Consider the following 144179-nt stretch of genomic DNA (forward strand, 5'->3'; position numbering starts at 1 on the left):
TCAGATGTAAGTGGGGAAAGGAAATTATAGGGATAGTGTGTTGTTTAGTTTTAATAGTAACGTTATTCGGTAGGTATAAACTTTTAATCATATTCCTAATAATTAAAAAACAAGCAACAACGGTTGCACTCCGGGAGTGCCGATAGAAGTGAAAACTCCCCTCACTATGTTACCGACGCCCGGTAACACAATACATACGTTAAGCGGAGGTATTCTATTTATTTAATATATATTATTATCATTCTCAAATAAGATCACACTTTTTCATTGACATGTTTATTTACATACTGCCATGACAACGTCAAATTATTTGAACATAGGTAAAGAGTCTTGAAAAGGAGTCCGCAACATAAATGCCAAATAACATTGAGTTTTTCTTTATTGATTTAAATGCCATTTAAATTATGAGTGGCCACCTTACGGGGCCTACGGTCACGTGATCGCCTTACGCCCCTTACGGTCACGTGATCGCCTTACGCTGTCTCGAGTTTATCATTTTTTCCCCACCTCAAAAAGTGCCCAGCACCGCTAAAGAAGTTTTCACTTCAAAAACTTATTTGTTTATAACCTTTATTTTGTGTTTTTAAATGTTACTTAGGGTTATGCATCATCATGCATGATTGCTCCATTGGGCAACAGAAATGTTGTCAGTGCCGAATATATTAAACTCGTATCACCACACTGAAGTCTCATCCTAACCTTATTAAGCCTAGGAACCGATTCTGACTTAACAATTGGATATTTATTAAAGTTTTTTTTTATGTAGTAATTATATTTCGATCATAATTTAAACTTTTTTTTTCTCACCGCACCCATCTTGTAGAAAGTCCGTCTGTTTTACTTTGTAATATGCCAAAGAGTTTAAAATAAAGAATTATGTTTTATTTTTGTTTTAATACTTTGATGACCTTGAGTCGTGTCATCACTGATGACTCCTCAGGTATCTCACTCGCACCCCTGATAGCATTTCATCAGCCCCAATTATCGTAAGCTGCTAACACTGATTGGTGCTCACGGTTAAGGTCGTATCAAAATATGAGACTATCGCCGCTATACTTATTCAACCTCGTATCTGCAACACTCATTTGATGACAAAAACACCCGTATTCCGAATGAAAGAAAAGCGACATTTCCATCAAATGATTGTTGCAGATATGAGGTTGAGTAAGTATAGCGACGCTATGGGGCCTTGGGGGGAAAGCGCCCACAGGGTTATTAATGAATATAACCGCAGGTTAGTGGAATTGACGCGTGACCAGAGGGCTGGGTCACATCTAGCATAGCGATCAGCACTGTCATACAACGTGGAAATGCTGCCAGCCTTCTATAGTCTATTTCAATTCACCTATAGTCTATTTTTAAGTTTAGTTTTTATTTTGTAATTTTTAGATCAATACCATATCAAATTTCTGAATCAGAATTGTTCTCTAGGTTCAGCTTCAACGTAACTTGACGTCACCAACTTTAACCAACTTCATATAGGTCTAATTAATTCGGTTTGCTAACACTAATTGTTTCTTAATACGATGCCAAGTTGTGAGGTCTGGGAATAACTCATTTGGATTTGATTGATCTTTGTTTAGTATAATATCTCTTGTATATTATTTTTATTTTCAAATAGGTAACTTAGGTACGTTTTTAAAGTCGAATATAGCTTGACATAATTATTTCAATACATTTCGATATTTTAATTGAGTTGCTTCATGAAATTTTCATTAGTGTCGTTCGCAATGATATTAGGTTTATCTTTCGCACTGTATGCAATGTATGTCATGTTTAATTAATTTTGCCACCCTGATATTGTTTCAGCCTAAGTACAGTCAAAGAATTGTCGCAGTGACAATCAATATAGTCGCTAGAGAGACCTCATACCAATACTATTTATTGTCACTGTGACAAAGTGCAAAATGGTTATTTGACTGAATTTACATATTTTTACTATCTAGTATTTAATAGTGAAATCAAATTTCAGTTTTTCAGTGAAATAATTATTAATTATACATGAACATTAACTAGTATTTTTGAGATGTACTTAAGGAAACTGTTGCCAGAACGTCGTTTTAGCGTTGTGAAAGAAAGAGCAAATTTTCGGCATACCTACTGATTAATTTATACTGATGATAATCTGTTGAAAATATTGGAGGAAGGTATAATCATTAATCATCAAGTAATCTCATTAAAAAAAGACAGAACTTGAAAATAAAACACCCCTTAAAATATATAACAAAAGCCGAATTTGAAACATCATTCCGTCTTTGTTTTACGCCACAAGGCACTCGAAAGTTCGAACTTTCTCGAAAATTCCTTGTTTTATAGTCTTGCTATGCGCCACTCTTGGCTTTGAGATTAAAAGTCTCACAGTCACGCCGGGAAACAAAGACCGCCTTTTTAATCAAAGCCTAACGCTGCGTAAGGGCGATTGTGCACTACAATGAATTTTACTGTCCGGCAGTCCGAGTTTTCATTGTCCGATATGGCATGAAAAAAACGGATGATTGGCTTGTGCACTTGTCCGTCTTTTTACTCGCAGATGCGGCGCAGTGTCATGAAAAAAAACGGATGATTGGCTTGTGCACTTGTCCGTCTTTTTACTAAAAGAGAGGCTCGCCCCCGCCCGGCCAAGTCATGAATTATACTAATTCCAGACGCAGTGCACAAGCATAAACACGTTTTCCATGGCTGTCATCTCGGACCGGAAAAAAACTGTCTGGAATGGGGAAAAGTAAAATGTCGGACGGTAAAATTACGTCTAGTGCACAAGCTACTATATACATTTAATGGCGTGCCATATTGGACCGTAAAAACTCGGACTGCCGGACAGTAAATTAATTTTACTGTCCGGCAGTCCGGGTTTTCATGGTCCGATATGGCATGAAAAAAAACGGATGATTGGCTTGTGCACTTGTCCGTCTTTTTACTCGCAGGTGCGGCGCAGTGTCATGAAAAAAACGGATGATTGGCTTGTGCACTTGTCCGTCTTTTTACTAAAAGAGAGGCCCGCCCCCGCTCGGCCAAGTCATGAATTATACTAATTCCAGACACAGTGCACAAGCATAAACAAGTTTTTCATGGCTGTCATCTCGGCCGGAAAAAAACTGTCCGGAATGGGGAAAAGTAAAATGTCGGACGGTAAAATTACGTCTAGTGCACAAGCTACTATATACATTTAATGGCGTGCCATATCGGACCGTAAAAACTCGGACTGCCGGACAGTAAAATTCATTGTAGTGCATAATCGCCCTAAGCGAACAACTTATGAACGCGAAGCGACGCGGCGCGGCGCGGCGCGACGGGCCCACGGCGTTCGCGTTCGCAACGAGATCGCCCACATTAGGGCACTTCTATAGGTATAAAAGAATTGATTCACCCCACGCCGCATCGCTTCGCTTCGCGTTCGCATGTTGTTCGCCTACGTAGTACGCTGCTTAAGAGTTTTGATGTCGCCAGAATGAAATTCCTTTCCAAAGGGTTGTAGTGCAAGGGTGTCCTAGTTGGAAGTTAATTCTGGCACCTTTTAGTGAGATTGGAGACTGTAATTTCTCAACTCTTTTCATGCCAGTGACCTGGCGGTCGGGCTTATATTAGAATTTTGCTGCGCGTTGCAAGACGTAATGAAAGAATAGTTGGCGTTGCTCTCCGTTATTAAAGCATGTAGGTTTTGAAAAACTTTTATATAAAATATAAGATAGTAATCAGGTTGCTTCAGTGAATATATATTTTTTGCTATATTTTCTTTGTCTAACAATGAATATATACCTAAGTGTATCATATCATTTTTAACGTCTATCTCATCTATGTATTCTATGTAACTAACTGATTTGGTTTGACGTAAATAAATGTATTTTCTTTCTTTTCTTCTTTCATCAAATTGTTGTTTGAGAGTACGTTGTATTTAAAAATACATGCAAGTAAAAATGGAATTTTTCCCTCTGCCAATTAATTAATTAATTAAAATAAAGAAATCAAAAGGAAAATATCACATATCACAAGTAAATTTTCCTCCAGGCGTCAAATGTATATGTACTTACATTTTTCTTTGTTTGTTCAATAAAGTTTAAAAATTATGTTTAAAATAAATAAAACTGTCAGTCAATACTATAAAATAAATAAAAATATAACTAAACCTATATGCGTCATAACGGTTGGGCAGCCAGGATTTTATTCTATGACCTGCGGATTGAAAATCGGACATCAGATCCACTCGTTCACCACCGCTACAGTTTTATTATAGGCATACTTAATACCTACACTTATATCTATTAAATTAAATGATGTTCATGACAAATATAGGCTGCGCCTGATTTAAGACGAATCCCAAATAAAAGAGAAGATTATGAAAGCCCACTAATGATGACCTATTATCTAATGACGTCCAAATTCCCTATTCTAGCACACAAAACCAATATATTCCATCGTTGTACCGTTTCACTTAACGGTAATGAATGCCCTACAAATCCCCCGACACCCGAAGTGCCAATCAGGAATTAATAAGATGTATCGTCGTCCTATCTCGTTCTTTGCCGAATTGATTGCTTCTTCTAATCGCAATCAGAACAACTAGGCACATATAATAGGGGTTATGATTGACCACATTAGGTTTATTGTTCGCTTTAAGGATTCCTGCAAGCGGGACATGTTGTCCTTTGGCATCGACCCGAACACCTGGGAAACGGAAGCCCTTGAAAGAGCGGAGTGGCGTAACCTTTTACATGATGGCATAGCGAAGCATGATGAAGTCTGGCTCGATGATTTAAAGCAGAAAAGACTTCGGGCTTCACAGGAACCATCAACGGATTCGCGTTTCACCTGCGATCTTTGTGGCAGGAAGTGTCGTGCTGCGATTGGACTTTACAGCCATAGGAAAAGGTGTGCCGCACCTCCGATCTCCGATGGCGCACAGACCTCTTCTTAATAAACTGTCGCTGCAACAATCATCTGTCAAGATGCTGTGGCCAATGATGAGGTAAACTCCATACCCCACATATCCCCCAGTACCACATATCCCCCAATGGCTCCCCAGGCCGGGGAGTGCGTAACGGGGAGTGAGTTTTACCACTCCGTCAATAAAAAAAGGTAAACTTCGTTCGCAGACGTTTCTGCTTGTTAAAAAAAACCGGACAACTGCAAGTCGGACTCGCGCACGAAGGGTTCCGTACCATTGCGCAAAAAACGGTAAAAAAATCACGTTTGTTGTATGGGAAATCCCGCTTATAAATATATTTTTATTCGGTTTTATACTAAAAGTATTTGTTGTTATAGCACCGACAGAAATACATCATCTGTGAAAATATCAACTGCCTAGCTATCACGGTTCATGAGATACAGCCTGGTGACAAATAGACAGATGGACAGGCAGACAGACAGACAGACAGATGGACAGCGAAGTCTTAGTAATAGGATCCTGTTTTTATCCTTTCGGTACGGAACCCTAACAAGCAAGCACGTGAAGGAGTTGACATAGAGAAATTATTTGTAGACTTCTAAAAGCTTTAAGGGGCCTTAGTTAAAAATATTAAACGGTAATACGATAAAAGTGTGAAAATTAGGAAATTCGCAGGTGATAAATTAAAACACGATCATCGCGACGACATCGACACACTTTAGTGCGGGAACTAGCACAATACGTGCCTATGTCGAAAATTTAAAGAGTCATATGTAGGTACCTGTAAAACGTTGTACAATACACATGCGAAAAAGTAATTCGCATTCCCTTCTGTTCGGACTTACTTTGTACTATTACAGACGTGGAGCATAATAGGCTACATGACTAATTTTCATTTATGGTATCAATCGATCGGGTTTGTTTTTAGGATCAAATGTCTATATGGGACCCATTGCATTAAAGTAACACAAAAGTCAGAAATTGTAGTCAAAGGCCGACAGTCTCACTACACTCGCGATACGCTCTTAACAAAACGATAAATGAACGTGACGTCAAGGTCTCTGAGAGCCCATCTTGTCGTATGGACAAAACAAGAAAATTGCGTTTTTGTCGGTGAAAATATTGCGTTTATGTATATAGTTGCTACGAGTAAGTATACCTACAATATTTTTTTGGATAAAATGTAAGGAATCGAATAGGGTTTGCAATCCGGATCCAAAATGTATGAAATTATCCGGATCTGGATCCGGATCCGCGGGTCTTCCCATACATTTCAGATTCGTCGTGCAAACCCTAGAATGGAATGGTTCCCTTACTTTTATCGTTTTTGGAAGTTAAAAAAAACTTAAATTTTGATACTTACAGGTCCTGTATTTTTGTAACATTTCCATATTTTATTTTAATATCCACATTATTGTGATAAATTGCTTGTTTGCTATCTATTTTACTAGATTTTGTTATAAAATTCAACATGTGTCATCATCCCTATTACCCACAGGGGAGCTAACGACCATGTTACGGTAACAAATAAACCAATTTATTACAAATACCTAAGTCATTTATTTCTAACCAATTTTAACATTAACCCTTCAGTAACAATTCAATTTCACAGTACCATTGTAAAGTTATAAGCGAACTCCGTCGCCCAATCAATCACCGAGGGTCCCGATGAAGACGGACCCTTGATTATATCGTAATGACGTCACGACGGATCCCCGAATTACTAAATAGGGTTGCCAACAATCGGCGAAGTCAGAGGGCTTTTATTGAGCCAATTGCAACAACAGTTTTTCCGGGATGAATGTCTTGATTAAGGTTTTTGGAGAATGCTTGTTTTCTTTGATTGACGAGGAAAATGGTAGAGTCCATTTCATCTACTTTACTTAATAGGAAAAAACTTGACCAGTACGGATATAATGGTCGTTCTTTGTTTACGTGACAGCGTGATAAAACGATGTCCGTCACTTTTTATTCCGCGGTGTTATCCCGTAAAACCAGGATTTAATAACTAACCCAGGCGATTGTAACCATGGGAACGAGTAACAAGAAAAAGTGAATTCATCCATACTCATATAACAGTTATTTTATACCTTTAAACGAGAAATTCTTGTATATTTATTTATTCGAGTATAGGTATGTCGAGGTATAAACGATCACGTAAATTAAAGATGCTCAATGTACGGCATAGGTAAAACAATAGATTTCATAAAATATTAATTATAGGAATGTAGTGAGGTTGACTGCGACACTTTCCATCCATGCCATCTCATTACGGCCTGTCCTCAAAATCAGCCAGGAACCAATCCATTAAAGAAGCTGTTCAGGTCATTCAAATAAAAGTCACTGTATCGCAGTCAAACACACTCAAGCATAGATCATTTCAATACTTGACATTCCATCAAACGCAGCCGTCATAAATTCATAATAGACGGTCTGCGACAGGTATATATTTCGGGGATCTCGCAAACGTTTCTAACTATTTCGATGAAATTTTCAATATGGGGGTTTTCGGGGGCGAACGATCTAGCTAGGGCTTATCTCGGGGAAAAAGCGCATTTTTGAGTTTTTTGTATGTTTTCCGAGCAAAGCTCGGTCTCCCAGATATTAACAGTTAACAATTTAAAATTCAAGAATCGTAAATTCAAGAAATGGAAGCCTAGCTTTCCGCAGCCCTGAATCCACGCACATTAATAACATATCCATCTCCGGAGTGGAAACTCCGCAAGTTTGACGGATAAAGCCTGTAATTAGTGCTCGGCTATTATAGTTGCGCCAAACACTCGTGCTCGTATATACGTAGTGTGCTCTCTATCACACATACCTACGGTGGATGTGCGTGACAGAGAGCACACTACCTATTCAACCTATTCAACTATAGATGATAGTTCGTTATTTATTGTTCACGTTCGAAACTGTAACGTATTACGGGTAATTATGGTGATTATCCTGAACGATAGAAATATATACAGTTTCTGTGTTTCTCTCGGTAGCATAGTTTGTTTACCCCTCAGTGTACGCTCGAAGCGCAGCGTTCGGCGGGGCGTGCAGCGTGGCGTCGGGCTCACAAGTAATTTGAGCAGCGTGCACTAAGGCCGCTCCTATACGCTTGCATTTGTTTAATATGCACGCCGCACGCCCCGCCCCGCTGCACGCCGAAGTCGAGCGTCCACTCAGGCCTTACACTAAGGGCGGTGGTAACAAGGTATTTGTAACAAGAACACTCCTAACTGTACATCGGTGGACCTTATTACAAAAGGCATAAGGTCGATGTACAGTTAACAGTGTGGACGATGGTACTTAACAGCGCGTGGCTTGGAGGATACAACTAAACGGAGTAGCCATTAACAGGCTTTCCCCTCTGTCGAAAATAGGCGGCCAACGGTCATACACAATGTATGGACTGACGTTTATCTGACATGGCTATTTTTACGTTACGCATACATTTGACGTTCCCCTCCCCCGCAAAAATCGGCAGACTGTTTTGTACAGAAAATTACAGACATGGCGTCTCCGTTTGATTATATCCTCCAAGGCGCGTGGGCGTAATCAATATACTTATAAATTCAAGGTAACTAACAAAACAGAAACTATAGCAGCCTAATCTAGTAAGAATTACTAGATTAACAGTATTATAATAATTACTATATTAACAGTAGTCTAAACAAACAGTAATTATTACTACTAGTTAATATATTGCTTACTTTATTGGTGACTGTGTACTTAAAAAAACTGTAGGGCTAAGATGGTCGATTTTTTATCATCTGTCATCATGCCTGTCACGTTCTAACAAGAATGTAAGTGCGAAAGTGACGCATGACGTGACAAGTGATAAAAATGAGCCCATGATACCGCGGCTGGTCAACGTAAAATGTTATACCAATTAGGGCCACTAAAATGTTATACCAATTAGGGCCACTCCACACTAGGGTCTCCAGAGCGTCGGCTTCTAGTCTACTCAACTCTATGTAAGTAAGTAAGTTATATCTATTAGCACAAGAAATTAACAAATTAGCATAAAAATTAACAAAATATAATAACAAAAATTAATTAGGACGAACAAAAATATAAAAGAACATTGTGCTAAAAGGTCCTCACTCAGCTTGATGTCACGAAGTGGCTGCTGCTCGACGCAACGTTGGCGCAACTGCGCAGCGACGCCATTTTCCATCTGACTAGACACCGACGCTCAAAAGACGCTATAGTGTGGGATGGCTCTTATCTGTCAACAGGCGTCTCACCTGCACTAACATAAAAGTATGGACAAGTCGCGAATGACAGCTAACTGATATGAGTGCAGGATGATTCAATATCGTTTTGATGTCAGGTGCACCTTCGAATTGGCCTGTTTATCAAGGATACAGTGGCGGCATAACCGCCGCAGCAATAATATCGCAACAATAATGCAGCTGCAGTTGCCATCCGAATGCCACCTTTAGTTAAAGTTTTTCAGCTATGTCCATTGGTCCCTAATGATAATCCAAAGGACATAAAACAATGACGTTCAATCACTCTAGATCCCCATGAAGATGGATAGACTAATCCAAGGGTCAATCTTAATTTTCCATGTAAAGAAAATACCTAATCAATCACTCCATAAAAACGGGATGTGTATAGTTTTTGCAAAGGAGGCAGAGACCAGTGAAAAATAAAGATAGCCCATCAATTATACTTGTTATAGTTTTTATAGATACACAACACCCAGCGAGGGGGGGGGACTGATTATAATAATTATATAATAGCATTTTAGAATGCAATAGAATAAATAGATTAAAAACCGTTTACCTATAGGTAGTTCTTTTTTACAAGGGATTTGTCGTTTAACCTCTCGTGCTAATATAGCGGACCGAGTAGTTTCAAAAGTGTAATCTTGCGAGGTTTTCAAGACACGAGGGTTAAACAAACACATTTCACCACACCAGTGCGAGGCAAATACTAACTTTACTGTACAAAATTACAAATCAAATCCAAATGAACCTATCTGCAAAATAAATCCATTGTTAGCACAAACAATAAGATGTTTATTTAATTTATAACAATGCTTTGGTATTATCTTTCCTCTCCGTTCTTCCGGTGACATAGGCGTTGCCAAATATAAACACAAAGGGTAAAATTAATAATTTAGGCTCGCGTCAAAAGTGTTAAATTTATGCCAGCCCGCTGAAAGAGGCTGCTCTCTATGCATTGTCCCGTCCCGACTAGATGACTTATGGTCGCCCGAGGATAGTGTGTACCAAGCTTTATTTTTACCGCCTGTGTGGCGCTAGCTTTATGTGATTCGGAGTGACGACGTCGTTAATATGGATGAGGGCTAAGGTGAGGTGGAAAATATTGGTCGTTTCGATGGCAATGGCGTTCTAACTAACTCGTTTTGGTTGCTTTAGTGTAAGGCCTCATGTTGGGCGTGCGACGTGCATGTTAAACAAATGCAAACGTATAGGAGCGGCCTTAGTGCACGCTGCTCAAATTACTTGTGAGCCCGACGCTACGCTGCACGCCCCGCCGAACGCTCCGCTTCGAGCGTCCACTCAGGCCTTACACTTAAGAGATGAATCTATGTATCTATTGGCTATGTGCGAAAAGTGTGGTGGAAAAATATCATAAAAACTATAAATTTTCGGCACTTATCCAAAATTTTACAGGTTTACCTATAACCTGTTGTTCATTCACACGATGTGATCAGATCTAGGGCAAAGGTTGAGTGAGGGTAAAACGTTATTGAGGTTAGATCTGTACGAATAAAATGAAACAGTCTGAGTGAGTGAAACTTTTAATTAAAATTGTCTCGTGTTTTTTGCTTCCAATCAGAATAGATCAACTACCTATCTAATGTTGAACGCTGTTGGCAACAGTGTTCTTTCTTTCTTTTATACTTTTAATTATTTTCCATTTACGATATAAAAGCTGGCAGATAGTATTATTCATTGAGTTTTAACATTAAGTCAACCGGATATTGTGGCGCATTTCCTATTTTCCGCACTTGTATCGTAAATAACTACAAAAGACACATGTTCAGACATTTATTTTATTATGTCTGAAAGTGCGTTACGGTAAAAAAAAATTGTACAGTAATTTTTGCCTGTATTTTAATTTTGTAACTAACACTATGGATCTCAAATTGTCTAAAATAAATCATTATCACTATTTTTATTTATTTATTTTGGTAAGTCAAGTCAGTTGCGTGGATATATCATTTACTACAAAGGCAGGCAATGAAATATACATAATACCAACAACTTTAACCACTAGAGGCCTCGCAATAATTACTTTCAAACATTGATACGTGCCATCAAAACTGATTGGCATTAAAGCGTGGTCCCCGCGGCGACACAACTTTTGCATACAGATGGTTGCGCGATGAATTGATGAATGTATGATTTGGTGAACATCGCTTTTGGCGTTAAACCTGTTTCATTGAAATGTTAGAATGCACGAATGAATTTTTCGTGATCACATTTGCATATTATCAAATGGATTTTAAAATCTAATATGGATTTATTGTTTTGCTGGCACAATCGGAACGAATGTATATACACTTATAGTTTTAAAAATCCAAAGTTTTATCATTAGATGTTTGCAGAAAAGACGTACCTAACAAATGCTTACGAATCAATTCATTGGAAAATTGTAGGTACCTACCGACCATCGTGAAGTTGTTAGATGCAATTCTTTTGAATAAATATATGTAACTAAAAATGGTACATTTATCTACATAAGGTAAACGTACTGGTGCTCGACGCGGTCCCAGTACACGTTATCTTGAAACTTAAGTCATTGTCAATAGAGGTGACAGCAGGGTGTCATCTATTGGGCATTAGCATGTCGAGCACTAGTACGTTTACCTTATAAGAACAGAAACTTTATCTTATCTTTATAATAGGAAAATACAAATTGGCAAAATAAAATATTTACTTGTTATAGGTACAAAGCGCGAGTGCCATGCGCTGTCTTTATTTAGAAACTGAAATAAATGTACAAATATAAACATACACACACACACACACACATATACACACCCTAAAAGCATACAACTTATCACCCTCTCTCACACATCATTTTAATTAGGTTTAGTTACCGTATGTTACCTACTCTTTTTTTGTAAGCCCCAAGATACAGGCTCAGCCTAGTTTGGGGCTTACCGGACATCTTTGTGATTGCGTACCTATTTTATTAGAAATAAATTATTCTTATTCTTATTCTTATAAATATCGGTGAAAATGGTTTAAATTATTCTTATTCTCATTCTTATAAATATCGGTGAAAATGTATGGTATTTTGACTAATTGAACCATAACACGATCCTTCCAAATAGTTCAACAAAATTGTATACCGCATACCGTGAATCAATACGTTACTAGTTAAATAACATAGAATAGATGACCTAGATAACTTCCTATATAGACTCACAGCCAAAACTTTTGTAATTTCACGACTCGGCTGATAGATTTATGTATGCTCCAGCTTTCAGTTGCATACGGAGAAATACTCAAAATGAAGTTAGAATTTTGACACTAGAATCTGGGTCGGTGTAAAATTACCTTTGCCTCCGTCCATATACCCCAACTACACGGGAGCACAGAATAAGTAATAGTATTATCATACAGAACAACCATCACGCACCGCCCCGCCCCGACTCGAATATCCTCGCCCCGCGACTGGCCGCGACATGAATCTGACGGACTTCTGGCATGCTCTCAGTAGAGCGACTTACGCACACACACAATGACGCGTATACAGACGTGCCGCGCACACATACAAACGCAAATTATTTTTGATGTATGGCGTGTCCGCCCTGTGACGAGGTCAATTCCAATTGAAGAATTTGTTATGGTTTTTAATTGTTATTGATACGACATTGACGATCGTCAGTAAAAGATGTTGTGGGGATAATAGAATATTTGACTGTATTTAAAATAAATTATTTTACACCATAAATGAAATAAAGCACCAACAGATTAATAGAGAAACGTAGACAGCAGTTATTCTTAGACACATTTCTATTTTAAAACCCGTACAAAACTATAAAGAGTAGGTAATTTGATTGTGACGTCACATGCTAGTGTTTCATATAAATTCCATAGTGGAAACATCGTTTTGACAGTTCGAAAAAAGAAACTGATTTGACTAGTAGTCCAATACCCTAGGAGACTGTTCCAGTAGTCATTCAGTATAGCCTGTTATAGCATATAATGTTGCTACTTCATCTGTCTCTAAACCGATGATTGTCGGTATTTAGATCTCACTTATTTACGAGTGGTATAGGACTACCGTTTATCTGGTTCTGATATTTCGTAAATAAAAACTGGAGCACAACTATTCAGTGGTGAGCAAAGTGGCACATTTTACGGTACCTTCAACTTCAAATGAATTAAACTGATAGGGTAGCTCTCTATTGTATTGTATTGTATTTATAGTATATTGATGTCGCTTTTCGGACTTTAATCAATTCCGTCTGCGTGATTACCTCAAAAGCCTTCATAGATTGCTTGAATAGCGGATCGATCTGCAATAAAGCACTTGACCTGTATCAACTGGGTCTTAAGTATCTCTTGTGCAATATTAAGTACCTACTATTATCACAATAGCTTTTGTATGCAGGTCCCGGTATAGTATGTACATTGTAAGCAGAAGAATTGTCGAGCTTTTGAAATGTAGTAACAAAACCAGACGTTACTTGCAATGCAATGCACTTCGCTATCTAATAGTTTCGCTATGTCCGTATCTCTGTCCGTCCGAGGCTTTCGGCCATATTCGAACTTTAAGATACGTCAAATACTAGAGATTGAAACGATATGGAATGGATATGTCACTGTCAAACAAGTGTCAAAAGTGACGTTTCTTCAAACAAACGCGTCATTTTTGACACTTGTTTGACACTGACATATCAAATCCATATCGTTTGACGTATCTTAAAGTTCGAATACAGCCGTTTGTTCCGTGATCGTTAGAAACAGAAAGCTGCAATTTGGCATGGTTATATAAATGAATAAATACTTTTAAACGTGTGTTTTGATTTATATCACACTTAAAAGTTTATTCTAAGACGCGAATTTTGTGTTATGGTTAAAACGTGACAAGCAAAGTCAATAACATTGATGATAGCATACCTACATTGAAAATAATATTTAATTTCTATGAAAAAGAAAAAAAAACACTTCAAAGTTTTTGAACAAACGTTTTATCGCTTGAGGAGTACAATCTATGTTTTAATTATTTGCTCGTGTTACAGGAGACATTCAGAATGTAGGTACCTAACCTCTTGTCAAAAGCAAGAGAAAATCTATTAAATTCCGAAGCAATTTACCATTAACACTGTCTCTCGTAGCGTTAATAATTCTATTATTACATTCCGTTGGATATAAGCCTATTCATTAGGATTTGAGTACGAATGAATAGTACCTTAAGTCTCACTTCAAGTAATCGGCCAAGACATTAATATCCCACAGAGAACGGGCCTAAAATTGACTGATCTGCTTATAGAGGTGAACGAACCTGACTGATAAGAATAGAGAGACAATATATTGGTCATTACACACGAGGTGATAAAGTTATAACGTAATTACATGTTTTATAGAAAGTTATTGCCAATAATTATAATATATTTAATTACACAAACGGGTCTACCGCGATATAATTTCATTGTTTTTACCTTTAATTCAACGTTACCTTTTTACGGTTGTTTTTACCTTTAAACGTCGGAATTAAAGTTAAAAACAATGAAATTATATCGCGGTAGACCCGTTTGTGTAATTAAATATGTGTACAAAACGCGAGAGTTTAAAGTGTTATATAATAATTATAATCTATCACATGCGGCAGATATATGAATAAGTTTTTGGCAAAAATTGAATTTTTGGTACAAGCTTTTATCGCTGACGGTACTTTTCTTACAACAAACAACTAATACTCATCGAGACAATTCTAAAAACCCTTAACACAATTAGGTAGCGTTGTTTCATCACAGAGTTCCTATGGCCACCTCCTGTCTCCATCATCAGATCAGCTCAATGGTACCATAATATTGCATTGTCACCCGACTTACATGTGTATGCAAAATTTCAGCTCAATCGGAAACCGGGAAGTGGATCAAATTTAAGTTGCAAGATTTGATTACAGACAACGGGACAGGTGAAAGTAAATAAAAGCTTGTAATAAGTTTTTGGCAAAAATTAAATTTTTGGTACAAGCTTTTGTCGCTGACTGTACTTTTCTTACGACAGACAACTAATATTCATCGAGACAATTTAAAAAACCCCTAACACAATTAGGTTGCGTTGTTTCATCACAGAGTTCCTATGGCCACCTCCTATCTCCATCATCAGATCAGCTCGATGGTACCATAATATATTGTGAAAGTAAATAAAAGCTTGTAAAAAGGCGTGCTTAGCGTCCTTATTACTTTACAATGATATACGGAAAAGTGATATGAAATAGCCGGGTTTCGAAAAACACTTATTTTTTTAGATGCCAAACGACTTTCTATGTATTTATTAATACCGATTTTCTACTTGTAAAAGGTAAATAGGTACTTACTTAATTAGTAGTTGGGACAGAAAAATAAATACTCGTAATTATTTCCTTAGTGTGTAAAGAGCCTGAATTTCTTTCATTAAAATAAAATAAACACCAATAGGTGAGTAAATCTGAACTTTTTTTATAATCATTTCCAAAGTCTACCTAAATATTTATTGCTCTAACTACTGTCCACGTATCGTCCAAAGTATACAATGAAAACTTCACAAATTTAATCGCAAATTTACCTCAGTTTAAATTTGAACATTCAGTTCAAAAGTCCGATATTGGGTATCATTAATTATCAAGAGCGTTCGGAAATCCGATCCCACCTCTATTCAACGTCCGTCGAACAATCCTTCTGCCGTATTCGAACTTCAAGATATTCACAAGATACGTTATAGTTTAGATCTCAACTAGTTCTCTTTTGCAGCGCAATTCGGGCAACCAATGTCACTTTTACGATAGATCGTGTTAGATATCTATTAGATGTGAATTAGATCTCTAAGTAATATCTTGTGGAAATCGTTCAAGAGTATCTCCAGAATCGCGGCAATGTCAAATTTTACAGGTTAGATCTTAAACATATCGTTATCGTGTCTTGGCGATGTTTAAAAGATATCTATTAGACGTCTATTACAAAATCCGAATCGGGCCCCTTGTTAATTTGAAATTTTATAGTACTAAATACCCTACTAATCCCTGAAGCTATCGTTACATTTACATGTTCACATTCGTCGTTGTCAGTGGCGCCCCTGCGTTCGGAGCGGACGGACGTGTGGTCCCGTCGCAGCTTACTTTGAGCAAAGACTCAGTGTCGTGAAGTGAGAACTTGGTGTTCGTAATAGATTTTTGTGTGTGTTCGTGACACGGATTCTTTTGAGGCTTGAGTTTTTGTAAGTACTATTTTCTTTTTGTGTTTTAATAATATTTTTAACACCTATTTTATATTTGATCTTAGTTTTATGGTATATAATCGCCCGCATAGGTTTAAATAAGCGCTAAATAAAGAAATAAACTATAGGTATGCTTTCTAAAGTTTTACTTGAAATTAATATTAATGGAATGAGAAAATACGTCGAGTTCATTTTAATTATGTCCGACAAGCAATCAACTAAACAGAAACGTTTAAGAAAATTATATTAAAGGCTGTTTAAGAAAGTTCCGCAACATTGACTGATTTCTGATTAATTTTACATCGAAACAGCCCTGACTTTTCTGAAGATTCGAAAACTGGGTGACAGTTTCGTAAAGAATTGAGACGTTTCATTATTTATAAGATATTCCTATTGATATTTTTTTATTAAGGAAAATGAAAGACGGTCTGAGAAATGTTGCGTTCAGATGATAATAAGCGTCTGGTGGGTAACATTCAACATTTTTGGTATAAAATCCATGTTATAAATAAAGTTGATGGTTGTAGTAGTGGGTAGTAGGTAATCACTTTATTTTACAAAAACAGGTAAAATGTTCAGAAATGGAGGTGCAAACGCGAATTCATCCCTATAAGGGATCTCTTCCAGCTAATTCGAGTACAAGGGTAAATAATTATGTAGGTTTTAATTGTGGGTTTTTACTAAATTAAAAATGTGCAGCGTAGGTACAAGTTTTGCTTACAATTAGTTTAGGTCTAGGTCGATCTGTGTAAATTGTCCCAAAATGCTTATTCATTTATTTATTTATTATATTTTTTTGACGACTGGTCTGGCCGCGGTCCTGGGTTCGAATCCTGGTAAGGGCATTTATGTGTGCACAGATATTTGTTCCTGAGTCTTGGGTGTTTTCTATGTATTTATGTGTTTGTATATTATATATATCGTTGTCTGAGTACCCACAACACAAGCCTTCTTGAGCTTACTGTGGGACTTAGTCAATCTGTGTAAGAATGTCCTATAATATTTATTTATTTTATTTATTGATTTATTTATTTACAAAATACAAACTCTTTTAACAGCATATGTTTAACCGAGTTAAAAGGGCTTTGATTTTATCCCTTTTCCGTATTTACTAATAAAACACAAACCTTTGCCCCTCTTAAACAAATACACTTATATGCCTTAGGGCGTGAAAGGGTTTGGCGTTATTGGACTCATAGAACGACGGCCGAGTTCTATTAATTTAGGATTATTTTTCATGTGTACTGTATTCATAACTGTGTAAATATCAAAAATGTATATTTTGAATCTTGGTTTAACATCATCATCTTCCTACCACTGCTTTTTGTTTTGGCATTGTGCCACAGCTAATATGGACAGCCTGGAGTCCGCTCGGCAATCTAATCCCAATAATTGGCTTGGGCACCAGTTTTTAGATACTAAAACTAGTGAAACTAGGCAGAGTGATGGCAGGTGGACCAAAATGTTGACGGATTGGTGGCCGCTTACGGATGAAAGAAGCGCCTGGCGTCCGTTGGCTCGTTGGGTGGATGACGTTCGAAGTATCGCGGGGCACTTTTGGATGAAACTAGCACAGGACCGGGACAAGTGGCGTGCAAGAAGAGAGGCCTATGCTCAGCAGTGGGCGACCGAAGGCTAAAATGATGATGATGATGAAAACTAGTGAGAGAAAGGGCAGTGTTTGTCTCGGGTCTACGGGTTTATAACGCTACAGAGCGCAAAATATACCGCTACGGTTTACGGCGTAGCACGTGCTACACGCTTTACTTGGCCTTCGAGCCCTAATTTTAACCTTTTTTTTTTTGTTTTTTTAATAGCCTGTTATAGTGTCCCACTGCTGGGCAAAGGCCTCTCCCCTTGATCTCCACAGCTCCCGTTGTTGTGCTATTTCCGGCCAGTTACTGATGAAGACGTCTAAGTCGTCCCGCCATCTTTGTCTGGTCTCTGTCATTTTAACCTACATAATCTTTAAAGGATGACTTATGCTGGACTGGGCCGTGTCCGGGCCGGAGCTTCCGGCGCTTCGTTTTCTAGGGAAAGCATCACGTGATCAGCGATCATCATCTTCCTCGCGTTGTCCCGGCATTTTTGCCACGGCTCATGGGAGCCTGGGGTCCGCTTGGCAACTAATCCCAGTAATTGGCGTGGGCACTAGTTTTTACGAAAGCGACTGCCATCTGACCTTCCAACCCATAGGGTAAACTAGGCCCGTATTGGGATTAGTCTGGTTTCCTCACGATGTTTTCCTTCACCGAAAAGCGACTGGTAAATATCAAATGATATTTCGTACATAAGTTCCGAAAAATTCATTGGTACGAGCCGGGGTTCGAACCTGCGACCTCCGGATTGCAAGTCGCACGCTCTTACCGCTAGGCCACCAGCGCTTTCATCACGTGATCAGCGATCAGCATAGAAAATGACATGTCAGACGCCTCGGCCCGGGCACGGCCCGGTCTAGCGTGAGTCATCCTTTAGACTAAATGATTACTTTCGGCTTGTTTATTTGATACCAATTCAGCACCTTTTACAAGAACTTCTATAGAGATAAAAAAGAAATCAAAAAATCTACGGCCAGTTTCAAGTGTTTATAATCGGTAACGTAGATGTAACACCCATGAAGTTGCATGCGTCCATAGGCTATGGTGACCACTTACCACTAGGTAGGACGTATGCTTGTTTCGCACCAACGTAGTTTAAAAAAAAACATACACGTCTGATGAGATTTTTTAAAGTTATGTTAATGTTAATGTAATTAGCCCTACTTAAGCAAATTTAACAAATCTTGCCGCCTTCCTACATTTCAGGTTTTAAAAAGGACATTTTGTTTTGCATTTATATTAAAAATTAAAATACCTACGTAGAGCACAGAAAATCTCATCTCGCTGAAATTAAGAGAAGCCTAACTAAGTAACGTAGGATTTTCTATCTTAAACAAAGATCTCAGCCGAAAGTACCTACATACATTTTCTTTATGCATGTACTCACATTTTTAGGGTACTCCTCTGTCAGTCTGTCTGTCCGTCCGTCTGTCTGTCTGTCACCAGGCTGTATCTCATGAACCGTGATAGCTAGACGGTTGATACTGATTTTAGTATTTGATATGAACAACAAATACTAAAAAGTACGGAACCCTCGGTGGGCGAGTCCGACTCGTACTTGTCCGGTTTTTGTATAATACGTATACTTAGTGTTGTGGACCTGGAGCCCGATTCTGATTTCACAAATTGTTACGAGTTCGATCTCATTTTAATACGACCTTTAAGATAGCTCACGCTGATTGGTGCATGCGAAATGAAGTGAGTGTCGTGCGTGAGATGCGTGCCAATCACCAAGACGATCGTCATCTTATCAAAACCAGTTCAAAATCATAACAAATTCTTATATTGGAATCGACGTGCTGCGGGCGCAGCATGGTTCCATTTTTATCGCCTGTGCCCGTCACTTTCGCACTTACATACAATATGGTTACAAGCGATAAAAATGCAACCGTGCTACCGCCGCTAGATTTGGTGTTAACTGAATTACAGACTGCATAACCATCTAACTCAGTGGTTCCTAACCTGGGGGTAATTACCCCCGCGGGGGTAAAACTGGTATTTTACGGGGGTAATAAGCTAACCTAATTTAACAATACAACAAACGTACACGTTTTATTTTTTATTACCATTGGGAGGAGGGGTAAAATCAGGTTCCCTAGTTAGTCATAGGGGTGACCGGACTGAAAAGGTTATTAGGAACCACTGATCTAACTTTATACTAGGAGCATAGATTTTTGACATAGGTACTAGTTTTTGCGAAATCAATTCACCTAAAAAAACTAGGCGATCCACGTAGGAGAAAAATATTGGAAAAAAAAAATCATTAAATTATATTCTTACTATGTATGTACCTACTGTTTCAATTGTTATTTGGTGAACAATAAAGAACACTTGCATTGTATTGTAGTTTTGTTGTGATTATATTCTCCTCACTTCTCTGATGTACGGAAATGAAATGAAATGAAATGAAATGAAATGTATTTATTTGTCAGAATATGGTACATTGATGTGATCTTAAATTAGAATTAATGCAAGTTCCATCATATTCTACCGTGAAGACGGTGTACAAATATTTTTATTTCTATATCTATTTCTTACATCTATATCTTTGGTTTACACAATATATTAAAATAACTAGGTACAATCAAACAGCTAATCAATTTGATCCAGAAACTCTTTTACACTATAATAACAACGCTTAAGTAGGTAAGAATCTAAATAATGTTTGAACAATGTAATGTATGTGTTGTCACTTAGTCTATTATATAGTGACATGAACTTATTCCGTACATGAATCTCAAGAAGTTTTCCACGTCATATTAAATTATAGCAACAAAAGAAATTTCAAACAAATGAAGTCCGTATTTCAGCACAAAATATAATTAATATTTTATTCGAACCTGCCGTAATAATTATAGAACGGGCTGAAAGATGAGGTTGAAAGTCGACGTTGCCGTGGTGAGCGCCGATAAATAACGTAAATTAAGAGGATTGTGACCGGCAGCCATACAAATGACTTGGTTGCCGATTGATTGAATAAAAAAATAACATAATCTCATCAGTAGGTGAAACAGCTTTGTTGGCTACCGCACTGCTTACGTTGCTTGGTCATGCATTCCTACGAATAGAAAGACTTGTTGGGTTAAATAAAAAAATAAATTAATATTTGGAGACAATCTTACACAGATCGACCTAGCCTCAAACTAATCAAAGCTTGTATTCTAGGCGATGAAAAACTTATACATATAGATAATACATACTTCTATAACATCCATAACTCAAAAACAAATATTTGTGATAAACACACAAATAAATGCCCTTACTGGGATTCGAACCCGGGACATCACGCTTCATAGGCAGGGTCACCACCGCCTAGTCGGTGCCCTGCCTATGCGCTTGCCTAGGAGGCCGTTAACTTTGTAGTTAATTCAGTAAATCGTTATCGGACTAAAAAATATTTTTAACTACAGTAGTATAATAATAAGAAAAAAGTTATATTTCTGAAGTTACATTCCTTTTTTTTGCTTTCTTTCTTTCATTCTAATCTAAACTGCAGTTCTAAGTACTATATATTACTTTATTATAATGCAGGGGAAAAACAATTTTACCACTGTAGTAAGTAGTAGTGTAGTCTTCTATTTAACCTGTACCTTCGACAAACGGCTCAATCCGAACAATCGATACGATACCGATGTGTCAGTGTCAAAAGTGACATTTCTTCAACCAAAAACGTCACTTTTGTCACTGAGAGATGGGTATCGTATCGCTGTGACATCTTATAAGCATTCTTAGAATCCGAAAATATCAGGGCCATATATGACGCATATCAAACTTGCTCAAGGTTTACGGAAAAAGGAATAAGAGCGTAACAAATCACGAAATTTGATAAGCGGTATCCAATCCAATAGATGGCTTCAATTGACGTTGTGTAAAAAATAGTACGAGTAGGACGAGTAGGTACGTCATATTTCTGTTAAGCTGTATTAGAGAAAAAATGTGAATTGGTAAAATATTTTTTAGATTAATTTTAAATGTGTAATTTTAGAGAAAATGAGACTTTATGGATATCAAGTCTGGTTGATGGATATCAACCAACCCAAAAAAATGATTTCAAGAGACATAAAAAACCTATGTCTATACCTATGTAATTACCAGTCAAACATCAGGCTAAACAGAGACAATCATGTAAAAATTATGCAAGTAGAAAAGTAAGGAAATATTTATTAAACCTATCGCAAACAATTGAAAAACCTTATAAACGACTAATGAAATATTCGTTCGTATTTGTCTTTTATTCGAATATCTCCAAAATTATTATAATAATTAGAAAAGATTTTCTGTGAACCAGCGGCCTCGGAAACAAAGTCCTCGCGGCTCCTATTGTTATCACAATAAAGTGGGGCACAAATTTTGTTTTCATTTACATAAATTATACTAAATTGTAGGAACAAGTTTGGAATGCGGGCTTAGACAACCCGACCGGTAAACAAACTCTTAGTGCAAATTATGAACAGCGCGCCAAGCGGGACGTTTTGGAAACTCAAAATCCTATACAAAATAAAGCTTAACGAAAACGCGTACGTGACGTCACGCTATCGAATTAAATTGAAACTAGGGTTACTGGTTAAACTTAGTTTGTCTTTTGAGCGGTCAATTTTTTTCATGATATTTATACTTGGGAAAATGTTAAGCGTTAAAGTGCCTTGTCAATAGCCATTTAATGTTTATTGTCACTTAAACTTTACAAATTTAAATTTTCCTTTTGACGAAGAATAATTGAAATGCGCAATATATTTTCAATTTGCAATATACGGAATATACTACCTTATTCACACTAGAACATGCACTAGCTGATGATACCCGTGAACAAGATGCATGTAACTGCGTTGAAATATCGGGAGCTCGAAAATAATACAAAAGGTAATCACGGTCGATATAAGTCTAGTGAAACTAACCGTGAATCATTCAAAACTTATTACAAATCAAATCCTAACGAATGCTACGAAATATTTGAAAGTACAGCCAGCATGAGAAATCAACTCAAAATTTTCATCAAATTACTTTGCCACTCTTGTGGACAAAATGTATATTTCTCATCAGTTTTTGAAGATAAAAAATCCGTGTAAAATTGTCCTAAAATATTTTTTTTTTCTTTAGCCTATTAGTGTGTCCCACTGCTGGGCAAAGGCCTCCCCTCTTTCCCGCCACTTGACTGTCCAATACACACTCCCGCCACTCCACACAGAATGCATCAAGGTTTAATAAAAATATTTATTCATCATCATCATCATCATCTTCCTCGCGTTGTCCCGGCATTTTGCCACGGCTCATGGGAGCCTGGGGTCCGCTTGGCAACTAATCCCAGTAATTGGCGTGGGCACTAGTTTTTACGAAAGCGACTGCCATCTGACCTTCCAACCAAGAGGGTAAACTAGGCCCGCATTGGGATTAGTCCGGTTTCCTCACGATGTTTTCCTTCACCGAAAAGCGACTGGTAAATATCAAATGATATTTCGTACATAAGTTCCGAAAAACTCATTACGCGCACGCTCTTACCGCTAGGCCACCAGCGCTTCTTGTATATTGTATCTTATTAAATTAAATAAATTATATAAAAGTATTTATTATATTATATTAAAAAACGAGAGCCTTTACGAGCTGGTGTGGTGAAAAGTTCCTTTGTTTTCAATCTTTAATCTTCAATATTTTCCTTAAAGATGGAGTTATAATTTTAAGATATATGCTTTACATTTTAAAGTAAAATAACTGCTTCAGGATACTTCTTTGTTCTACTTGGTTTATTGGATGTATTTTCTGTAATAAAATACATAAATGTTGGCGCTTGCGCAACAGAGCAACGGAATTCCAACAACAATAATGGAAAATACCCTGTTTTATGTTTTTCTATAACAGTGTTAGCTTAAAAATGCATATTTTAACATTTATCATACGATGTTGAGCGTACGCGTAAGTGTGGATGAATATTGAAACGATATAAACATATACATGATTATTGCCAACAGTTAACACTATTGGGGAAAACTATTTAGAATAAGAATAAGAATAAGATTTCAAAGATAAAAGAAGAGAAAGGGGAATACGAGTCTATCACACGATCAATCGATCTTTTTTTTAATTTATTATTTTACAGGTCCTTTATACTAAACTAGCGACCCGCCCCGGCTTCGCACGGGTTAACAAATTATACATAAACCTTCCTCTTGAATCACTCTGTCTATTATATTAAAAAACCGCATCAAAATCCGTTGCGTAGTTTTAAAGATCTTAGCACACATACAGACAGACAGACAGCGGATATTGTACATATCGGCCCTATCAAGTCTGCTTCTTATAGCTTAAAACATTACGACAATTAACATCCATATAAGTGAATATTTAAATTAATTTGACTTAATAACTACAACCAATCTATACTTACACCATTTTGTGCCGTGTTCGGTGTTGGGTTACTAAGAATATGTATAAAGGCAGCAATGTCATATGAGACATATGTTATAAGATGTAAAGTTTTGAAAAATTTGTGTCCCGCCGAGTTTGTTGCCGGTCCCATATTGGGATACCCTCCTACAATTGCGGGGGGGATTTATATTTTCTCGAAGCAGAGGTGTAGGGGTTGGAGCCGGTGTAGCTTTATTTGACGTTCATAAGCGCATTGTAATATGCCTACTTGAATAAACTATCTTTTATCTTATCTTATGGCATTATATTGGCCGAAGTTATGAGCGCCTCCCTAAGGGCGCGATTTCTACTATACAAGAATGTGATATAGATCGATCGATCTTGTTGGAAAACGAATATAATAACCATAAAAGAATATAATTCTTAAGGCCCAGGGTCACGTTACGCCATATTTCCATAATCTCAAACAATCCCTTTGGTCGCTTAAGCCTCATTTAGCTGAGAGGGTGGGTGCACTCAGCTGTGCACACTCTTTACTCACATGCCTTTGATCTGAGGTAGGATAGAGAAAATCGTTTACGAGTCCAAAATAAAAACCCGGAACCGTTTTCGTACCAACACATCAATATTATTTGTTTAAGCAACTAATGTATTATTCATTGCTTTTTTTAATTTTAATTATATTAAGAGGTTTTGTCACACAGTGAATATATCTCACCCCTGTACTGAGATCAAGTAATAATGTAGTAGTGTAGCATTACTTACACCACTACATTATTTTTAAGTATAGGTTGCACATCATCCTGGCCTCGTCTGATAGAGGTGATGCCAGGACAACGTTGCAACAACCTAAGTGTAAGGCCTGAATGGACGCTCGAAGCGGAGCGTTCGGCGGGGCGTGCAGCGTGGCGTCGGGCTCACAAGTAATTTGAGCAGCGTGCACTAAGGCCGCTCCTATACGTTTGCATTTGTTTAACATTCATCAACACATGAACATGAGATTGATAACGAAAATAAAAACTTTTTACAAAAAAAAGAAAACCGACTTCAAAAAGGATGAAATAAAATATTATCCTTTTTGAAGTCTATGCGTTACCAACTGATATGTTTGAAGTCGGTGCCAAGCCAAGTAGCTTACTTTTTATGCATCTCGCTCGCACTGATATGCCAGTACGAGCGAGATGCATAAAAAGTATAAGTTACGAAGACGTTAATAGCGAATATGTCAATGCCAAACTTGTGATATGGCTACTGATCTGGGGTAGTGTCCAACTTATGGTAAGGCTACAGTCGCACTACATCAAATTGGTGGTTTTCCGAAGCAAATGCTCGAGTTACTTTAGGAAACACCGAAATCACTTTACACGTGCCTTTAAAAATTGAGGAGTTCCCTCAATTCCTCATGGATTCCATCATCAGACCAGAACCAAAAATAATACGGAAACACCTTGGAGGTAACTTCTTTCAAACAAAAAAAGAATTACTCAAATCGGATCACAGGTGTCGGATTAATCGCTGAACAAACATAAAAAAATAAAAATAAAATAGCCTAACCCGAATACAGAACCTCCTCCTTCTATGAAATTGAAGTCGGTTAAAAAAATAAAACAGAAAACTTACTAAGTATTACTTAACTAAAAAGATTAAATAAAAAATGGTTCAAATCGCCGTCAACAGGCATGGTGCCCAGAAGGCTGGCCGTATTTCCTCGCTGTTTGTATATTAAGTAACTAAACGAATATTTTTTCATATATTTACTTCCAAATATCCAGTTTTATTTCTAGTAAAATACTTGGTCTCAGTTTGATTGATAGAACTGTTAGGTACATAACTAATCTGTTAGCTGACATCCCGTCAGTCTACCGTACATGCTGAAATTGTTGGATGGAAACTAGCGAAAGATAAAATGGAACTGTTAAGTATTTTAGTCACAGAATGCCAAGCCTGTTCGTTTGATTGATTTATTTATTTATTTAATACAATTATGTTTACACGGCATTACAGTAAAAACACCTATGCGCCGAGAAACGCTAACAAAATATTTCATTACAAGAAAAATATAACACAAGGTAGGTACAAGATACAACATACACAGAAAGAACAGAAATAACAAATCACATCACATAACATATTATTATCTATACACCGACTGTGGAAGGCCTGTCATCTATCGTCTCACAATACTTCAGACACTCACGGTACACAGTCGTCCATCTCCATGCAAACAGATCACAATCAGGTGCTGCCGTCAGGAGCGCATTGAGTAGTGTTAATGCTCGAGGGAGCGGCGAATTCCTGCGTGACACAGTGCGCGCCGATGGCACCGCCAATAGCGGGCGCACCCGCGGTCTAAGATTAATCCTGGGAATATCCGGCACGTGCAGTCTGACCACACGACTCACGAGGTCTGGACAGTCGGATTCCCCGCGCAGCATTCGACAAACGGTAGCCAGTAAATTACAGTTACGCCTTACTTCTAGAGAGTTGTAACGAAGTGCTCCGAGCAAAAACTTAGTTGGATATAAAAATGGGTAAAACCCATACATTTTCTTATACAGAAATCTAAGAAAAGCCTTTTGAATCTTCTCTAGAAGTAAGGCGTAGGTCGACTCATACGGGATCCACACGACCGACGAAGCCTCCAACTTGCTTCTCACCAATGCGTTAAAGACAAGCTTTATGGCCTCAACATCTCGGAAGTCCTTGACGTTGCGGACCACGAAGCCTAGTCTTTTGAAACAGTTATCGATTAGCGTCCGTATATGATCGTGGAATGTAAGACGGGAGTCAAAGACCACTCCAAGATCTTTCACAGAGGAGACTCTGTCAATCGCATCAGGTCCGAGCATATACTGCGCAATCAAAGGTTCCGCAGCTCGGCTAAATGTGCACACACAGCATTTGGCTACATTGAAGAGGAGTTTATTTTCAACGCTCCATCGCATCACAGAGTCGATATCATCCTGCAGAGAAATACAGTCTACAACATTTTTTTACGCCATAAATCAACTTCAGGTCGTCAGCATATAGCAAACACTTAGCGTTTTTGACTACCGTCTCCAAATCGTTGACCATCAACCCGAACAAAAGAGGGCCGAGTATGGATTGATCATTTTATATCTCGATTTTTTTGTTTGAGTATTTGTTGTAGTGATTTAAGCTGTTTAACGTGTCTAAATACGTTAAACAGTTAGTTATTTTATATGATGAGACGTCAAATCAAACAAAATTGTGCTAGCTTTCAAGTTAACTGCCTGCAGTATATGTTACGTGGAAACTATAGTTATTTGTACAACAAGTGATCAAAGTTTGATATTTCTTCGAGTGCTTATTTTGAGTCCCGTGCAAGCGAAAGATTCTATAATAGATTCACGAGCGTAGCGAGTGAATCTAATTTAGAATCTTGAGCGTAGTAAGGGACTCAAAAGCGCACGAGATGTAAATAACTTTGATCTCGTGTAGTACACAACATTTTTCACCTCAGCGCAGTGAGAACATACCTATTAGACAACTTGAAAAATGTAATCCTTCTTCATAACTTAATACCTGCACTCATGTTTTCTTAAGATATACAAACAATTAAGTTTAATTACCGCAATGGAACACAAAAACAAAACGTAATAATAAATTCCAGTAAAATAATATAGAAATAACAAACATTAACTGACACTTCAATCAACATTTAAAAAAAAAAATCTTTGTAAGATACGGTCCGAATTGCGGATACGTACTTTTTGTCAACTATGGTAGAAATTCTTAAAAGTAAAATAATTAATTTTGCGTGATGATCTGTGTATTTTTTGAGTTCGTTATTTTAATTGTACAATAAAATACCTAAAATATAGTATTTTATCAGTTTTTATCAAAGCTTAAACTTTATTTTTATTTATTAATTATTAAGAATTCATACTCGTACGTGGTTTGGAACGATGCGGTCTGAAGTTTTTCGGGGGTCTATTATAAACCGTGAATATACTGTTGAATGTCGTTTTAACTTTTTTTGTCTGTTTCTTTTTGCTAACAGTGTGAAAGGGACAGAGATAATAGAACCCAAGTATTTCGAACTTTTATTAGACCCCGCATGTTGAAATGACATTTGACTATAAAGGTCACTTGAATGTCATTTTGTCTCACTCAGTGAGCAAAATCGCATTTTGCTCACTGTTTTTAAGAATCAAAGTACCCTTGTTCGAGCTGCTGAGGTGAAAATTATCTTTTCCTAATACCTATGTACATTTTGTATCTAGCAGAAACGCTTAGAAATAAATTAAAAGCGGAAAAATTTACTGTCTTGGGTGGGAATTGAACTCTCAACCACTGGATCGCTAGCACAGTGCTCTTCCATCTGAGCTACCAAGACGCCGGTCAGCACAGCAAATATCACCACCATATGGGCCTATAGCCTTATTTAACTTTTCCTATGTTTGAATAATATCATTTCTTCGATGTTATTTCATTATGAACAAAGTTATCTGGAATTTTGGAATTGAACATGCAAAGCAAATACTTCCGGAAAAAAACCTTTAACAATCATTGCGGTTTGTTATTTCTTCCGTTCTTTTACATGTTCTTTGATATCTTATTCAGTTTAACATTCATCTGTCAGACGAAGGCAATTTTAATTATATTGTTGAACGTAACGTCTAAAGCACATTAAATAATGATAGAAGCCGAAACGTTCAGATGAAATTAATAAGGAAAATTCATTCATCTCAAGTTACCTATATGGAAGCCTTATATTATATATTATGAGCTTTTGTCATATTCTGAGATGGTGGTTGCGAATATAATGTAACGTTACATGTAAGGAAATACGCTACATCATTAGCGAACACGTTTACATTGAATAATGTTGTCAAATATTTGTACTTACGTCCCTGTGGCGGTGTTAATTAGCATTTACTAAGCAAACTTTGATGTTTCTGTCAATCAATGTAACATTATACGGATAGTTTTAAGACTTTTTACTGCAGGATTTTCAAGTGGCCGTCTTAATAACTATGCAATAAAATAAAAAGAAGTAATTTTTGAGAATTATTATTCAGTTATTTTAACTTTATTTCACAAAATATATACAACAGTGTACAAATGGTGGCCTTAATGCCAAATGGCATTCTCTACCAGTATCCTCAAATGGTATTAATATACAATTTGAGAATTAAGGTTAAACTTTTTTTTTCACCAGTCAACTTTAGGGCCAAACAGCACCAAACAGAGATACCTACAGTTGGTTCATTTATTAAGTGCAGTTATCGTGTAAAGTATGATTTTATACAAGATGGTAGAAAGACTTGGACATGAACACAGTATAGTGAAGAGTTATTAAGAGTATGTTCTCGATAGAGCTAAACGAAGGCGCTAAAGAATAGAAGTCTTTGCCCAGCCAATCGGATAATTGTGTAAATAATCAAAATATTTTCGACACAAATCTTTCATTATGACTATAACTTAGTTTTTTTTTATCTGATGTATTTTATAACTTAGTTATAACAGGCTTACAGTCTCTAGCAATAAAAATATTTTAGGTACTAACACTTTTAATTCGAACTAGGTAGATAATTCAGTAAATATTATTTACATTAAATTCGATTAATTTCCCATTTTCTTGTATCACTTTATACAAAACTCTATTGTTTGCAATATCTGCTACGATAGCTTCTACAAGGCTTATTTTTCCGAAGCAATTTTATACTTTTTAATAATGTCGGTATCATAAATTACTATGCCGTTGAAGGCCCTCTCTAAAGCGACGCGGTAAATTCCTTTACAATTATTTTATTGAAGATATTTCACAACAGTATTTACTGAGGCATTTCAGAAATAAATTAGGGTTCCTCCGAATAATTCTCGCTGGTTCCATTGTGGTGTTAATGTTGCAGTCATTAATCTTAATCTGCTGTTTGAACGTTAAATTTAGGGTGTACTGAGTCAAATTCGACGTGATTGAGGTTTGTTTTTGTATGTTTCCTGTGTTCGATTTGCCGGGGCATTTGTTAATAATGTTCAACATTGCACAGCATATTTGTTTTTTAGGGTTCCTTACCTCAAAACGGAACCCTTATAGGAGCATTCGTACGTTTGCCTGTCTGTCCGACCATTATAAAGACACACATAAAAACCACTCATTTAATTGGGCCAGCAAAAACATCCAATTCGTACAGTAGATACTCCAATGAAATCTGATTTCACCTTTCTGTCCGAAAGTCAGGCTAACCAGCGAAGCCTAGTATCGTAACCAATTATCTGACGTTTTTGTTACCAATTAGTATGGTCGAGCCCTAATTGGCTCTGTACACGGCAGGACTGCGTGTCTGGTGGCTGCTCTCATTTTTGCATTGATAATTATAAACATACAGTTTTAAGTAGTTAAAGGTTTTATTCGAATGGAAACTGCAGCGACATTACTGCTGCGGCTTAGACGCGGGTGCTGTGAAAAAAAAAATGTCCCGAATATTCCATACATTTTTCCATATGTCCTACGCCTTACCATATAAAATGCAAGTGTATGGAATTATGGTTAGTTAATAAAAGAAAACTTTAGGATTTTTTCTATTAGGATCGAAGGAGCTTTTAAGTAGAAATAACATAATATCACAGAAATAATCACATTTGAGAAAATAGATTTTTTGGAACCCATCTAAATAATATTTGACATAAACTATTTTATATTTTACTATATATTATTAATTTTATAGTCACTCTTAGGGGAATAAATACATTACGAAGAAGTTTGAAACCTGTGTTTGAAACCTCTAGTCCATTTTGAGATGATTTTCTTCAGGAAATCTAGGTAACTAGATCGTACAATTTTAAATATACTAGCTGCCTGTGTTAAGAAGTGCCATTCCAATCTCTTACAGAGTCCAACCATTGGTTTCAGGTGAACAGGTATAAAAGCGTTCTCGGTGTCCTCCTTTGTGAATGAGTGAGACAATTTAAATTGTCATACACAACTCTAGGTATATGAGACGTCTATACTTATCCTATTAATATTCGTTTTCAATTGTCGAATCAGTCAATCAATCATTTATTTATTATAGATTAAAACTATTAAAATTAAATTTATTTTAATGCGGTACATTAGTAAGATGTAATTTTAAAACAATTTTTGTTCAGCACATCCTGCCTGAATAGGCATAGAATTAATGAGTATTACCTAATCTGCATTCCTATAACTATGACTTGATTTTTATGGCCTCTAATGCAGCATGCAAAAATAATAAAGTTACGACCTTATACTAAATTATACCAAATTTAATAAATATGCGGCATATAGTCCAAAAATTAGTTCAAAGCGTAAAAATAATTTATCATGCATAGTTTTTAAGGATCTCGAGGTCATAATACACAGGTGACTAGAACTCGCCTCACCGGCACTCGTTTTAGCAATGGGAATGTATGGTTGAGCAATTGCACAAAAAGACGGAGAAGATAAATTGAGCGTGGCTACTTTGCATTTCTCAGCCGTCGTATTAGCTTGAAACGTTCCGGTTCTGACGTAGTTTCTTTATATTTTATTTCCGTATTTAACTAGATTTTCCGGTTACTTCGTCCGCGTAGGATTTTTGCCTTTTACTCTGTAATACAATAATTTGATTGACATTTTTTTTAGGAATTGTGTAGCTGTTTTTGACTGAATGGCATTTAAATATCCATTTGTAATTGCCTTAATCTATTATCCCGAGCGAGGTCTGAAGCGAAGGGAGTGAAGGGACGTTGGATGAGTTTTAAGACCATTAAGTTTAATAGTAAATATGTTTCTTCAGTACAAAACTTTGTTCACAGAGGACTTAATATTATATTGTGGTAAGTACCTATTTAAATCGGAAAGTTACCCACACAGAACTAGTAATAAGGTTACCCACCTTTCAGTTCGAACTATCTCAACTTTTATCAAAATTTTAAAGGTAACTACCATTAGGTACTACGAAATACAACGGGGCCCGTTTCTCAAAAGCTTGTAACTTGTAATACAAGTGGAAGTCCCTTTCTATCAAAAGCTGTCAAAAAGCGACATCCGCTTGTATTACAAGTTACAAGCTTTAGAGAAACGGGCCCCAGGTAATACCACATCTAGTTATAAATTACAAGTAGTATAGTATACAGTTAACAGCAAAAATACCTAACGAAATGGATGAGGTGGTCGGAATAGTAACGCACAATTATAGTTTTTATACTTATTAAGTTTTCACATGTTATAATCATGGGCGAATGCCGTTGTGCTCAGGTAGTTTTAAACATTTCACCCGCTTAAAAATCTGAAAATCTTGGTCCGGCAGCGTATTCAGCGATGCATAAAAAACTTCGCAAGCTTTCGGACTTTTGTTTTTAGTACAAGCGTCCGCTGAACGCGTTGAAATTTTAATTCTACGCTGAAAGTCGGTATTTAAACAGTTCTGAACTATTCCAGAAAGTACTTTTAAAGTCTTTTTTTTGCAAAACGAAAAGAGTTTTGGTCTTGATGAGATTACTTTGTGTATTTGGAGTAAAAACCAGCCGAGAACTTATTGGATCATGCGTAGTTAAGAGTTCCGTAACCACAAATACAAATACAACTAAAACTACATTTGAGTTACAGTGGCCGCGTCCAAGCTGCAGCAGTAATAACCCTACAGTAATACAGCTGCAGTTACCACCCAATAAATGTCCCCCTTAGGTATATTTTTAAAACTCTCCCCATAGCTCTTATCAAAATTTCGTAATCCTAAAGTATTTTTCAAACAGGAAGGGTACGCTGACAGATGTCATCTCAATGCAATTTTGCGATATTCGCCGTTTATTAGGTTTTACAACATTGTATAGAGATGACACCTATCACTGTACCCATTGTGTTTGAAAAATACTAGAAATTAAATACCTATTAAATAATGATAAATACAAAGATGATAGTAAAATTAGAATAATTATTTTCATGTTAAAATGTAACAATAGAGCTTGTTTTGAATGTCCCTATTAGTAAACAAACATTAATTTATGTTTTGAAATATGTCTGTTCATTTACTATTTAAGATTTTGCTAAATAGTAGTGATGTACTGACTATTGATTTGGCCTACTAGCCGACTAATCGGCGCTCGGATGGCCGATTAGTCGGCCGACTAGTCGGCTAGTCGGCCAGATCATTAGTTTGGTCTAAGATCGATTCAAATACACTAAAAAACAATCGTTTTACCCTTTCGTCGCGCTATTTATCATATAGTAACGCTAAAAAATTAAATAAAAAAATCCTAAGGATATATTTCATACGGCGACCGCACAATCGAACATAAAAAAGCGACCACAAGGTCAATAATTTCGAACAAAAGTTTTCGTAAGCACCCTAAATAAAAATTTTAGGTAAAAAGCATTGAAAATATGTGCTGTTTATTTATTTTTGCCCTGTTTTTCTGTCACTTATAAAGTGCCGACTAATCGGCCATTTTTGCCGACTAATCGCCGACTACAAATGAGGCCGAATAGTCGGCTTTCCCGACTAGTCGGTACATCCCTACTAAATACGTAGGTACTAAAATGTCCAAATGATCAGTTTCAGGATTTAAGGCGCATAATTTGTGTAATGCGACATGAAATGCATTTGCGTCGATGGAAATTATAATTAATCCGCAATGTTCATTTGTGTTTAAATACTAATACGTCTGCTGATTTCTACCGCTTGTTTTTAATACAAATAAATACTTATATAGCCGTGTTTAGTTTATTTTCATATATTCAATCGTACCCTAACTGATATAGGTACAAGACTGGCCTGTATTTGTCGTTTACTGATGTGTTTTGGGAGTTTTGTTAAAAGGGAGCTAGGTAATTCAAGCGTTTTTATATTGATGTTTTATATGTTTTAATCAAGAGCAAATTGACACGGAAGCTGGACTACACAGACACACACAAATTTTAAACAGAAGTATATTTTCAGAGTAACTGATGTGAAAGGTAATAACCAAGTCGCAAGTTTCGGATTCATTTCCATCAGATTTCTTGGCATTTATGTAGGTATGTCCGTAAACAAGTTTACACAAAATAGACATGACAAAGTAAAAAATGTAAGTACCGTAGAATGGAGTGAGTAGGGTTCGCAAAGAGAGTTGGGTTATGAATGGGGAGAGAAGGGATGAAAGGGGGGTGAGATGGGATTTTATGGCTACTGCTACAAAAATAATGTATTACAATTTAAAATGGAGCTATAGTAATACTCAAAATAAAATAAAAAACACGATCCAACAATCTTCCAAAATCACCTTTGTATCACCCCAATTACGAGGGACTAGGTACGGGGTGAGGTGGAATTTCCTGTTTATCATCAAAGTTATGAAATGGAACTACCCAAAACAAAATAAAAACTAAAATACAAACGTCCGGAACAAGTTTGCATATGTAAAAATAAAATGTTATCGAGGTTTGAATGTCAGTTTTGACCCTACTCACCCCATTTTACGGTAGGTATATGTACAAAGGCATTTAATTTGTGAAACATCAGAATATTTAATTTCGTGAGAGAAATGGACACCAGCACCTACCTACATAATTTATTGTTCTACACATACATATATATTTTACCTACCTTGTCTTAAACATACCCGTGACCTTTTTCTCCAACATGTTGATTTTTAAGCAGCAATTTGTTTAAAGCAGCGCTATTTACGCGTCTAATCCTAAGTTACATCAGCCTATGCGGAATCTTTGAATATGCGTATATGCCGTAAAGCTTATATGCGCTTACGACGTTTTCTAAGCGTGTGATGTGAGGGTTACTTGATCCATTAAGGATCGCGCGACACCTAACGCCTATATATAAGGGTAACGATGTGTTTATATAGGTAATACGAAGCGCTGGTGGCCTAGCGGTAAGAGCGTGCGACTTGCAATCCGGAGGTCACGGATTCAAACCCCGGCTCATACCAATGAGTTTTTAGGAACTAAATGTACGAAATATCATTTGATATTTACCAGTCGCTTTTCGGTGAAGGAAAACATCGTGAGGAAACCGGACTTGTCCTAATAAGGCCTAGTTTGCCCTCTGGGTTGGAAGGTCAGATGGTAGTCGCTTCCGTAAGAACTAGTGTCCGCGCCAATTCCTGGGATTAGTTGCCATGCGGACCCCAGGCTCACATGAGCCGTGGCAAAAAGATGAATGTATTTATAGTGCAGCCGTTTAAGGTTAATACACACATAATATCGACCGTCGCATTAAACCGAGTTCAGTATTCTTTAAAAAAAATCGAAGTGCGCATAATATAGTGTTGCTATTCCGTTTCGCTTTGGTGCAGCAGCAGCGTCAAATAAATAGTGACGGCCAAATGGCCAAAATGGTAAACTTATTTATATGGCAACAAAAGTGGAATACGGATACTTAAAGGTGACAGTCCATTTCCAACCGCAGCTGCACTACTGTTCATTTTACCATGGAAATTGAAAGTAACAGCGACGCGTTCACTACCATAGTGCAGCTGCGGTCAGAAATGGAATGTTACCCTTAGATACAAATATCTTAAGTTATCTCACATAATATATTTAATGAAGAGATTAACGATTAATTATGGGTATTGTCGGAACCAATAAGATAGCTGTCAAACTCGTTTCAACGTAACTGCTACCTTGACAATATTATACATCCTGCGAACAATCTATACCTTGAATATAATATTGAAATTAGAACACGTGTACGTTCCTAAGCCCTTACGTGTATACCTGCAACGCGTCTGGCCAACTCTATTGTAACGCCTGCAAAATAATCTTTAAGACTAAGTTTGGCCTGGCCAGCCACTAGGGAATGCAAATCGGTTATTTTCGGTTATTTTTTGTATGGAAATAATCAGTTATTAACCGAAACCGCGGTTATTGCCATACAAAAAATAACCGATTTGCATTCCCTACCAGCCACATCCGCGGGCCCATAATAGATGTATCCATAATTGCTGAGGTCGCTGTCATCGAAATCGATGAGGAGGACTATAAATATATATATATTTGCAAATTAAAGTAGGATGAATATGGATAGGTACTAAAATAATCTTTACAAATTTTATCTTTCATCGCCAATCCCTCGCCACGCTTATCTGCCATAAGCCGAAACTTTATATCACTTTATCCAGTTCGGAAAAGCAGCAAAAACGCGCAATGTTCCAACACAGTTACTTTTTTACTTGGAATGATAGTATAGTTTCGTGTAACGTTTTTATCGTGGGCGCATCTCAGTTTTCCGCGGCTCGAACTCGCGCAATCTCCCCTTGGAGGTTTTAAGCCGGCGACTCGGCCGTTTTAGATAGTCATCTCGAGATTGTCGAGAAAAAATAACTGGCCGGTTGCCCCACAATGGGGGCTAGGAAAAAACCAGTAACTTAGAAACAGTAAGGACCAGATAGGACTTAGGAGTTATACATTGAAATAGGTCCGGAGCCGGATTTGAACCGGCGATTTCAGCTTTCAATAGTTACCTTTATTATAGTGGCCCTAGTCCACCTAGCATAAAATAATTTTATTTCGTCTATAGTTACCACGGGAAATGCGGGAATTATCATTGAACATTTGCGGATATGGATTTTTTTAAATTCAATTTGAGGATTAGGTACGGTACCTACCTACATCAAATTCATGTTGTTAAAGCGGCAACAGAAATACATCTAGTGCGGAATTTCTATCACGGCTGTGGCTCACTGAACAAAGTCATAAAATAAGACTCACGAAACTAAACTCGTGTGTAAACTTTTGGAAGCAAACAGCATTAAAACTTAAGTAGGCACTTAAAACACAGGCGGGCATTGCTTAGAAATACGATCGTACTCCCTCTAAGTGCCCATATCTTTACTTTTTACTTTACGAACTCGCTCTGTAAGTATTTATTCAGCTCTGTAGTAGTAAACCTGTGTTGCCTCCCAATGAAAAAGTAATTTGTTCTTTATACAATCTGATTTATTTAAAACCGCTGACTTTATTAGGTATTTGAACTACGTAAATGTTCCAGTGATGGACACTGTGCCAATTGTTACCAACTTCAATCTTGATTTCAAGCAATATGGCTGACAAATGGGCCATCATCATGGGATGGGTCATCTTTTGGATATGAATGGTGCACGGAAAGAGCTTATCTAGTCACTTTAGTAAGATGTGAAAATGTAGGTACGTTAATTCCGTGACCAAGTTTTTTTTTAATATGAGTATTTTATTGTGGTAAGTAGTTAATAAACAGAAGATATAAGTAATAGTTCATTCAGAGCTCTGAATTTTGAGATTGAAATCCCATTTCCCGAAAAAAGTGACTAGTTAAACATGTTCATTCCGTGTACCCTTCATATAGGCTGTTAAACCCTAGGAGGCGTTTACCTTACCTAATGTTAGCTACAGCAGGCGTGTCTCACTCCGCGATTTCGTCGCTTTGCTACAGGTAGCTAAAAGTACACTCGTTCGGCCCCAATTTTGGGGAAAGCCATAAGCCGCGCGTGGCGCTGTCGCCACCTAGCGGCCATATCTATGCTGATCGTAACAGACGCGCGTTTTGTTAGAGAGTGAGTCTTCTCTACTTAGTACTATAATTTATTCTGTGGCTACAGCTAAATTACAACACTACACTGCAGACAAACAGAAAAAGATGGAGGTCTTTTACCCTCAAGGGATCACACATCCTGAAAATATACCTAAAGAACAGTCAAATTTATAACGGATATGCGAGAAATAAAGCTTATATAAGAAATAATAATGTTAGCTACACAGCTAATTAGAAAACAAGATTTCTAAGCTTTCAAAGGTTTTTCAGCTCAAAACTAGAAAGGTAGGATTAGTCTTGTGCGTCCCACCGCCCTAAGCGCCTCAAGATAGGATCAGAAAATCGCGTCAGCGTATAAGGGATTAGCCTGCCCCAAGGATTAACGCGAGATGGCTGATTTGGCACGATCTTCTGCTAATGGATATAACTTAATTATGTACTCGGGTGTTTTTGTAGGGGACGTGTCATCTCAGTTTGCCGAGCCGTGTGTGCTCATTAAACTGAGTCGTTAACTTTGTTTATGTTGTGGAGGTCGTAGGTTATCCGGCTCGAAAGACCAATTGTTTAGGATTTTGTTTTATATTCTTGCTATTTTATATTCTTCTTCTTTTTCGTGTAGAGGGATCAAACTTCTTAAAACTAAATTTTTGTCTGCCAATTGGCTTTGCCACTTCTATTTTATATAAGAATGTTTTTTTTTAATTCAAAAGAATAGGAAAGAAATCAATTTAACGTTTTAGAGCCACCCCACACTAGCGTCTTTTGAGCGTCGCGCGTCGGCGCCACGTCAGTGCGCAGTTGCGCCAACGTTGCGTCGAGCAGCAGCCATATAATTGACTAGACGACGACGCTCGGGAGACGCTAGTGTGGGGCGGCTCTTAGAAGTGGAAAGTGGAAAGATGAATAGTGATAGATATTTTTAAATATAAATGGCGTATACCGTACCTAATCGTTGTACTTTTAACTATCAATGAGGAGATAAAAAAATCATAATAACGCCATGCAGTTGCAATAAACCTCAATGTATGAAAACAATACATGTTATGTTGTATATGTAAAAGATACACTCTCATATTAATGTATTATATTGAATACATTTCAACACTACGTATATCTAAGAAGCGGCAAGGAAACAATAACAACTATGTATATGTAGGTACCATAGTAAATTTGCCGTAAACAAACCAGCGTTTGAAATGTAGTAGGTACAATAATAAACTTGAACCTACAAATTGCCAAGTTAATGTGCTCTTAGTTGCCTTTGTGTATTACGAAAACATTGTGTGCCTAAAACAATTAGGAGCAAGAGACCCGCACGATGACGAGGCGATACTTTCATTTAGGGTTAATTTTAGTGAACCTTGAAGTGAAGGAGGATCGGTAGGTAGGGATCTAGGGATATGATATGACAAAGCGAGAATTAGTAGGAATGTTATTATAGAACAATAGCAAATAGTCTGTTTCATGTGTTCCTTTAGAGATTTTAGATACCTACCTATCCGCTTGACAACTAACCCCGGGAATTGGCGTAGGCACTAGTTTTTACGAAGGCGACTGCCATCTGACCTTCCAACCCAGACGGTAAATTAGGCCTTATTGGAATTAGTCCGGTTTCCTCACGATGTTTTCATTCACCGAATAGCGACTGGTAAATATCAAATGATATTTCGTACATAAGTTCCGAAAGACTCATTGGTACGAGTCGGGGTTTGAACCGTGACCTCCGGATTGCAATTCGCATGCTCTTACCGCTAGGCCACCATTTTTTTCGGGATTTTATTCGGCTGTATTTTTGAAATTTCCGCTGCCAAAAGATGCTCCCACTTGCCTACGTTAAATTATTCCAGTTGATATGTTTTTCCTGGAACCGCTTTTCCTTGAAAAAAGAGAATATAATAGCTCGCCTTAAAAGTGAAATCTTTTGAAGCTTTATAAATAAAATGATTTTGTATACATTGAAAATATTGAAATTGATGAGGAAAATTTATATTGCTTTTCTACACGGGTGATCTTCAACTTATAGCCTTGATAATTTATAATCAAGCCACGTGATTTAGTCTTTTACTTAAAGTTTATTTTATGGTTTTCTAAATTGTAACTTATAGAAAATTAATATAAAGGTTAGGTATTAGGTCGGTTTAGTTCGGATATATCTTATTGTTAGCGAGCTGAATGTACTGTAGTCTCAGCATGTCCGTTTAGTAATTGAGACATAGAGGTATCTATTACTCGTATATCTTTCAGTATTGGTGTTGAGAAGCTCAATGTACTTATGATTTAGAGAAGTCACTAACTCCAATTACATACTTCAAAATGTATAGATTGTGAGTAGTATCAAGATCTCGTGTCTTCCTAACGAGTCTTTCCCATTATGAACAGACCTTACACCAACGGTGAAGCAATGTAGAAATAGAAAAATAGGTAAGCGTACAAAAGTACCTATACATTTAAAATTATTATAATTAATATATACCTTATATTCGACTCCGCTTTTTAAAATTCCGCGCTCTATATTTTACCCCAAAGAATGCTGCCATAAGTCAAAATGAGCGTAATACCCGGTACTCCAAGTAACGCGAATTGTTTTGTTTCTTTCACAATAAATATACTCATTCGGATGAACTAATCATTAACCAAAGCTTAGTGCTGAAGTGTCCAAACGATGATGAATGGGAATTTAATTTCTGCTCCCATATTGCGTGTGTCAGATCATTTGTCCGGATACAAGCGGTGGGTAATGTGGCAGATAATGTGCTGAGTCGCTCCGCAAAAATCAAGCGGCACAGTATTATGCGAATAAATATTATGATGGTAAATATTTTTACATAATTTGATGTATATTAACCATAGCTTTGCCCCTACATTTGACTTTTTCGGTTTTTTGATTAAGTATTGGAAAAGTTAGGAGCGAAAAACAGATTTCATACAAATCTTTAAATGCTGTTAATTAATATATTGAATAAAATCAAACGTACCTAGCTTTAGTTGTTATATAACAAAGTGTGTCAAAATATTTGCAATACTTAATGTTAATATCTATCGCCGCCTACCGCATGTGATGCGGAGGGATGAAAGTCATGTGACGAGAAAGGTATTACGAATGACTATGGAGGGAAGTACAAGGAGAGGAAAACCGAGGAAAAGGTGGATGGACTGTGTGAGACGATATGAAACGAACGCAAGTGAATGATGAGATGACGGGTGACAGAGAGTTATGGAAGAGAAAGATGTGCTGCGCTGACCCCAAGTGAATGGGATAAGGGCAAGAGAATGATCACTTAATGTTAATATCTAGAGGGGAAATGAGGAGTACCTTTGTAGGTATATGAAAAGGCGATTTCGCAAGGGTCCTCCACATTCGTCTTACTCTTAATTTAAGACGAAGACTCTTAATAAAGCTTTTGTATCCATCCGAATGTCATCTTATTGCTAATCAGCTAAGGTTAAATAAAAGGGAAAGTAGCAAGCACCCTGAATTATACTTTAAATAGACCGAATAATATTTCCGAAGAAGAAAATAAGGAAAAGATAAAAAATATTTCCTTCCTGCTGACGATAAGTATGCACTGTGACTGCGTTGAAACAAGGGCAAGATGAATCGTCTTGTCTATCACACGTCTCGATAATGGACCAGACAGGTTATTTTGTGAGAAAAACGGATTTGTTTCGCACTTTCTGACTATTTCAAGTAAACTGGATAATTTAGATCTCATAAATCAGTCTGCTACGCTAGAAAAAAAAATATTTTAGCAATTTTACCACCACTTTAAAATACACCCTCACTATTCCCGTCGTAAACCTTGTTTTACGGTTTACCTGTTACAGGGCATCTTCCTCCCGGTACCACTATGATATTTTTGTTAGGTAGTACACTTAAACACGTGTATTAAATAGTGTGAGATGCATAATACATTGTGTGCAACGAGGGTGTTATAGGTTTTTTTTCACAATCCATAACTCCAGCGGGATAGATCAGAGTAGAATTGGAAGTACTACAATTGTATCTGACCAAGCTCACACAATTTCTCATTCTAATGTCGCTAAATTATAACTTGATCTTTCATCTTTTCTACCTTTTATCGCGCTTTGAACATATGCCTCTTTTATATTTATGTGTTGATGTGGGTGGTGGGCGTTGTAAGCTCTAAAGAAAACTGCTCTCATTTAATGTTAATGTCAGCAACATTTTTTCAAAAAAGTAAATAGTATTATTTTTGTTATACCTATTAACTTTCTTTGAATATTGTCTATTTTCGGCGTGCAGTTACTAATGATTCAGATTACGATAACTCTTAGGCTTCAACTGAATAAACGTTATTAAGAACAAACTTGACGATTTTTTTAGATTTTATACGACAGTCGAAAAAAAAAGTTTAAAACTAACTTAAAATGTATCTTGTTCCAGATAAATCATGCAAAGCAGAAAGCGTCACCGAAGACGAAGAACGAAACGGATAAACGTTGTCAGATAATCAATGAAAAATGTAACCTAAACCGTTACTCACAATGTCCAAAATGCTTCGACCGGTGCTCGGCCGTTTATCTGTTGGGGACTTGTTGGTGACAGTGTTGTTTTTGTGTAGGACAATAGTTTGTGATGGGCAGTGTCCGAAGTACGCTGAGCGCCCTTTGGAGACGCGAGTGCAGGAGGCTTCCATAGTTTTTAGGGCTGTGGTAGTGCAAACACACCATCAGGTGAGTATTTTTATTAAGTATGTAGTTTATTTTTAATTGCCAATATTGTGTTCTACTGCTCGAAAAGACCTACTGTCTTTTGCCACTCGTGTAATAGGTACTTCATTTAGTATTACTTTTATGTTTTTGGATTCATATTATAGATGAAAGTGGTAAACAATTTCAAAATCCTGCTAAATTAATTCCGTTATTACGTTGTTGGTTATCAACAATTATCGGTAACCATGTTTCATTTTCATGACAGCATACTGAGCGCGATAGTTGAATTAAAGTAACCGGTAAAGCCAGCTTTAACTAATTAGATTATTTGGAGCTAACGTTATTTAGAATAACGTTATGGAGCGTTACTGTCGCAGAGTTACTGCAGTGCTGCATTTGTTGACGCGGGTGATATTACCTGAGTTATATAAATTGCCTTGCTGTTGTTATAGTACTGCTATTGCAATTCAGATGGCGACTGCAGTAGATTTTCAATCCACAACTCACACATAATGATGAATGATGTTTACTCTTAAAGTTAATTGAATTATGCAGAAGGAAAGCCATCGCGTATAACAGCATTTCAGTAGTGCGAAAGAGGCAGACAACAAACGAAAAACGTGACCACTTTTGAGCTTCATAGCGGCCGATAGCGGCCGGCATGAATATACTAAACGTAAGATTAGCGGAGTAAAGGAAACTAAAAGTTGCATTTAGGATATACGGGTGGTAACGTCATGAAATAAACTGTTATAAAAGCGATTAATACGCAATCACATAATGGAATGAATCTTTAAGTACGATTTAGATCAGGCTTTTTTTGACATGCACATAACCTTACTCATCATCATCACATCTCGTCACTCATTCAAGAAGATTGACAGTTAGGCTTGTGTCGGTCTCGAACTAAGAACTGTTAAGAATGAAATCCCATGAAGGGCCGAAAGGAACTAAATCTTTTTGCGCGCTCTTAATCGGTCTTTAGGTCCTTTAGTTAAGTGGGATTGGAGAGCGCTTGACTGAGTGAAACAGAGAACGGTCAGAACGAAACGGTTCACAATGTCGCTGGCACAAGTGCGGACGAGATGAAAGAATCACGTGACACGCCAAAACCCGAAAAGTTTCAAGGAAAATCAAATAGTTTTCTATATATTTGACTTTTTTTATTGTGTTAACGTGTTTTAATGTTTAATATCGACTTAATCATATCGTAAAAATTGAATTATATTTAGTTACCAAAGATTGGGACAAAATCAAGTGTAAAATCGATTCCTATTCATTCCCGGCTCTCAACAAGTTCAACGACCGAACTGAACTAAAGGAACTAAAAGAGCGAACTAGTTCGTTCGACCGATTGACCGAGCGCTCTCTGTAGTGAACGAGCAGGCACAAGCCTATTGACAGTGACACATAATAATATATTCTGTTCGGGAAAAGAAGAGTCGTGAAATGTACTAGGCCCCATACATTCCACGACTCTTCTCTTTCTGCACAGATTCCAAGCGCGACAATGTTAAGTCCACAAAAATTCTGAAAGCTACTAAAATATAAGAACCCATTATTCAAAAACTGAAACCGCTACTTTTAACGTCCGGATACTTCAAACTCCACTTCGCTCGGCATAAAAGGAAACCAACAAAGTAAACAAGAGCTATAAAATATTAAACGGAATTTATGGTCAGTTCCCAAAATAGCCGCTAGTCCCGAGAGGTTTTTAACGGATGAGTTGGTAGAATAATGAGGTTATCATTCAACGAATATAAAATATGTCTAAGTTAACCCTTACCTCCATTGTGATTTTTTTTTTTTTTTAAAGATTAAAGAAAGTTAATTTTGTATCAGGGTCGTTCTCGCATTTCGTGCAAATCGGTGTTTTCGGAAATTTACCAAAAATGTGGTGGCGTTTTCGAATATCTGTTAATGCAAGGTTGTAACATAGGGCCTAAAGTATATGTATCTCCAATGAACAATTCTAAAAAAGTTAGTATTTTCTTTATATGTACAATTAACACCCAATTTTTTCATTCATCTCTATATGTAACGCGTGAAGATATAACTTTGACCTACATTTTAACCTTAAGATACTACAAATAGAAAATTCGTTGTTTGTGCAATAAATGACTTATTTAGTTATGTTTTAAATCGTATAATATTAGAAGCTAGAAATAAATAATAAAAACTATACAGCCTTATAAGTGTATGGTTCAAGTAATTTCTTCATTACCGACGCGAGAAATAGATTAGCTATATTTTGCTACATAGCGAGGGTATATAGCGCCTACCGCCGATGCAACACATTGTTCGTCAGTCAGTTGGCCGCATGATCTCGTAGCGGATGCCCGTGTGCCACTGTTAGCGAAAATATATACGATCTCTCGGGTCGGGAAGGAGTGTGGTTCTCGATAGTCTTCATCGCCATCGCGTGATTTATACAATAAGTAGCAAGTGTACATTATTATAATTATACGTAATGAAGTGTTTTAGTGTCGCCTTTCAGATGGTTTATTCTGCAAAATTAAGGTCTGATGCCAACTGATGTAGGCGACAAAAACTTCCAAAACTTCATTCATATCGGTTTCATTCACTTCTTTTCCTTCCAATTTTACTGGGGAAGGTAATGAATGACTTAAGAAGGTAATGATAATATATTCGAGGCAGTGCATTTAATGAAAAGAGGCTTAGTAATTATAAATACTACGCTGTTATAAACATTTAAAACTGTATATGATAATAGGGGAGCCTTTGTAGTCTAAGATGGTCGACCTTCACCGATATGTCTGACGGATGAAACTTACATATTATGAAAGAAAATATGTTCCTGAACATAAATAAATAGGGTTGCTTAAAGAAATATGGTCAAGACTATTTTTAATTATTTTTTGAAAAAAATTTTTTTTTTTTCAAATTTCACCGATCTGTCTGACAAACAAAATAAGTTCCAATGGAAAGTATACAACTTGTACAATATAAATCAACTAGGTTGCCTATCTTTTCCCGGTCACTATTATGTGGTTATAGGGTTGCTTGCGAAAATCCGATCACAAATAAGGGTTGCCAGGCTTTTAAATAAAATAAGAAGGGAAGACTTTTAGCGATAACTCATAAACGGCTTAACTTATCAAGTTTGCTTTAATTTTGTTTGAATGAGTTTATTAAGCACTATTTTTATGATTTTTTTTTTTCATATTTTTGGATCGATTTTTCAAAAGTTAGAAGGAATAACCGTTTTTTGTTCTTTCTACATTATTATTTCCGAAATGATTCACTTTATCAAAAAATGTTGTTTGCAAACTCCTATTTATTTTTAAAGACCTATCCAACGACACCCCACACTATAGGGTTAAAACGATAATAAATAAATATATAAATTACATAGGTACAAAACGCGAATGATTTAAATATATTTTGTCTATGCTAATTTTTGAAAATTTGAAAACTACCTTTTATGTGATATGGTGCGCAGATGTTCAAACCGACTTAACAAACACTTGGGGTTGACAATCTCGACTTATAATGATGATAAGTAAATGGTAAATGTACCATCTAGCTTGAACATTATAAGTTGAGATTGTCAACCCCAAGTGTATGTTAAGTCGGTTTGATCATCTCCACAGTGCTTAAGACACATGTTTTTAATATTGTCGATTTTAATTGGTGTTAATTTTCTTGAAATACAGTTTTTTTATGTTCGATTTCATAAGTTTGTTTCATTACCGTCCACAGATAAAATTACCATCTCGGCCGATTTCATTACCAGCGCGTAGTTCATTACCAGTAGCCTTATTAAATGAAAAGTAATAAGGTTACAAAGGTGCCTTTAGCAGAAAAATGTTAATAAATGAATCCACAAATTGACGAAACCCAAAAGTTTACCATTTAAAAGAAAAATTACAAATCGAGAGAATCTCACCGATTTGCACGAAATGAGAGAATGACCCATCAAGCAAAACCGTCTGCAAACGATGCTATTAAGCTTAGAAATACATTAAAAGTGGAAAAGTTGTCTTGGGTGAGACTTGAACTCATGACGACTGGATCGCTAATCCAGTGCTCTGCCATCTGATAAATACCTAACAGATATAAAAAAAAAAAACATTTTTTGTGCCTAATTTATAATCCATTTTAAACGCCCTAACATACAAAGTTTTAATTTATTATATTTACTAGATACTAGGATAAAGTCGGTGACAAGTGTGTAATCCTATCGTGGATATATCCAATACATATATATCCATACTTAATATTATAAATGCGAAAGTGTGTCTGTCTGTCTGTCTGTTACCTCTTCACGCTTAAACCGCTGAACCGATTTAGTTGAAATTTGGTATAGGGGTAGTTTAAGTCCCGGGAAAGGACATACGATACTTTTCATCCCAGAACTCACCCCTTAAGGGGGTGAAAAGGGGGGTAGAAGTTTGTATAGTAAATCGATAAAAATCAGATCGGATATAAAAGAAACCTAGGTACCCAAATTACTAATTCCACGCAGACGAAGTCGCGGGCAAAAGCTAGTAATCTTATAAATGCGAAAGTGTGTCTGTCTGTCTGTTACCTCTTCACGCTTAAACCGCTGCACCGATTTAGTTGAAATTGGTATAGAGATAGTTTGAGTTCCGGGAAAGGACATAGGGTAGTTTTTATCCTAGATGTCATCCTTTAAAGGGATGAAAAGGGGGGGGGGATGGAAGTTTGTGCGGGGAATCGATAAAAAGCTGATTGGATCAAAAATAAGCCAAATTAAGTACTAACTCCACGCGGACAAAATCGCGGGCAAAAGCTAGTATGTATAGATTTAGATTTAGATTTAGATTTATTTATTTCATAATATGAAATTACAATATAAATTATTTTACACTAATCTATACGAATTTATATTATGATCGTCAAGTAGGAAAATAACAATTGATAATAATTATACAAATGTCAAGCAATACACAATTTAAAAACCATTATAAGCAATAATTTAAAAACATATTAACTAACAATGTCAAATAATATAAAATGAAAAAACAATGTCAATACAGTAAGCATGGATATCTCATAATGATCGTCAAATTAAAATTAAAACGAAATACAGGTCAATAAAAAATTTGTTACATTAAATTTATTGTATTACAGGTCATTTCCATATATTCATTTACAGAATATAATGGATTATCCAATAAAAAGAGTCTCAATTGGCGTTCAAATGATTCGTCAGATTGTTCGGTTCGCAATTTTGCAGGTAGACGTTCATAGTACGTTGGTCCAATCACCCTCGGATTTTTGACTGAAAGTGCCATGCGACGCGGCACTGTGCGTAGTCTACCCGTGGATCGGAGCTGTTTGCCCGCAACCTCGACACGTTTGAACATTGGCAAATTATTTCTTACAAACATTAATACTTGAAATATGTAAAGTGAGTAGTGTGTCATTATGCCAATTTGCTTGAATAGCTCCTTACACGAATGTCTACGATAAAAAATACGATAAAATATATATTTCTACGATAAAAAACTAAAGTAAACAAATGCGAAACTAAGAAAGAATTTCTCTAACACTAATGAGAGTAATGAGGGTTAATTCTATGTTTTCCCCCATTATACCGAGGCGCTTTTCCGGGATTGTACAGATCTTCGCTACGCACATATTTCACGATGATCCCCTCTCGTTGCCGCGTTATATCAGCACTGGAAACTATTCCAGTGTAAATAACTATATTTACAGTACACAGCACTAGTGCGTAAAATAGCACTTTTCGTGCGTATGTCAAATTTTAAAGGGCCATATGTACTGTAAAACGTTGTACGATACACGTGAGAATGAGTAATTCGCAACTCGTGTCGATTTAAACCACTCCCTTCGGTCGTGTTTTAATTTATCGCCACTCGTTTCGAATTTCCTCTTTTTCGCACTTGTATCGTAAATAGCTATTTTATTATAGGTTTGTATAAGAAATATGCCGGTTGTGATTCCATTTTTTATTATTTAATTATAAGATATATGATAATCATTCTGTATTCCTGGTATTTGCGCATGACCTATTTATTTTGCTTTTACGGGATAGTAGAAATCTCCGTGTATCATAACAATGATCCTCTCGCGTTAAATCAGCGCTGGGGCGGCATTTCAAATTGAAAAATATGATTTTTAATTTGATACTAAACGGAAAGCAACAAACACACTACAGAGTGCAGCATCCGAAAAAATGAGGCTAATTTTAGAAGTGAGAGGAGGAAAGAAATGACATGCGTTTAAAAAAATCTGTATTTAACTCTAAATTTCATTCGATAGCGTTACGAGCGTTCTCGTTTGCGTTATGTTTATTTTTGTATGGAATTTTGAACAGCGCCAAGCGGGTCGTTTTGGAAACTCAAAATCCCATACAAAATGACACTAAACGTAAACTCACGTCACGTCATGCTATCGAATGAAATTTACACTAGGGGTAGGTACAGAACTTATTTTACCTCGAAAATAAAATAAAGGTAAACGTTTAAAACCGCAGTTATTTCACTAAAACTGTGCTTGTTACCAAAATGGAATTTAAAACCGGCGTTGAAACATAGTGAGACAAAAGAACATTTTTTTTTTTCTGATAATTTCAAAATGTAGTATTTTTATCAATGCGTAAAGTTTCTAATTTTGTTTCGCTATGTGATAAAACATCATAATATGTCTTATGCGTGCTAAGTTAAATCAATATTAAATCTAAATCTTAATTATGTAGTTTTGACACGTAGCCAGAAGCGCATTATGGTACCTACTACTCGATGGGTATAGCAAATCCAAAAAATCGATCAGCAAATCAATCGATGGGCAAAGAAAATCGTGCAGAATGGAAAGGCTTCGTACACAAAACAATGACCTCATGTGTTCGCGACCCTCAGTCATGAGGAAACGAGGAAGAAGAACGAATCAAAATCAGGTTTATAAGTTGAAACACCGCTCGTGGCATCTGATTAATGTTGCATGCGTTGCTCGTTAGCATAATTTCATATTCAATCGTACTTAACGGACTGGAAATGGTAGCACGTGTGCGGGATATGTGATTCAAATTATTATACATCAACGTATACAACTGCTGAAGAACCGAAAATAGTGGGGGAAACCTCGATTCCAAGCTATATTCAGGTTTTACAGGAATGTGTGATTTTACGTAAAACCTGTTTTTAACTAGGGAAAACGCGTTTTTACTAAAAACGGGTATTCACGGTAACATATGTATAAAAATCATCCATAACGGAGGAGCAAAATATTGATGATAAACACACAAAAAAGTAAAATGTACTTACCAGAATTCAAATCCCGAACCGTACTTCGTAGGCAGGGCAGAGTCACTACCGACAGTACCGACTAAGCTAGGAGGCCGAGATAACCCGAACCATAACCAAAATTATTAAAAAACTAACGAAAGAGGTTACAATCCCAATCCCACGCTTCAACACTAAAAACGGACTAATTGACAATAGGGAATATTACGCGAAACTCTGCGTAGGTGGTGCCACTCCCACAATAAGTCACAATCTAAGGGTCTTCCGCAAACGAGAGAGTCGAAATTTTGTTATCTATCCTCTCTATCACTCTTGCATATTCGAGCGATAAAGAGGCAGTTAGCCGAGTTTCGATTTCGCGTTTCCCAGTAGGCCCTTTGTAAACAAACCGACTTGATGTATCAATGTCATATTTTTCTGTGAAAACTTGTCAAAAAACAGTTTATAGTACAGTATGTATAAGTTACTCTATGGTTTACTAGAGGTGCTAGTGCTGCACTCTGGCGTAATATTGCAGTAATACTCCCTATTACATTAACATGCTTTCATGTAGTTGTAGTACAAAAATACATTAAAGATCACATAAAATTAGTAAGCGGACATCTTGATAAAGATCCTGTTATTTAATAGATATTTCTATTTTTCCGAAGTACTGAGTAGTGAGTACCCTTCACGTCAAGATACTTCAAGCACTTGCGAATACAAAGGGAACTACTCTATCAAATTGTTTGTTTCTCGAGGAGGCTTTTGTTTTCATCGTATTCGGTGCTCAACTTGTTAAAATAGTTTCCTTTATTTCCACTATTTGACACTTTGAAAATATATGATTAACTTTTGTTGTTTGTTTTTCATTTACATTTATTATGTTAGATTTCTTATGTAGATTTTGTTACTTTGCAATGGCTTGTTTACCCTGATGTGTCTATTTAATTGTAAATCTCACATAAACTAATAAAAGCATTAAATGCATAGTTAGGAATTTAAACCAATTATAATAATTATAATAGGTACAATATGAAAAAGAAGACAATATTATAGGTACAGGAATACACTGTTAAAATCTTTCGGGTTATTACAGCCCACGGTGTATAGACATAAAACAAACATAGGACGCTAAAATAGGATCTGTACGGCTACCATCAGTTTGGCACTGACATAAACGCCGTCGAGAACGTAATTTACTTTCTATACATCTCGCTCGTACTCGCATATTAGTGCAAACGAGATGTATAGAAAGTAAATTAAGTTCTCGATAGCGTAAATGTCAGTTTTGACACTGTCAGTGACTCATGGTACGGGCTCTGGATCTGTGAAAACGTGGTGCTGATTTTCAGTAGAGACCTAAAAAACAATGACTATTTAATGCAACACGTAGGTTCGCCAATGACACATGACTACAAACTTTTTAATTTATTCCTATCCTCCTTATTCTTTATTCTAGTTCTATCCTAGTTATTTATTCCTATATTTACTGTCCCTGTCACGCTAACAAATACTTGCAGTCATAATGACCAAAACAGCAAACATAACATGAGTAAGTACTGTACACCATGAATCAGCTTAGGTACTCTGTTAATAAAAATATTTACAGTACATATGGGGCTACTTTTCCGCACTAGTGCGTAAAATAGCACTTTTCGTGCGTATGTCGAAACTTTAAAGTGCCATATGTACTGTAAAACGTTGTTCGATACACGTGCGAATAGGTAATTCGCAACTCGTGTCGATTTAAAACACTCCCTTCGGTCGTGTTTTAATTTATCGCCACTCGTTTCGAGTTTCCTCTTTTTCGCACTTGTATCGAAAATAACTATTTTAGCACAAGGGGAGGAAATGCTGCTAATCGTAAGCAGAACGTCATGTTTTGGTTCAAAAATGTAGTCGCTTATGCCTGTTTCCAAATAAGCTCGTATAAGCTCCTTACAATTATATATGGCATGCATACGAGGACTGTATGTGGTTTCTGTCTGCCTAGAGTATTTAATTACGTGAATGAGAAGAGAAATGAAGACTGTTACTTTTATCCTATTTTTGGCACTTATAAATATTACCAAGACTATAAAAAAAGTAAAAGTGTTTTAGAATCTAGTCAGGCTTTAGTTCGGCTTTTAATTTTTTCTGTACATTTTTGTCAATTAGGTATACAAATAGTACTTTTATTACCTATCTATAATTTGTCAAAGGACTGTCCTATTTCAAACATAGACAGAGAGAATCATACTATCTTTATCTTACACTACTACTAGCACCCAAAAGAAAAGGATGAGTATAGTTTTTCTTTGTTCTTATTTACTGACAATATAGTTTGACCAACTATATAAAGTCACGCGTATTGGCACCCTCGTAGTACAAACAAGGAACGTACGATAACGGTACTACAGGGTACGGTATCTCTGTCCAACGGCTATTAAAAAGCTTCCAAATTCAAAATGCATTACCGGTGCGTGCGAGCTCATTCAATTGTTACCTTCTTGTTTTGACGGGGTTTTAGCTCAAGTACTTTCTGTCTCGCAAATTAGACGAAACATAGGCTTGGCAAAGGCAGAGCTATCATTCCTCTCACTGGTGCCTCATTGGACCAATATACGTTGATCTTGTATATGCATAAATTTGAACTGAGCTGGAGGTCTTATTTGTAGTGGATATAAACGGGATTGGGTTTTATAGTGATGAGAATATGACTAGGCCGATTACAGACGATGCCGTAAAGTGCGGATCTTGGCCAAAAAACGATAATGAGCTCATTTACGGAGTACCCGTGTAAGTGGGGGTTCACCGCAGATTGTAACCCTTAGAACTTACAGAGGGCCTACACGGCTTACACACAAATACATACGAAACTATGTTATTTTCTATACTGGAATAGTATTCTAATGTTGATTTTTTTTAACTCATTTCGAACACCACGATTACTGACACCTCTCCCTTAAATATCTACTTCTTTTTTTGAATTACCAGTACACCTTTTATGTCAAGATCCGACACTTTTGAGGCTGACTGTACATACGTCCGTTAATGATATTGGCGTTTCCCGTGACAATGCAGCCGGCGGCAATGTGGCACCAGTTGCATTGCAAATTAAGAGGCAACAGGAGCTAAGATTTAAATATTTTAGGTAAATATACCCGTCTCGCTAACGGAAGCGGCTCCTAAAACTAGTGCGATAAGGACAAGGCGAAAAATCCTGCGTAAAAATATCAAAAATCGAGGTTTCGTACTCGACTGTTTCCTCCTCCAAAACTTAACCAATCGTAACCAAATTTGGAAATCTAAATGATTATGACATTATCTGTGTCGGACCGTTTTGCTTTTTTGACTAATTGATGTCAGTTTTGAATAGCACGCCTCTCATTGCGGCATAGTCAATTAGGCCATTTTGACCATTTTTGAAGGGCTCTAGCGCCTTAAAAAACAAAAATATCAAAAAAAGCAAAACGGTCCGACACAGATATTGACAATATTAATCTGTGTTGAAAAAATCATTGCTTTAGCTTCAAAACCCACGGAGGAAACAGTCGAGTACGTTTGTATGGAGAAATGACCACTCCTGTTGGCTCTTAATCAAGGACATTCAAATAAGCAAGGTAGGCAACGATACGGCGCGGCAAGGTAGTCAGAATTGGAAATGAACCTTCATAAACAAAGATGCCAGCATCAAATTTCCAGTAGTTCATAAAATATTCCTGGAAATAAAACTGAAGATAAGATACAAGAGGTCTGCAAAATCGTTTCTTTGTATTTGCTTGTCGGAACGAAACGTTCGTACTTACTCGTAACTGCTTGTTTAATTTGTTACATTAAATTTGTATACTTTGTTTCTTTATGTTAAACGCGAGTACTTATTTCTTGTAAGTTGAGCACTCATTTATTTTATTCCTAGTAGGTAGCTTGTAAAGTTTGACGGTTCATTAAAAGGTCAGTTAATTAAAATAGTAACTACAAGAAAAGAATACCCTGGAAACGCAGGAGGCTATTCCAAATGATAACTATTTTTTTTAAATAGGCTCGCGCTAAATTAGTATTTTATACAATCGTGATATAATGCAGAGCTTTTCAGTCGAGTACCGTGTTTAGGCAACGAAGCTTGCTGAGTTGCCTAAGGTACGAGATTGAAAAGCTTGATTATATCACTATTGTATACAATACTTTTTCTACGAATCAGCAAAAAAAAACTTAAAACTACATAGTAGAAAAATCATATATGTAGGTAAAAAAACCAAAAGTATACAGCTAAAGATGTGCGAGCAGCCGCGGTACCTTCATACTCGTACGCGGCCCGGCCGGGCCGGTTGGTCAACGACACCTTCTCGTAACTCATGAGGCCCTGGTACTTGCTCCGCGCTTTCGATTGGTCAATTTCATTATAGTTGACTAAACTGTATCGAAATGAATATTACAGTTGACTAAACTGTACCGAAATGAATATTATAGTTGATTAAACTGTATCGAAATGAATATTATAGTTGATTAAACTGTATCGAAATGAATATTATAGTTGAGTTTTTGCAGTCGACGAGTAGAAAAAATAATATTAAAGTTAGCCTAAGATGTGCCGACTCTATAGCCCGCTGGTTTTGCCGGAGTAGTCAGTCAACGCAGGGTAGCTTGTGGCAAGCTGTTGGCGAGTAGCGATTTCACGTACCACGTACCTGAGCGCTTCTGGGAGCCCTAGGAGAGCTCTGTCACTCGCAAGGTGAATGGGACAGGTCCCTCCGCCTCCGGCTTGCTTTAAAATATAATCTGACAAGCTTTTTAAACTTATTACGCATATATTTATAAGGGAACATATACTTCGAAAGTTTTATCAACGCTATGCTAGTTATGTGTATAAAAATAAATAATTTCAATTTACCGTAACCGGATTTTTGTAAAAAACTTTTCCAAAGAGTATTTATACCGTTTATCTCGAGTATTTTTCGGAGAAACAATGAAAACGAAATTAAATACCTCGCTCGAGTGAGAAAAATAAGTTTAATGCGGCAGCTTTTTCGGAAACTTTTCTTTATTATTTACGAAAAAGAGACTTAAATAATCGCGTATAATCAAATTGTATCTTTCAACCTCGACGTTTCGAGGACATAATGCTGTCCTCGAGATCTTAGATAACCATGGGGGGAGAGACCACGTGGACCCGTCTTCAAAACGTCGGACGTAATTATTATAAAACTTAACTAGACACGATTAAGTCCCAATTTCGTAAATAATACACACACACACACACACACACACACACACACACACAAACATATAATATCATTTAAAAAATTTGTGAAAGATTTTAAATCAGTATTTTCTTTGTTTCAGAGTAAAACACTAGATTTGGCGCTAGTGTCAATATACAGAGGAGGCGTGGAGCTGGCCTCCGTCAGTAGATATGCAGGCTCGCCTTATAATACCACAGATAGGTAAGTGACTTTTAATGTTTGCCTAAACGGACAATTTTTAAATGTTTTCTACAAAAGATAAAAGTCGTACTTATGTACAGTACAGTAGTTTTAGTATTTAGCCGCCTGCCTACAGCCATTGATGGATTACAATGGTTTTTTAAACCCTGTACCCTGTACGGAATAATGAATTGATATTTTATGTGGTAAAATTGGTAAACAACAAAGCATTTAATAAAACATTTCTTGTTTTGTCCAATATATAATAAAGTATCGTAAAAATGGATTCGAGCTTTTGTCACAAAATGAAACAGAATTGAAAACATGTTTATAAAATAACCACCACATTAAAAATATACATAATGCTTCACAAATCGCGCATCAAAAGCGAATACAATAATAACAACTGAACTTGAACTTCATATTAATTAATAATAATTGGTGGTGTGATGTATGATATATATTATGTAATTAATTAATTAATAAAAAGTGCAATGGTTATTATTTTATTTATTGCATCTGTAATGGTATCCTTCTCTTTTATTATTTGGAATAACTCTGTTGCATTAGCAAACTAAATTTAACCTTAATACGGCATTCATGATAATGCGAATATGTGGCAAAAGCTACCCCATTATGCCAGCTTATGGCTAGTCTCGGTTTACCATTCTATTATCTGCGTAGTGCAGTTGAGTTATTGACCGGGAAATCACTAGATTATAATGAATTTGAATTGAAATGTGGGTAGCGCTTCGGTATTAGAGGGTTAGCGTTGTGGTAAAGTCTGTAATTTACCTAAACACGTAGGGGAAAATATAGTGCTTTTAAATTCGTAAGCACGAAACAATGAAAATCTAAAAAAAAAATTAAAAATATATTTTATGGAGGGTCCAAATTTTGAAAGTGCGGTAGCGACCCCGATTTAAAATGTATTTAAAAATTCTGAAAAATAAAACATCGTCTATTTAGTGGAGGATTATAATACATTAGGCGGGTGCCCCGTAGAAAAATATAACATCGACAAATAATAAGCTTCGTTACCTATTTTAAATTCGATATTTCTTCAACAAAAAACGTCACATTCGACACTAACAGATCAGTATCATATCGGAAACAGATCGAATAACTAAAACTCGAATTGGCCTGTTAGCTCCAAAAATATCGAGTCCATACTATGAATTGGTGTCACGATTTTGCGCTCATTCAGTGTTATTTCGTTCCGGGAGATAGAATTTCATTAATTTTCAATTCTCTCCTTTTGTTTTAAATAAAGTAAACTACGCCAGATAAACAATTAAAGCATAACAAAGCTGTAACTCGTATATTTTTGGACAAATTGAAATTCCGAGAGGTCCCCAGATTTTTCGTGAGTTAACTTAATTACACATTCTTCTGTTAATCCGTTGGAAGCGTGTCAATGAAACTGGCACTCAAATTGCCAAATACCTAGAATATTCGTACTCCATTATGCCTTTAATGTTTTTAGCTAAAATTGCCTTTAAATGTTTTTAACTTCTTATTTGGACCTTATTGGACTTTAATTCTATTATTTGACTTAATTGAATTAAATTAGACCCAATTATTGGAGCTGTTTTTCAGAATTGTTGTTTGCTAGAAATTGTACCTTGTACCTAATAAAAAGAAATAAGAGCGAGTAGAAATTTCGCAATACAAAACTTTTAGTTGGTCTATTTTTTGTATAACAATTTGTAACAGCTAAAACCAGTACCAGACATGTATACTCGTACTTCCTAACGCTACCTAACTAAATGTTTATGTATTGTCAAGTTTTATGTAATTTATGCATGCTATTTTAGAATGAGAGTGTAACTTCTATTGTATGGGAGCGGCTTTTTGGTGGCGGGTTCGTGTGACTCTTACGGCCCCATTCGAACAATGCTTACAAGATGTCACACCTATACGTTACTGAGCTGTCAGTGTCAAAAGTGACATTTCTTCAACCAATAACGTCACTTTTGACACTGACACATTCGGTATAGTATCGGTGTGACGACATCTTATAAGCATTGTTCGAATTGGGCCGTTAATCAATACACGAGCTAAGGTAAAATGTTCCCTTAATCAAATCTAGAGTAATTTCGTTCCAAGCAACAGCACCGACAATCTTAATGACGTTCTATTGACGAAATGAAGAAACACCACTAATGATCTTACTAACGTCAACACATTCTAAATTGAGTTTAGTTTCCACATGAATAAGGTTGAATGTTGAACATTGCCATGAAATCTGAAGGTTAGGTAAACATTGCTAATTTACTCCGTTTCATAAAAGGCTCGGATAAGGCTGCGTTTCCACCAGAGATTTGAGAAGATGCGTACTTAATTAATTCCGAAAGGTGTGTGCTAACTAATGTGTACAATCGAACAAACTGATTTGTGACCCACCATGGCCATTATAGAACAATTTCACAGTAAGATTATAATATGTAATTTTAATTTCCAAATCAATGTAATATACTCGTACATGTGAAAATACTGACTTAATAAATGTGAAAAGGTTCGCAGTGGGCCAGGAATCAATTTTTTTGTAATGTAATGTAATGTAATTTTACTTTTTGTACATACTACATTTGATTAAAATGATATATTATAGTCTTCTGACAACACACAACCACTTGCAAAGTCTTGGCTGTTCCACACTTGCAAGAATGGTCAACGAAAACCACTGTGTGTAAAGAAACGAGTTATTTTAAACATTATTAACAATTATATTACAGAAAAATTAAAGAAAAAAAGAAAAAAAAAATTGTAACCGCGGCCACTCAGGCCTTACACTAACCGCACTAACGCCATGACAATAGAGGCGTGCTCAGATATTTATGAACACGTTGACCGCTCCAATATGTCTGATGGCGACTGTACCAAAGAGAATTTAAAAAAATTGCAAAGTTCCAATGAAGTGTTCTCGGTGTTTTTTTGCTGCACGTTTATTGCCAAACCTTGATATAGTTATAGTTTCGATTTGAGACGTGGCGAAAGTGACGTTTTTTGGTTGAAGACATGTCACTTTTGACACTGACAGATCGGAAGCGTACCGCTGTCTCTTCTTATAAGTATTGTTCGAATCGGGCCGTAAATATATTTAGTTACGAACTTGATTGTTGCATCGCATGCCTTTACACACTTTACACGCGAATGCTGACTTGGATCGGAGTTTTCACAAATCAAAAGTATTCGTGACTTTTAATGAAGTATTTTACCGATCCTAATAATAACTTGATTATACTGAGGTTTACGATTTATTTTCGTGTACCTAGGGAGCGTATTCAGAACTTAGAATTTTTAAACAGTTTGTATACTTAATCACCGCAACTCACTTACAACCCCTCTGGTGTTACGGGTATCCATGGGCGACGGTAATCACTTACCATCAGGCGAATCGTCTGCTCGTTTGTTATAATCATAAAAAAACGAAAGCCTTGAACTTGACTTTCTTACAACTTATATAGGTATATTCATCCCACTTTTAAACCTGTTATTTTAAATATAACAGAAAAGGGTGGATTAAAATTTAATTAAAAGCTATATTTAGGTCTCTATTTATACTAACATCAAAATGTAAGGAAAATAAAATAATCAAATTAATATAGATAGAGTAAAGTTCGTGAATGTTCTTCAGAAACGAAAAAGACGTATATCAGTACGTAAGCCAGTATTGAGATGAGACATTCCGGCTTAGCATCACAGAAGACCGCGGACCACGTTCGACGAGTTGCCTCCTTGTCACACTTAGGTACGAAATTACAAGTGCGACAGAGAGGCAACACGTAGGTATACGATATACCTATTCGCCCTCAGTATATAGCGATTAGCAGGGTGAAGTGAAAACTGCTTGGAAAGTGCCCAAGTTTGGCCAAGGATAGTGTTGCTCACACGCACACTAATTTGTTTGGTGCAAAGCAGAAGAGTCAGCGAGTCAGTAAAATGGCAGAATTAGAATTACATATAACTTATAATTGTGAATACCTACGAATTTATATAAATGAATAAATATTTGGAGACAATCGTACACGGATCGACCTGGTTCCAAGCTAAGCAAAGCTTGTACTATACAGGTACTGGACAACGATATACAAACTTATATACTTAGATAAAAAAGCGACCCACCCCGACTTTGCACGGGTAAACCTTAAGAAATAATACACCTAAACATTTCTCAAGAATTATTCTATTGATAGGTGAAAACCACATGAAAGACAGACGGCGGGGGACTTAGTTTTATAAGAAGTATAAATATATGCTTAGGTACATAGATAACACCCATGATTCAGACACAAATACTCGTGATAAATTCTCATTATTCTTATTCTTACACATTTTATGAATTACAGCTATTATTAAGATGTATTCGTTGGTATAATTTTTGTGTTAACCAAACTCAGCAAGTTTTATATAACTCAAGACTCCATATGACGAGAATTCTAAAGCCGCTGACGGGAATCAGTCCAGAGATTCACAGTTTTTCACTTATTTTAAATTTACGACAATGTTAGGTACATTGTCTTATTGTGGAAAGATATGTAAATATGTTAACTTATTTACATATCTTCCCACTACACAGTAGTGTATAAATCTGAACGCGGGAGAAAGTACCTACACAATATTTGTGCCTAATTTAATAACACGCGCACTCTCCCCCCACACACCCCCAGCATCAAGTTAAAGATTAGCACGGAACTCAATTAAATGGACCCCAAACTACTCGAGAGATCCCGATCCGTATAATTAAATTTCCTCGGCAAAAGTACTGCGTGATTGGAATGTGGTTCTTCGCTGCACGCTTTGTGATAACTAGAACGCAAGTTACTGGAACTTTTGTATTAACGTTGTTTTCATAGCTGGGATAGAATGAAGTTTACAAAACGGCAGGGGACTCAAGTGTCGGAAGTTAGGGGAATACTCGTAGTCTTTGTTCGGTTTCGATGCTTTGAATTGTTCTATTGATGTGTTCGTTTAGCTGAACCGTTATCAAAGGGGTGTTTTTTTAAACATAAAATTAAATAATGAGCAAAATTAACTAGAATTTTTAGTTTCGTTATTACGAGTATTTGAAAGGGTTCTATGTTTTATATACGGAGAAGAAACTCACACAGAACCAAATAAAACATTGGTAATTACTTCTATACTTAATTATGTCCTAAACTTGTGGACCATTATAGTTGTAGTACATACTAGACCATAGTTGTTGGTTTTGCGGTACTTTGGCTAACCTACTAAACTTGGGAGACGAAGTTTGGATTTGGATCCGGAAGTTGAACAATGAACATAATAGTCATTTGATTTTAATTTTATCTTATCCTTATTTTTCATGACACAAAATTATAATTATACATATATAGATTCTGAAAAAAATTGATCATTTAGGACAGGTACCTATTAATTTCCTCAATGGTTGAACTTTAAGCAAATTATTTACATTAAATTACATAACAATACATAATCGAAAGAACCACTGCAGAAGAAACCAGCAGCATTCCAGTATATGTTTGTGGAAGAATGCGGATTATCAACATTTTAATTAAGATACGCTATAGTGTAGCCCAGTTGGTAGCAAAGGGGCTATACAATAAGATTTGTATTTTGGTCACCTACCTACCTGCGTTGTATAGAAACACTATGCGCGTATAACCTCAAAATCGACTACGCTTTTGAGCTGCTGTGATTGCATGAATATCCATGAGCGTCAAAGAGCTTATACTCGTACCAATAGGTAGCCGGTGCAAGTTTTACTAATAATTGGATGGTTGTAGTCTGAGCAACATAAAGGTGTAAAGAATATGCAATGCGTTTGGAGCATAGACTAGAGCATAGACATAAGTATATAGACACAGATACCGCATTATGAAGCGTTTACAAACAGCACGAGGATACCGCACGTAGAGGCAATTTTACTCGTAAAATGTTGCGATTTCCACAACTAAGTTATATTCCACTGCTAGCGACCCGCCCCGGCTTCGCGCAGGTTACACAAAACCTTAACATATTGATATCTGGGTGACCGAACTTCGCTTGGAAAACATAAAAACTCGAAAATGTACGTTTTCCCAGAGATAAGACCTAGCTAGATCGATTTTTGCCCCCGAAAACCCCCATATAGCAAATTTCATCGAAATCGTTAGAGCCGTTTCCGAAATCCCAGAAATATATATATAAATAAATAAATATATAAATAACTAAATATATAAGAATTGCTCGTTTAAAGGTATTACGTATAGATACAACTAAACCTTCCTCAAGAATCACTCTATTTTGATAGGTGAAAACCACATGAGAATCCGTTCAATAGATTCTGAGTTAATCGCGAACATACTTACAGTCATACATACAGACAGCTGCGGCGAGGGACTTTGTTTTATAAGGTTTAGTGATTAGTATTATACAGGGTGCTTCCTGTAACAGGAGCAATAAATTAAACTGTAGGCTGTACTCCTCAAACTGACCAACATTTGTTCAGCAACTTTTAAAAATTATGAATCCCTTAGACTTCCTCTTTTTCATACAAAATAAATATTGCCTTCAACGTACGCTGACATCAGTGTGTTTGGCGTTGCTTGTCACGCTTTAAACATAACAAAATTTGCAATACATTGCGTCTTAGAATAAACTTTAAAGTGTAATAAAAATCAAAACCTGAGTTATTTTCAAAAGTTGCTGAACAAATGTTGGTCAGTTTGAGGAGTACAGCCTACAGTTTAATTTATTGCTCCTGTTACAGGAAGCACTCTATATAACAACCTTAATGCCATGATCCATGAAGTTTTGTAAATATTTTTCATTTAGATACACGAATACTAAAATAAACAGTTTCGCCCCCTTACTATGTGCTCTCTATAGTAGTTGCGGTCGTCTGTGGGGGTGGTGGTTCAGAAACATCCTTAGAAATGGCTCCTGTGTAACCACTGCATTATTCCGTTCGAATATGGATAAGTACTGAACGAAAGAGCTTCACAAAAACCAGTCGTGCGTTGCCTTCATCCAGTGAATTTATAAAATACTGTATTATCGCTGCAAACTATAAACTGCATGTTAAAACTGATCCAACATGCAACTTTAGTACCTAAGTTCAAACGCCGTGGTTCAGAAATTCTTAAAACAAAAGTGCTGGAATACAAAAATGTAAAATATCTTCACCATTTCAAAGTTCAATGTTCCCATCTGGACTGACATATTTGCATAGAAAAAGCCAGTTATCTTTCACTGTCAGAATTATGAGCTTTTATTTAGAACTTTGCCTTTGTTATTAGCTTATGCTAGACAGTCTGCATGACAGATTCGTCGGAGTGTTTCATTATAACTATCGATTTGCGGTCTAACTTTAGGTTCGTTGCCTTTCCTTGACTTTATTGAGAATACGTAGGTAGCGTTTAATGACGAAGAAGAAGTGCTAATGACAATAAAGTTTAGTTAATTAAAAACTTATGGCGTTATTAAGAAACGCGATCCAAGCTTCAATTTGCTTTTTTTTCTATGTCATATTGCCTTATGTATTTGCAAGAAAGAGATAAAACATAAATTAACTGACTGACTGAAACTTTTATGAATAAGGGGCTTAATCATTTGACAAATGAGCGCAACGATGTACCTATAAATAATGTATGATGGAATGGTGAAGACGCTTTGACATATCCGTTAAAAGAATAATCTAATAAAAACAAAATGCTTTTTATTTGATTTCTATCATCAGATTAAAAGCAATAATTGAAGCTGTTTTGGTCTTCCACAGACAGGTGAACCTCAAAATAGCCCAGCCGCTAGACCACTGCTTCAATTGGAGCATGGCGCCCTCCCAAAGCGAGCTGGTGGTGTTCGCGAGAATCAGCGACCCCGCGGTGGACTTGGAAACCACGCCACCTGACGGGCCCTGGCTTGAAGCGACGGCTTCGGCCGTCCCTTGGAGCTTGGGCGTTGACATCGCCATATGGAACGCCGTTGGTAAGTCAAATACCTATACAATCAATCAATCAATCAATCAATCAATAGTATTTATTTGCTATAAGTAAGCACAGTTTTATGCATGCAAATACAGTTCATTTCACTTATCAACTAGTCACAACAATAGATATACAAATAATAAACTAGATATAAATAACACAAGTAAAACAAACAAACAAGAAAAAATAAATTATAAATAACAGTAGGTATACCTACAATTTAAATATGAGTGGAAAATGTCAGGTTAATTTAACACATTAGCAAAATATTCGTCGATAGAATAATATGGCCTATTTATAAAATATTATTTCACTTTCATGTCAAATAATTTCATTCAAGGTAGGTATATTATTTCTACCTGCCATTATAAATTGGTAGGCCCGGTCCGGATTAAGCTTGCCTACTTTTATAAGTGTGAATGGATTCAAATTTTGCGTCCATCTTTGTTATTAACCATAGACAAACTGCAAGTTTATAATTTATATATATAATAGTAGTGTGACTACTTAAAAACACAAATCAAAATATTTAATAAAATAATTTGATTTGTTCCCAAAGTTGTGCAAGTTTATATTAAAATAAAAGAAAAGAACGATGTGCGTTCTTTAGGTACCTTGTGTTAAAAATAAACACCATTTTAATGGAATCAGTTCCTAAACCCATCTTGATCATAATTATTTCTCGATTTGTGAATGACGTCAAGCGTTTAGGTGGCCTTTATATTTCTGATTTAGCTTTCTAATATTATATCCTTTTTGTAGTTAACTTAAAGTGCTTCTACATTTTGCCCAAACGTTGATGATAGTATTTGCCTATCATTACTGGGTATGGTTATTGCTGTTATTAGATTCCACTGGCCGTTTTTAGATAAGCCGGTCGATAACTACTTCGGCGTTCAGGCGAGTTTTAGGTCAATTGCTAAACGATGTAAAATTGTAAATAAACACCGCAATGATCGCCGTCAATATCCATATTTCGACCGTGGACACTTAACTATTTAGTGGATTGGCAGTTTGATCAAGCATTAATTTAAATAAAAGTATAAGTACCTACAGATACACACAATACATGAAGCTTGAATAGATAAGCATACAATTACTTCGTAATTAAGTTGATCTAGTCAATACCTATCATATAAAGTGGTAAGATGCAGTTTGGGACACCCGTGGAAACTAAAATAGAATAAAACGCAATATGACCCATCCTAGTATACGTACTTATTCAAATTGCAATAGGTACTTTACAAATACTTACCAATATTTGTCAAACAGCTTAAAATCCCATTAGAATTAATTATATAGGTAAGTACGTAAGTAAGCAATGTAAGCATCCTTTGTGATGCGGATCAACCCGGTCGGTAAGACGCGGTCGTCGCCTGGGGGTTACAGCGAAAACCGAAATAAGTACTCTAATTGCGGGGATGTTTCTCTTTTACTCCAATGAAGGCGTAATTATAGCGACAGAGAAAGATCCCCGCAATTTGCGAATTTCGATTTCAGGCGGTTTCTGATTCTAGCGCAGCCGATGCAATTCGCCAGCCGCTGATCAAGCACGGTAAAGCCGAAGAGATATAACGCATCAACTACTAAATGGCTACGGATTTTGAGACCACATATTGTGATGATGATATTATACTGCTCAGATGCAAGGACTGGGAATATATGTATAGCTTGCATTGCCGGTGAATTTTACGACGAAGGAAAGAGTTCACGTACTTGAATTATTTAAATACAAAATTTTATCCTCCATTGCTCGGGTCTGGCTAGTAAAAGTTTATATTTTATCGACTATGAATATAAAATTGGTGAGATAGCAAAACATTTATAAAACGAAATAAGCACGGGTAAATATAAACTTATAAAGGAGGAACATGGACGAAACAAAATTTTATTTCTTGTGATTGATTCAAAAATGACAAAGCGCTAATAAAAACTGTTTCCTTGTTATACTCCTTACTTGCCAAGAGAACGAATATCGCAACTTGAATTGGTTTTAAATTCGTCAGTTAAATCATTTTTGTTCAACAATTAATTATTACTTAAATAGATCTACATATTTAGTATCCGTGGCCACAGCTCCTTACCTACCCCGTTATTTCTAGGTTATATAACAAATTATATGTCCATATATCCGTAGGTAATTACAGCAGTTTAGAGGTTAAATGTGACGTCCCACGGGTAAAGGTACCTTATGGCGGTTGGCGCCTACGCTATTATTAACGCCGCTCCAATACAATTGCGGTCCTATGCGACGTAAGCGCCAAGTGCCATAAGGTACCTTTTCCCGTGGAACGTCACAAATAATGACTCACGTTAGACCGGGCCGTGTCCGGGCCGGAGCTTCCGGCGCTTACTTTTCTATGTCAGTTGACAGGTGATCACGTGATGCTTTCTATAGAAAAACGAAGTTCCGGAACCCTGGCCGGAGCCCTGACAGCCCGGTCTAACGTGAATCATCCTTAAATCGTTTTAAAGGCAGAACTCTCATTTTTAGGGTTCCGTAGCCAAATGGCAAAAAACGGAACCCTTATAGATTCGTCATGTCTGTCTGTCTGTCCGTCTGTCCGTCCGTATGTCACAGCCACTTTGCTCAGAAACTATAAGAACCATACTGTTGAAACTTGGTAAGTAGATGTATTCTGTGAACCGCATTAAGATTTTCACACAAAAATAGAAAAAAAAACAATAAATTTTTGGGGTTCCCCATACTTCGAACTGAAACTCAAAATTATTTTTTTTCATCAAACCCATACGTGTGGGATATCTATGGATAGGTCTTCAAAAATGATATTGAGGTTTCTAATATAATTTTTTTATAAACTGAATATTTTGCGCGAGAAACACTTCCAAAGTGGTAAAATGTGTGTCCCCCCCCCCCCTGTAACTTCTAAAATAAGAGAATGATAAAACTAAAATATATGATGTACATTACCATGTAAACTTCCACCGAAAATTGGTTTGAACGAGATCTAGTAAGTAGTTTTTCTTTATACGTCATAAATCGCCTAAATACGGAACCCTTCATGGGCGAGTCCGACTCGCACTTGGCCGCTTTTTTTACATAAATAAGTGTGGATATAATTCTACGTTTAAGGAGCTTAATTAATTAGGTACTCGTTTGCTAACGACATTTCGTTAAATTACCAAAAATTTTGCCCTCTCGAGTCCGCGGGGTAATCCTATCACACCGCCATTAAATATGGTATGAGACTTAATGCAATTTCATCCCGTCCCACGTTTTCTTTAGGGAATAAGTTAAATTTTCATGTTGAATTTTTTTAATAACAACTGCTCGGTGATTAATTAAATAGATATCCTTTTTATGGATCAAAAAGTTATTTTGAGAAAATAGTAAACAATAAACTTGAAAAAATGCTCGTCAATTGAGCTCATTATATGTAGATATATTATGTGTAGGTATATTAATTAGTGTTATAATAGTATTTTATGCAACCGTTGTTTAAGAGAGGTCAAAAAAGGCGAGTGGCGAGCCGAAAATTGTTAATAAAGACACCACGCGTATTTTTTGACTCAGTTAAACAACGTTGCATACAATACTTTTTCTACTTTTTTTTTTATTATTAAAAATGGGCTTACTCATGGCCACAGACTAGCCGGGGCGAAGACGTGGCCTACGATGGAGCGAGTCTGCCCAGAAGGTGCCTGTTCACCCTTGATTTGAAGGTTGCCGGGTTATATGAGCTCGGAAATATAGACGCCGGCAAGGAATTCCATTCCTTGGCAGTGCGCATAAGGAAAGAGGAAGCAAAGCGCTTCGTGCGGATTCGTGGAATATCTACCAAGTAAGGATGGAAACCGGCCGTGCGTCTAAAAGTCCGATGGTAGAATGGGGACCGTGGAATAAGCTCGTGTAGCTCTTGAGCACACTCCCCGAAGTGCAATCTGTAGAACACCGACAGACTGGCGACTTTCCGCCGATGGGCCAAAGACTGAAGCTTACCCGTTAGCTTCTTGTCACCAATCATCCTCCCGGCTCTGCGCTTCACTGAGTCTAAAGCAGCGAGTTGGTATTTAGCTGAGCCGTCCCACAGGTGGCTGCAATACTCCATACACGATCGGACTTGAGCTTTATAAAGTGTTAGAAGCTGTCCAGGTGTGAAGTATCGCTTCACCTTATTTAGGACGCCCAGCTTTCTGGCCGCAGTCTGTGCTTTAGATTCAATGAAGGTGCCGAAGTTGAGGACTGAACTCAACTCCACGCCGAGGAGTTCCAGGCTGTCAGTAATAGGTACAGATGCACCTCGGAAAGAAGGAGTCAGTTCGAATGGACTCCGTTTTGCGGAAAACAGACACGCCTGCGTTTTTGAGGCATTGAACGCGACCAGATTGTCGTCCCCCCACTGGGAAACGAGACTAAGGGTCAGGTTCATCCGCTCAACCATGGCCTCTCTCTGTGAACGTATCTTGTCCCTGCTGTCCCCTGAACTAGCCAAATATCTCTCAACAACCGTACTGTCGTCTGCATAACCTACAACTACTACTTCTACGACATAGCTTTGAAATAAAATTGTAAATTTAACAAATATTTTTCATTGGAGGGTACGGGCGGCAAAAGAATGAATGAAATATAAAAACATGTCTATGGTTCACTCATCTGTCAGAGATGATAATTAAAATTAGGTTGGCAACAATGTATTATATACAAAAAAAATTAAGTGGTGATTACACGAAGTATCGTAAAAGTGCCAAAAAGATACTGCGTGTATGCACAAATACTTTTTTGGGGAATAGACTAAAGACTTTGTCTTGACAACTATAAGATAGGGGTTTAAAGGTGTGTGCACGACCCTCTAAATGATTTGTCATTTAGAGGTAAAAGTACGGGAGTAGAAAAAATAAATAAATGATAACAATTTCGAATCTGTGTTACCGTTAGCTTAAACCTGTCGAATTCGCAATACAGCTAAGCCCCGCTTCAATTTCTAAAGACGATCTAATTTACCACAGCACCAAATTCGGTGTATTGTACAACAGTACTCTGTTCACATCGGTATGTCACCACCACAAGCTGAATCTGAGCTAAGCCAAACATTGAATAGCATTCACTCCAATTCTGCACTGGCATTTAACGTGCACAGAAATGTAATTTCATTCCGTTTAGTTGTGCTCCGACTAAGGTATTTTGGTTACAAATTGTCGATCTACTGAATTACAATACAAACGTCTGATTGCTTTTGATATACCGGAGATTTGGTGCAACGGTTCCTCATAACACAACCTAATCCTACGTATTTAGAAATGTGAAGCTTTAATGTGTTTTTTTAGGGTTCCGTACCCAAAGGGTAAAAACAGGACCATATTACTAAGAGTCCACTGTCCATCTGTCTGTCACCAGGCTGTATCTCATGAACCGTGATAGCTAGGCAGTTGAAATTTTCACAGATGATGTACTTTTCACACTTTATTGTCTCTTTTTTTTTCTCTTTTTTCGTGAATATTTACATTGAACAAAATCCTGAGATTAAAGCCAAAACAAAACAAAAACAATGTACAGTTTAAAAAAAAATATATTTCGCTTCTTTTTGCTACTAAATAAATGTTCTGGTAGGTAAATTTAGATCTATCCAAATTGCTGCTTTCGAAACTGCCAAGAGTTCTACGGAAGCAGATGTGCTTAACTCCATTGAGTCGCGACTTACGAGACCCATGGGAACATGCTGGATTATTCCAACGCGGAATTCACAAACCTCATTGGCCCATTTTTACCTCCTCACAAGCGTAGCAAAGACCTCTAAATGCATACTAACTATCCGTAACGGGTGTCAGATATTTATACTGGTTTGGTAAAGCAGAGTGATGGATCGTTTTGTGAATAGGTCTTCAGCAAATCGTTGCAACACGGGATTAGCTTCCGATAACACTCAATATTGGAATTCTATTCAGATTTGCTTTTGTTTCAACCATTTCTTTTATAAAAGCAATTCGTATGTATGGACAGTTAACACTAAAGGTCTGCTGTTAACTTTTATTATGGATAATTGCAAAAAAAAGTTTATTTTCGTAATTATGCTGATATCGATAGGCCATGTGAGTGGTGCAGCAAAGTGTTGCGACCTCTGATATGACCTTATTCTTATACGAGGTCTGCTACTCACGTATGCGGAAACACAAAAAATAACAAGCTCTATAGTTATAAATGGTTTTATTGCCTTTATATTTGTTCACCAAGATGAATGATGTACTTTTGCATATGTTGAAACCACTTTTCATAGCACCTTTTCTATTCTGATTTTGGTATACAAAACGTGCATTTTGTACGCTAAAACGGCTTTTTCGCGAGTCTTTTTCTTAACCAATTCATGTAATATCTTACACACTATTGCCAAGAGATGTCTCTGTCTTGCGATGTGTACTATGGACCATCTTGCTTTATGAGTTCGCGCACAGCATCCATATTTTGTTTGTTTTTTTAATTCGTCCGTTTACATTTTTGCCAAAAACTTATCTATGATAATATAGTCGTGTAGAAGATTTAGTCCCAGTTGCACCACCCGCACTTGACAGACTGGTCAACTGGGTTTACTACCGCGGCGGTTTACTATGAAACTTTCCATACAATGAAATTTAGTTTTAACGATGACAAACAGTTTGGTGCAACCGACCCTTAGGGCTCATTCAGATGATGCGAGAACTTGCATGCGAGTTTAATTACATTGCGGGTTTTGATCGGTCGGTTGAATTGGATGTAACCAACAGTCCGCAATGTAACTAAAATCAGCCCTTAATGAGTAATGTTGGTTTCAGGTTGGGCGGGTTGGGGGGAGTGGGGGGCTTGCAGCAAGACCTGCGGCGGCGGCATGCAGGTGAGGAGGAGGTACTGTTCGCGGGCTACCTGCGAAGGTTACGGCGAGCAGGGACGGGCCTGCAACACTTTCGATTGCGAGGGTGAGTAGACATCGATTTGTTGCCACACATTTTATAATTAACGTTTTCGACGTGTCAAATAAAAAAGCTAGCACTCGGACACCACTTCACCGAAGTGTCAAAATTGAAATTGAACTTTATGCATATGCACGTAGGTCTATATTGCTCTGTTGTCTGTGACAGATTAACCCGTCTTTGGCGTTGGACCTACGGTGCGGATATATCCGTCATTGTCGTCCAAAAGGGTAACCTTCGCCCACGACTTCGTACAAAGTAGAAACTTTAGGGCAGAATGTTCAAAATAGTATGTCTTAGTAAAAGCTAGACAATATTAAAATAAAGAATTCAAATAACAATGAAAAAATGTTTATTAAAAAAAATGTTAAATGGGTAAGTATGTTTATTGAAATGGTTAATTTACAATGTCTATAGTATCTCCTGCAATTTTTGTGATTTCGGGGTTGGTCCTAATTCCGGACGAATGAAAATCAGCCAATGTAAGGTATATTTTAACCAGCAGCAAGTATTAAGGTGTCACGCTAGACCGGTCCGGGGGCGGGCCGGAGCTTCCAGCGTTTCGTTTTCTATGGAAAGCACCACATGATCACCGACCAGCCGTCATAGAAAATGACATGGCGGACGGCCCGGTCCGGCCTAGCGTGAGTCATCCTTTAAAGAGCGTTGAACTACTAATAACATTAAATGCAAGTTGATAAATACTCGTATTTACGTTGCGCGTTCAGTTGACAGCTCTAAGTAAATGTTATCCTACTGTCTGCAACTGATTTAAGGCCAATTCAAACTTGAATTGATTTATCAAAATGATATCTAAATTATGTCAGTTGCCCGTACGTCTCGCTCGTGCCAATACATGTACGGACAAGTATAGTCAGCACTATAAATATAATACAATTGGTGATGCTGACTGTATTTACTTTGGGCGTTCAGTTGATGGTGCTATTATTAAGTAAATGTGATCGTCTTCAACAACTCTGTTTTGGAAAACACTGAAAACGTTGTTTTGTATTTTAAAGTTCACTGAGCATTGTTCAGACCGGTCTAAAGTCTTGATTCGTCTTGTGTGGAAATAGTCGGGCATTTCAAGATCTTATTTAAGTCGTATTAAAAAAAGCGGCCAAGTGCGAGTCGGACTCGCTCATGAAGGGTTCCGTATTTAGGCGATTTATGACGTATAAAAAAAAAACTACTTGCTAGATCTCGTTCAAACCAATTTTCAGTGGAAGTTTACATGGTAATGTACATCATATATTTTTTTTAGTTTTATCATTCTCTTATTTTAGAAGTTAGGGGGGGGGGGACACACATTTTACCACTTTGGAAGTGTCTCTCGCGCAAACTATTCAGTTTAGAAAAAAATGATATTAGAAACCTCAATATCATTTTTGAAGACCTATCCATAGATACCCCACACGTATGGGTTTGATGAAAAAAAAAATTTTGAGTTTCAGTTCGAAGTATGGGGAACCCCAAAAATTTATTGTTTTTTTTTTCTATTTTTGTGTGAAAATCTTAATGCGGTTCACAGAATACATCTACTTACCAAGTTTCAACAGTATAGTTCTTATAGTTTCGGAGAAAAGTGGCTGTGACATACGGACGGACAGACAGACGGACAGACAGACGGACAGACAGACAGACATGACGAATCTATAAGGGTTCCGTTTTTTGCCATTTGGCTACGGAACCCTAAAAACGGTTTATGAGAAAAACACATTTAACTGATTTGATTTGATGTGTACCTACCGCGGACAAAGTTTGTGCGGTACACTACACTAAAAATATGGATCTCTAAGCAATTTTTTTTATTTGTGTTTTGGTGATTAAATTCCAACTGGCAAATGTTACAGGAGGCATATATAACAGCAGTTTAGGCATTTAGGGTATATATTATTTACTTTGGTTAATACATATAAACATCATTAATACCTACTCCCGATTATTTAAATATTAACGAACCAAAAATAATTATAGAAGGAAAATAGATAACATAATAAACTACTAAAAACTAAAGTGTTTCGTTATTAAGTATAACATTTATTTTAATCTAGTTACTAATCTACCAAATGGACAAAGTTTATTAGAAAATCATTATCGTTATAATAACCTAAATCGCCTAAATAAAAATTAATATAAACACGCATATACAGCGTGTTTCGGAATGCTTATTAATTAATCATATTCTATTCGCTGGTAATTATTTCGGTGAAATTGAAACTTTGAAACTGCGATGTATTGAATAAGGGTAGATTAAGATTTACGCGCCTACCTACGAAAAACAAATAAATCAGTCTTGAATATACTCGCGTGCTGTGTTATTTGACTCCTGTAGATTAATTCCCAGTACATACTATTTGGCTAACGAGGATGTCGAAAACATTACCTTTTAACATTAAGGAGTTTAATTTACGCTCGGGAAAGTGGAATACGTACATAAGTCAGTTAACGGCATGGTTTGATGTAACATACGTAAAAGCGGACAATCGGGCGCAGTACCTTATCGCGGTGGTTGGTACGGAAACTTTGGACTTAATAATAGATTTGTGTTATCCATCGGAGCCCGATACAGTGAGTTACGACGATATAGTGTCAAAAGTTCGCGAACATTTATCACCTAAGCGATCCGAGTTGGCAGAGCGTATGACATTTCGGGCATGTAAGCAAACGGCCGACCAGTCCATTAATGAGTACGTGGCACAACTCAAGCAGCTTGCTCAGAAATGCAATTTCACCAGTGCTACGTACTTAGAAGAGAACCTACGTGATCAGCTCGCATACGGATTGAGAAGCGATGCGATACGTTTCAAGCTGTTAACTGAGGACAAATTAACATACAGCCGCGCAGTGGAAATAGCGACGTCGTTGGAGGCGGCGGAGCGAGACTCAAAGGCGAGCGGACCCAGCAGCGGCGCTGGGGGCGGGACATCGGCGCCGATGTCGACGCGAGAAGAGGTCGTGCACGCGGTGCGCGTCGGCGGCGGCGGCGGCGCGCGCGCGCCTCCGCGCCGCAGGCAGCCGGCGGCGGCGCCGCGCGCGCGCTGTCCCCGGTGCTTGGGCACGCACCATCCGAGGAGCTGCTCATTTATGAACACGGAGTGCTACGTGTGTGGCAAGAAGGGACATATAGCTAAAGCGTGTAAAAACCGTAAACATCATAGCGTCAACGTGTGCACGGAGTATACGGACGCCAGCGACGACGTCGGGTCGGAGGCCAGCGACGACGTCGGGTCGGAGGACGGCGACGACGAGTACGACGTGCCGTTATACTCTATAGACGACGACGACGCCGACGGTGATCAACCATGGTGGCGCACAGTGACGGTGAACGGAGTCAAGGTGCGCATGCAACTGGACTGTGGCTCTGCGATAAGCGCTATGTCTAGCAATTTTTTTAACCAGCTGTTTAAAAATGTTAATTTGTTGCCTTCTAATACAAATTTAAAAATGTACGCGGGACAAAAAGTTACACCGAAGGGCATTATGTTGTGTGAAGTTATGTATGGCAATAAAAAAAAATCAAATTTAAAGTTAGTCGTAGTAGACTCGGACGACAGCCCGCCCATTATCGGACGTCGGTGGATGACGGCGTTAGGTATAAAATGCAGTCCCGAGACTCCCGAGTCGATATACAATATTAATAACGGTCGCGAAGGTGTAGGGACACTAGGGACACAGCTGGCTCGAGAGTTCCCGCAGGTGTTCGCCCAGGGAACTGGCAAGTTCACAGGTAAGCCCATACAATTAAGAGTGGCCAGCGACGCGCGGCCCGTGTTCTGCAAGCCGCGGCCGCGCGCCGCCGTGGAGACCGAGCTGGAGCGCCTGCAGGCGGACGGGGTCATCTCGCCGGTGGAGGCGAGCGAGTGGGGGACGCCCGTCGTGCCCGTCATCAAACAATCAGGTGAGGTAAGTATCCCGCAAATGGTAGCGGGGCGCTTGCAGCGGTGGGCGGTAATTTTAAGCGGATACGACTATGAGATAGCTTGCGTTAAATCGGAACAAAACTGTATAATGTTTGAATACAGGGTGGTGGTACCTACGACTCTGCGCGCACGCGTGCTGCGCGAGTTACACGCAGCGCACGGCGGCGCGGTACGCACGAAGGCGCTGGCGCGCGCCTATGTATGGTGGCCCGGCCTGGGCGCGGACGTGGAGCGGGTGACAGCCGATTACGCAGCGTGCGCGGCGGAGCGCCCGGTGCCGGCACGGGCGGCCACGCACCCGTGGGAGTGGCCGCAGGAGAGGTGGTATCGAGTACACGTGGACTTCCTAACGCCGACAGCTGGTACGTATTATTTTGTCCAGATTGACGCCTACTCCAAATGGATTGAGTCATACCTAAAGAAAGTGGACATTAAGCACATCCGCATTTCCCCGTATAAGCCGAGCAGCAATGGGGCTGCCGAAAACACAATCGGGTTAATTAAAAAATGCTTAAAAAAGGCGGAACGAGATAATGCGAATGTGCATGAAGCATTGCAAACATACCTATTAACCCATCGCATAACCCCGCATTCTACGATAGGTAAGTCGCCAGCTGAACTATTGTTAAAGCGCACCATACGCAGTCGCTTTGATTTGCTGCGGCCAGACCCGAGAGAAGAAGTAAGGGAAGCTCAACGAAAACAGATAGGTATGAAGGCATCGCCGACTCGCGAGTTTAAGGTGGGAGCAAAGATTATGTATCGAGTCTATCAGCAAAACAAGCAATTTTGGGCAGCAGGTTCGGTCATCGAACGTCTGGGCCCCTTGACATACCGCGTAGAAGGGGCCGACGGACGCAGTCACAAAAGGCATATCGATCAATTGCTTAATGATATCAGCGTTAACACAGAGGGCGTGAAAGGTACGAAAATATTAACATGTTCTGACTCACAAGAATTGAACCGGGCTACCACGCTAGCTCAGGGGATTCCGGCCACCACTGAGTCACTACACCGCACAAGCAACGACAATAGCACGACTTCAAATATACCTGTACAAAGACCGAAACGCGTTCGTCGTCCACCGATAAGATATATATTATACAATGTTAGTATAATAGCAAGCTTATCTATTATAAGCCTTATCCAATTGTGTTAAAGACGTCTTAGATTATGTAATAATATTGTTGTAAGTTAGGCTCATAATTTGCATGTTAGTTTTGTAGACACTATTCAAATCAGTAGGTAACGCTAATTTAGACCTTGTTGTCATAGTATGTAAATTTAATATCGCTTGATATCGCCGACTGAGTATAACACTAAGGTACTTTTTATTACATTACAATAAACGCATGATTGTTCCGGAATAGTAATTTAGGGTGTAAAACAGATGTTGTATTTAGTTAGAATAAGGATTCAATAGCCTATGTAATTAACCTAAAATATGTGTATTGTACTACTTAGTAACCAATGCAATGGAAGATAGATGTGGATAGGCAAACTGACACGTAACATAAGTATGTACTGTTAAGAAGTTATTACTAAGCTAATTTTCTGTAAGGGGGGAAGGATGTGATGTATTGAATAAGGGTAGATTAAGATTTACGCGCCTACCTACGAAAAACAAATAAATCAGTCTTGAATATACTCGCGTGCTGTGTTATTTGACTCCTGTAGATTAATTCCCAGTACATACTAGAAACATCATTTGATATTCATTTGGTTCAATGTACCAATTTTACATTGGTTATGTTAAAATATCGATTTGAATCCTAGACATGACATTGTGTTCTTTATTAATTTTGAATCGTATAACATTTTTGTAGGTTATCATTATCTTCCTTTACTATTGAGCTAGATTTTATCATAGCTCGCAAAGGGATCCTAGACTACCTAGACATCCTGGCATGCTAAACATTGAAATTTACTATCACTCGTGTTTTACAACATTTACACTTTAATAACCTGCGTCCAGGGGCTCGTTTCTCAAAAGCTTGTAACTTGTAAAGCTTGTAACAGAAGCTGTAAAAAAGTGACATCTGCTTGTATTACAAGTTACAAGCGTTTGAGAAACGGGCCCCTGATCTGGCGACAGCACTACGTGTGCGCACACAAAATGGTCGCTGAAGATCGCGCGCTTTATGTGAGCTTTGCATAATCTGCACTTATTATTTAGGCGCGCAATCTGAAGCAAGCATGCTTGTGGCATATATGTATGCTAGATTTACTTTTAAACGCACCTTTACTTTTTGCATACCTACGGTCCATACTTTCAACACAACTTACAAATTTTTCACCAGGTACAATAAACCCGCTAGCGCCCGGCGCCCGCCGTAACTTCCACCCAGCCCAGGCCAGATGGGGTTCCGTCGCGGACCGCCCTCACGCCTTCAGCCTTCGGCCAAACTCCTACATCTGGATAGCTTCATCAGAACTCTTCCCTAATGGGAGGATGTTCCCAAGGGAGTTTACGCTCTTCGTGTCATTGAGACTGCGTCCTGAGGTAATGAAAGAAAGATGTCAACACATGAGTAATAACATATTTGTACAGTGGGTATCTTTAATCTAAGGGCCGCCTCTTATATCTGGATAGCTCCGTCAGAACTCCTTCATAATGGGTTTCCATGGGAGTTCAAGAATTTTGTGTCACTGTTGCTGCGCTTAGAGGTGAGGAAAGTAGCAAAATCATTTCAAATCCTGCACCTGGATAGATTTTTCAGAGCTCATTCCTAATAAGATGATGTTTCTGAGGGCGTTTAGGCTGTGTGTGTCTTTGAGGCTACGTCCAGAGGAAAGTTATGTTACTTATAACTAGTACCTACCTACAATAATAGAAAGAAGTCTTCAGTCTTCGGCCCAAACAGTACAACCTGATTCACCTGAATAACTTCCTTCCGTGGATGGGAGTATGTAGTTGAGAAAGAAGAGAGTGAGTGAGTCAATGAATGGATATAGGCATAAAACCATTTGGTCTTTATTCGGTATTTATATATGGTTGCGTTCAGAAACACCCTTCTCTTCCCCAACAGTTTTCGAAGGAATTTACGCTATTCGTGTCACCATAACTATCAATAGGTACAATTAGTGGGAGTTAAAAATATCTAGCTTACTACTGATAATTTGCATAAAATTTAAGCAGTAAAGGCTGCTTACAATGTAATTGACTTAAGGCGAAGGAATTCAAATTATTAGCTACAATACATTTTAGTATAAATTTCAAAGGCTTGAAATCTAACTTATATTTCTATTTCTAGATGTTTTTCTTGCTTAGTAAAATTATCTAAGTTCTTCTTGTTGTTTAATAAACCCGCTTGATTGGAGGGATGTAAAATAATATTGGCAATTACTTGATCTACGTTTCCCACTTTGTTTTCTTTAAAAATGTACCTATTATATTTCCTTGGAAATCTTGAAGAAATCTTATTTTAATCAGTAAATATTGGTGTTTAGAGGTATGATAGCGAGGTCTTTCATTTTATTCCCTACAAATTAAAGACTTCGTCTAGGGCACATGTTAACTTTTTGTAGGTACTTTGAGTCATTAGGTACCTACTTATTCTGTGCTTAATTGCGAAAGTTATTATATAATACTCGTTTGCGTGAAATGGTGACGATGGTTGATAAAAACTATCCTATGTCCTCCCTCGGGCCTCAATCTATCCCCAAGCCAAATTTCATCTACATCAGTTCAGCAGTTTAAGCGTGAAGATATAACAAACAAACAGACAGGCCGACTTACTTTCGCATTTACATATTAGTAAATATTTCAACCTACTATGAGACACAAATTAAATTTTGAATAAATGTCATATACTAAGAAAAAGTGACCATATAAGTGTAAGTGTATAGTAGTGTGTCTACTTGAAATAAAAACAAATTAAAAATATTTTCTGAAAATAATTTAATTTGTTCTAATACACAAATTAAATTATTTTCATGAAAATATTTTAACTTGAATGTGTTTTTATTTCACCCTCATGGTAGTGACACATGTCAGTGCGTGTGTTTGTTCGTATTTTATGTAATTTTTATGCCCTTTTTAAGCCTTTTTTGTAACGTTTATTTAGTTACACGTGTGCGAGCAAGACGAGCTGACTCTGAAATCTAATTCATAATTCATAATAATTTATTTGCAAAAAAAGGAGTTACAAAAGTTGGTACATTATTATATTTATAAGAAAGATATTATGTATCACGCTGAACATAGTTCTGAAATTGAAATCCGTACCTATTACGTATATTACGTCTCCAGTTGAAAGTAAAATTAGCTATACTAGTAAACAGGTAGCGTAGTGAACTGAATAGTGGCATCAAAGGTGTGATGCGCGGCTCAGCGAGTGCTCACTCAGCGAACCCATAAATGAATAGGAACTACGTTTTTGTCCTATTATAGAGCATTATGTATGAAGGTTTATGGGCCATTTTCATTGTAAATAATTGTAAAAACATACTTTGTTTTTCCAAAAGTTAAATTAACTTCTTGAATTAGAATCTGCCGATTGAAACTATCGATCAAAACTACCCCTGACTGATGTATCAAACTTATTGACATTTGTTTCACCAATATTCTTTTGAACCTATGTAAATCCGTGACCCTTCCGCACTATCAATATTTCTTTCCACAGAGCGGTGGCTACGGGCAAGGCACGCTATTCTCCCTCCGCTCGCGTCGCCGCACGGGCTCATTCCTTTCCTTGGAGTTGGCCGGAAGGGGCGCGGCGCGACTGGTCCATGCGGGCGCTGGCGCCTCTAGAGCTATATACCTGGCGGTGCCGCTGTATGACTTCCGCTGGCATCATATTGCTATCAGGTGAGAGAGAGAGAGAGAGATAACTGCTCGGGGTCGTTCCTTTCCTTGGAGTTAGCCGGGCGGGGCGCGGCTCGACTGGTCCATGCGGGCGCTGGCGCCTCTAGAGCTATATACCTGGCGGTGCCGCTGTATGACTTCCGCTGGCATCATATTGCTATCAGGTGAGAGAGAGAGATAGCTGCTCGGGTTCATTCCTTTCCTTGGAGTTGGCGTGGCACGGCGCGACTGGTCCATGCGGACGCTGGCGCCTCTAGAGCTATATACCTGGCGGTGCCGCTGTATGACTTCCGCTGGCATCATATTGCTATCAGGTGAGAGAGAGATAGCTGCTCAAGAAGGGCATTCCTCGAGGAGCAATACAACAGAGACAGGTGAAACAGAGAACAAAGACAGAATATGAAGGTTAAGAAGTCCTCGGGTTTTTAAAGTTGGAAGTGATGCAATAAAGTAGGTATCTTATTTCTGTGAATAGGTTTTTTGTGAGTAAAAAATAGTTATGTTAATACCTATATGATATTATCAGATGATCGCGTTCATTCTTCTCCTTGGTTATTCCACGCCATATGACTTACAGTACAGAACAGAGACAAATGAGACAAATAATGCTCGTTTCATTGTAGATATTTTCATTTTTTGTGATGGTCCGGCATTTCAAAGTGATATAAAATGGCTAGGTATTTTGTAAAAAATCCTTTAAACAACAATACTGCTGAGTAAATAAAATACAAACCAAATTAAACATTAACAAGGTAGAAAAATTACCGCTCGGCAATTGAAAAAAAGGGTTACAAGTCTGACTAATGTACGCGAGAGGAATGATAAATGTTAAGGGTACGAAAGTGTTGAGCCAGTACTCTGCGGTTATAGATTACCTGTAATAGATTCCACATTAAATCTTTCTTTTTTTACTAGCAGACGTCTGCGAGCGATATACTAAATTCCCGAAGCGTAACTTTTTCCATTTTTTCCTTTTACAAAATTTAGATTCCACATTAGTCAAAATACGAAGAACCGCGATAGCTACACTCACAGGTGCTCCAAAAGTACCATGCGATCTCACATAACTAACCTTTTGTTACTGTATATACTTATTTTACTGTCCAATGAAGTATAAATAAATAAATTAGACCTTCATCATCATCCTCCTCGCGTTATACCGGCTTTTTGCTACTGCTCATAGGAGCCTGGGGTCCGCTTGGCAACTAATCGAGAGCGACTGCCAACTAAGCTTCCAACCCATAGGGGAAACTAGGCCTCTTTTTGGGATTAGTCCCGATTGCTCACGATGTTTTCCCTCACCGAAAAGCGACTGGTAAATATCGAATGATATTTCGTACATGTTCCGAAAAACTCCGGAGTTGAATCCACGACCTCTGGATTAGACGAAATAAATAAGACCTTAATTTAAAAAAGTTAGTAAAGTATCCTTTAAATCCTTTGGTGGCCGTATTCCAGGCGATTACGTTAAACTCCCTCTAGTTGACAGTATCTGTGGCTACGGTAGAGTATACCTCCTTAATTTTGCAGGGTTGCGGTAGCGTTTTCTCGAACTGGGAACAAATTGTATAGACTTTGAGATTGAGGGCTTACGCGTAGGATGAAAGTTGTGATTGACCGAGTTGGGTGTTTCTTGTGTGTTTTGGTCTGATTGAACTAGAATTTCGATATTATTTTTAGGCGATGAAGATTTAGGAGTAAGTACAGTCACGCTTCGTGATTGTTACGTCACTTAGGGCTCTAGCTAAATTGCACATTCCATGGCGTAAGTATGGCACGGCCAATTTAACTAAGACCCTAAATGGCGTAACAATCCCGTGTGGTGATTGTACCTATGTATTAATATGTTGAAAAACTTGATGAATAGTTTGATAAATTGAGGCAGGAAATTACAAGGAAACAAAACATATGGCGCGCTGCACGAAACTTGCGACAGAAGATATGGCCGACGCGCGCGTTTACATTTTACCTGAAATTGTGAAACCATACTTCTGTTTTATCTGCTCGTTAGACCCCTCGGCTATACTAAAATTATACTAGTACGTACACACTCGTTCTCGGCAAGTCCGAGGTCTCTCGACGAGTGTGTACAGCTCAGTCAATATGCTGACGTGGTGATGGGCTGAATGTGTGTCGGGAATGCTTAAGATTTTGTGAGATTATGGATAAAAGGGCGACCAGTGCTTTAAATGTTAATTCTTAGTTAAAGTAGTATTGCCTAGTTTCACTGTATATTAGTTAAAAGTCTGTAATGTTGCGTAAATACCTAGTAAATAAATGATTGAAAAAATTTAAAGCGAACCTTTGTTTGATTTAGCCTACCTATAGGTGTTAGGAACGATTTTAGGTTATAACGATAATTTAACGTTCGATTCTGGTTTCTAATTACATTTAAGCGTTTGTTTCAAAAGTATTTCGATTGTCCCTGGTCTACATGTAAATTGTGTATTGAAAGCTACACCATTACCAATTTTTGGTGCGGTTTCATTGAAATTTAATACTTAGTTTTACTTTAAATCAAATAATATTTAATAATTCAAATTGAGCACATTAATAAGACTTAATAACGGCACAGTAACAAATCACACGTCAACATTCAATTTGCGCCATGTTTGAATTTACCAATATCGTGTCGATAATTGCTTTTGTGACATTAATAGCACTATTACCGGTACTATTACAAACAACCTACATAACCTTGTTAATATAGGACAAATAATAATATACTCGGAAGAAAGCCGGCCCGTTATTGAGATAATAAACGAAATTATGGAGGACGTAACCTACTAAAGTGCCGAAAGCACGTAATATGTTTTATGTACGAGATAAGGTGTGCAAATGTTATATATGTGAAAGTTGGATGGATAAATGGATGTTTTTCTCGCAAAAACATCTGAATAGATGAAAGAACCCAAGATAGAAATTGTTTTCGAAGAGTGAAAGTCGTTATAGTATTTTTCCAACAGCTTGGGTACGATGACCGATGTCATCTCCATACACAATTTGTAACTTTTAAATGCAAAATCTCGCAAAATCGTATTGAGATGACAAGCTGTTTGCTAAATACTGTAAGTAGCATGAGAGTACTGGGAGTGCAACTTGAAAGAACGCAATGTCACGGGGAAAAAATGTATATTGTAAGTTATGTAAGCCAGGCAGATTGATGGCAGATTGCACCAAAATGTTGACGGATTTGATGCCGCTTTCGGATGAAAGCACAGTTTACACAATAAATATTTCTGATTTCTGATTTTTGATTTCTCAAATAAGCGCCTGGCGCCTTGGCTCGTTGGGTGGATGACATTCTAAAAATCGCGGAGCACTTTTGGATGAGACTAGCCTAGGACCGGGATAAGTGGCATTACACGAAGATACCTATAGGCTCAGTGTCCGACTGGAGGCTAAAATGATGATGGAATTCTAAACCTAACACTTAACACTCTATAACATTACCCCTTAATGGCCACTTCCTGTACAAAATCCGCCATTATAAACTAACGACCACAATAATGGCGCCCACTATTTAACATCAAAATGGCCGCCATTCATCTCCGCAACGCTTTTTTCCCGCTACCGTCTTAATTGTATAATTTTAATGAATCGCAAAACAGATTAAACGTCTTTCTTAATTAGCATTTTATCCAAGTACGGTGGTGATATGAGTCTAATTAAATTTCACCTAGGCCACGCGGGAAATTGACATCGAAATTAAATGTTTCAAGCGTTTTATTAACGTATGTTCAGAACCTAACGTTTTTAATTAACATACAAGAGGTATTTGAGTAAAATTTACGTTCGGAAATTTTAAATTAGTTTTAATTTGAAATTGAAATTTCAATTATTTTACTTTTTAACCTACAGTGTATTATCCAAATTCAATGAATACACATTTTTTTGTTCAACGCTCAGTCCATCGGCAATAGCAGTATCATATGTATTATTCCCAAAAGTCAGCGCGAAATGAGTTCAGTCTGTCACACAATATTTAGCAAAAAAATATATAAAAAAAAAACAATCTGGGCGTTATTAGTCATGTTTTTTGCATTGTGATTACGTGTCCAGTTTTGATTCTACCTATATTTTATTATTTCAGACCGAAGTGGTTTATTGACTTATTTTAAGTGTTTCCACATATTTAACCAGCTATGTATGTATATGGGTACCTTTAAACGAACAATTCTTGCATATTTATTTATTTACTTATATATAATATTTCGGGGATCTCGGAAAGGGCTCTAACGATTTCGATGTTTGGTATGGGGGTTTTCGGGGGCAAAAATCGATCTAGCTAGGTTTTATCTCTGGGAAAACGCTAATTTTAGAGATTTTATATGTTTTCCGAGCTTTGCTCGGTCTCCCAGATATTTTAGGAATAATAAGACAAAATATACCGCCTAAATTCGTGCAAGATTTTCGAGCAAAGGTCAGAGGTCGAAAGATACGTCCTTTTGACAAAGGTACAAGATTTATAACCGACAACCGTTGGATATTCCTCGATATCTAAAATCGATACAATTTGTTTGATCCCTACGATTTGTCAATGCTAAAATAGGTAAAGACGTTTTACATTACGAGTTTTTTTTTTGTTAGTAAGAAGGAGTAAGTACTTATACATACCATTTTTAGCATGTTATCTAATATACTCTCACCGGTATCGTATAACGGCGAAAATATTTGTCATAAAGGCTCCTTCGAAAATATATCCATATACAGTGTTATAATTAGTAGATCTGGGGACTTGGGCCCGATTCTGATTTTAAAATAGACATCTAAGTATAAGTACTAGTCTTTCAGATATCACGAAGATACAATAACGATATTTTTAAGATAACCTGTCAAATTTGACATTTCCGCGATTCTGGAGATACTCTTGAACGATTTTCACAATACACCCGAGGAGGAGGAGGTCTTCTCCGAGACCAAGGGGACAACGCCGTCCTCGAAACGTCGGAGGTAAATCTTAAAACTTACGATACGCGACACGCGATTAAGTCCCGTTGTACAATTTAATAATGATTTTCACAATGTCTAAAACGTCTCGTTATGTACCTATTTTTAGATCTCAAAACGATCTTAAAACGATAATTTAACGTAAAAGTGACATTGCTTGCCCGAATTGAGCTGCAAAAGATATAATATCTAGTTGAAATCTAAACTAGTTGGTATCTACTATATATCGTATCGTTCTCTTCTCTAGAACGTATCTTGTTTTCCGAATACCGCAGTTACATTTTTTGGAGTCTTAATAATCGACTCAATTAATAGTAGAGTGAGACAGGCTATACATATAGTGCATTAGTGACGGACATTATAATTAGTATTAAGACTTTTGCGTTTTGAACACATTATTAACTCAGATTTATCCACGACCAGTGAAACCTGTGTCGAAACGATAATAAAGGTAATAAAATTAATTTTGCGATAGACCCGTCTATAAATGTGAGTTAATATATTGTGCATTGTAGAGACTCTAGTCTTCTGAAGAATTCTGGAGTCTTTTCTAACTGATTCTAAAGATTAATTGTTTCCAGTGTCCACGATGACAACACGGTGCGCGCCTACGTAGACTGCCGCTGGCTCCGCACCGACGTTCTTGAGAAAGGCGCGCTGGACACTCCGAGGGACGCTGATCTTATTATTGGCTATCTGTTTTCTGTGAGTAAACCTTGCGTGTTGTTGTTGTGTTGTTGTTGTTGTTGGCTCCGCACCGACGTTCTTGAGAAAGACGCGCTAGACACTCCGTGGGACGCCGATCTTATTATTGGCTATCTGTTTTCTGTGAGTAAACCTTGCGTGTTGTTGTTGTGTTGTTATTGTTGTTGGCTCCGCTCCGACGTTCATGGGAAAGACGCGCTGGACACTCCGAGGGCGCCGATCTTATTATTGGCTATCTGTTTTCTGTGAGTAAACCTTGCGTGTTGTTGTTGTGTTGTTATTGTTGTTGGCTCTGCAACGACGTTCTCGAGAAAGACGCACTAGACACTCCGAGGCACGGAGATCGTATTATTGGCTATCTGTTTTCTGTAAATAAACCTTGCTTGTATAATAAACACACTGTACATTTTTGGATTGACGCGGCCACAGTATTCACAAGTATCTAAACAAATCCACCATTATCTATTCCCCAAGGCCAATTCAAACTCAGATTTGAGATCAAAATAATATCTAAATTATGTCATTTTGTTCTCATTTGCAAATGATAATTTTTATGACATACCTGCAAATTATGTCGAATTTACCACCATGACACATAATTTGGAGTGATCAGTTATTTGTAAGCATTTTGGCCGCTCCGTTTTATCTAATGGCGTCTGTACGTCTTACTTTACAAATCTTTACCTAGCGTACTTGTACCTTGGGGTTCCTAAACTGAAGCAGCATTAGCGATAAGGATAAAACGATCGTGATAGCGACCATTTTAACAAGGTCGCTGTGACTTTGCTTAAATCTGTTTGCTAAAATATGCTTCATGGGTTATGCCATTATGGATATTTCTATAGATGCGACGCGACACCAGCAGCTTTTATTCTCCGTTTTACCCTCGCTTTGCTTCCATTTCTGTACGGGTAGTGTACATCATTGCTTAAGTTCTTTAAAACAATATTTTACATTGGGATGTTTTACTTTATAAATATTTACTACCATGTTTGACTTTATGCGTTTAAAGTCTTCATTTTCTATACCTATGTACTGAATTTTCCGAAAAAGGTACGTATGCTGTCATTATAAATTCTAAATTATTTATTTAGGAAAAGAAAAGCATACATTTACATCCAGGCTAATATCTTAAAAGTATTTATTGTATGACTAGGAAAATCCTGTATCTCAGGTAAATAAAAATATATACTTGTTAGGATAAGTATATTTCTGTATGGTAACATCAAATAAACTGTGTATGTTGGTATTACATATGGTTATCTATGACATGTATGTATGTCACTTCCGTCTTACCGTTACTGGAATAAAATGTGTGTTCGTTCATAGCTCTCCGCTTGTTTCATTTAATAATAGGTTTTGGGCCCAGTTATGCCCATTAGGGAATAGTTAAAAGTTAGTTTTAGGTAGCTAGCATCAAATTAGTGCCAGAACATTGTTTTTTTCAAAAGTGGTTCGTGAAATCGTGATTCAACATCATGGCTTCAAATTCGTTCCTGACCAACGTTCCTAAGTTGAAGGGACGTGAGAACTATCGGGAATGGGCTTTTGCAGTGGAGAATTTGTTGATTTTAGAAGGCACGGGAGATTCAATAAAGACTGAACCCGACGCATCAGCAGCCACAAGTGATGCAAAAGCAAAAGCAAAATTGATTTTAACGATCGATCCGTCGCTGTATGTTCACATAAAGGAAGCAAAATCAACTAAGGATTTGTGGACGAAGTTACAAAAATTGTTTGATGATTCTGGATTTTCCCGAAAAATAACGTTGCTGCGCAATTTAATTTCGATTCGACTCGAAAACTGTGAATCCATGCAAAATTATGTTACACAAATCATCGAGACGGCTCAGAAATTATCGGGGACCGGTTTTTCCGTGGACGACGAGTGGATCGGGTGCTTGATGTTAGCTGGATTACCTGAAAAATACATCCCAATGATAATGGCAATTGAACATTCCGGAATCGCCATTACTGCAGATGTCATAAAAACGAAACTCATCGACTTGGCAGTCGATGATAGTGAAGTTGGCAACGCATTGTTGAGTAGAGGGCAGCACTACCACAGCAAAAACTTGAAAGTTGGTAGCTCTGACAAGAAAAAGAATCATGGCGGCGGATTGTCTGTGGCAAATGTCAACAATAACAATGGTGATAATAAGTCGAAAATAAAGTGTTACCGCTGTAAATCTTACGGTCATTATAAGAATCAATGCCAAGCAAGTAGTCAGCAACCGGAACAAATAAAGAAAACACACGCTTTTTCGGCAGTATTTATGAGCGGGAACTACGGCAAAACGGACTTTTATATAGATTCGGGCGCAAGTGGTCACTTTGTACGTGATGTAAACATGATCCAGAATACATCATTTACACCCAGCGTAAAGGAGATTATAGCAGCTAATCGTAGTGCTATGCCAGTATTGTGCTCGGGAGATGTGGATATTGTGACAGTGACTCCAAGATGTAAATACGAAGTGACATTGAAAAACGTTTTGTGCGTACCTAACCTTAGCACGAATCTTATATCAGTTAGCCAGTTAGTTGAGAACGGTAATAAAGTGGAGTTTAAGAAGAAAAACTGCTTTGTTTATAACAAAAACAAGGAACTTGTTGCTGTGGCGGACTTAATCGACGGTGTATACAAATTGATTATGGATGAAAGTAAACTTTGTTTATTTACGTCAAGCTCGCCGGCAAGTAGTGAAGTTTGGCACCGTAGAACGGGACATTTGAATATGAAGTCATTAAACCTGATGAGAGATGGGGCAGTTACGGGTATATCATACAGTGATAAATCAGATATCAGCAAAAATACGTGCACCGTATGTTGTGAGGGGAAGCAGTCTCGCTTGCCATTTAGTCACACAGGAACACGGAGCAGCCAGATACTGGAGTTAGTGCATGGAGACGTATGTGGACCTATGGAGACTACTTCAATTGGCGGATCAAGGTATTTCCTGATTCTTGTTGACGATTATAGTCGTATGGTATTTGTTTACTTTCTCAAAGCAAAAAGTGAGTCATTTAAATGTTTTAAAGAATTTAGAGCCATGGTTGAAAACCAGAAAGGTAGGAAAATCCAGTGTTTTAGGACAGATAATGGACTTGAGTTCTGTAGCCACGAGTTTGAGACTTATTTAAAGGAAGCAGGCATAGTGCATCAAAAGTCTAATCCCTACACGGCAGAACAGAATGGATTGGCAGAACGGAGTATACGTACAGTCGTTGAACGAGCTCGCTGTTTGTTATTTGATGCAAATTTAGATAAAAGATTTTGGGCAGAGGCTACTAATACTGCAGTTTATCTTAAAAATAGATCAGTTGCATCAGTATTAAATGACAAGACACCGTTTGAGCTCTGGACTAATACAAAGCCAGATTTAAGTCATGTCCGGATTTTTGGCAGCCCGGTTATGGTTCATGTACCCAAAGAAAAGCGGCTTAAGTGGGACACTAAGTCAAAGAAAAACATCCTAGTTGGTTTTCCAGAAAATGTCAAGGGATATAGAATTTATGATCCCGTTAAAAAGTGTATAAGTACAAGTAGAGATGTGTATATACATGAGGATACTGAAAGGAAGTGTTCAAATGACCGAGTATCAGTTTTAGTTGGGGATACTTGTCAGAATTGTTCAGATGACAGAGTATCAGTTTCAGTTGGGGATACTTGTCAGGAACAGGAAACTGCCTGTGACGAAAAGCAGGAGACAGTCATGAGTAGGAGTGAACCTGATCACTCAGATCTGAACATTTCTGTAGAGTCTGATTATGACAATGCAATATCTGATTTGGACAATACATTACAGCAGGAGGAGTCAGAAGAGGAGCCTGCATCAGTGGAAGTAGTAACTAAACGAGTCCGGAGGCAACCAGAGCGCTATGGATTTACTAACATATGCACCTCGTCGAACCCTGACTACATCAGTGATCCTGTGTCTGTTCAGGATGCCCTGTCTAGGCCAGATAAGGATAAATGGATTGAGGCTATGCAGGATGAGTTGCAAGCATTTGAAGAAAATCAAGCTTGGGTGCCGGTGGAACAGTTACCTTCAGGTAAAACCTTAGTGCAGTGTAAGTGGGTTTTTAAAATCAAAGTTAACAGTGATAAAAGTGTGCGTTACAGAGCGCGTTTAGTGGCTAAAGGTTTCACGCAGAAGCCAGGAATAGACTATGATGACACTTTCTCACCTGTGGTCAGACATTCCACTTTAAGACTGTTATTTGCCTTGTCTGTGCAATTGAACTTTGATGTTACACATCTAGATGTTAAAACCGCATTTTTAAATGGTTACCTCAAAGAGGACATTTATATGTATCAACCAGATATTTCTTGTGATATTAACAAGAAAAAGGTGATTGTTAAACTTAACAAAACTATATATGGCTTGAAACAGTCATCTCGGTCTTGGTATGAAAGAGTTGAAAAATGTTTGTGTGAATTAGGCTTTAAAAAATGTAAGTTAGAACCTTGTGTGTTTACAAAAATGAATGATAATGTGAAAATTATTATCGCATTATATGTCGATGATTTCTTTGTTTATTCAAACGGTAAAGAAGAGACAGACAAATTAGTTTCTGTTTTGAGTTCTAATTTTAATATTAAAAACTTAGGACAAGTTCAGCAATGCCTGGGTATGCGTGTTAAAATTGATAAAAATGCAAATGTTGTTACATTAGACCAGGAAGAATATATAAACAATTTGTTAGAAAAATTTAATATGTCTAAATGTAAAGAGGCTAATACTCCAATGGAATGTAAATTGAGTATAGATAAATCAGAAATTTGTGATAAAGAAATTCCATATCAGAACCTTATTGGAGGACTTATGTATTTATCAGTGATGACTAGGCCTGATATATCTTTCAGCGTTAGTTTTCTTAGTCAATTTAACAAATGTTATACTAAACATCATTGGAATTATGCCAAAAGAATACTTAGGTATTTAAGCAAAACTAAAAACTTTTGTTTGATGTATGTAAAAGAAAAGGCTCACAATCAGCTAGAAGGATATGTAGATGCCGATTGGGCTAGTAATATTGTAGACCGGAGGTCTTATACCGGCTTTTGTTTTAAATTATCAGGGTCAGCTGTTTCCTGGCTTAGTAAAAAACAGAGGACAGTCGCTTTGTCGAGTATGGAATCAGAACTGATGTCAATAGCGGAAGCTTGCAAAGAAGCTATGTATCTCAGAGCTTTGCAAAATGAAATTACTGGTGATTGTTATACTGTACCTCTGTTCAATGATAGCCAGAGTGCACAGAAGTTGGTGGCAAATTATGGTTGTCATAGAAAGAGTAAGCATATTGATATTCGTTATCACTTTGTGAAGGATGCAGTTAATGATAAAATAATTAATTTAAATTATTTGCCAACTACTGCTATGCCTGCTGACGTATTAACAAAAGCATTATGTGCAATTAAACATTATAAATGTATAGAAGCTATGGGAGTTAGTCAATGTTAATAAAAGTTTTTTTACTCCTATATATATTGAAAGTTTGGTTTATTTGCTGTAGTTGGGGTGTTAGGATAAGTATATTTCTGTATGGTAACATCAAATAAACTGTGTATGTTGGTATTACATATGGTTATCTATGACATGTATGTATGTCACTTCCGTCTTACCGTTACTGGAATAAAATGTGTGTTCGTTCATAGCTCTCCGCTTGTTTCATTTAATAATAATACTGAAGAAAAAATTATCAAACCCTGCAGTGGCCGAGGCAGGAATATACAATAAATGATGAATTCTTCTAAATTCAGCATTCGCAATTCCTCCATTCTAACTTCCAGTCTGCCTTTCCCCCATTTGTAGCTAATATTGTGCAAAAAATAGTCCTTTATCATGCTCGCAAAAGTCACTCGGCAAATATTTGGCCGCTCGTAAATTTTTCGGCACGCGCGAGATTCGTTTGTTTTCCGAGTTTCATTTTCCCGTTTTGTGTTCTATCATTTGTGGATTTTAAATTGCAATTTGGTTAAGAGCTTGGCGTTTAATTTAGAAAATATATTATGCTGGCTGCATACACTCGTCGAGAGCCCCCGAGACAGGCCGAGAACGAGTGTGTAGTTACTGCTCACTTCTTATCTCGCTGTTACTCGTCTCTCCTCGCGTTTCGCCGTTTGGATCGGATCGGTGCCGAGACTCTCGACGTGTGTGTACAGGTGACATTATGGAGAATTCCACCAATTTCGGATATGAACGTTAACCTCTTTTTAGGTAGTTCTAAAAATGCTGGGGAGATGATTATTAAGACCGCCTGTTTTTTATCTCTTCTTGAGTGCCTGCTGTATTCTCCGTACTTATTATTTCATGTATTGTATTGATTTTTGGCCTGATGATAGTATATGGCTTAAATACTAACATTGCATAACTTTTATCACCCCGTATTAAGATAAATTAGGCTCACTTTGGCGAAATTGATGTTCTTAATTTTATTATATCAATATATGTTTTTCTTAACGCAGGGTGACCTCGAACAGCTAGTATTGGTGCCTAAAGCGGGTCAGGCGCAGAAACAGTGCTCCAGCCAAGTAACCGGGACATCTACGCCCTACGTGAACATGCATTAATACAAGACTTGGCCTTTGACTTGTACACTATGGAACAGTGCTACACTAGGAAATTATGTGCTCTGGGAAAGTTTTCACACGGAATAATTACAGCAACTTCTCACGTGTTTGTATAAGGATCGAAACTCTTTATTTACAAAATGGAAACTTGCTTTAACTTTTATCTTTAGAATTTTCCTGAAATTTCTGAGAAACTATGCCAACAACAAGATGTTTTTTCTCAACGTATTAAACGTGTCCGCTAGGCAGCGCGGGTGCACGGTGTGCGCGGGTGCCATTCTAGGTAAAATCTGCCGCGTGTGTGTAAAATGTCCGCGTCAGTTAGCGGCGCTAATACCTACTATTTTTCGTTACACCCGCTCACCCGCTCGGTGCAACCGCGCCAGCTAGCCGACCCCCTTAAAGGGTGAAAATAAACCATGTTTGAAATAGAGGCCAACTTTTGATGATATAGAAAACTTGATGTTCTTGTTATGGATTTTGAATTAAGTTGAATTTTATTTAAAGTCTATTATTACGTTTCATTTGTGACTTGGACAAGACAAGTGAGGTTTAATTTGTGACATTCGCGTTAAGTACCTACTTAGAACTCAAACAGTTTATAAAATGTGGCTTTCCATACAAAAGGGGACTTTTCTTTGATGAAAAGCCACAAATAATTGTTTTCAATAGACTTTGTAAATATCAAGACTAAATTTCGAAATGCATGAATGGTTCAGATGATTTTTTACAATTTAATTTAATATTTATGAACAACCGTAATAAAAGACTTTTTAGGTATTGATGGCATTTCATTTTATTAGGAATAAAGATGCAATGCTTTTCCTTTTTTTTTAACTTCCAAATAATGACCAACCAGCAATGTGCATTAAAAACCCATAAAAGCCTTGGGAACTAAACGAGGCAGGTACCGGAACTCTCAGGGAGGCTATTACCGGTATTCTAAGACATCTCAAGCCCGATTCGTGTATAGCCTAAACTTGTTTTTGTGGTGGTTTGGGTACGGGTTCATGGAGCAACCCGGTTCTGATAGTCTTACTACTGATTTTAAGCGCCTATTAAGACTTACTTACGTCAAGAGAAATAAATAATAGAAAAAAACTAAGTGGCGTTCGTCATCCAAAATTGAAACTTTGGAAAGATTTTTATTTCTTGTAGGTGTTTTAATACTTATATTTAAACTCTGGCAAAAGGCAAAGACTCTCGGTCTGAGTCGTATTATGGTGTAAAGGCTGTCCATAGCTGATGTTCTACGCGGGGATACCGCAAGCTTTATAGGCATATTAACACCTAAAGCGACCTTGGGTACCTAAATATTTTGTTTAGTCAAAATGTTTTAGAATATTTTTTTACCAAAATATTTATCTATTTTCCTTATTTAAAAAATATTAAAAATAGGCATATTTAAGTATATAAAGATCCATGAAATTATTTTTTTGCACGAAGCTGAGCGCTTTTGAGTCGTGGTCTATGGTTAAAGATATTAAATTTTATTGCCACGAAAACTGAACTTAGGTATTTATGTTATAGTGGTGTTTGATAAGGGCCTTAATAATATTTTGATGTTTAGCATGTAAACCTATATAATGATAGATTTTACGTCATGCTCTCTGGCAAATTCACATTGCGTTTTGGCGAAACGGGCCCCTGCAATCCTTATCGAATTCCAACATAGGCAACGTGAGTTTGCCATAGATTTTGACGTTCGATTTTTAAGTTACCTAACTAAAAACGGAAAGTCTTGTTTAGATATTGTTTCAAAATTTTATGAGAAGCATAATATAATTATATAACGGTCTATATATTCTTCACAATTGTACCCAATGTGATTGTATGTTTATATTTTCAAACTATTTGGCATAATATATAGTTAACTGAAATACATACTATTATAATAGATATAAATAGAATTTCTTACAATGATATTAGGTTGGCCTAAATGTAAATATAATGAAAATAATAGTTTAGTCAGTTGTATTTTATGTAATGTAATAAAAACATTTTATTTGTCTTTACGTCTGTAAGGCAAACTAGTCATTAGAAATAATGTTTAGAAATAATTATGATATTTCTTTGAATTTGTTGTTTCTTTAAAGCATGATCTCAATGTAAAATCTATTATTTCTCCTGAAATATTGTTTTCTACTATATTAATATAAGGAGTTATAAAAAGTAATGGTATTTTCTTTTAAACACCTTTCTTTCATTTCGTCGTTATTTTTAGTTCGTGTTAGATACTTTTCTCTACTTACAATTCAAACGTAGTGATTTTTCAAATTTGCTGCCTTATCTACTGACAATATTTGCTTGACCAAGTATATATCTACCTACACTATGGGTAGGGTGAGGGTAGAGGGTATAGTCCAGTATTTACGTTTTCCATTGAATACTTTTTACTTGCTTTTCGTTGAAAACCAACGCCAACGGCGAGTGTATGACTTCTTCAGAAATCGGAAACTGCTATTTAATCCGCCGGGAATTTTTCAGGAACTAAATATAATCAAGCGGTGCGCCAACTGTAAATTGAACGGAACTTTTAAAAACTTCAGAAGTTGTAGCGCTGAAAGAATAAAAACCTGCTTTTGCTGAGTTATTAAAAGGTTTTGTTTATTTAACGAAATGAAATTTTTTAACTAATTTTACGATTTAATTCACGCATTTTTAGTCACACATGTGATGTGTTTCAGAGAGCCCCGATTTTCAAGCACTAGCATAATGCTGATCTGGTTATAGCATTTTAACTATGTTCACATTATACTTATTTATATTTAAGTAAAATTATTTTAATTTTGTACTTATTTAGCAGATATGTCTCCGTACGAGACCATAATGCAACGAAGTAACATGACTTATATATATCGACCGGGATATAAACCGTGATTACCTTTTGTATTGTTTTCGGGCTCCCAATATTTACATGCTCCCGACGCAGTTATATGCATCTTTTTCACGGGTAACCCGGGGTTCCCGGTCGATATAAGTCTAATGAAACTAACCGTGAATCATTCAAAACTGTTAAATAACATGATTCAAATATAATTATGATGTCAGTGTACGTTCAAGTTGGCCTGTTAATACGTTACCTACTCGTACCTTCTATGACGGAACTATTTCTAAATCAATATAACCAATTTTGAATATTATTGGATTCAAACAGAGTCTAGTAAATAGACTGACAGCCCTCATACAACGCCGTGAGAATCGTCGATGTTATAAAACACATTAAATATTGTTTTTAAATACATTTTAGTTATCTACTTATAAAATCAACTTATATAATTTTAAAAAGTATAATTGGATTTGACTGACCTCAGAGACTAGTCACAATAGTAGATTTAAAAAATAAATAATGCATTTTGAGCCCTGACATATCTTGAAACTAGATGACGCCAATGTTTTATTTAATTTAACTTTTATCATGCTTTAATTATACTTTTGTACATATGACTGCGGCCAAGAAAGTTACATTTGACTTTCCTATTCGACACGTTTAGAAGTCATAAAAGAAGTAGGTGACAGATTTTATACGTAGGTAAAATGGAAAAACACTAAACAGCTCGTGAGGAACGCGATGTTGTTATGGAGATTGTTTGTCTTGAATATTTACTAGTCTTTGGTGTCAAATAACATTCGCGTATGTAATTAATTTGTTCATTCAACTATATTATTTGCCTTTTAGTCTGGGTAGGCTCCTAGATAATGTTAATTTGAATTGTAGAACAACAGATCTAATTAATAATGTTATGTCTGCTATAAGTAATTTATAGTAACAACCTATCATAATTATGATTTGGTACACATATATTTTATTGTTTAAAATTCTAAAAGTAATAAAACAAATAATAAAAAGCCTTAAAATAAAAATTACAAACTAAAATTAAAAACTAGAATTAAAAACTAAGCTTAAAAACTAAGCATAAAAATAAACTACTTATAGATAAAAAATTTGGCCTAAATCGCCGTCCATTGGCAGCGTGCCCAGAAGGCTGGCAGCATTGCCACGTTGTATGGCAATGCTGATCCGCTGTGCTAGATATGACCCAGCCCTCTGGTCACGTGTCAGTCCCAGCAACCTGTGGCTACATTCTTTAAAAACCCTGTACACATATTGTTTTTAGGGTTCCGTAGTCAACCAGTAACTCTTATAGTTTCGCAATGTCCGTCTGTCATGATTCATGATCGTTATAGAAAGCTGTAATTTGGCATAGATATAAATCAATCTTGCAAAGTGGTAGGTATTTTATTTCATAAAAGTAGGTAACCTAAAGTCTATTTTTTTATTCCGTAGACTAAAATGACATTTCATAGTATGAACATCATGTGTCATTTCATACTATGAAATGTCATTTTAGTCTACCGAATAAAAAAATTGACTTTATGTAATTTGATAGTAGGTATGCCGCATGGAATATAAAATTAATACTCAAAAATAAGGTTTAAAATTATATCGTGTAAATACTTTATGTACCTACCTAACTCGCACGTCAAACCTTAATTTCTGAAATAGGAAATATATTGTATTCCAGTACCTAACCTAAATAGAATCAGAATCTTTTTATTTATGAAAACATAGGTACAATTATGGTGTTAAATTATATACAGTTTAAAATAGGTGATGATAGACAAGAGTCACGAATCGATATTAAACTTTCGTGAGACATATTTTCAAACTGTTTATACGACAACGGTTTCACTCACTTGAATTTTTAGTCGATGGCAGAGTTCAAGTCTCATCCAAGACAGTATTTTTTCCACTTTTAAATTTATTCTAAGACACAGACAAGGCAAGAGTATTAGAGACACGTAACTGCATTTTATTTCTTACACCGCAGCTCCTATTTGAAGTCTGCTGTATGTAATACGACTTATTAAACACCAAAATAGGTATCGCGTCCGTTTTCCATTTACTGCAAAACGGGCCCAAGTGATGCTAACAAATAAAACTCGAGTGTGAACTCTATCGCATATGTATTAGGTTTCAAAATCGCACGCCGAGGTGAATCTTTACAAATGTGGACGGTGAACGATCGAACGAGCAATGCGCGTGATAACGAGCCCGTATAGCCCTTTGCAGGTGCCACGTGGACAGGGCTGGTTATAACGAAGCTCGGAGCACTGAAGCAGAGTATCGGACCAATTCGAATAATACTTATAAGATGTCACAGCGATACGATACCGATTAATCAGTGTCAAAAGTGACACTTCGACCAAAACGCCATAAGCATTGTTCGAATATTCCACGATCTTTTCTGAACTTTTATGGAATAAGTTCAAAGGTTAACTGGAAGAAATACCTTAAAGGGATAAGTTCGCCTTTGTCCTGCCTATCTTGTGCCATAAATTACTGTTTTGTACAATAAAAAGTTTATTTATACATACATACATAAGTAAGGATTCCAATTCAAAAACAAAATAAATGTTAAATCCAGCTCTAATACTTAACACGTCTTGCGCAAACGGAACTTGTCGGACATGAACTTTACTTGACTTTACCTAATAATATTAAAATACTTATCTTGAAATCGAGATTTAACCAAACTGAGACTATTTCAAGCAGTTCGAAACTCTGATCCCCTTCATTTTCCTTCAATTTCACACAAAACCCCAAAACAAAAGACATTCATACGACTCAACCTCGTCAGGAATCAATCATGAAGGCACATATCAATGGAATTCGTCGGAATCACTCCCATTCATTGTGAATCAAAGGGAACGTCAGTAGCGCATCAGTATTATATTTAACGGAATTTTAACGCTTCAACGTCAAGCTTTTATAAGATCAGAGATCACAATCTACATGAGAATTTCAATTACGATGGAAGCATGCGTGGGGGGAATATAGAGGCTGCTTTGGAGGCGTTCGGGAGTTAAAGAAATCTGGAAAGGATGGTAGTATTTTTCTTGAAAAATAAAACCTGTAAGTAGGTATATATTCTAACAAATATTTTAGTATATTTTGATGCGCTAAATATTATACGTTATTCATAAACACCCTTCAAGTTTAACAAGCCCTTGTTGAAAGATAGGGACAAAATGTAACAAAGGTGTGATAAGCTTTTTGAAATAAAAGAAGATAATATAATTATGTATATGTAATAAGTTACTATTCATAAGTGCTTGTTGCTAGGCCTATATGAATAAAGTATATTTTGAGTTTGAGTTTGAATAAGGGGGTAAATCTATTGATAGTATTATAAGCAGTGTTTTACTAGTAGATTATCTAGTTAGGTAATAGTATAAGCAGTGTTCTTACTAGTAGATTATCTAGTTATAATTAAAATACACGACTTACACGAGTAATCGAGTACGTTTCAAATTTGTTACATTATTTCTCAAATCGTATCTATTTTGTAACGTTTTATCTTATCAAAGGAAACTTTAAATACGGCATAAAAGTTAAGTAAGTACATTCAAACATAACTTTGATATTTTTTGTGATTGTGGCATTGGAAATGAAGTTTTGTATTCATTTCAATTTCCGTTATTCTGTAGATTGTGATTTAGGCCATCAAGCTTTTTGTACTGTGATTTATCGAGTCTGGAGTGTTTCATTTTATTTCTTTTTGATTCCTGAAGGGCACGAGGCAAGACGAGTTTTGCAAGTTACCTAGTTGATATATATATGTTACTATTTAATACAGTCAGCTGCAGAAGATGCTAAGCGGGCGAGGTGTTCAAAATTACCTTGACGTGCTCTTATTCTCTTAACAATAAAGTCTCGTCAAGACCTTTTGGGCCCGATTCGGATTTTGAACTAGACATCTATTAGATGTCTATTAGACATTACCAAGATACGACAACGATATTTTTAAGATCTAGCCTGTCAAATTTGACATTTGTGCGATTCTGGAGATACTCTTGAACGATTTCCGTTTTCCGATTTTGAACGATTTACGATATTTTAATGTAAAAGTGACATTTGTGGCCAGAATTGAGCTGCAAAAGAGAACTAGTTGAAATCTAAACTATAACGTATCTAGTACATATCGTATCGTTCTCTAGTCTAGAACGGATCTTGTTTTCCGAATACCGCGGTTTGAACACCTCGCCCGCTTAGCAACTAGGTATTGCTGGTGATTACTGTACGTTACTGTAATTTAAATATTCGGCTAAATCTTACCACTTCTTGTATTCAATTCAAGTTCCACTCACCACCACTAGTATTTATTGGATCCACAGACAAGACATTCTCCAGACTGAGACTAGCGCTACCCCTCTGCCACAAATATACGGTAGTTTTACTCCATTTTCGAGTCAAAGTGTCTTTGTGTGACGTCCGTGTCTTTGAACGGACCAATCAAGGCACGGGACTCGGCTCACCTCGTCCCCCGCACCCCAGTATTTTTGGCAGCATCGGTTTCATGAAATAATTGCTCTAAACGCCGTCTAGAGGATTCCTAGTCTATGATTGGATCCCTCGCATTCTAGTATGAGAGCCTACTAAATCTGGCGGGGTATTTATGACGTGCGCGTGTTAACTTCTCGGATAGCACTTTGTGAAATACTTTTGTTCAAATGGGCTGCGGTTGAGAAAGTAACGTAAGATAGTAAGATTAGGTAGTAAGGTAGTAAGTAAAGTAAGATTATACGTTTATTGGACTTTTTAAGTACATACTAGGGTAGTAGGGCAGTGAAGGAAGTTTTTTATTTTGAGAATTTTAAATGTTAATAGGTAACCATTTATAAATTTCGGATATCGGTTGTTTATTTATGTTTTCTATTAAAAACAAATAATATTTATTGTAGAAATTTAAAATGTAAATACAAACTAAATATATAAAAAATAACTTTGTACTTACTAAAACCCGTCCCTTTGTAAATAATGACCATAAAATAATTCTTATTTCCCAGTGGGTAATTACGCTACAATTCTGTAAAACGATTTAACATTTAATTTCAAATATTAAACTTCTGTATAGTTATATGTATAATGCTCAGGTAAACTAACAAAGGTACCTATACTTTATTTAGGGGCGCAAAGTTTATATAACTTTGCGCCCCTAAATAAAGTACCTATAGTTAAGTATAGGTAGGTAAACGAAATTCATAATTTCCTTAATTTGGGGCATATATTAGACCATAGTAAATGTACGACCATTTTACGATAAGTATAAAAATGTATTAAGTTATTACAACATTTATACAATTATTTATAAGAAGTATAATTATTACTGACATAACCTGGCGCTGGCGGTCTAGCCAGGTTCCTCGAATCGCCATCGAATCACTTTGTGTCTCTCTATCACTCTTCCGTATTAGTGCGACAGTGACAGTTGCGTTTCGTTCGCTACAAAGCGTTAGCGATTGGCATGTTATCTACGGGGCCTGTTATTACAATCAGAATACCACCGTCTTTTATTCATGTATTTAGTAAAAATGTCTCAAATCCAAGGTGAAGTTCGGCCTGGTAAGTTAATATTGAATTGACTCATTTTATATATTATTTAGTCGGCATCGGGTTGACACAGATCATTTCATTATTAGATAGAACACATGAAACGCCTCTAGGTCACCAAATAAGTATTATTTACCGATCTTAAATAAGTATTATTCTTAGCTCATTAATTGTATATATAAATGACAATATATTACTATTAGGCCAGACATATAATTACGTTGGAGGGGTGCTGACCTGCAGCGAGTGTGACCGCACATTTGCTGCAAAAATTGGCTATGTCAGCAGTCACCTGAGAGCGCACCAGCGACGCTTTCAGCGGTAGAAAGCAGTCGCTGTGGCCGAAAACGGCTAGGAGAGATGATGATGATGATTACTGTATAAATGGTATGATATGATATACTATTTAATATTTACAGCTAATTTAATTTTATAAATGTTAACACCAGTTCTCAGGTAGGTGAGTTACAAATATCTTCGAAAATATAGTTACCTATAAGTTAAAATTAAAAGCTTAGCCTAACCGTCTTAGTACCAGCGTTAAATATTGCACATCGGGAGAAAGAGAATATTGGAGACAACGAGAGAGAAAGAGACAACGCTCCGCGAAGCCGAAATCGCGATGTGAAATAATTATCGCCGGGTAGGTCAGTACCTACCCGGCGGTATCTGTTAAATACTATGATACAGTTATCATAGTTCTATAGGTAAAGTCATCCTATTAAAAAGTGCAAACAGCTATTTTTATCTCTTGGCTTTTAAAATAATCGAGTTTTAACGCTATACTGAGAGATGGATTCGGTACGAGTGTGGTGACTGTGAGTTCTCTCAAATAATGCGGAGTTTATTTGACGGTGTCTATGGCTTTGGAATCTTGCGTATTATACAATATTCTCTGGGTAAACGTTGACACGATCAATAACTAAGTATCGAAATAGCTTTAGAAGAATTGTATTTCTAAGGATTTGTACTTAGCTTGTAATTACCTGCTTTTGTGATATTTCTATTCATTTAAGTATCAACTCTATTAAATTTATCGATATTAAACTTTCGTGAGACATATTTTAAACTGTTTATATGTAATAAAATATGAAAACCGTTGGGACCTACCTAATATCACACATTTTTTTTTAGATTTTTTGAATACATATATACATTTTAATAATGCTAATTCACGCATCATATTGCTTTGTGGTTTAAACCTGCTAATATCTCAATACTACTAAGTTTCTCGAAGTTTTCTTGCGGAATGTACTTTGAATATTTCGATTTTAGCTGTATAAGAGCCACTTGCACCATCCCACTAACCCGGGGTTAACCTGTTAAACCGTTAACTCAGTGTCAAATTGTAGTTACTGGTAATCATTGTAACTCCGGGTTTAACCGGTTAACCCCGGGTTAGTGGGATGGTGCAAGTGGCGCAAACCAGCAAAATAAAAGCAAAATAACTGGCTGTCAAACAAAACAAAACGTACTGCATCACAGACTCTTCGAACATCTACCTGAATATGCTTTTATCATCCATAAAAATATGACGTTTCGTTTATTTTATCTCCCAAAATCGACAAACTTCAGTCAGCAATACGTGAGATATCCAAGCGTCGATCCATGCATGACTGTTACATTATTTGGCTGGTGAAATATTGGCATCACGCCAGCCCGGCAGCCATTTTATATAGGAATTGGCACTAGCTTATTGAGACCATAGTTCAACAAGACACACACATATTTACATCAGTACGCGTGGGATTTAGGTAAGCCTGTGAGACAATATTGAAACAAAGTACGGCCTATAAAATTCCGTGTAGGTAGCTAATGTAGCTATTAGATTCAATGTGGGTACGGTCATCGTTTCTCTTCGTTTTTTAGGCAAAGGAAAATAGTTTTTTAGGGTTCCGTGCCCGAAGAGTAAACACGGGACCCTATTACTAAGACTCCTCTGTCCGTCTGTCTGTCTATCCGTCTTTCCGTCTGTCCGTCTGTTTGTCTGTCACCAGGATGTATGATACTAGCCATAGTTGAAATTAGCACAGTTGAAGTATTTCTGTTGCAGCTATAACAACAAATACTAAAAAGTACGGAACCCTCGGTGGGCGAGTCCCACTTGCACTTGTCCGGTTTTTTTATCAAGCAGTAACGTCTGCGAGTGATACTAAGGCGTTTAAGCATTAAGGGAAGGAATAGAAAGGTTCGCACACGTAGGCCTCCGTGGCTCAGTTGGCAGAAGCGATTGGACCGGTGTTCTAATAGTCGCAGGTTCGAATCCTGCCAAACGTGTAATTTTTTAAATTTTTTCTTTAATAAAAAAAAGGAAAATATCTTCTAATTAAAGCATGCGATGGATGCGTAGATTCTCTATTTATGGCAATGTAAAATACCTACCTACAACGTAGGTACTACGTCTTTCGTACTGTTCTTACCAGATCTACTGTGTCAATGTTCCAGCAGTTAAGTTTGTGCATAAAACTAATTTACCCGCTTTCTTTCCTTGCGAAAGACATTCCCTTGTATGAATCCGGGATGTGGGAGTGGAAATAGCGCGGTGCGATAACTTCGGCCGAATTTTACAATTTTTATTACTGCTATTAAGCTGCAACTTCAAGGATAACGTCATAGTTAACCATATCTACAATCCCATTATATATAAATTAAACGAAGATAAGCGTCTTAGATTTGTTGTAGGTACCTAGTTTGACCGCAAAAACTATTTATTTTGAGATATTAGACCTCAAAATTTGGACGTGATTTTACCATTTTTGGAGCAGTAAGTTCACAGTGCAAGTGTTATTTTAAACGACAAACATCTATGAAATTATGACGTCAGTTGTCATAGTACATTTATAAGTCGCTTCCCGCTGTCTGTCCCTATGTATGCTTAGATCTTTAAAACTACGCAACGGATATTGATGCGGTTGTTTTTAATAGATAGTGTGATTCAAGAGGAAGGTTAATGTATAATTTGTTATCCCGTGCGAAGCCGAGGCGGGTCGCTAGTTTATAATAAGTAACACTTACACAAAAAAAAATTACACAATTCTAGGAATTGACAGGGCAAACTATGATGGCGCCATCTGTTAAATACTTCGGCCAATCCCATTTGAAATTGGGAATCATTCGCTTGCCACTCTGTATGAATGTAACATTTTGTACGTCTAGGTTTGTTTGTATACCCACATTTTGTAGTTTCAGCTTCATACAGTTTCTCATTAACGCCATTATTTGCACATCGCCGTATCAAAGTCAGTATGCAGAAAATTAAAAGGGAATTCGTGTAACCGAGAATCTCAGATCGCTTACCAACTAGATGAAGTGAATTGAGATAACAATAAATTGGCGCTCACATAATATTTTTTAAACCAGTCATTAATCCACACTTACCACCTTCAATTATAATTTTTTAATAGTACTTTCTTTCACTAACCAACATTTGGTGAAATGGAGCCATAATAGAAAAATGAAGATCATTAAATGATAGCATACAGTCTTCACAGTCGGTTCTATTTTTTAAAGTTATGCTTACATATTGTACAAAAGCCTATGCGCCATTACTTATCAATATTTCTTTGAAGCAAATCAAATATTTTCTTGCTCACACATTTTCTACCGTAATATCCATATCCATATCCATAGTCATGACGGTATTCGATAGATTAGGTACTATGACTCGGTTATAGACGACAAACTGCCGTTTTACCGTGCCGGTTATATGTATAACCGTACCTCTACGACCTAGCATACAGCGGATTGGGTTGAATATTCATCAAGAGGCCTTTAACATCTTGACAGATAATTTAAGCTGCGTCTATACGCATGGGACTACGTCTCTCTGACTATAATCTAATTTAGAACCGGCATTTGCGACCGCATTAGTGGCAGCTGAAGTAGAGGGCCATGTCGGCTGCAAATTCTGGAGAAATGTGCCTCATTATGTGTATTCAGGGTCAATATTGGAACCAGGCGTTATTGCAGGTTTCGCGAACTTCTTCGATTGTATCCCTTCACCAGGGAACTCATAGGAAATATTAGTTATAGGTTGCATATCAGGTATGACATAATAAATTTTTCGAGCTAACTCAAAGTAACCGGCCCTCCAAACGAGTCCTCGTAACCACCTAATTATGCGTAGTCTATGATAGGTAATCTATGCCGGAAAGCAAACCCAAGCAACAAGCAGCCTTCAGTAAGTTCTTTCATTAAAAGTTAAAGCCAGTTTTCAGCAGTTTACGCGATGTAAGGTGAAATGAAACTGGTTATTCCGTTTGTGCATAAACTACTTTTGTACAAGCTGTCAACGAAGTAACTTGTGAGTCTGTGCGGAAAGAGAAGATTCGTAGAATGTATTGGATCCCATACATTTCACGACTCTTCTCTTTTCGCACTGGCTCTAGCAGTGGTCCTCAAACTTTTTAGTCACGTACGTTTTTTGGGATTATTGGCAACTTTTTTTGGACAATATGTTAACTGCCACCTAGCCCCGTTGGTAGTGACCCTGCCTCCGAAGCAGAAGGTCCCGGGTTCGAATCCTGGTAAGGGCATTATTTGTGTATTTATCATTGATATTTGTTCCTTCCGTCCTTTCATTACCATTGCTGGTCATAGGCCTCATCTCATGCGCGAGGTGGTTTATGTTATACCTAGTCCCCACGCAGGCCCTATGCGAGTTGGGGACTACACATACATCATTTAATTTGAACCCGTAACCTCTGGATTGAAAGTCGGACGTCAGATCTACTCGGCCACCACCGCTTTTCTACCGAAATATATACTTTTACAGCCGACATAAATTTTATATGCCTATACTTATGCTGGTTTCATAGCTAACATTATGCTGAGTTGGGTCCATTTTGTGATGATGATTGATGATCTGTTCTTCTGTTTTTGTTGCCTGTACATGTGCGTACATGTTTGTGACTGTCACGAATAAAATGTCTTTTATCTTTTTTTAGGGACCTCAAAAGGAAAAAACGGAACCCTTATAAGATCACTCGCGTGGATCATGCCCCCCATTCCCCCACCCTTTATCTCCGAAACTACTGGGTCTAAAATTTTGAAAAAAATACACAAAATAGTTCTTTACCTATAGATGACAGGAAAACCTATTAGAAATGTGTATTCAAGCAAGAGGGCCTTAATGTACGAAACCCTTGGAATGCGAGTCCAACTCGCACTTGACCGGTTTTTTAAATGAAAGTGAATATTATATTCAAACTAACTACAATACAATTTAAGCAGTACCTATTTTCATTCTAAAATCAGTCTATCGCTTCCGAAAAAGCCTGTCAGTCTTAATAAACTGTTGCATTAGCTCTGTGCTAGTCCTGGATATATAGTGAAAATAGTCATAAATCATGGCACGAGTGTGTCAACTGGATAAACCCGGAATATATTTTAGGTTTTACCTTGATTGACAAAAACTACCAGAATAAACTACATGTTATTACTGCTATTAAGCTGCAACTTCAAGGATAACGTCATAGTTAACCATATCTACAATCCCATTATATATAAATTAAACGAAGATAAGCGTCTTAGATTTGTTGTAGGTACCTAGTTTGACCGCAAAAACTATTTATTTTGAGATATTAGACCTCAAAATTTGGACGTGATTTTACCATTTTTGGAGCAGTAAGTTCACAGTGCAAGTGTTATTTTAAACGACAAACATCTATGAAATTATGACGTCAGTTGTCATAGTACATTTATAAGTCGCTTCCCGCTGTCTGTCCCTATGTATGCTTAGATCTTTAAAACTACGCAACGGATATTGATGCGGTTGTTTTTAATAGATAGTGTGATTCAAGAGGAAGGTTAATGTATAATTTGTTATCCCGTGCGAAGCCGAGGCGGGTCGCTAGTTTATAATAAGTAACACTTACACAAAAAAAAATTACACAATTCTAGGAATTGACAGGGCAAACTATGATGGCGCCATCTGTTAAATACTTCGGCCAATCCCATTTGAAATTGGGAATCATTCGCTTGCCACTCTGTATGAATGTAACATTTTGTACGTCTAGGTTTGTTTGTATACCCACATTTTGTAGTTTCAGCTTCATACAGTTTCTCATTAACGCCATTATTTGCACATCGCCGTATCAAAGTCAGTATGCAGAAAATTAAAAGGGAATTCGTGTAACCGAGAATCTCAGATCGCTTACCAACTAGATGAAGTGAATTGAGATAACAATAAATTGGCGCTCACATAATATTTTTTAAACCAGTCATTAATCCACACTTACCACCTTCAATTATAATTTTTTAATAGTACTTTCTTTCACTAACCAACATTTGGTGAAATGGAGCCATAATAGAAAAATGAAGATCATTAAATGATAGCATACAGTCTTCACAGTCGGTTCTATTTTTTAAAGTTATGCTTACATATTGTACAAAAGCCTATGCGCCATTACTTATCAATATTTCTTTGAAGCAAATCAAATATTTTCTTGCTCACACATTTTCTACCGTAATATCCATATCCATATCCATAGTCATGACGGTATTCGATAGATTAGGTACTATGACTCGGTTATAGACGACAAACTGCCGTTTTACCGTGCCGGTTATATGTATAACCGTACCTCTACGACCTAGCATACAGCGGATTGGGTTGAATATTCATCAAGAGGCCTTTAACATCTTGACAGATAATTTAAGCTGCGTCTATACGCATGGGACTACGTCTCTCTGACTATAATCTAATTTAGAACCGGCATTTGCGACCGCATTAGTGGCAGCTGAAGTAGAGGGCCATGTCGGCTGCAAATTCTGGAGAAATGTGCCTCATTATGTGTATTCAGGGTCAATATTGGAACCAGGCGTTATTGCAGGTTTCGCGAACTTCTTCGATTGTATCCCTTCACCAGGGAACTCATAGGAAATATTAGTTATAGGTTGCATATCAGGTATGACATAATAAATTTTTCGAGCTAACTCAAAGTAACCGGCCCTCCAAACGAGTCCTCGTAACCACCTAATTATGCGTAGTCTATGATAGGTAATCTATGCCGGAAAGCAAACCCAAGCAACAAGCAGCCTTCAGTAAGTTCTTTCATTAAAAGTTAAAGCCAGTTTTCAGCAGTTTACGCGATGTAAGGTGAAATGAAACTGGTTATTCCGTTTGTGCATAAACTACTTTTGTACAAGCTGTCAACGAAGTAACTTGTGAGTCTGTGCGGAAAGAGAAGATTCGTAGAATGTATTGGATCCCATACATTTCACGACTCTTCTCTTTTCGCACTGGCTCTAGCAGTGGTCCTCAAACTTTTTAGTCACGTACGTTTTTTGGGATTATTGGCAACTTTTTTTGGACAATATGTTAACTGCCACCTAGCCCCGTTGGTAGTGACCCTGCCTCCGAAGCAGAAGGTCCCGGGTTCGAATCCTGGTAAGGGCATTATTTGTGTATTTATCATTGATATTTGTTCCTTCCGTCCTTTCATTACCATTGCTGGTCATAGGCCTCATCTCATGCGCGAGGTGGTTTATGTTATACCTAGTCCCCACGCAGGCCCTATGCGAGTTGGGGACTACACATACATCATTTAATTTGAACCCGTAACCTCTGGATTGAAAGTCGGACGTCAGATCTACTCGGCCACCACCGCTTTTCTACCGAAATATATACTTTTACAGCCGACATAAATTTTATATGCCTATACTTATGCTGGTTTCATAGCTAACATTATGCTGAGTTGGGTCCATTTTGTGATGATGATTGATGATCTGTTCTTCTGTTTTTGTTGCCTGTACATGTGCGTACATGTTTGTGACTGTCACGAATAAAATGTCTTTTATCTTTTTTTAGGGACCTCAAAAGGAAAAAACGGAACCCTTATAAGATCACTCGCGTGGATCATGCCCCCCATTCCCCCACCCTTTATCTCCGAAACTACTGGGTCTAAAATTTTGAAAAAAATACACAAAATAGTTCTTTACCTATAGATGACAGGAAAACCTATTAGAAATGTGTATTCAAGCAAGAGGGCCTTAATGTACGAAACCCTTGGAATGCGAGTCCAACTCGCACTTGACCGGTTTTTTAAATGAAAGTGAATATTATATTCAAACTAACTACAATACAATTTAAGCAGTACCTATTTTCATTCTAAAATCAGTCTATCGCTTCCGAAAAAGCCTGTCAGTCTTAATAAACTGTTGCATTAGCTCTGTGCTAGTCCTGGATATATAGTGAAAATAGTCATAAATCATGGCACGAGTGTGTCAACTGGATAAACCCGGAATATATTTTAGGTTTTACCTTGATTGACAAAAACTACCAGAATAAACTACATGTTGCCCATTGAAAATGTTATCGCCCCACAACTTTACTGTCACCAAACTAACTTCTTTTTCCTCGCGTTATGAATTTAATTGACTTAGGCACTAGTTTTTACAAAAGCGACTGCCATTAGATCTGACCTTCCAACCCAGAGGGGAAACTAGGCCTTATTGGGTATAGCCTGGTTTCCTCTCGAGACTCTCGACACCGTATTTAAATTTCATTATTAAGATGACATTGGAAATTCGACCACAGAAGCGTTAATGTTGCAGTAAAACTGCTGCAGCTTTGCGGTCAGTAGCAAGCGGGTTGTCAAATTCCTGATAAAACGCACTTATTTTAATAATTACTAATAAAATCACTAGAATAACTATAATTGAATGTCTGACTAAAGCTCAAAAATGACCTAATGCGTAATTATAGTGTCGCGATTCAACTGGACTGCGGCGATAGCAGCACGGTCGCATTTTTATCGCTAATCACCATGCCTGTCACGTTCTAACAAGTATGTAAGTGCGAAAGTGACGACCATAGTGACAGGCGATAAAAGCGGCCAAGTGCGAGTCGGACTCGCCCATGAAGGGTTCCGTATTTAGGCGATTTATGACGTATTAAAAAAATCTACTTACTAGATCTCGTTCAAACCGTGAAAATAGGGTTGAACTTTTTAAAGACTAATCGCGTCGCAGTTTTACCTGACCTACTTAAACTGTTTGTCCAGATGTCCACGTTTGTTGGGTTACGCGTTTGCAACAAATTAAACCACAACATTTACATATAATGAAATGCTTAAGTAAGCCTGAGTTATACCTAAACCCGTTACACAGCTATTGCGTCCTCCTCATATTGCGTCCACGTTCACGTACGTACAATGTAAGTACATTACATACCTACATCATGCTGGACATACTTACTTGCGTATTTTTTACATGTAATTAATGTTCCCACCTTCCCACCGCAAAAATAAATACGCAAATCAATATAACACACCAAAATAAAAATACTCGACACGTGTTTCGCCTCTCTACGAGGCATACTCAGGAGATGTTGACTGTCTGACGCCCGGCAACGAAACCGTTTCGTGATTCTATTTTATATCTATTTATCTATATACTTAGCCTTTTATTCCGATCCTTGGGTACAACGGTTATTAAGTCGATTTTATTATTTTTACTACAATATGTCCCGCAGTTCGGTGTGCCTCTTGGCATAGGCCTCCTCCAACCTTCTCCACTGTACTCTGTCCTCTGCAACTCTGGACCAGTAAGGCCCCAGGGTTAAGCAGATTTCATCTACCCATCTTGTTTTTGGATGTTTTTGTTTTCTACTTCCGTCTCTTGGGTGCCATAGGGTGACTTGTTTGCTCCATTTATTTAATTTGCATCTCAGCATGTGTCCTGTCCACCCCCACTTTAGATGGTCTATCCGACTTAATATGTCCATAACCTTCTATTCATTATATGTACTATAATTCATTAGATAGGTGTACAGGTTATTGAATGCGGAATGTCGGATATTATAATCGCTAGTCTGCGCCATCAAATCACGACTATTGTCTGCAGTGTGTGCACTAGATCGCTTCGAGTACTTGCTTGTAATTTGCGTTAAACATGATAATATATATATACGCTACTAGCTGTTGCCCGCGACTTCGTACGCGTGGATTTGTATATTGGTGGTTACATATTCTACATTAGCTTAGAACATTATGCAGCAAAAGATAGCAGTAGGGACTGTTAATCATTTGTTAATTATTATACACAACCTGGCTACGAAGTTTCAAGCCCCTAACTGAATAAAATTGTTCTTGATATAATCCCTCTCAACCCCCAGCATATTTTCAAGTCCACTATTTAGTAAAACCTACTATGTACCTCACTACCTATTTACGAAGTTTAAAGTTCCTAGCTTAATAAAATTTGATCTCTCTACCAACTTTCAACCCCTTTTTAAACCTTTTAGGAGATGAATTTTTAAAAAAGCTGAAATTACTTTTCATGTATTCTAATAATATGCCTTTATACAACGATTTGAATCGTGCCGCACTCAAATAAATGTTTGACCTCCATACAAATTTTCAACCCCTTTTTTACCAGCTTGAGGGATGAATTTTCAAAAATGCCGAAATTACTTTTCTTGTATTCTAATAATGCCTTTATACAAAGTTTCAAGTCCTACACACAAAAAAATGTTTGATTTCCATACAAATTTTCAACCCCTATTTAACCCTTTTAAGGGATGAATTTTTAAAAACGCTGAAATCACTTTTTTGTATTATTATAATATGCCCTTATACAAAGATTCAAGTCCCGCACTCAAAAAAATATTTTATGTGCATACAAACTTTCAACCCCTTTTTCACCACCTTGGGGGATGAATATTCAAAAACGCTGAATAAAGTTTTCTTCTCTTTTATTATAATACCTTTTTACGAAGTTTCAAGTTCCTAGCTTACAATAAAATTTGAACCCCAAGACAAACTTTCATCCCCTTTTTAACCCCCTTAGGGGTTGAATTTTTAATAATGTTCAATTAATGTTATTTTTTTATTTTATTTTATTTTATGTTACACGTTTTGTTACAAGTTTCAAAGAATTCGTAATGGATTCCATCTTTCAACCCCGTTTTAACCCTGTTAGGGGATGAATTTTTAAAAACGCTGAAATTACTTTTCTTTTATTTTAATAATATGCCTATATACAGAGTTTGAAGTCCCGCACTCGAAAAAAATTTCGATCTCCATACAAACTTTCTACCCCTTTTTCACCACCTTAGGAGATGAATTTTCAAAAACGCTACAATCAGTTTTCTTGTATTTTAATAATATATCTTTTAACGAAGTTTCAATTTCCTAGATCAAAATAAAACTTGAACCCCATACAAACTTTGGACCCCCATTTCATCCCTTTAGGGGATGAATTTTAAAAATCCTTTCTTAGGGGACCCCTAGACCTTATAAAGAACCTACTTGCCAAATTTCGACTTTCTAGTCCCAGCGGTTTGGGCTGTGCGTTGATTTAAGTCAGTCAGTCAGTCAGTCAGTCAGTCAGGTCTTTCACGTTTATCTATAGTTTCAATTTCCTAGCTCAAAATAAAACTTGAACCCCATACAAACTTTGGACCCCCATTTCATCCCTTTAGGGGATGAATTTTGAAAAATCCATTCTTAGTGGACCCCTAGACCTTATAAAGAACGTACTTGCCAAATTTCGACTTTCTAGTCCCAGCGGTTTGGGCTGTGCGTTGATTTAAGTCAGTCAGTCAGTCAGTCAGTCAGTCAGTCAGTCAGTCAGGTCTTTCACGTTTATATATATAGATTATTAACGCCGCTCCAATATTATTGCGGCGCTATGCGACGTAAGCGCCAGCCGCCATAAGGTACCTTTTTCTGTGGGACGTCACATATATTATTAGAAGTTACGGGATATAATCAACACAATTTTAATAATTCAATAAATGAAAATTGTCCGTGATCTTGGAAAGAAAAGTTTATGTTACGTCTCCGCTTAGAAAAGTTGGAGGTTAGAATTCTACAAAGGTTAAGTACCAATTATTTTACGAAGAATATAAAATAAATATAAGATATCTGGCATTTTATTGTATGCTTAAATCGTTCGTATATTTCTTCTAATACACATCGTAATGTTAAAAGAATATAAAACTGATTTTTACGCTGTACCTTACATAGGATGCATTTTTTTCAGTAGGTACTCGAGACTCAAATAAGAAAAATGTGATATTAAACGTACCTGAGCCGTAAAATATTAATGTTTGTGCACAGAAGTGACCTTTTCTGAAACTATTTGGACCCATATAAGTGCCTAGTACGTAATAAAATGAATGTCACGAAAAAGTCGAACTTGCCACAGAAAAACACAATAGATAAATAAATCAACAACTCATAAAGTTCTAAGTGATTCCTCGACGTGTCGTTCTTTCACGCTTTTTAGGGTTTCGTACCTCAAAAGGAAAAAATCTGAACCCTTATGGGATCACTCGTGCGTCTGTCTGTCTGTCTGTCCGACCATTCCTCCGTTATCTCTGAAACTACTGGCTCTAAAATTTTGAATATAAATACACAAAATAGTTCTCTACCTGTAGATGACAGGAAAACCTATTAGAAATGTGCAGTCAATCGTGAGTCGGACTTAATGTAAGGAACCCTTGGAACGCGATTCTGGCCACTTGGCCGGTTTTTTCCTCAATCAAATTTCTCTTTCATTGAAAATAACTTTTTGATGGAAAATATCCAAATGTATCTTCCTCTTCAGCAGTTCTAATAAAGTGACATTGATGGACATATTATATTGTACCCTCGAACACCCATGTCATAAGCATAAGAAACTTATGGGGCTACAAAGTTATATTTGCCGTTAGGAAACTTAGGTCTCGGTAAATTATTGATGAAGGCATTTGATGCTTACATCTTTACTGCCGGAATATGTAACTTTGTATGTAACGTTCTAAGTTTTAACGTTCGGCTTGCCTTTAATATTTCAAGGCTTGAGTTTTTTGGGTATTTATTATGTACATATATAGGTTGGGTTTAATATTATGTATAGAGGTTTTTTCTTTGACTCAGTTTTCATATGTGCAAACGTAACTAACCATTTAGTATTGTCCATACTCTTAGTACTCTGTTCTTAGGAGTCTGTTCGGAAAGAGAAGAGTCGTGGAATGTATTAGGCGCCATACATTCCACGACTCTTCTCTTTTCGCACAGATTCTACTTGAAGTTTAAACGAATTAAACTATTAAACAATACTTAAGCATCAAAATTACATCAAATTGTTTCAATTAGTATTTTGCTTCAAGCCTTAGTCGATACATTTTCAGGCAAAATGAAAACACTTTACATGCTGCGTTTCCACCAGAGATATAATGCAATGTAAGAACCAATTCAACCAATACCATTACTTCATTTACCTATTGTCGCTCATCGCAGCTCAAATACATCCATCGCTACGCATCCTCGGACATCTCTGGTGGAAACACAGCCTTGCCATAATCAGCTCTGAATATATTCAAGCAGAAAAATCGAGCCAGTTTTACGAGAAACTTTAGTCAGCTACATTAGCTAGACAATTTCAGTGATATGTGGTAGCCTGGAATATTGGGAAATTGCCATGTGCCTCCGTGATCGGCAACGTTGTAGCAAAATAGGGAATTTCCAGGGAATGTTAGATTAGATTTGAGAGCGGCACAAAATTAGCTTACCACTCTACCAGAGAATCTATGTCAGAGGTCGGCAAACTTTGAAGAAAAAAAGGTCGATTTTCCGTCGAGTTACGAAAATCCCTACTTTTTGTGTAACCCAGTGGAAGATTATTAGGACATACGGTGAAATTGCGCTTATTATGTACAGAATCGGGAATTCTATCTATCCACCATATGGGAAACTGAAGAAAAAAAAATCGACAATCAAATAAAAATCGGCCCATATGTACGAAAATATAGGTACCTACCTAGTTCATATTTTTGAAGCGGACGCTTCAGAACCATTCCAAAAATATGGATTCTTCAAACATTCCAACTATAGTCCAGTCAGTGTTTGACGTTTTACTTTACGAAGTTTGCGTCTTTGCTACCACTTGAATACCTATTGTGTCAAAACAATGATATAGCTACTCGTAAATTTATGTAAAAGTAAGTAAAAGTCAAACAAATTTTATAAAAGGAACGCATGATAAAGTTGGTATTCGAAAGACGCTTTGCTCGAAAATGTAGTTAACTTAAAACGAGAACTTCCATACATCGGCAGTGTATCTAATTTGAACTCGCTAAAGAGGGCTAATGAGATAAAATCAAAAACAGTGAACTTTAAAACACAAACCATGTTTGCCAAACACGGCAACTTAGAACAGGGACGGAGTTGGTGAGTTCTGTTTGTAATTATAATATTTAATACAAGACTTAGTAATTTCGGGGCCTCGGAATATTAAGGGTAGCTTGTTAGGCTGAAATGAAGATTACCTACTATTAAGGCGTGCCACTTTCATGAGAACGGTAATTTATATTTATTGTTACGTAATAAAGTTAGTCGTGTCCAACAAAAAACGTTAAGCAATTTTTGTGTTTATTCCTTTTAATTTCTGGGCTTTATACGCCACCTCTTAAGTTGTATGTTGTACATACATAGGTACATACATATAATTACGCCTATTTCCCGGAGGGGTAGGCAGAGACCACGGATTTCCACTTGCTACGATCCTGACATACCTCTTTCGCTTCCGTTACTTTCATAACATTCCTCATACACGCTCGCCGGTTTAGGGTGCTCTTGACCTGGCCTTTGTATGTTGTATCTATATCAAAGCCGCTATAATCAAAATTATCACCATCCGCTACAGTATTAAGACAACGTAATGTAATTAATTAATCTTGTTCGTCTCGGCTCGGCGAGATAGTGGTCGTTCCTTGCGGTTCGTATAACGTCTCTATTTCGTACTTTGTCAGTGCCGGGGCTTCGATTATGAAATTATAATTTCGTGTGTTTGTAGATAGTAGATGAGACCAGGATCTTTAGAACTGGGTCGTAATGCATAACTACCAAAACGCCCCGGCTTTGAAGGGGTAATATAAAAACCTTAACAAATTATACACCTAAACCTTCCTTAAGAATCACTCTATTGATAGGTGAAAACATGAAAATCCGTTCAGTAGTTTTTTAGTTTATCGCTAACATACATATATACACACAAATAGACAGATGCGGTGGGGGACTTTGTTTTATAAGTTGTAGTGATTATTATACAACCGACTTTGGACATTGTAGTGATATAAGAGTTTTGAATGATTCACGGTTAGTTTCACTAGACATATCGACCGGGATATGAACCGTGATTAGTTGATTACCTTCCCACCCACCCACGAGTTTTTGACGCCCACCCGTCTTCAGTTACCCGTGAACAAGATGCATGTAACTGCGTCGGAATATCGGGAGCTCGAAAATAATACAAAAGGTAATGACGGTTCATATCCCGGTCGATATAAGTCTATTGCAGTGGTGTGTCTAGGCTTACAGAAACCAAATGTTGCCAGGCTGAAAAATGGTGCCGTTACCTCCACCATTCCATTTGATTGAAGTGAGTGGTATAGGTACATATATATTACAATACAATACAATACTCTTTATTGCACACCTCACATACACGTAGTTTACAATAAATGTACCTACAATAACATAAACAAAGACAATAGAGGTAACAACAGGCGGTCTTATCGCTTAAGAGCGATATCTTCCAGACAACCTTTTTTTTTATTCTTTTATAAAATATTCTATTACTGCCACAGTCATTATTCCAACTAAAAGCGTTGACGGAACACTCTTTGCTTTTAAAGGTGCTTTCGCAAGCAGGTTTTAATCAGAGACCAAGTTGTTTTACGGACCGTAATTTTAAGCCATTATTCCGTTTAACTCCGCAGTCCGAATATGGCGTAAATCTTGTTAATAGGCCGTATCATTATGCTGATAGGTAATTCTTCTACATTTTTCAGGCTTAAAAAACATTAAAATATACCTTACTCGTATATCGTATCACATAATTAGCTTGGACCATATTTCTGTGACGATAACGGTATAAGTCAAAAAAAAAATATTTATTATATTATAATTTTTAGCTACCTACTCCATCTAAAATGCCTGTCGCCTAAAATGTTTGTAGACATTTTTGTAAGCTACATTAATTTATTTAGCAATGATGATACATTTCTTAATAAATAAGCATAAATAAGTAAGCATTAAGCATTTTTTTTTAATAAGCCCAACCAAAAGAAAGTTAAAGGAACTGTCATCATCATTCGACGCGAAAGGTACATTCTGTAAAATGTCGAAGCCTGCGCTGCTGTGGACCTAAAGGTATACCTAGGACCTATAATAATAAAATAAATGCTTTGACTTTTTCACTTTTTTATAAGTGAAAAAGTCAAAGCATGGGCAACCCACTAGGGCAAGTCTCCCGGGCTCCTCCTTCGTTCGTTTTTTACGCAATTTATTCTCAGCGCACCCAACAGTCACAGATAAAATGAACGTAAACAAATCGCAAGATTCGCCGTAAGCGCCGGCAAGAAATATTGAGTCATTTCCGGCCGCCAGCCGCCGATCCATTTCCGGAACTACCATCGGCTGACAACTCTCTAAACTGTGTCTAATTTAAATGTCGACGGTGCGGTGGAAGTTTCTAGGATTACTATCTATTGGTTAATATTGCTTACATTTGTTTGTAAATGCTAGGTTATTATGAACAACTTAGGTGGACAGTTGAGGAAAAAAAACCAGACTTATGTCGACCGGGATGTGAACCGTGATTAACTTTTGTATTGTTTCCGGTCGATATAAGTCTAGTGAAACTAACCGTGAATCATTCAAAACTGAAAAAAACAGGCCAGGTGCGAGTCGGACTCGCCCACCGAGGGTTTCGTAGAATTTTTTTTTTAATTTATAGTTTTTAAATTTACTGTATTTGTAGTGTAAGGCGATATTACTTGCCAAATCGCATAATTCTAAGTAGGTCAACGGGAAGTACCCTATGAATTTTGATTCCCTTGAGAGTGTCGAATAATACGTTTTTTGCTGAATAAACGGCTGTATCTATTTATTAAGTTAACAAAGTGCTCCTATAAGGGTTCTGTTTTTTCCTTTTGAGGTACGGAACCCTAAAAACAAAAGTAGACTTGGACCAAGCTAACTTCCTATGAAAATATGACGTTTACAATGAAACACTGAATGAAACTTTGTTCTATTAAAATCGGTGCAAGTTAAATTAGACGGGCTATTATTTAATTTTCACCTCAGCAGCTCGAACAAGGGTACTTTGATTCTTAAAAACAGTGAGCAAAATGCGATTTTGCTCACTGAGTGAGACAAAATGACATTCAAGTGACCTTTATAGTCAAATGTCATTTCAACATGCGGGGTCTAATATAAGTTCGAAATACTTGGGTTCTATTATCTCTGTCCCTTTCACACTGTTAGCAAAAAGAAACAGACAAAAAAAAGTTAAAACGACATTCAACGGTATATTCACGGTTTATAATAGACCCCCGAAAAACTTCAGACCGCATCGTTCCAAACCACGTACGAGTGTGAATTCTTAATAATTAATTAATAAAAATAAAGTTTAAGATTTGATAACAACTGATAAAATACTATATTTTAGGTATTTTATTGTACAATTAAAATAATGAACTCAAAAAATACACAGATCATAACGCAAAATTAATTATTTTACTTTTAAGAACTTCTACCATAGTTGGCAAATAGTATGTACGTATAGATAGATTTATTTATTTCTTATTGGAAATTACATGGTATTTAACAATGTCACAATGTTTCCAAATAACATGAATTCACAAAAAGATCGTCAGATTGTAAACAATAATACATTAAAATAATTAAGAAATAAGTAAAAAATAAAAAACAATCAAATAATCATAATAAAAATTAAAAGTATAAGTTAAATACAGTAAAATGAAATGTCAGATAAAATGTCAGATAAGTAAGAACTATTATGAAAACGTCTCAAGAGTAGAAAATGTAAGTTTAATTTCAGATTTAAAACTTAGGCGTTGTTTTTTAATTTTAATTCGACCAAATTAGTTCTTGCACTAGATCGAAAGGCTTAATTGGTATTATCAAAGAATAGAAAAATTCTTAAAGCGTGACTTGTAACATATATTTTGGCGCTTACGCCATTATCAACGATGCTCCGTATAAATACAATGCCGCGCGACGCTGTGCGGCGTAACCGCCATCGACAATAAGGTCCCTTTTCACTGATAATGCCCCATTTAGCTTCAACCTTTCGGACATCACTAGCTATTACACTCAAGTACATAACAAGTCATAATTTACGTACTCAGTTATTGTTGTTTTCCCACCGCTAATAACATTAATATCCTCTAGTTGTTTATACGAGTAACACCCACCGAGAAAAATAATGTAATAAAAACAGTAATAAGCTATGGACGCGTGTTATAACTTCAAGGTCTCATTTCTCTAACGGTATTACGCCGGTCGGTAGAAAAAGAAAGCTGGTAGCGTCGAGCGTTTTATTTACGTTTCATTATGGGAGTGTTTTAATGTTGCCATAGTTAGTGCATCATAAATTATTGTTTTGGACAAAATATTTTGAAAAGCCGATTGTTCTTATAACGTCCGAAGTATTTGTAAGAGATCTGTAAAAATCTATCATAGGCACTGCAAGGATTATTTCGAGAATTTGTGATATTGGCCTTTTTTTCATGCATTCAATTATTTTACTAACATTACCACCCGCATTCCAAATGCACGGTTGCTTCTAATTATTTGTGTGTACCTAACATGTTTACAAGTTACGGCCCGAGACGAACAATCATACCAATGTGACATCTTATAAGCATTGTTCGAATCGGGCCTTCAAAAACAACAATCTAAAGTAGATCTCGTAGTCACCAAATTGTCCCACCCAACAATGACACCAGCAAAATTCTTTCAAACAAAAACCAAAGGTCCGTAACGGCGGCAAATAGACACATAGTTTCACGTCATAATATCCCTTCATATCCCTGTGATTTGACCCCACGTCCCTTCAGAAGGGTATTAATATCTCCAGATTTATTTCTCTGCCCACAATCTTCTGACCGAACATAAATCATGTGAAGCCAGGGATATACCATTTTTTGAGGGGAGTCGAAATACTTGGTCTATACCAAGTATTTCGACTATGCAATGCTATGCAATGCGAGTATATTATTAAAATTCATGAGAGATATAAATATAGACATATCGCTATAAAAATAAATTGAAAATTTTACTTCACCTCTTCCTCTTCATTCAATATTAAAGTATAGCAAAGTCGCTCCCGCTGTCTGTCTGCCCCTATGTATGCTTAGATCTTTAAAACTACGCAACGGATTTTGATGCGGTTTTTTTTAATAGACACAATGATTCACGGGGAAGGTTTATGTATAATTTGTTAACCTGTGCGAAGTCGGGGCTGGTCGCTAGTACACTTATAATATAAATCAAGTAAAAGCTTAAAAATGTGTAGGTACGAGGGGCGTTCAAAATATTCTCGGTATTGATATCTTACGACCTCTTCTAAAATTTCTTTCGTTACTGGCCGCTAAGGTTTATTCATTGACATTAAAAAAAAGTATAATTCGAACCGAGATAGTCTTTTGTTTTTCTGCAATTGCTGAACAAACATGAACATCATGTGCGAATTGACAATGTTAACTAAATTAGAACATCGATGCGTGATAAAATTCTTGACAAAACAGGGTAAAAATCAAAAAACCATAAAAGAGCAAATGGATTGTGTTTACCGTGAGTCTGCTCCTTCTTTATCTACCATTCAAAAGTGGTCAAGCGAGTTTAAACGCGGAAGGGAGAGTATTGAAGATGACCCTAGACCTGGCCGGCCTGTAGTAGCTACTTCACAAGAAAATATTGATAAAGTGGAAAAACTTATATTGGAAGATGGTCGAGTGAAGGTAAAATCTATAGCACAAGTAACCAATCTCTCTATTGGTACCGTACATGATATTATACATGACCATCTTAATATGTCAAAAGTAAGTGCAAGATGGGTTCCGCGAATGCTGACTCGGCTTCAAAAAGACATGTGTGTAGCTGTTGTTCCGATTTTATTGACCTGTGCGGTGAAAATCCTGATGAGGTGCTGCAAAGAATAGTTACTGGAGATGAAACCTGGGTTCATCATTATGACCCAGAGAGTAAACAAGAGTCCATGCAGTGGCACATTAAGGGTTCAGCTCATCCCAAGAAGTTCAAGGTCATCCCTTCAGCTGGCAAGGTCATGGCCACGATATTTTGGGATTGTGAAGGAGTATTACTAATCGATTATAAAGAAAAAGGTGTAAATATCACAGGACAGTACTACGCTAACATTCTACGTCAATTAAAGGATGTAATTAAAGAAAAGAGGCGAGGAAAGTTAACCAAAGGTATTCTGCTTCTGCATGACAACGCCCCCGTCCATACTGCTCATATTGCCAAGGCAGCTATTGTTGAATGTGGGTTTAAAACTGTTACTCACCCACCGTATAGTCCGGACTTAGCCCCCAGCGACTTCTTTTTGCTCCCCAATCTTAAAAAGGATCTGCGTGGAAATAAATTTTCTGACGATGAAGCATTGAAGGCGGCAGTGGAGGAGCATTTTTACACGAAAGATAAAAAATATTTTTACGAGTGATTAAAAAAAATAATTGATCGATCTTTTAAGTGTATGAACATAGGGGGGGAGTATATTGAAAAATAAAAATATCAAACTTTTCGTACTTGTTTGTTTTCATTCTCATACCGAGAATATTTTGAACACCCCTCGTACCTAATATCTTGTACAGAGTATTTATATTGACCGTGTGCATTGAAGAAACTGTCACGCCAATAAGCAGACGCTGCCCCTGACGGTGCAAATCGGAAATGTAAACCAGGTATTAAAGAATGACTCACGCCAGACCAGGCCGGGGCCGGGCCGGACCTTCCGGCGCTTTGTTTTCTATGCTACCATGTGATCACCCATCAGCCGTCATAGAAAATGACGTCGGACGCCTCGGCACGGGCCCGGCCCGGTCTAGCCTGAGTTATCCTTAATTCCTTAATTTAATTCCTTCTTAGCACAATTGAAGTTTAAAGTTAAAGAGTAATTACTCATATTTGTGAACTTGATTCGTTTAATCTATGGTTAAGACGACTTATATACGTTGACTCAAATACTACTTACACATGAATACCTGGTGCGTATAACAGTTTAGTCACAACACTATAATCCACGATTTTCTCCACCACAAGGAGTGAGGACATCACGTGTAAATGTGAATTATGGTCATTGTTATCTGATACGGTTCAGATTGGTTCGGGTCGATGACTTGAAGAGACTGATCCTTTTCTGGAATCAAGATGGCGGCCGAAACAAATGAATGTTTGCTGCTATAACTTTAACTAACGTCTGCGACGTCGTTCACGTAAATGGTTAGAAAAATAATTTTCTTCGTCATTCAACTTTTGTTGAAAAATTTACCAAGATGGTAGACAGTAGTGACCAAAGCATTCGTAAATCTGAAACTATATAAGTAGCCATACTGCCGTGTCCTTGTTTTAACCAGTGTCACGGTTTAGGATTAAACTCCCCTACCTAGAGTTTAAATACAGTTTCAGTAGGGACACAATCCAAAAGAGAACAAAAAAAAATATTGCTGTCTGTAAAGTCGGTTTACGGACGATAATCTTGCGTGATAACGCCATAAGAAAACATTGATGAAAAATTGCATTCTTTTATTTATGAATTGAATTGAAATTCAATTATTATCGTGGCCGTAACGTTACCATGGAGATCTGTCCACAACGTTGGCATGGAGATCTGTCCACAACGTGACACTTTTTCGTGCATGCTACCGGTGTTCATCGATTTATAAGACGTTATCAGTTATCACGTCAAAAAATTTCTAGACTTTAAACACTTAACATAGTGCCTACCTATTATAATATCATAGCTACGAGTATAACATAGCTTAAGACTCTTGACCGTTTTGACTCAGTTTTGCAATAAGTACTCAACTTTAAAAGCAAGCCTAGCATGCCCATTCATTTGCTGAGATATCTCAAGTACTCTAGGCGGCGGTTGCTTGACCCGCTTTGAGGCGTTGAGTGATCACGCCTCGAAACTACATGTGTATGCTCTTGTATGTTTAAATAATATGTTTGGGAAATGTTTTCGTTTGTAAGTTCACGAAGAAAAACAATCTACACAGCAAATTTTGGATTGGAAATAAGAAAACCCTAAATTTATTAAAATATGATAGGTGCGTTGCATTTAATTTTCTTTGTTTATTAGATGGTTAACGGAATATCTTCTATAATGACTATTTTGAATGAATTTTAATCGTTTATTCATACTTTTTAAGCGCAATTTTTCAGTGACCGAGTATTTGTTTTTAATTTATTTTTACTTCATTCATTATGAGATAAACATTTCGTGATAATCGATTTGAAGTATATTTACTATATTTTAGTAGAATAGACGCCTGGCACGGTACATCTCTTGTATATTTTAACTTAATGTGTTAGCAACTGATATGTTTGAAGTCGATGGTTTGAGACTGATTCTGATAGTAATAACTGGATACGGATATTATGATCTGTCAGCTGTCAAAAGTGAAATTTTTGTGTGTGCATTCTGTCAATTAGTAAAAAATATCAATTTATAACTAGTCTAACTAACCTTTTAATATATGGTCGTAGCAAAAATACACGCCGCTGTATTCAAATCAAATTGATCCTCACAGTAAAACGACCTAAAACTAGTTTATAGATCTAAACCTAACCCCTGAGGGCCTATTCCTTGAATATGAGCACTAATGACAGCTTGACAGTGGCTAAACTACCTTAATGTAACCGAATTGAAACTTGCCCGCAGCCAATTAGTTGTGACACGGCTGGCTTTAGACGAAATAGTTTGAGGAGCGTAGTATACTATACGGCCATAGAGAAGTTTGCATGTTTTTAGAAACTCTCAGCACACGAGAGGTTAAGTGCGAAAATAAAATTTAATTATTTCATTTAATTGAATTATTCCTATATGTTACTGATTATTTTAGATTAGGCGGCAGCTAGGTATGTAATCAATTTCATAGGAGATTTTGATGTTTTCTTTATTTTATTTATACGACCGTATTGCTGAGCAACTATAATGAGGGTTTAGCCATTTACGGGTATGAAAGATTATCAGACAAAATATAACATCAAAATAATTGTAATTAACGAAAAGACTAGAAGGACTTAATTAGTTCCACGTTTTTAAAGAAAACGTGAATGAAAACTCTTTTGTTGCGGTTTTTTTCATTCCTCTGGTTTAACAAAAAGGATCCAAGTGAAATTAATTGGCTTTCGGATTTGTATCGTGATTCCCGAATGAAATGTTAATTACTTTTTTTTTTGACAGGAAGGTGACATTCGGAATGCGAACGCAGCTGCATTACTGCAGCAGTGTTGCAGCACCGGTAACGAGGAGTATCAATGTAAATGTAAATGTGTATCAATGTATGTTTTTGATAAAAATTATACGCAGCCTAACCTAGTGGCCTGGGTTCGACGACGGTGCCGCCCGCCGCCGATGTGGAAACACATCGATTGGAACCCCCTTTTTACCCTACCTATGTATTATCTACCCCTTTGCCTTTACATATTATGATTTTTATAATAAATGCTTGAATCTTTACTGTAAAAAAAGCCTAACCTAGGGGCGTATTCCGATTGTCAGCAATTTGATCTGCATTTAATCATATTCATTACAAATCCATATGAAATGTATTTATACCTAACCTATTATTACAATCAGAAAACTCCTTCTTATACACATATCAAATGATAAGCTAAAAAATTACTTAATTCAAGTATAGCTTCATAATAGGTGTGAGTAATAAGTAAATGGATTGTGTTTATATTGGATTGATTTTTGTTTCTGAATAATTCTAAAGACGGCAGATACGCATTATGTTCGCGCACTCAGGGTGTAACATATTAACGGGGATTAATGGAACAGAGGTTACAACGCCAGTGCGAAAGGCAGTATTGAAGTAGGTATTAGTTTTACGGAATTATCTAGTAAACAACTTTGTAAGAGATTATCTAACGGGTTGGCTTAAAGTAATGAGAATTATTATTTTCAAAAACATCAATAAAAACTCAATTGGTTTAAGGATTTTAATATGGTAAACTCAATCGTGTTTTATGTTTTAATTTATATTTTGGCCTGATTTAGCTAGCTCACTACGCCACGAGCACACAAAACTGGTTGAAAGGCCATGGCATACATTTCATACCAAAGGACGCCAACCCTCTGAACGTCCCTAAAGCTAGACCGATCGAAGATTTCTGGGCAATCTTGAGTAGACACGTGTATAGTCATGGCTGGGAAGCAAAAACATCGCAAGTCAATTTAAAAAAATTGACTTGAATGTCGTCCAAAGTATGATGCTAACGGTGAAAAGTAAGCTAAGAAAAATCGAAGATGCGGGACCTTTTGCAATATTATAATATTAAATTAAAACATAAAACACGATTGAGTTTACCATATTAAAATCCTTAGGCCCCCTTGCACCATTACACTAACCCGGGGTTAACCGGTTAAACCTGGAGTTACCATGGTTACCAGTACAATTTGATACTTGGTTATCGGTTTAACCACGAAACCCCGGGTTAGTGGGATGGTGCAAGTGGGCCTTAAACGTATAGCAATTGAGTTTTTATTGATGTTTTTGAAAATAAAAATTCTCATTACTTTAAGCCAACCCGTTAGTACACAACTTTGTAAGATTGTAACAATACACTTTACTATTAACACCCACCTTTGGTACTCGTTAAGTCGTTAACTAAGCATAAATTAGTTACTTGAAAGTTGGTACGTTTAAAAAAAATGTCTTGATGCATATAATATATGAGTGTATACTTTAGAGAGTTCGATCTTAAAATACTTATAAACAGACTTATTTTTCGGGGCTTATCAACTACGGAAACAAAGGAAATTAGGTAACAAGGCCTATGATACAAATACCTTATACCTATGCCTATGTAGACTAAATCCCGTTTATTAAACTGTTACTTAATTTGTGCTATGAGTAGGTACCTAGTATGGTGTTTTATAAAAAAAAATTCTCACTGCACCCACCTAAGGAACTCTCAGGTTAGGTTCAGTAGATGACTGGAAGATAAAGAAACACTTCTTATATTGATAAGTTTGCCTATTCAAAATGTAGATTATTTACTGAAAGTGCCGTTTTGTTTTACCTACTGCGAGCAAATCTTTTATTGGTAGGCAAGCAAAAGTGATACTGTCACTACTGTCAGGCAGCTCCAATCTCAAATTTGAAGGGAATCGGCTTGACGGCTTACTTATGGAGCGAAGATGATATTTGGGACACAATGTCTTTGAAATCGTCGAACGAAAATTAAGTGAAATTTCACTCTTGATTCCAATCTTTCACTTTGGTTTGTCTTGGCAGTTTTTTGCAACTAGCAATATCTTTCGGGAGCGAATTGTTATCTATACAAACAATCACTTTTAATTTCGTGAAGTTATTTTGTAGTAATAGTATTTTGAGCAATATCCTAATGAATCATCATAATACACTTAAGGTGACAGTCCATTTGCAACCGCAGCTGCACTACTGTTCATTTTACTATGGGAATTGACAGTAACAGCGACGTGTTCAGTACCAGTAGTGCAGCTGCGGTCAGAAATGGAATGTTACCCTTATAATAAAAATCATCATCAACATAAGTTCTTGTCTCTTACGTCTCTTCATACGTCTTTCTTTATTTGCCTTCTCCTTAAAATCCTGGTACGACCATGCCTTGATCTATTTGTTGGCTTCCCTTTCTTACTTCTTTCTTCGATTTTCTCTTCTACGATGATCTTGATGAAATTGTATTGTGTAGCATTTGGATCAGGCACCCATTTTTCTTCTTATCACAATTTTAGACTACCTCTTATTCTTTCATTTAATAAACGAGTACAAGACTACTTTAGTGGCATACGTCTATGTTAGTTCACTAACTAATAAGTTTTTAATATTACAGTTTAAACAACATTAAGTTTTTTATTAAATGAAAGTCATTTTATTCATGACACTTACAAATGTGTCCAGACTACATAAGCAATGGATACAAGTCGGCATATTTTTAGCTATGAAGCTCGCGCTGGTCTTCCATAAGAGAGGTGCTTCTTAAAGAGGAAAAGGAACTACTTCGCTATTTTGTAGTACACCCAGAAATTCTTTAATTAAATAGGTTAAGTTTCCGCAAAGTAAAGCGATACCCTAAAATTATAATACTCTTTAGCAGTCTTCTAAAGTACCCGAGCTGATTGCATTTAATGGAATTATATTGATTAAGCAAATAAACGCGTAAATCCCCATTCTCATTCAATTTTATTCCTTTCCGATCGCCTAATGACTTTGGGTGTCCTGAAATTTCCATTGCCTTTTATTTGGTTAAATGTTTTTTTACTCATTCCTTCTAATGATTTTATATTAAATAATAAAGTACTTGCAGTTTCATTTATTTTATACGTAGGTATACTTGGTTGTCTTGTAATTTAATGATAATTGCGTGTAAAATGGAATATTTGCTTCAATTTAATATAATTACTGTAAGTATCAAGTTTGTACATAAACGAGCTACAAAAGATTTTTACAGCACATATCGTGCTACTTTCCCGAACTAGTATGGGAAATTGCAGTTTCCGTGCGTATGTCGAAAGTTTAAAGTGGCATATGTACTGTAAAACGTTGTACGATACACGTGCGAATAGGTAATTCGCAACTCGTGTCGATTTAAAACACTCCCTTCGGTCGTGTTTTAATTTATCGCCACTCGTTTCGAATTTCCTCTTTTCCGCACTTGTATCGTAAATAATTATTTTTATCATATTTTACAAATATAGGGGAAACTGGGGAGGGTTGATCACCCCTTTTGTTTTTAGCATACATTTTCTTAACTATTTGTAGTATTGAAAAACTTTATAGACCATACGATTCAGAATTTATCTCTTCATTAATAGTTTGAATTAGAACAGATTTGTGCAATAAATTAGACCATTATTTAATAAAAACCCATACTGTTGACTTTTACCATGTGTCCCCTATGTAAGGGAGACTTGTTTACCCCTGGTCGGGAGCCTTGATCCTAGGGGGATCAAGTGACCCTGGATCTTGGGACACATGGTAAACAGATTTTTACCATGTCTCCCCATACCAGATTCTCATTGATTATATAACTAGGATCGCTATTAGCAATGCATCCATAATTTGTAAAATACACAGCAAACATATTTAAATTGCATCTTCCATGCTTTGAAGTTGTATTTCCGGTAATCAGATGTCTAAGCCGAAGGGATCAAGTCTTCCAGATTTGGGGACACTTGGTAAAAAGATTTTAAGCGGCAATGTCATATTTCGAGGGTAGTATCTACATTAATTTATTCACTTTATCTACAGAAAATTAATATATGTAGATATCTAACACATATTAATCCATAATCTTATACTTTTAAAAAACAATGTAATCGTATTATCCATAAAACAACATAAAATAGGGAATCAATTTTTGAACCAAAAAAAAAAGTTAAAAAAAAAAACAAAAATCTAAGTTATTAACATAACATTTCTTGTAACAAGCTAAATTTTTTAAAGTTATTATTAAGGTATTTTTTAGCGTCAGATACCTACAGCAATTTTAAATTTTTTACCTATCTCTGGTAGTTATTGTTTACTATAATAAATAATTTTAGAAATTTACTGCTCACGTTTCGAGGACGGTGTTTGAGCTGCATAATCCTAAAATCCTTTCTATGGACCGTCGGTTCTATAGTACATAAGGTCGGAAAGCCATTGAAATAGCATTTCATCCATAAAAACAAATATCGCCGGTTGAAAACCAAATATCGTTATAAGTGTTGTTTGTCGACCGAGTAACATCCCCTGTGTGTAAAACGTTTAACTTGATAAACAAGATCAAGTGCGGGTAGTTCGTAAAATGTTGATGTCAAGTTTAGTTAGTCTTTTCAAAGGCCACGGGGATAATTCCGTTTTCGGAGTTCGGAGTCGGTTGTATAATTAAAAACTGAATTATACGCCATTAAATCCCGTTTTAATAAACAATAATCAGTCAAAAACCTTGAAAGTTTAAATCAGTGTTTCTCTGGTCGTACTTTTGCGGCATGATTTACTAAAGAAAAGAAAATATCCCACCAAAAACATTTTCATGTAAAATGTTGCCAAGACGAAACCATAAGGCTCGCACTGACAAAAAGTTATCAGATCTCTTGTAGAGCCAAGCTTCTAACTCTACAGGCCCTACCTTCACAGACTCTACACCTTAGTCCAAATATGTGGTTTGACCGTTTCGTCACATGGGCGTTAGGTGAAAAATGTATTCACAATTCATTATTTTTTATTATAATATAGTTCTTGTAATAATGAAACGGCCAAGCCACATATTTTGACTAAGGTGTAGAGTCTGTGAAGGTAGGGCCTGTAGAGTTAGAAGCTTGGCTCTACAAGAGATCTGATAACTTTTTGTCAGTGCGAGCCTTATGGTTTCGTCTTGGCAACATTTTACATGAAAATGTTTTTGGTGGGATTTCACATATTTTTGTAAGTTGCTTAAGACAATCTTCTGATTTAAAGGGTTGCGGGTGATTTACTATTAATAAACCTGAAATACGTACCTGGGGGCATATTTTATATACAATCTGCTTTTTACTGATTCCCCATACAAACTTCAACCCCCTTTTTCCCCTAACTCCTTTTTCCACCCCTTTTCATCCTTACGGGGTGATTTTGGGGTTGAAACTATTTTATATCCTTCTCCATAACAATAACTATCTACATACCAAATTTCAACTAAATCGGTTGCGCGGTTACCTATTGATTTCCCATACAAAATTCCACCCCCCTTTTCACCCCCTTAGGGGCTAATAATTTAAAGTTTTTGAATTATTTTGTTGTTTGTGGACTAATACTATCTCACATACCAAATTTCAGCTTCCTAGGACTTCAGGAAGTACCCTAGAGGTTTTGATGATCAACAGTGAGTGAGTGAGTCAGTGACGAAATCGGGGTTTTTTAGACATTAATAAAATCTTAAATATAAGAGCTATGCAATTGAAATTTTTTATGCTTAATAAGTCCACTATTGACATCATATCCCGAGAGTTTTGTTTATCTGGTATAATCCAAACCCAAGTTAAGAGGGTTCAAAAAAACGACGAAGCGCTTCGAGAAAAGGTAGGTAGTGCCCTTGCGCTTCGCTTTGCTCGTCTTGGCGGGGGCACTACCGTGCCCCCAGATTTATGATAGCTCTATGAATCATTTTGTAAGTAAATTTATTACAATGTATATACTTGATCGCTTTGGGGGTGACATGATCCCGGAATCATATCTCCCCTGAAGAAAAAGACAAAGTCTCCCCATACATAGTAAGATTATAAAACGTGCCGTACTCGAAACGTGTGTTTGCGTATATCAATGTAATCCAAGTTAATCATCACTTCAATAAACAACAAATAAAATAAGCACACTCACTAACATCATTTCCATCTCATATTATAAAATAAATCCAGTTAAAGCTTACCGAAAATTTAATATAGTACGCAGAAAATCTTTCACCGTCCGCCATTTTTGAAACACTGACTTTTCCGATACAGTGCCATGACAGAACGTGAAGTTAGGAACGAATGAATAAGTGTTACCAGTGCAAAAAAATGTATCTCGTTTGGTTTGATTAAAAATGAAGTTTACCAAGTGTCCCCTAGGGATCGACCCTCCCCACCCTCACCTATTTGTCTTTCTTTTAAATTCTTGAGACCTATCTTTAATTTTTTTTTTAAATTGAAACAGTATCTTTGAATTCCAGTCAGACACAGATAAATAGATCCATGACGGTATACGTCTTTTCCTGTTTGAGTGGCGTGAAAGGAACCCCGCTTTACGGTTACGGGCAGGATGTGGAATCACGCCTGGCGATTTCCAGTGGAGGGTGTAATTTCCCAAATTCTCGCTGTTGGATTCTGATTCTAACTGCATATTGAGCCATACGCTCTGATGAATCAAAAACTGTTGGACCATTATACAGTTAATTTTAGATTGATTATTGGTTGAAAAAATTGTGACTTTTACGAAACAGCTCTCAGTAAAATTCCTAATGTACGCATGTATCTGTACAGAGAGTAGAACCTATGTGCTGGAAAAACAATCTCTGATCAACTTTGGGAACAAAGCAAATTATTTTATTAAATATTCTGATTGGTGTTTTTTAAGTAGTCACACTACTATGATAAAAAGTGATTTAAGTCTTCAGCAGCTATCGCGGGCATCGCGGCTAACACCCTGGACCCCTGGGTTACCCAGTAGCGGGGCAAGCAACGGTACAGAATAAATAATAGTATAAAAGGTTTACTCTCTAACAAAACGCGTCTATTACGACATACATGAGGATATAACCACAAGGTGGCGCAAGCGCGAGCAGGCCAGGCGTCCGTTCCATAGCGGTGCGCGGCAACTACTACTGCTAGGCACCAAAAATGGTGTGGGCCGCAAGTACTTGTAGCGCCGCGAAGGAATCGCGGAGTGAGCCACGCCTGGTGACGGTTAGAATCCGGCCTCCGCTAAGAGCGTAGTCACTTTTTCTTTAGTATATGACATATATTTCAGTTTATCATATCTGGGCCCCGTTTCTCAAAAGCTTGTAACAGTTGTAACTTGTAAAGTTGTAACAGTTGTAACACAAGCGGATGTCACTTTTTGACAGCGTTAGTTAGAAAGGGACTTCCACATGTATTACAAGTTTTTGAGAAACGGGCCCTTGATCACTCAAAGTGTCAGTTTTACTGGTTATTCTAAACTTCTGACTCACCATCGCTTGTTAGGCAAGAGGAATAAACGGCCTTGGCTTATTGCCCAAGCTTAGCGTGATAATTTACAGTTTCCCCTAGCGGATTTGGACATGATGGAATTGACAACTAGTGCTAAATCCTCTTTTATCTTTTATAAAATGGACCTGCAGAAAGGAAATAAATACTAAAATTAGTGAACAATGAAAATAAGAATAAGAACAATGAAGGTAAGAATTTCATGCTTCGCTACCGATAATAAAAAAGTGATGCCTTTGTGAGGCGTTAGGTTTCCACTAAATTTTTGCCAAGTTTTATAAAGATTTAATTGCGTTGTTTGTATTTTGATACGCGTTACAAACTAGCGCAAACCGAATTTGGTATTTTATTAAATAAATATGTTCGCCTAGCTTTAAAAATAACATGGTGATCTCAGATATGATGCAGATAATTTTTGGTCCAAATATGTATTCATTTAATATTTTCGCTAATAACTACCTTCTCCTAAGTATTTTACGTAACAGTAATATGCTTTGCCCTAATTATTAATAAGTTTGTATCTACTAATTACTTGCCTGGGCCCATATTTAGCCTTCTTAGAACTAGGAAACTATTTTTAGCACACAACAAGGAAGTAATTATCTACTTAGCTTTGACGTCATAGCTACACAATATCACCTAAATAATTAAAAAGGGTATATTTTCATAAAATATTATGGAACACGTGAGCGTTTATATGTGTAATTTGGATTAATTATATTACAAAAGCCACACAAACAATTAAGGTAAACGTACTAGTGCTCGACATGCTAATACCCAATAGATGACACACTGCTGTCACCTCTATTGACAATGACTTAAGCACAGATTAAGTAATAGTACTACCCGTACCGTGACTTAAGTTCCAAGATGACATGTAATGGGACCGCGTCGAGCACCAGTACCTACCTTACCTTACACCTTATAGTATCAGTTTTTTTTCTGTTCGCATAATGGCTTTCTAGTGATTACTGGCTGCAGTCAAACCCAATATTCGGATAGCGAACTTAATCATATTAAAATACAGAACGCGATACTCCTAGTATGTACACGGTACGCAAAGTGCGGTGCCGGCGGTGGTGGTTCCTTTTTCTGTGACCCTAACTACCACTATAATGGCTCCTCTACACGATGGGCCAGCGCCGGCCACTCCAAGGGACGCATTTATGCGTTAGAGGGAGCAAGTGATATTGCTATCTCATTTACCGCATGGCTGCGTCCCTTGGAGTGGCCGGCGCTGGCCCATCGTGTAGAGGAGCCATAAAGTAACTACCAACAAGCTCAAGCTTGGATTGCACTCCGTTGCCGGTGGCACCCTAGGTAGATTGCTTTTTATTACTACATAGGTATATGTACTTAGGTATTTTGTACGTTATATTTCATTTGAAGTTCTTTATATTTATAAATCAGCTAACTTAAGATCAAATATTTTGATTTTAAAACATAAACAAGTACCTACATATATAACAATAACATTTTCGCTGGTTTACCCGACCATGTGTCCTCCATTTCGCCTACAAGAGATTACTATTCAAGAGATTACGTTTTCTCAGAAACAACGGCCCGCATTCTCGAAAAATATTCGAAAGTCTGCACCAAAGAGATTTTTTCCCATTTTTCTAGTCACCCTTATGTTTTGTTTCATTTTAAATGAATATTCTCGGCGTGATGTTATTGGAATGCCTACTCGTGTTGCGCGGATCAACGTAATGCAAAGGGAAATCTGTTTGAGGTAGTTACTTTTGTTTTTCCTTTAGATTTGGAAAACAATATTGTAACAATTTGACAATGCTCTGATATGTGATGTACACGGATGGTAAAATGAGTTTACCCTCCTTATGTATTGTGATTTACCCTACTTATGAAATTGGCTCTCTACTTAAACCTAAAACCTCTAGGGTCCGGGTGAAAAGAAGTCTGTAACGAAGAAGTTCGCACATTTTTTTTTTATTTTTCGTCTATATGAAGCCTATAGGTAGATCTTTTTTCCATGTCTGCAGTCGGCATTCATTCTTACTCTCAGTGCCTATAAATAATGAGTAGCTACCAAGTGTATAAGGTGCTAACAATGAGTTTTCATAGATACCGAACATTAAGTGCAATTCTATCGCTTCTATTTTATTTGTGAGCTCAGTTATGAAACCGCAAATTCTCTTTTCTAACGTTATTTTTAGCTCTCACAATCTACATTTTTAGCCAACGCAAAAAGTGATCAAACGAGCCTCGATCATGCCAGTAAAAATCTAACTCCAACCAGCGCCGTTGACCACGCTTGTCGTGCCAGCTGCTAAGTGGAGACCATTTCGGCTTCACATCTCTATTTCCACTGCTTTGTTTATCTTTGCCTTGTATTTGCTATAATGTATAATAATACGATTATTTGTATTGATGTGTTGTCTGAATAAATGATTTCTATTATATTTTAACTCAGAATATTTAAAGGGTGTTTTGGGAACGTGCGCTCTAATTACAGACGGGCTTAGGGCGAAATACCTAATGTGTCCTCAAGGTGAAATAAATAAGACCTTGCAAACGTATGGCTGTCGTTTACCGCCCTGAATGAGACAAGGCCGTAACTATGTTAGAATGTTGTGTCAGTTGGGACTTTGGCGGTATGAGAGGGGTATTTAAAGACTGTTAGGACAATGGTTTAGTTTGTCTGGTAATTAATCGGTGTCTCAACAAAAATCACATGCGCCGGTCAAATCACTATCACTACATAGTATAAAACAAAGTCGCTTCCAGCTGTCTGTCTGTCTGTCTGTCTGTATGTATGCTTAAATCTTTAAAACTACGCAACGGATTTTGATGCGTTTTTTTTAAATAGATCTCTATGTATAATTTGTTAACCCGTGCGAAGCCGGGCGGGTCGCTAATAAGCTATAAACACTAAAAACAAAGCCTGGCAAAAGTCATTGCGCAACTATATCAAAACTATAAAAAATTGATAAATTAGAATCGGCCTCTTGCGTAGTTGTTGCGGGGTCTGCCCACTTTGCGAAATGTTAAATTATACATTGAGAATTGCAACTGATGTTAAAACAATCCTCAACTTTTTCCAAGTAGTTAACATACTTCTTTTTTTTAACATTAGAAACATGATTTTGACGTCTCGCTTTATTGAAAAACACTTTTGACATTTTACATTCTTCTGTTTCATAAGTAATAGTAACCATTTAATAAAAGCGTTTTTCAATAAAAAGACACGTCAAGATCGTGTAGGTTTTCTAATGCTAAAAAACGGGATACCGTAAAATGGGGTGAGTAGGGTCAAAACTGAAATTCAAACCTCAATAACATTTTATTTTTACATATGAAAACTGAATGGTGTATTGTATAATAAGTGTTCTGGGCGTTTGTATTTTAGTTTTTATTTTATTTTGGGTAGTTCCATTTCATAACTTTGACGATAAAGAGGAAATCCCACCTCACCCCGTAGTGCCTCGTATTTGGGGTGGGAGGGGTTTTCATACAAAGGTGATTTTGGAAGATTGTTGGATCGATTTTTTTTATTATGCGTATTACTATAGCTCCATTTTAAATTGGAATACATTATTTTTGTAGCAGTAGCCTTAAAATCCCTTCTCACCCCCCTCTCAAACCTTCTCTCCCCATTCATAACCCACCTCTCCCCGCGAAACTTACTCACCCCGTTTTACGGTATAGCAGTTGTATCGAATCAAGAACAGTGCTGAAAGCGGGCTATTTTAAAACTGTATAACGGCACTTTAGAGCAAAGTCAAACGTCGGCGAAAAATAGAGGGAAGAAAACATTAATGAAGTAATTTGTCTTGTCTCTCGCGCTCCGGGCCAGAATTAACGGCCTGCGTCACACCGCACATAGTTTAGCAGTAATTTAATACCCGTACGGAAAAGAAACATTTATTCGCGGAGCAAGAACATAAAGAAACAACATAAAAGAGTAAAGAACAATTAAAATTACGTACAGAACTTGAGTAGATAGAATAAGCCGGACCATTTTATTTAAAGTTGTGGATACACTACACTTTTTTTTTGACTTGACTTGATATATTAGAACGGGTTTCTCACTATTTTTAATTCTATAACTGCTCGATATATTTCACTCCGTAACGAAGGGCTTAAGCACGAGTCACACAAGAAGGCTGACGATGTAGATTAAGTCACGCAGAAACGTGAGTAATCCGTTTACATAAATATATTTAACAGAAGAAAGGCCAGGTCAAGAGCACCCTAAACCGGCGAGCGTGTATATGAGGAATGTTATGAAATTAACGGAAGCGAAAGAGGTATGTCAGAATATCGTAGCAAGTGGAAATCCGTGGTCTCTGCCTACGGTACTCCAGGAAATAGGCGTGATTATATAATGTATATTTAACAGATTTAACATATCGTTAATTTTAAAATCGCCTTTGTCGTAAAAGTGGCCAACAATGCATTATACATATGAACACATTTGGATCTGAAGACGGCTGTGGAATACCCATCCTTGAATATTAGATTTCTCTTCTTTCCACCGTGTATTATTTGTATTATTTAATGTAATAAATGCGTTATCATCAATAAAAAAAAAACACATTTAAGTTTGAAACATTTTATTTAGTTTTCTTAGTGTACATTACCTACTGAAAACAATCTGTCTTCTGTAACCACTTTAAAGGAATTAGAGGACTATAAGACAATGTACCCTCTGATTAGACTTAGTTGCAAATATTTTCAAGATCTTACTTCATTTTTGCAAATTATATAATGAGAACACTTTATCGAACCTTTATTAGAAATATTACCTCTTCCTACAATCGTTCACGTTATTAACTGACAATTAATAATCCTATAAATAAATTTTATTGTATATATACAGATGCCTATCACGATGAAAAAATGAACTATGATCAACTCCGGCTAACATGGGATTCAAACCTACACCTTTGGATTACCGATACCGGTCTAACGCGCTACCAATTCTACTAGCTGACTATCCGTCATTCATAGCGAATTTTTACATAGTGACCGTGACATTTACACTCTCATTAAAAGGTTTATTTAACCAAACCTGAGGGTATGCATTTATTAAAATATACATACTCCTGTAACACGAGCAAATAATCAAAACATAGATTGTATTCCTTAAACGATAAAACATTTGTTCAAAAATGTTCAATAATTATGAAGTCTTTAGATGTTCTCTTTTTCATACAAATGAAATATTAGCTACTTTGAATGTAATTTACGTTGTTTTTGTCACCCTTTAATCATAACTAAATTCATAATAATATATTATTGCTTTATAAAAAACTTTAAAATTGTACTTAAACACAAAACAAATTATTTTAAGGGTCGCTTAACAAAAAGTCGGGCAGTTTGAGGAGTACTACAGACTACAGTTTAGTTTAAATTTTACGCCCAATATTTATCAGAACGTATTTAACATAACAACCTTTCTAAAATAAATGAATTTCCTAAAACACTTTTGTTAGGTAAGTACTTAGTAGATAATAATACCTTCGTGTTTCAGTTCACCTATTTATTCGCCTTCAAGATTCGAAATACGAGAATATTTCTCGGAAGACACTCAGCAAGAAAGGTCGATGAACTTTCTTTTCAGTATGTGAATAATATAATACATGAATTCGGAGTATATGTATAGTATAAAGGAATATTATACATATTGCGCCGTAGCTAACCAGCTAAATGTATTAAGACCTAATCAATACACCTGATAAACGAAAAAACAAACTTAACTTCATGACTTTTCACATTTCTATAAACGATAGGTAACATACTGAAGATATCTTGAAAACGCCTCTCTAATAAAATAAATCATTTACACAAATGTGGCTCTAAATATCACTCTAAAACATTTATTCCTAACCAAGTTACACAGTTGTCAGCTAAAGTGCAATTCTTATCTCGTAGTCACACAAAGCGGCCCAATTTACTTTTAACAAAACAACCCATGTCACCATTGGCCATGTAGACGCTTATGACTTTATTTTCCCTGAGGTCCAACTCACATAAGCTTAGAAGAATAAGGTCGAAAATGTCAAGACTCGGTGTGGTTATGGGACGTTTTTCTACCAAGGCCGGGAATTTAGAGCGCTCGTAATACGTGACTCCAACCCGACTTCACTTGTGGAGTGATTCAAGTGGGACGTGCGAGACGGTTTATTTTAGGAATGTCCAAAAATTCTTTAGTAGCTTAAAATCCATAGAGTTGGACCAGGCTAACGCTACATGGTATTTGCAATGACGCGTGGCATCATTAATTTCAAATTTCTTGAAAAAAAAACTTTTATAATGACTAATGACACTCCTTCAATTTGTTATATTCAAGTCGGTGCAAAGTTAGCCGCTGCAGTTGTCATAATAATATTATTTTGATAACCATTGATATTATCAATATGGCTGGTTGGATCATGATGCCCCTTTATTTTCATTTTCACATTTAGAACCCGATTCAGATCGCTCATGCTGATCGGTGCATGCGAAATGAAGTGAAAGTCGTGCGTGAGATGCGCGCCAATCACCAAGACGATCGCCCATAGTCTAATAAAACATGGTCTTCTCTTCCCAGAGTGACACAAGCCTACGTCACAATAACATTGCCACTTTATATAGCGCTATCGCATATTATCATATAGCGCTGTCGCATGATGACGTATGCTTGTGTCAGTCACGTGGTCAAGGTCAAGTCGGAAGAGAGTACCAGGCGGAGTATATTATTATAATACCATGCGATCGCCAATGTCGTATCGAATCCATACCAAGTTGTTAACTTAGGACCGATCTCCTAGTTATGAGAGATGCATGCACAAAAATAATAAAAAACCATTATTTGAATTCTTAACAAAAAAAGTATTATTTAACAATTTTAATTGCCATTGTTCTGCGCTCCGTTTATCACTGATGTAACGAATTTTGTAATAAATTCTGTTTTACGGTCCAGGTAACAGATGGGGTACCAATAAACATTTTAATATAAAGGGAAATGAATACAGGAAATTAAATGTTTGTTATCGTATTTCTGTTTGACTTTAATGTTAACAAACTAAATTAATATTTTTGATACGCGTCACTTGATAATTAGGTTATTTTATTCTAAGGACTACTTCAACATATCCAAACAGTTATTACAATTGTATCTGTTATTATGCACTTATATCCAAAGATACATTAATTGAGTAAGATGCGTACAATCGAAAACAATTTGGATCAAAAACGAGATGGCGCTGTACAGCTCCATACATTTGATACACTCAGTGCGATCAGTGACCGCAAAACATATGCGAGCAACAAAACTTGACCTCCACCGATAAGATAGAGTAATAAGATAAGATAAGATAAGATAATAAGAATAAAGTAAATTTCGTTGATCTCATTATCGTTTACCATGTTCCAAGGCTAGCTCTTAGTCTATTAATACTTTCCAAGCAAGACGCGTTAACGTGTTTTTGTTAACAAGAAACATGTCTCAAACAGTTCAAGGGTGCTCCCAAATTTAATAAGACCCGAACCGAAACGGCTTACCGGTACGAAGTTTAAATCCCGTGAAGCGTAGAGTCAGACACGTGGACTAATAAAACAAGAAGACGGATAATATTCCACGCCATCTAGTGAACGAAATTTCAGCTATTTTCATGAGAGGTCTTAAGGTGCATACACACCGCAGTTTACTTTTGTGGGGCAACACTATGCAATATAGGGTAACTTAACTAGTTACTACTGTTGCTCCACAAAAGTTATCGGTGATGCACCTTAAGTGCCGAACAAAAAGGTTTTTTTATGATGTAGGAGCCTAACGAGCAGACCGACACCCGCAACACGAGAGGAGTTGTAAGTGCGTGGTGGTGTATTGTACTTACATGAGAGAACCATATTCATGTTCCACAAGTTTGTAGGGTGTTTTAATTACCTACTTGATGTTGTTCAGATAAAATTGTAGTTGTAAGGGTACAAACAAAGTTTGAAAGGAATTATTTTTCTTATGGACGGATGGATTTTTGTTCACTAACCGACAATTACATGCCTGTTAGTGTAAAGCCTGAGTGGACGCTAGAGTTGAGCGTGCAGCGGGGCGGGACGTGCGGCGTGCATGTTAAACAAATGCAAGCGTATAGGAGCGGCCTTAGTGCACGCTGCTCAAATCACTATTCACTTGTGAGCCCGACGCCACGCTGCACGCCCCGCCGAACGCTCCGCTTCGAGCGTCCACTCAGGCCTTACACTTAGTCACAGTACCTTCACAGGTACTGTGACAACTGGGTCTCTATTGTTACTACAACAAACACAACAACTACATACGATGGAAAACTGGAGAATCTTCAGAACAGGGATTCTACTTCTTTCATTTACATAGTTGCCGCCAAAAAGCCGCTATGTGTAATGGATTTTGATACCAAAATAGTACAAACTGTTGTATTTTCTTCAAATCATAATTTCTGGATTATTCCTAAGGTCCAATTAAGCCCAAAATAAAAAACAAAAAGCCAGATAATACACCAGCAGCAAAACATTAAATCTAACGTTTATTGGTAAAAAAAGTTCTTAAATTAGCATTCAAGGTCATATTACCCGTGCCTTAAAACATCAGCAGCAAAACATTAACTCTAACGGTTATTGGTAAAAAAGTTATTAAATTAGCATTCAAGGTCATCACTCATTACCCGTACCTTAAATAAAATTTAACGTTGTTACAACCCTAACGACCCGAACCAAAAAATTCTTATAAGAAGTCACAGCGCTACGATACCGATCCGTCAGTGTCAAAAGTGGCACTTCCCCAACCAAAAAACGTCACTTTTGACACTGACAGATCGGTATCGTACCGCTGTGACTTCTTATTCTTCTTGTTCGAATCGGACCGTAAGTGATTAAATTGTTTCACAAAATCTCTTTATTCACGTAGGTACGTTTGGCTCATTCCGGATACGAGGCACGTCAAATCAGGAAAACAGGCTGTAGAATTATTTCTAAGGGAAAGAATACAGGCTCGAAAATTTTGGATTTCGAGATACAACGTTCGATCTTGAGCTCAGACAAGCGTGAGATAACAAAGTGCAAAGGTAAAGTACTTACCTAAATGTATTTTATTGAATAATTTTTACGGTTTAGACTCACTTGTTTTAAGACACTCGCGACGCGGCGTGTCGCCGTACGCGATACACGGCCGTCGTGAACACTGCTCGCACTGTTAGTGCTTGAGAAAGGAGACCTAGGCTCTCCGAAACATGTCGCGCGAGTGACTTAAAACAAGTGAGTCTAAACCGTAAAAATTATTCAATGTTAGTATGTCTCACAACAGTTTAAATTCGATGTACTTATTTTATTGTTTACATTTTAGCGTATTTACGAGATTTATCTTAGTTGTTGTTTTTGACCGAGCGAAGCTAAGGTATTCGTTTTATCAGAGACTAGTAAATATTCAAGACGAACAACCTCCATACAACACCTTCCTTCTTCGTGTGTTTATGTCTATATTTCCATTTTAGTTTTATAGTTTTATACACATTTTTTAGCAAACTCGTTCGCGTTTTTCCTGTAGACATCGAAAATTTAAGGGAATCTAAAGCTAATTTTTACGCGGTACCTTTACTGGCGGGATACATTCTTTCAGTGCTCAGAGACTCAAATAAGAAAAACGGGATGTCATGTACCTTTAGTAACTCTAATTGTAATGTCCACAGAAGTGACCTTTTTCTAAAATGTGTTTGACCCGCGTATAAAATTTCTTACTGTGTTTATGACATCTAAATCTGAAACCCGACTTTCCTGCCCGTTCTCATATCCATACTAATCCATACTAATATTATAAATGCGAAAGTGTGTCTGTCTGTCTGTTACCTCTTCACGCTTAAACCGCTGAACTGATTTAAGGCCTTATCACCCACGACCGCCTAGGCCTTATCACCCACGACCGCCTATCTACTCTGGAAAGCCAAGTCGGAGCTAAAGGAAACCAATATGTATAAGTTTGTATGGTGTAAAAAAGGATGCATACTTATCAAGAAGGACGAGCAAGGTAAAACACATCCTATAAGATCGGTGAGTGATATTGAATATTGGGCTTCCAAAACGGATTGACTCTTACACACCTATAAAGACATCTAAATGCCTACCTAAAGATAAATAGTTAAATGTGTAGCTCACTCAACATCAACGAAGGTACTTTCAGCAGTTGGAACGATTATATAAGTGCTATTCCAACAGGATGTCGATATCTTATTACACTGCATGTAAACATAAGATCGATCTTGTTAAACTTCTCGCATTTAGAATACATAGTTACACATAGTAATCGCACAATAGACTTAATTGTACTCACGGAAGTTAACATACCCGCTTCATGTAAATCATTATTTAATTTACCGGATTATAACATGCATACTAATCTTAGAAAAAACCGGAAAGGCGGTGGAGTTATGTTATACGTACGCAAAACCATCCCATTTACCCTGATCCCCCATGCGTCCTTACACTTTGAATCGCTAAGCGGGCGCATAGACATAAATAACAAAGAAAAAATCAGTATCTGTGCGGTGTACCGACCGCCCGATAAATGCAAATCGCACTTTGTAAACGAGTTATGTTCAACTATAAAACACATCTCTGACAAAAACAAAGTGATTATTATTGGTGATATGAATATTGACTTGAAAAAACAAAATAATATTAACACTACGTATTTAAATAGGCTTTCTGAATTAGGACTAGAGAGTGGCATAAGTCAATTCACCCGAGAGGAAAGTAAAGGAAACATTATATCGAGATCCTGTATAGATCATATTTTTTTGAGGCCGATCAATTGCCACTCAGTACATACCGGGGTCATTAACATATCTATTGCAGATCATTACATAACTGGCTGTGCGCTAGCGATAGCCGGCGCAAGCGCCCGTGCGCCCGCGGCGCGATTAGTCACCGTGTTAGATAACGATAAGGTCGATATTGCGCTGCAGCAGGTTGAATGGGATGAAGCACTTGCCTACAATTGCCCGAATAGAATATTTAACTTCGTTAAGGAAAAAATACAAACTGCATACGATGAATGTAAAAAGACTATAAGGTGTAAAAATATAAAAACAAAATGTAAATGGGTAAATAAAAAAATGTTAATAATGTGTAAACAAAGAGATAAAATGTACAAAATTTGGAAAAAATCGCCGGAAAACATTGAAAACAGAATTTTATATAATAAGTATCGTAACAAAACAAATAAATACATTAACTTTATTAAAAATAGGTACATCAAACAAGAAATTACTAAAAATTTCAAAAACTCAAGAAAAATATGGCGCATAATTAATGAACTGTGCGGAAAAATAAATTGTTCTATTGATGATGTAATTATGAACCATTTTAAAATGAATGAAAGAGAGATTTCTAGTAATTTTGCCCGAGAATTTCATAATAATGTAAATAAAATATCAGTTCAATGTAAATCACAAATTCTCGACCATACTGGGTTTGCCGGGGCCGCAGAGGTGGCAATGAGGATTAAAGAAGCGACATGTGCCAATATTTCGAAAATAATCAAAGCCCTAAATGATAGAAAAAGCCCGGGGTATGATCAAATTCGAGTCATAGACATTAAAAAAAATTGTATTAACATTACACCAGTTCTTACTCACTTAATTAACACCTGCCTTGCGACATCTGTATACCCCGACGAACTCAAAACGGGTATAATACGCCCTATTTACAAAAAAGGAGTGCATAAAGACTATAACAACTATAGACCAATAACTATATTGTCGTGTATCGATAAGATAGTTGAGAGATACCTCGGTAACGAAATGGTTCAGGCGGAGTATGTCACTTTCTTAGGACGTCACATTCTGAGTTTGTCACTTTCTGACTTTGTCACTTTCTGAGATCGTCACATTCTGAGTTCGTCACTTTCTGACTTTGTCACTTTCTGAGATCGTCACATTCTGAGTACGACACTTTCTGAGGACGTCACTTTCTGAGTTCGTCACTTTCTGAGTTCGTCACTTTTTTAGCATAGGTACGATTTAACAGTATAATATACCTGCACGAAAGATGTATACTGCCAGCAACCAGATTAGCTGTTCGACATACGGTCGCTTTTATATCCTACATACCAATACCAATCTCTGTTTGCCTTACGCCTGACTGGTAGAGAATTCCATTTGGCAAAACGTCCTATGTGTCGTGCAATAAAGTGAAAATAGAGAAATAAATAATAATAAAAAACAATGTAATTATGTTTCAATCAGAGTATTTAATTCGGAATAAGTACCTACTTAGAAACTACAAGCACCAAAACATTTAGCCACAGATTGGAGTTAGGCCGGCAACAGCTTCGATTCAATACACATAAATGTTTCGCACAGTAGGAACCATGATTTTATCATTCGCCGCTGTGATTAGCTCGTGAAGGTATCACGGCAAGCTCGCTGACACCAGTAGAAGGTCATAATTCCAACATATTTACATTTAAACGGACTGCCGCTCCTTTCGTGACAACATATTCTTCAGCATACCGCGTCTTCTGTCATGTCTCCATAAACTCAAACGTCTATTTTCTGATGATAGTGTAAATTTTGGATACCTATCTGCGTATAAAATCAGCATTGCAGTTTTGTTTCAGACAATATTTCTTCTCGTGTCATCTGTGGAGAATAGGCGTCAATGGATTTTTTCTTCAAAGCGTTGCCGAATTTCAGAATATATGTTCAGCCATCAATCAATTCTGCGTATGGAGTGATCCATACTCTCATAGTTCTCATGTTCTTTATTTGTTTGTTTTCTTCCTATATAGGTTACACGATGAATTTTTAAATTATTATTACATTATACTTTTAGCCTGACAATAAAAATCTAGCATGTCGCCGATTTGACATCGCTGATTTTTTTCTATTTAAAATGCGAAACTACAAAAAGGTTATTTATATATAGTTTGTCAAAGGACTGTCTCATTTCAAACATAGACAGAGATAATCATACTATCTTTGTCTTACTCTAGTACTAGCACCCAAAAGAAAAGGATGAGTATAGTTTGTATTGTTCTTATTTAATGACAAATTGGTTTGACCAACTATACTTACAGTCCGTTAACTCTCAGAATGAAATTCGTTTTTCGGGTAAAATCGGACGTAGTCGCGTAATAGAAAAGGACAGCGTCGTACTGCACATTTAGTTGCAATCCAACACTAAAACTATACAGGGTGGTCTATACCACGACATCCAATTTTTTTTTTAGATTCCTCATATCGTGGGCTATTAGAATATACCCTATGTACCTATACTATAGTACACCAAACGAACACCAAAAATTGGAAAAAGCAAATTTTATATGGATTAGTCCAGGGGTCGGACAAAAAGTGCGGATGACGTCAAACCACTTATAGGATGATTTCAAATAGTATTTTTGATTTTCATAAACAATTATCACTTATCATTTATCAACCTCTTTATTAAACGATATCGCCACTTAAAATGAGTAAGTACGTTTTTGACTGACACATTGTCAATCAGATGAACAATAAATTGACTTCGTTATTGTTTAGCTATTGTATCTTCACGATTATATTTAGCTAAAATTTAGCTATAAAAGTATAATAACATCAAATTATCTTTTTTTATTTTTACTAATCTTACCTACTGTTCTCACTTTTGACTATTAAACCTATTTATCTGAGGATCCCACAGACTTGTTCTAAGTGTTCTAACTAATTTCAAATAATTATACCTTATGGTAACAAGTTTCGTTAAATTTATTTTATTCACTACATCACCCTACCACCTGTATTATTAATTCCATGGATTTATTTACGATTATTTTGTTACTTCATTAATACTACTTTGTTACTACATGTCACACGGAAGTTTAAATACAAACTCAAACATCATCCTGTGTGCAAGATTACGTCATTTTTACGTCATCCGCACTTTTTGTCCGACCCCTGTGGATTACTTATGTAGTAGAACATTTTTTGCTACGGGCCACCGTTCAAGAGTTATTTACGAAAAACTCTAAAACGGGACCTTAACACCATAATAACATCATAATTTGACAGAGTCGCCGGTCAAAGGAACCGAGGTGGAAACTTCCCAAATTATAGATGGTCAACCAAATCTTGTCAGTAAAAAAGGCGAGAAATTCAAATTTTCTATGAGACGATATCCCTTTGCGCCTACATTTTTCAAATTTGCCGCCTTTTTCTACTGTCAAGATCTGGTTGACCAAGTATAGTAATCTGATAGCCCACGTAGTGAAGAATCTAACA

General features: G+C 36.9%; 1 protein-coding gene across 1 annotated transcript; it reads left to right on the plus strand.

The window, feature by feature from the left end:
• Window positions 1-16151: 16151 nt before the first annotated feature.
• LOC134651495 (uncharacterized) lies at window positions 16152-90858 on the plus strand. The gene is made up of 9 exons (XM_063506610.1): window positions 16152-16287; window positions 42123-42412; window positions 54949-55049; window positions 62773-62981; window positions 69746-69886; window positions 76104-76306; window positions 78429-78613; window positions 84142-84265; window positions 90738-90858. Exons 2-9 carry the CDS (start codon window positions 42224-42226, stop codon window positions 90840-90842), a joined length of 1257 nt encoding a protein of 418 aa, XP_063362680.1. The 5' UTR covers window positions 16152-16287; window positions 42123-42223; the 3' UTR covers window positions 90843-90858.
• Window positions 90859-144179: the final 53321 nt, after the last annotated feature.

This window comes from Cydia amplana, chromosome 10 (assembly GCF_948474715.1).
Source record: "Cydia amplana chromosome 10, ilCydAmpl1.1, whole genome shotgun sequence".
NCBI classification, from domain to species: Eukaryota; Metazoa; Arthropoda; class Insecta; order Lepidoptera; family Tortricidae; genus Cydia; species Cydia amplana.

Coding starts and splice junctions, on each gene's coding strand:
- LOC134651495 (XM_063506610.1), top strand. CDS start 42,224: ATGTCCAAAATGCTTCGACCGGTGCTCGGCCGTTTATCTGTTGGGGAC. Junction 62,982..69,745: donor CGCCATATGGAACGCCGTTG/GTAAGTCAAATA, acceptor TGTTGGTTTCAG/GTTGGGCGGGTTGGGGGGAG. Junction 76,307..78,428: donor CATTGAGACTGCGTCCTGAG/GTAATGAAAGAA, acceptor TTCTTTCCACAG/AGCGGTGGCTACGGGCAAGG.